Source organism: Clinocottus analis, unplaced genomic scaffold (assembly GCF_023055335.1).
Source record: "Clinocottus analis isolate CAN_PGR_092001 unplaced genomic scaffold, fCliAna1.0.p SCAF_7, whole genome shotgun sequence".
Taxonomy (NCBI): domain Eukaryota; kingdom Metazoa; phylum Chordata; class Actinopteri; order Perciformes; family Cottidae; genus Clinocottus; species Clinocottus analis.
The window spans coordinates 4,120,288-4,242,183 of NW_027176229.1; the positions used below are offsets into that span (position 1 = coordinate 4,120,288).

Sequence of the window (121,896 nt, forward strand, 5' to 3'; positions counted from 1 at the left end):
GCTCTCATCAGTTGGTTCTGAACATTTCCATCATGTCACTGTGCTGTAGCAGAGAATAATGTTCATTTACTTTATCATAACTACACACTATGTATCATTAGGAAAGCACAAATAAACACATAATTCGTCATCCATGAAGCATTGTTACAACATGAACACTCATTAGTAAATCATTAATATGTAATTCATAAACAAAGTTATACATGTTTTATTCTTGATTAATAAGATTGACTGTTATGCATTTCATGCTTGGGTTGTCATACTTTATAAATGGATTACTTGTTTGTAAATTAAGTAATATGTATTGTGGTGCTGTCAAACGATTCAAATATTTAATCGCGATTAATCACATTTTTGTCATAGTTATTTAACGAATTATCGCAATTAATCCCTTTTTTTCATTTTAATGCTCTTAACATTAAAAAGTGGATTGGCTTGCTTTATGCAAATTTTGTTGAAAAACAACTGCCAAATGCCAAAAGGGGGTTCAAAATAAAATAATAAAGTGCACATTTCAGGTAAACACGGGAGAGAGAGAGATTATTTTAATTACGTATTGTTTTATTATTATTGTTGTTATTTTTGTGATCTGTATAAGTTAAGAGAGAGAGAGAGAGAGAGAGAGAGAGGTGAACATAGGCTTCGTCGGTCCTGTCGTTGGATGCGATGTGTGTTAAATCAGCCAGATCCTCGTCCTCCACAACGCTAACAGGCTACACGCAGTAGCATCATTTAGCTGTGGCTGCAGTAAGTTTGTTTTTCGTTGTGGTGTCCATGTGTTTCTGTCTGAAGTCATCCGTTCGTGTCTGGCCGTGACGAGGGGGCGCAGAGTTAGCATCAGCTATGTGGTTGGCCGTCGAGTGGTATTTCAGACTGGATAGCTACGATGATAGCTCAGCTCACAATGACAAATGGCTCTTACCACTTCCGTCTTGTCAACGGAACCGTCTGACAACTCGTTGAAAGTAAACTTTCCATTTATTAGCGTCTTATCATTCATTTTGCCGTATCGCGCTCCCCATTCATTCATTTCAACCCGTAACGTTAGCCTAGCTTCAGAGCGAAAACGGCGTGCCTATTGTTTTGCCTCCGGTTGAGCAACATCCAGCGTTGAAAAATTAAAATGCGTTAACGCCTTTAATAAAATTGACAGCGTTAAAATTGGTTTGCGTTAAAGCTGTTAATAAGGAGCTAATATGACAGAACTATATTGTAAACCAATGATTAAGGACTTAAATTGATGCACTGATGGTTAACATAAACATGTTTTTCATGATTAATTCAGGTAGTTACTAGTCGTAGTTAAGTATTAGTTTGGTATTTTGTGTGACCCCATCTAAAGAGAGGACTATCTATCTCTGCTGTTAAGGGTGGTACCATTGGGTCATTCCAATTGAGAGTGCATTTCAAAGTTGTCTGGACAGTATTGTATAAAGAAGATGTTTTTACAGTTATTATCAATATGGGTTTATCCTTCTGGGAGCAGAAATTAAATGAATCTATTTTAATATTTCTGGACCAAAGGCCATAAAATGAAAAAAACAAACAATTCTGACAAAATACGTAATATACGTTTTTTATCCAAGTGTAGTCGTGAAGGAACAGCTTCAGAAATAGGCTGACGTTTCCGAGACCGTACATCAATGTTTCCATGTTGTCTATGGACAAGATAAATGATTACAGGACGCAAAACCTGTTTCCAATTACTTATGATGGTTTTAAAAGGCACATGCTGAATGATGAATGAATGAATACAGCAGCAATCAATTGAAAATAGAAAGTTTCATGCTGGAACTATTCATTTACAAACAGCTAGCCACAATGGCTTTGCACAGCTTCATGTTCTTTGTGGTCAAAGTTGAGTTGCAGGTTTTGTACCTTTATGCCCGTATGGAAACCTACATGTTGAAGTATTCCTTTAAATGTAAACAGACAACCTACTACAGCATCAATATCATGCAATCAGGAATTACACGATGCCCTGACAGGGAACAAAACCACCACCATGCCACTCAACACTCTTGGTCTGTAAAGCAAGTGTTTTAGCTTTTTACAGAATATATTAACCCCCACCCCCAGCACCCTGTGGTTTTGTAGCTTGCATGCAAGGCACAGCATATCTGTTGGAGGGGTCTAACAATAAGAAAATGCTGCATTCACAACAATATGAACAATAGCAGGGAACAGTGAGCCTGTAAAATGTTTATTCAGCACATTAAAGAGTAATGAGTAGCCCCCTCCAATGACTGAGACCACATTACTAACATGCTCACAGTTAAAGGAGGCTCTCTCCCAGCTTTAATGGGTTACTTGGGTAAACATAAACAACACCATAATGAGCTAAGATCCATATTTCCCTCATTTTTTGTTGATAAGCAAAAATGGTTCTGGTAAGCAAAATTAGCCCCTTGCATCTTTAGGCAAAAAGACGTACACACTTTTAGTGCAGCACACACACTCGCACACACACACACACACACACACACACACATTCTGAGCTGTGTTTCTTAGCCCACAATTAGTACCTTTACAGGTTGTCATTCCTTCTCGACCCCCACTTCCTCAAGTGCTGCGGGCCAGAGGGGAGGCGGGGCCGAGGCTGGTGTCCTTAACCACGCAGCTGCCGACGCTCTCACAGTGGCTCGCTTTCACTGCTTAATCAAAAAAACAAGGATCACAACATTGTCGGCAAAAGACAAGGTTGCAGTGTCATCATATTTATTGCCATGCAAGTGGAGTTTTTGTTCACGCAATCTACATTTTGCTTAGGCAGCCAAAACGCAGCCTCTTCTCCTGGGCAAGCGGGTATGCGAGAGAATGGGAGGTAATTTCCTTTGCCTATTAAAAGTGAACGTGTTGTGGACTCATTCTCATTTTGAATGTATTTTGTGTGAGGAACTGGATATTAAATCAGATAGCTCCCTGTCATTATGCCATGTGCTCGGGATGAATTGATCTAGATTACATAATTGGGCTCCCCCATACGAGGCAGTGGCTGGATCTCTACCTGCACGAAGTGGATGATTATTTGTTTTGCTGCACGGGGACGCTCGGCATCCCGACTCGCAGCCAGAGCCTGATTGAAGAGGCTCAGACCTGGAATCAGTAGCAGCAGGAGAGAAAAGGCCTTGAGCTAATAGAGCATCACTGGAGCCACTTCAGATGCTCAACCAATTTACCATATTAAGTCGCTTAGTCACATCTTCCCTGTAATTCATTCACTGCTAATGCCCCGATGCTGTTTGGGAATTAAGGTTAATCATCTCCTTATTCATCAAAGCCGAGAGGGCAATTACTGCACGGAGTGCCGGGGTGGCTCTGGCTGGAGAGCCACAGCTTAGTTTTTGTCATCACACACTGTGGACGTTGTAATTACATCATAATAAAGTGCAATTAGTTAATGAATGGAAGCATATGCTGCTAATGACAAGCAGTAATCTAGCTGCGTCGTTGCCCCTGATGCCCCCCCCACACACACACACACACACACTCCTCTGCTGCAGCGACACTCCCCCTGTGAGTCGTGGAGGTGCACGTGTGCTGTTGTGGGGTTCAGCGGGCTCAGAAGCTTTTAGCAGCCCGAGAAGCTTCCAGTGTATGAAGCGTGAATATCAAATAAATCAGTAGCATAATAATATAATAATCAATAACATGATAGCTGTGTTCAAGTTGCATACTCTGTTCTTTAACCACCACCTCATTCCAAGTGTTCTTTTATTGCATTCAATTATTTATTGCAACTTCATTGATTTTTTTTGACATTTTCTTGTCTAAAACCACTTTACAGTTACGTTAGGTTCAGTGTATGAATACTTTCTTTTTAAGAGTAACATTGGCCGCCACTAGCCTAAAAACATTCCACAAAGTTGTTGGAAGAATAATTTCAGTTTTGAACTGAAGTTTTCAAAGTTACAAGATTATCATGGGTTAACTCGCGCTGCAAGCTCCACGTCCCCGGGTTGGACATTAATCGCACAAAGCTGCCGGTGATACCTGTTAGCTGTCCTCCACATCTCCAGCTCATTCAACCAGACGTCAGTGAACTTCAAGACAACACAGACTGGACTTTTCTCACTGAGGAAGAACAAATGAACTGAGCTAAAAATATGAAAAACAATTATTGCTTTTGTACAAAGTGAATCAATGGCTGGTCTTTTACATCTTTAAGGTAAGAAACTGACTGAACATGGACAAAAGAAGGAGTGGTTTGTCCCTTACAGAGACCCTTACTACTTAACAGTACCTGTTATATATATATATATATATATATATATATATATATATATATATATATATATATATATATATATATATATATATATATATATATGTTAACTTGCTGTTGCTCCAGAGTGCTGTTATATTGTTCTGATAACATTACTTTAAAATTAAAGCTGCAATACACTAGTTTTTTACTTCATTATTGAATTTAGCGCATAATGCGCTTAATCACGATTATTTGCAGAAAAATCATGCGATTAATCAGTTAATTTTTTTCAACTTTGCCCAGCCCTAATATATATATATATATATATATATATATATATATATATATATATATATATATATATATATATAAAGCATAGTTTTTTTAATTATTTGGTTTTAAATGTTGTTGTTTTTAGATATAGACACTTCAGTATTTCTTTTTTTTAAAAAATATTATTTCCAATGAAAGCTTTTCCAACTTTGGTGCTAACAGAAATCCCAGTGACAGATACATCAACACTGTGGATACATGCCACCGGACGTAATTATGAAAACAATGAGATATATACACACACGTATATATACATACATATATATACATATATATACATATATATATATATATATATATATATATATATATATATATATATATATATATATATATATATATATACACATATATATATATATATATATATATATATATATATATATATATACATATATACACATATATATATATATATATATATATATATATACATATATACACACACACATATATGTATACATATACACACACATATATATATATACATATACACACACATATATATATACATATACACACACATATATATATATATATACATATATATATATATATATATACATATATATATATATACATATATATATATATACATATATATATATATATATATACATATATATATATATATATATATATATATATATATATATATATATATGTCAATGATGAAATAAATATAGATTATTACAGCCTTAAAATGCGTCCATGATTAATAAATAAAAGGTATGGTTTTGGAGGTTGGGCTCACGATGCTCACTGAACTTCTGCTGCTCTGCTGTCACCGTGAGAGCGTTGTCACACGCAGAGGTTGTTGTGGTCACGCTGGACAAGCGTTCCTTTATCCGGGCTCCTCTAATCAGTGTTGATGGAGTGTGAGGGGGGGGGGGGGGGATGCTAATCTGGGTCATTGCATATGTAAATGCACAGCTGGGATCTTCGCAGTGCCAAAACACATCAGCCAGGGTGTCTGAGTGTCACCCGACATTAACTCCAACACGGCGTGCGGAGGGCCGATAAACTCGCCCCGCAGTCGGCCGTCCGCTGACGGGGGGATTAGTGCGATCTCCAGCCGTGTCAATATCACTCCTCCCGAGTGTCTCAGTGGACGCGGTCTCAGCGGCCGTCAACGTGGATTCGTGGACTCTGGGAGGCTTTAAAGGGTTGAACCGCTGAATTTACTGAAAATACTTTCACACACCGCTTGTGGTGTCTAATCAGATTTATTTGGGGTGGGAGCTGTGTCTTTTACATTTCTGCCCCCAATTTAATAACTGAGGTTGGAAAAAATTGAACAGCAACACTTGCTAATAATAATCCATAAACCTCACTATGAACAGTTTTCATTGCGTTCAGTAAATAGTTTGAACTACTTTTTATTCCCAAAAAATAGTATGACATTATCGATGATTGACAGTTCTGTTTCCTCTGTTGTTGTGCAAGTAGTCCTAGTCATAGACGTCAAGTCCATTTAATAACTTTATCAGTGAGAGGGTGCATGTTTGTGTAAAACGCTCGGAGTCTATTTCATATTTACTAAATTAGAGTTTACTTTCGGCCTCTTTGGAGAGCACGGCCACATATCTGTTGATGAAAGGTCACACCTCTCCTGCTGTGTCTCTTATTACAGCCTTCTGCAGTGAAAATGTATGCAGTTTATGGCACGATAACATCAATGTAGTATTCTTTTATGGCATTTAACCTTTGTATTGACAATTACATCAGGTTACAGAAACAAGCCACTTCTTTGAGTATTACTGAAAGTAAACCTACATGTAATGGCCAGTGAGAGACATTCAGCAGACAAAGACTCAAATGACTCAAACAAATGACCAGAAAAGGTTAATACTGTTAAAACGGCTACTTACAGCTCAGAATACACTCCCTGTTTCAATCTTTTCAGGGCAATGATTGCAGTGTGTCTAAAAGATAAGCTTAGCGGATATTTTTCTTGGGCAAAAGATAGTTTTCTGATCAATTGTTAAAATATAAATAAGCATAAGAACAGCTTCTGCAGGGGTCCAGAGAATAGCGCCAGCCTATCTTGACACAGCACATATGGCTGCTGTGGATCAAACCTCCAACACTTGAGTTGAGTACAGTCTGTTGGCTCAATCTGTCATTGTGCCGTCTCGTGCTGAATCTTAGAGAAACAATGTGCGGGCGAGCTGCCCCTCAGCAGAGTGTCTTCTGGGGGCTGAAGTGCTGCCGTCATTGGGCCCTTGAGCTGTCACTCAGTGCTCCCCTGTATTGTTCAGAGAAACTCTTTCATACGAAAGCAGCGCTAATTACCTCCAGTGTTTCACCCAACAAGGGCTGCGCAGGCCGAGCAGTCCCACCCTGTGGTTTTTAATTATTATTATTATTATTATGTGTAGCATTATTGTATCTCCAATCCAACTTATTGAGCCCGATACTGAGTCGTTGTGGAGAAGATCCACAACGACATGGCCAATGTGGGGTTTGATAGGCAGCTGATACCAATATGTTGATACTGAAGTCACACTTGTGACCAAGTGGAGATTGTCATGCCAGAAAAGGCTTTAGAGTTTATCCCAGTCTGTGTGTGTGCTATTAATGCAAGCTATAGGAGTAAGCAAACATAATTATCGTTTTTGTGCCTTTGTACACAGCTCTTATGTTGGTTTTAGAAATTGATCAATACATTTAAAATCAACAGTCACGTGCAGGACTATCTTTCGGAGGGGTATAGGATACAGTGACCTATATATATATATATATATATATATATATATATATATATATATATATATATATATATAATCTTTTTTTGCTTTGAATCAGGGATGTTTGCTGAAATCGATTGGCTAGCTGTACCCAAAAAATAATCCACCAGCCGCCACTGATCCCATTGATTCTTGGCAAGATGGATATGCCTCTTATTTAACAACATCATATAATACATAACTTAGTATAAATCTTTCAATCATTATATTGTTGGGAGGACATAAAAAAACTAGCAACAAACTGTAACTGCTGACAAACGCACTTCCAAAACACTTGATCCAGACCAGTCTGTAAAAGACCTCTGGTCAGTGAGAAGGGTTGACCTTGCTGGACCTTTGATGCACTGAACCACACTGTCTTGTCCACCACGCTCCTCTGGTTGGAGTCCGACATCTCTCATAGAGGCTTGGCAAGGAGAGGGAACCAAGAGTTACTTTCCTTCCCCTCTGGAGGACCACAAGGAGATGTGCTTGGTCCTCATCACTATCTCGAACAGAGGCGACTCGAAATCAAGATCACTCTGTCGTGTTGCTTTGTACTCATAGGCCGTGTACAAGAAGTGGACGTGGTCATCATGCCGTCACCCAGTGGTTTGTGGTCTGACGCTTTGAAGCCAAGAGTTCGCCATTTTGTCCGTTGCCATCTTGGCTTTTTGCAAACATTGACAGGAAGTGGCCATGTATGTTTCGATTTATACAACGGAGGAGTGACGTATAGATGCTGTATACGACTCTGGTAGAGACCTGTCAATCACAAGGTAGCCCGCCCTAAAGCATACTCTGCTTCATGGTCTATTTTACACTAAATGGACCATAATTTATACAATTACCATTATGCCTCCTATTTTTACATTATATTATATATATATTAATCAGAAATATCAGATCAGAGCTGACTGAGTATGCCATTGAACTCCTTGCACAGGCACTGGTCATCTCTGACCTTGACGACTGCAACGACCATCTGGCAGAGCTGCCAGCATTCACAGTAAAACATCTGTGAATCATCAAAGAAGCCGCAACCTGTCATGTCTTCAGTCTGCGAAAAAACAGCTTGTGTCACTCCACTTTTCCTTTTTTTCCATTGGCTCCCGGTTGCTGCTCGCATTAAGTTCAAGTCACTGATGCTCGCCGACAGAGCGTCACCGGCTCAGCACAAACCCAGCTAACCTCCCTAAATAAGGGGATGTCTCTTTTTTGTCATTTTGCTTGTAAAAAACAGTCACGCTGCCTCATGATGAATAAAGACAAATGTTACGTTACACATATGGCACAAAGCAGGTAAGACAAATGTTCCTTTTTTGGGATGAGTGAGACCACAATTAGCATATCAGAAATAACCTTATTTTCCAATATGCTAACAGTGGTTTACCCATACAGGCTAAACACGACAGTGGCTACAACATTTGACAGTAAGTTACTAAACTGCCTTGTTCAATCTTTAACTCGTCCCCCAAGAGTCACCTGCAATATCTCTCTCCTCGGCCCCGCGGTTCACTCCACTCGCCTCACACACTCCGCCGCCTGCGCCGAGTGTGTGTTTGGTGTCAAGTCTGATTCTGTCCAGTTGATGTCGGCGTGAGGGTGTGGAGGCAGTGACAGGGGAGTTGGGCAGAATGATGATCAGAGCCGCCGGTGCCCTTTTCTTCTGATCACACATTACTGTGCAACAGACGCGTGTCAGAACAGCAGCAGTGCTGAGATGTGCATAAAGGCCAGCGTCAATCAAGAGGGCTATTCATCTGTCTGGGGCCGCAACCCCCACACCTCACATGTTCCTCCTACCTGTTTGTCTGACAGCTGGATGCTCGGGCCGGCCACACTGAGGAGCTGCCAAGTGCACTCAGCTGAGGTGAAGGAAGAGCCTCCCCTCCACAGTGATTCACAGACATTTCATAACAACTGCTTATGAGTGAGTATTTTAAGAAGTAAAGAAAAACAGAGTTAAGCTTTTTGACGCATGAATCTCAGCTGACTTAAACCTGAAATATATAACAAACTCTTGTCACAACATGTTTGCATATTCAGTCCAAAAAAACATTTTTTGGTTTAAAAAACTGAAAAAGGACCGACTGAGTTGATCCTTGCTCTCACCATGACACGGCAGATATTAATATGACCGCCAGCTGATGCGCTTTCAGAAGTCTGAGGACCAATGAGATCGTAGGATCACGGAAGGCCAAAGATATATAAATAAATAAATATTTGATATATATTTTACAAAACAACTCTGGAAGGGTTTTGCAGGTGGAGATACTAATACGTGTCAGAGAAGCATCTAGACTCCCACAGGCCTGTACAGTTATAGGGATGTGTCTTTGACTGAAATCCGCTATTGTAAGGTGTACCTTATGAAGATTTTAGTGAAACTTTAAAATTGCGTAGGTGTGTTAAGCAGCGTGCGGGAATATTAAAACTTAACACCTCTTTACACAAGAATGGATCCATTTACAAGGGTTATGGTATTTTAGCAATTTAAATGAATTAAATTGACTTTGTGGATGAGGAGATCGCACAGTTTTACTTTTGAAAAAACACTTTCACTTTTGAAAAGGAGAAAACGGGGCTTTGAGTTTGCATTTTGCCCAGTTTGTGCGCATTCAGGGGGAAAATGTTATGGCCATCTTGGTGACCTCAGAGCACTCGAGCGTTTCCTGGTTTCCAACCGTGATGCAACTACTCACATGGAAACCATGCCATCTTCCATGGCGCATAGAGGCATTGTCACAACTAGACTGTGTGATCAATCACACTTAGGAGGCCCTTGTTTGATCCGATAACCCAAATTTCTCTTTAGTTGCTGCCTCTCAAGACAGCGCTTCATCTGGCCCTGACATCGGCTGAGAGAGTGAATGACTCCTCTCTGTAAACAACGGGTGAGCTGGTTTTTCTGCAATACGTTGTTTCTGGGTTTTGCTCAAATCAGTTACAGAAGAAGAACTCAGAACTTTTACTTAAGTCGAAATAGTAATACCACAGTGTCAAAATATATTATAAGTAAATGTCCTGCATGATAAGCCTATTTGAGTAATAGTGCAAAAGTATCAGAATTATATACGTAAAGTATCAAAAGTAAAAGTACTGAGTATGTAGACTTCTGCTGCTTAGTCTGATATGAGGTTGTCCCGAAGGCAGGCAAGACCGGACTACAGGCACACACACAAGATCTACTCAACAATGAAATCCAATAGTTACGGGATGTGTGCAAAACAGGACCCAAACGCCGAAGTACCGTTACAAGAATCTTTAATATAACAAAAACAAAGACCGGCAAGAGCGCAAAACCAACGGCACTAAAACAAACAGGAACAAGTGGTGACTAAGAAAGACTGGAAGACTAGAAACCAGACAGGACACAAACACACCACAGAGATACATAGGACGAACCGACAAGGAGACAGGAGACAAACGGGGTATAAATACAAGAGGAAGGTAACGAGCAACAGGTGGACACAATGAGGGCAGCACAGGTGCAGGGAATCCACAATCAGGAACCAGGCAGACAGACGACCCCAGACAATCACCAGAACAGGAAGTGCAGAGACGCAGGGGACACAGGACTACAAAATAAAACAGGAACATGACACCAATAGTTTGTCCCAGCATTCAAGGGATCCCGATGAGATTAGATGATGTTTTACAATATTGTATGAGGTCAGGGTGTTCTCTCTTGTTGCCAAGAGGGTTTGATTTCGGCAGGTTTATGTGAACTCATGTTGGGTCAAGCTCCATGTTGGTGCTGTTCACCTGCGGGGAAGGTCACTGTCAGAAAATAGAAAGCCTTTCGTGAGACTGCAGTGCTCTTGCCAGTAGAGATGAGTTGACAGAATGAATTTTGATGTGAAGGATGTTTCAACTATGGATGTTTTCCCACAGGTGCTGGTCCACTGCTATCAAATAAAACACAACCTGATTATACACAATACATCATCCTAGTCATCTCTGCAAGGGACCCTTTCACATTGTCAGGTTTTCTCATTGCTATATGTTATTATGTGGACTGCAAATTTTCAACCATAAGTCTAAAAAAAATTATTTCTTGATGCTTTGGGTCTGGACAAATGTAATCTCATAGCCAGGTAGCGAACATCCAGAGAAAGATGATCAAACTGTAATGGAATAAATACAACAATGACTAAATCTGTGTTTGGAATCAAGATAATGCTTGGGGTCAATTTTGACACCAATTTATGAACTATAATGCTGTGTTCACACTGAAAGGGTTGTGAATTATTTGGAAACCATGCAAAGTCAATACACAGAAGCGAATGGTTGCGAAATATCAAATTTTCTGCCGGGCGGCGTGAATGACGACTGGCGGTCTGAAATGCGGATAACGCGTTTCAAGCAAATGGCGTTGACGGATTTTTTTTTTTTTGAAGGAAATTCACATGACGCTGAGTTGCGAAAGCCAATCAGGGTGGAGGTTCTCCGCCCGGCACCAGCGCCATTCTGCCGTCGCTGGATTCAACTGGCTGCTGGCCTGCATGTAGTGCACGGATAATATTATGAACCTAGATACGATGGCGTTTGATGTTTCGACGCTCCAAAACACATATAAAGCAGAACTAGTGGCGTTATTGTTGGGAGCAGATTTAATAAATAATAATGCATGAAGATCAAAATATGTACGGAATATGAATAACTCAATTGTGAATCATAAACTCATACATTACGTCTAAAAATAATAATGTATAATAACAGCTTGTGACAAGACATAATTAGCATAATTTGAACTTCTAAAGTTGACATTAATCATCTAAATCACAATCAGATTTCTTCTCATGGTGCCCAGGAACCTATCGTTTCAATACACACAAATCCAAATATAAAGTTTAGAAATACAAGCTGTAGTAGCTACCAGTGGCGGGCCGTGGACTTTCTACCTGCGCATTCAGTGGCTCAGCTGTTTCGACCCCCCACCGGCTCCTTGCGGGCTAACAACGAGCGCTAGTTAACTCGCGAGCTAACAACAAGCGCTTGTTAACTCGCAAGCTAACAGTGAGCGCTAGTTAACTCGCGAGCTAACAACAAGCGCTTGTTAACTTGCAAGCTAACAACAAGCGCTTGTTAACGCGCAAGCTAACAGTGAGCGCTAGTTAACTCGCGAGCTAACAACAAGCGCTTGTTAACTCGCAAGCTAACAGTGAGCGCTAGTTAACTCGCGAGCTAACATAGGGTGACCAGACGTCCTCTTTTTCCCGGACATGTCCTGTTTTCGAGACGTAAAAAATGCATCATGCAGGGATTCCAAAAACATCCAAATTTTGCCTGGTTGGATATTTGTGTTTCTCTGGGTCTTTCACAAACTAGTTTGTCCTGTACAAGTTACGCCCTTACAAGTTTTGGAAACCGTATCTCCCTTACGTTTACCTTCTTGCGCGAGCTGTAACTGTAGAGAGAACTGTCATTGGTTGAGCGATCTCAGTGTTGCCAGATGCACAATAATTATCCTCCAAATACGACCATAATGAGCCTTTTGTATGATATTTTGTCGCCATTTCCAATCTAGCAACACAGTTTCATTGTTTCACTTTTCTTTCATAGATATTGTTCAATAGCTTGTTATAAAAATAGAAAAGGGGATGAACAGAAGGAATAGCCGAGAGAGAGAAGGTTGAAAATATAAAGAGAGAGAGGTTAAGAGGGAGAGGGAACCAGGGCAGGTGTCAAAGTTTGGAGAAAGTTGAAAGAGAAAGAAGAAAGACAGAAGTGAAAGGAGAAAGAAGGGCAGACAGAGGAGAAGAAGGAGAGGACAACATGAGAGAGAGACAATGAAGAGGGAAAGAAGAGAGAGAGGAGCCCCAGCTGTTGGCAATGTCGTGCTCCCGACGGCCTCCTCCTCCTCTTGACTCCTCCTGCCTCCTCTTCTTTACTCCTCCTTTTCTCATCCTCCTTCTGCCTCCTCCTCCTCCTCCTTCTGCCTCCTTTTGCCTCCTCCTGACTCCTCCTGCTTTTTCATTCTGCCTCCTCCTCCTCCTCCTCTTCCTCCTCCTCCTCCTCCTCCTCCTTCTCCTCCTCCTGCCTCCTCTGTAATAACTTGTCAGATTGATGGCTCCCCAGACAGCCAGGCTTTTTACTGCCGCACAAATGAAGTGTGTGACATTTCTGGCACTATCTCAGGTCAGCGCTGCTCTCTACACTTACATGTTTGTAAGGCCGACAACAAGGATTTGGAGAAGTCATCCCCGTCTGCCAGCGTGCACCCCCTCTGAGGGAGACGCAGGGAACTGCAGGCCTTAATGCGTTTCAAATCTCATTTTACACCCAAATAAAAGCGTCAAAAGAGGTTTCATGAAGAACATTCATTCAAAAATAGAAGATCATAGTAGTGATTTTGCATTTAAAGGCACATGTTTATCAAGTTGTGTACACCTGCTTATTGCTACCCTTTCAAAAGGATAGCACCACGTTTATGATTTATTTATGTGTTCCACTCAGTCCCTCGGCAGACAATTCGTTCAATTCCTTTTGCTACTGTAGTAAAACCAGCTTGCAGGGATTTCATATTTGTGAGGGAAGGATTTCTTGGAACAAGAGTGCAAAAAATGTGCAAAAGTAGACACATTATGTTGACGAATTATTACTATTGTAAAAAGGTTGAGGCATCAAGACCACTTGGTTAGGGTTATATATATATATATATATATATATATATATATATATATATATATATATATATATATATATATATATATATATATATATATATATGAATGATCTTCTACTTTTGAATGAACGTTCTTCATATACGGTTTATACATAACACATTTAAGCTGCATTAACAGCTCTTCGACTATCAGGCTGTATACATAATACCTGATGTACAAGTCCATATACGAAGACATGTGTTCACCTACTTTCACCTCCAGCAGATGCAAAGCTACATTATCATTTCTTTAGGGTTATGTTTCTGTCGGTTATGTTTCATGTTTCTGTCTGAATCATGGTCTAATATCCTGTGGGTTGATTAGATTCTTCTTTGCTTTGGTATCAATGTGGTTGACTTTGGAAATCAAACAAAGCAACTAGAGATATTAACGTCGTTGGTTGATGTTTGGATCCGTATCATTGCCTCAGTGTGTAGCTATGCAGCTTGGACGTACAACCACCTGTCATGTACCGGTATAGGACGGTAGGAGAGGAATGAGCTGCTCAGATGGGCTTGAATCAAAGCCTCTGCACTCCTTCACCCTCTAAATGCTTCCAGAAAGCAGTGAGCAGTACGAATAGGCTAAACGGGCCACTATGGCTCAGGGTCCAGCTCAGCTAGTCCATGTCCATTAACCATTTAAGAATGGACAAAAACGTACAGTTCTTACTTTTTCTCTTAATCTAAACGGTTCCAAAATGATAAACCTGATCATCATTTGTATTTCGGATATATTTAGAAACAACAGAGTAATATGGAGACATCAAGGAGATAGATATTTAAAATGAACAATGACATGTCCACAGTGAAATGAGAGAGTATTGTGATTATAATGCTTTATGTGTTTTACCGGGTTATGATGTGTCTCCTGTCATAATTATATCAGATAGAATCGCTTTATTTCAGTGCACAGGAGCCACATTTGCAGTGAACTCCTCCTCACTCATGTACAACTGATGCCCACCGTATGCCAGAGAGAGGCTGAGGGCTCTGGAGAGAGACAGGAAACAGGTTTAGGGATGGAAGCAGTACACAAGGTGCCAGAGGAGCGAGCTGGGGTGAAAGCGGGGCTGCGGGGGCCTTCGCTGCATCTCTGTGCAGCAACTGTCAAAGACGATTTTCCTTGCCTCCCACTGTACTACTGAGATGGAGGAAGCAGCGGTATGATCCATGAACCTGCATGAAAATCAATGTGGGCAGCCCAAACATGAAATCGATGCGGCCGGCTGGCTCCGCAGAAGTGGGAGCTGGAGAGAGGGAGGAGGGAGGAGGAAGGGAAGGAGGTGTGGAGGGAGGGAGGCGGGGCCGAGGAGTTCACTGAAGTCCACTGGAGTGGGTTGCACTCCTCCTGCGCTAGGCCACGCGGAGGAGTTGAGGTCACTGTGGGAGAGGAAACAGGGGTGAAGTTAGTTGATGTGGTAATGAAGAGCTGCTCCACCAATAGTGGGCCTTCTGCATTAAAGCTCCTGGTAAATCACCATGTTTGCAGTTTTCATGCCAACACATTAAGAAAAGCTAACAAGTGGTTTCTCCAAAAAGTTATTTTCAAAGTGGAAAAGATCATTTCTGAACATATCAAGCTGATGCTTTGATTGCAATAACTTTCACTCCTCAGTTACAATCGTAGTCTTTAATATCCTCGTATGTCTTCTATTGGACCGGTGTGAGCTTTTAAAGGCCAATACCAATTCTGAATAATCTGATCAACAAGATTTTAACTCAGGTTCCCAATGTCCTATCGGTTCAATCTACTATAGTCAAACTGCATCTAATCCCTGAACCACCTTGACTGGACTGATTTAGCATCAGCCATCCAAAACCCAAGAAGCAACACATCTGGTTGTCTTAAGGAGGAGGGTCCAGTCCAGGCCTAAGATACAGGAAATGGCCATAGAAAGTGTTCCTGTTTGAAAGATGCACGCACAGACGCGTCCTCGCGTTTGACAGCACTGGCTTCCTCAAGATGGCGTCGTGTTCGTCAACTGCGTCGTTGTGAAGCAAAGATAAGACTGTTCTGTTGTTGTCTCTTCCCTCGACGGCAGTGACACGGCTGGTTGATCTCGTCGTTAAAGCCGCAGCGCCTCGCCGCAGCTGCCGTACTGTAAGTCAGCTTGTCGATAGCTGTGGATGAGTTGACCCAACGGGGCCAGACAGTGAGCGTGTGATTGATTCCGTATACAAGTCAACATGGTCGAAAAGGTCTTCCGAAGCTGTGTGGCATTTCAGGAAGTGCTGAGCCCATAGGTCAGGGGTCTCCTGGCTGCTCCGAGGGGCCCCAGGGGCGGGGGCGGTAGCATTGAGCCGGCTGCGTCACGGCAGAGCTCGTACTCTGGGTCTTGTTAAAAGAGCCCAGGACCATGTTAATAATGTGAGTTGTCAGGCTCAGACACCTGGGTACAGGGCTGTCACTGCCTCAACCCCAATGACTGATATGACATGTTACGAGGAGCTGCTCAGCATGTCGATACAGGAAGCAGCTTGTTTTCCATCACTCACGAGGGCAGAGGGGGGGAAACTGCCAGAAGCTGAATGCTGGTGAATTGAAACTGTTGTTAGGGGTGAGCTCGTCTCCTCTTCCAGCCGCTTCTGCAGATACTTCGTCGTGGATCCTGCGTTGAAATCTCACCCTCACGTTTCTTGTTGGAAATCCAAAATTCACAGTCCACTCCTCCCGCATTGTTTTCTGATGCTGTTGTGTGGAAGCCGACAGCTGGTTGGTATTCAGCGCAGCTTCCCTGCCCACTGTGTCTGGAGCGTGCAGCGGCCGGGGCTTCCTCCAGGTCAGAGCCGGGGTAAGGGGGTTTGCCAGAAGCGTTGCCCCCAGCAGACTGAGCCCTCACTGGGCACGGCTCTCTGATCTGCTCCCCCCCCCACCACCACCACCCTCGCCCCCACCAACCCCAACCCCCCCCACCACTCATTCCAGACTATTGATATTTCTCAAATGCACAGTCAAGCCTGCATTCCCACTTTTGCTTTTATATCAGATGATTTTTGATGTTGTTTTGGCTTAAATTCCCAGAAACTTCAAGTGCTATTCTTCTGTTGTGCTGCTCTGTTTGCCGGCAGACAGGAAAGTGGGTGCAGGGGGTGATGGGGAGAGGAGACCAGGCGCCTGCGGTTGTGTCCTTCAGGGTGATGGAGGACAGTGCCTGAGCTTTGATCATGGTCAAACCCTGTCCATCTGGGTGCCCTGATGCCAGGGGCACTTTGCCAACCTACTTAGTACATCGGATGTCAAATCCTCCACCGGGGACATGTCAACCACACTTGAAACATGGACTCGATTGGGGTAGAATACCCTTCAACTCTTTTGGCTCATGCATATCTGACCCCACTACCAAGAATTAAATTATCCCAAGCTATCCATAAAGGACATTTCATAATGATGCCATAACAATTACAGTGTGAATCAGGCCTGGCAGCTCATCTCTCCTCCAGCCCAAATGAAGGCCTTTGTTAGGAGAGTCTGGGTGCTCCTTTGCATACGGCTGCATGGTGCCACAGAGGAAAGGGCAGCGTGGAGGAGCCACGCTGCCCTTTCCTACCACCAAATGAGAGGCCTAATGAAGGCCACAAGCGGCGCAGCTATATATAGCCATAATGACCACAGTCACTGTTTGATATGGAGTGGAAAACCGGGATTCCACTGTTATTTGTGTTTCCTCAGCTCGACTGCAGCCTTTATTGCAGGAATAATTGTTCCTGAGAGAAGGCGCAATTTTTCATCAGTGTGTAACAACAACACACACTGCAGCTCAGCATCCATCATATCATTAGTTTCTGTTGCAGTTTAACAGCTTACACTCTGATTTGATAGGGTTTGGTACTTTTACTTACTCATTAAAAATGTTTATATATATATATATATATATATATATATATATATATATATATATATATATATATATATATATATATATATACATTGTCACAGTACTACTACATTGTTGTATTTTCTTGTTGAGATCTGAGTTTTGTGTTAGCAATGTACGTACATGTTGTTTGTTTGTGAGTATTTCTTTATTATTTTTCAAGAAAAAGAAAGCTCTTTATTTGTTGTTGTTATGCCAGTTGTATCATTTTATTTCATCATTTTCATCCCCCACACCTTGAAGGCCGCTCCGTGAAAATATTGTCTGACACCAAACCGGTCCGTGGCGCATAAAAAGGTTGTGGACCGCCGGTTAGAGAAGCTTTAAAGGTCCATCAGGGGCTGGGCATGGAAAAATCAACTTCATTTTAGAAACGCAAAATGAAATACATAAATAAAGATACACCAAAGGCTACATTTTAGATAATACTGTAGAGACATTGCTTTTTCACTGAAAGGCTGCCATCTGGGTTCACTTCAGTTCCTAAATGTACTTTATTCTAGAATATTCATGCAACATATATATATATATATATATATATATATATATATATATATATATATATATATATATATATATATATATATTCTTTTTATTATTATTATTATTTTTCTGTCATTATTTCAAGCAACGTCCGGTAGAGTCTGGTATAATTTCGGTATGATATTTTTTCAACAAATATTTGCCATGTTCAGACCTTTGGTTGTGTCCACATGCTCCATGTATCACTTTTCTGATATACAGTATTTCACTTTATTGTATACCCTTACTGTGTGTTGTAACGTTGTATAAGAGACTTCTACGTTGTATTACATGCAGACACACACACACACACACACACACACTGATATGCTGAGCAGCCATGCCAGCCGGCTCTCTCCTGCTGTCACACACAGCACACAGCACACACAACTCACAGCGGCCGTGTACTGTACGCACACATTATCATGCGGGGCGGCGTCTCCGGCCCGCTGCATTATGCATGGAGCTCAGGGGAGCCGGGCCAGTGGAGTGTGAGAGAGGCCCAGGAGCGAGCCACGCTGTCGGACACATGTCAGCGCAGTCACACCACCTCTCCACGGACCCCAAGCACACCACGCACACACACACACACACACACGGCGGCACACGACGTACAAGGAACACACATCGCTCAGTAACCTGACAAATCTGTACATGCACTCACTCAGCCGCGGCCTGTCAGACAAAAGTCGACGTGATCGGTTCCGCGTCTGGATTCCACCGCTTTCCGAATCGGTTCCGCTAATGCGAGACAACACGGCACCCCGACAGACTACGATCGGGTTTTCACCGAGACGCCGTTCCTGTTAATTATGTGGAACATTCACATGCTGTCGAGCTTCATTACGCTGCAGGTACTAATTGGCCTCTAAAGGTGGAAGGGAGCAGGTTAAATTCCCCACGAAAAAAAAATGAATAATTCTTTTGATGTTTAGCAGCATCCTGGCTGTTGTGCAAAAGTCAATAAGAGGTGTTTGAATGTGTGTATCACGGAGGTGTGCGAGTGTATGTACAGATCAGCAGGCCCAGTGGAGGAAACACACTCTAAATATTTGTGTTTGACTGTCACACGCTGTTGTAGTGCTTTTGGAAGCTGTTAATGTGTTTTAGCAGACAGACAGCTCGTGAGAGCCGTATGGATATGTTTTATATCATCTGTTACGCGGCCTTGAACAACAAGCCTGCTCTCTGGCCGGAGAACGCACACCATCCCCTCCAGGCCTGCCGCTGTGTCTCCAACCCCGTGGACGACTAACGGACCGGACCACTAGCAGCCTCAGGTGAGAAGGATATATAGATAATATATAATATATAGATAATATATGAAATCAACAGGCACAAGGACACCAGGAGCTGCAGTGCTGCGTCTGTTTCATGGCCAAAGGCTCATCTGTTCAGATATGTTTTATCGAGCAGTCCAGCAAATATTATTGAAAATTATAATCAGGGGGTCAATATGTGTTGAGATTTTTATATGAAAAGTGTCTCATGTTTTGGGTTAAATTAAAAAGGATAAAATTATGAAGTATTCAGAATTATTAGAAATATAATATACACATTAACGCCTGGTATTGGCAATCACCTTTACAATAAAAGACTTATCACTATATGTGGATGTGGCACCGAATAATATATTCAATTCATTACGATGAGATACGAACCAATACAAGAGATATTTGTTACAATATAATGTTTGTTGCAATATTCAAAAATATATAACAATACAAAATGTGTTGCTCTATGAAATTTTTTTTTTTTGGTTCAAATGTACCAATTGAGCGACAACTTGGTGTGTATTCTAGTCTCAGAGGTTCATGACTCAGCGGACAAATGGCATCAAAACTTCTTGAAAAGCAGAAAACACATTGGACTAACATGCACAACTTCCTCTGAAAATAAAACACATCGTCTTTTTTTCATGTTGTGTCACTGAGCACCGTAACGTGCATGGATCCCATAACCATCCCATGAAATGAAGTGCACGAAGTAAAGTTGTGTCACTCTGGCTCCTCCTCTTTGAGGTCCGTCCAGGTTCATCCGGATGTCGCTGCCTGGTCGTAACGTGGACTCTGTGGTCTGAAGGTCCTTAATACTCGGGTTTGACGCAGAGACGCAAAGGCCCTTTGCGTAGTCCCATCAGCCATCTTGCGTGCTTGCGTGCGTCGCCCAAAATGTCTGACTATCCGTCAAAGCTACGCAAGCCGTTCGCAGCTCGCGAGGCTGTGATTGGTCCGCATGAGTCTCGCATTTCCGGTTTCATAGCATAATACCGCTGTTTTTAAAAGCCATAGTAGAAACACAAACAATGGATCCCGTTGACGAACGTTTGGCTGAAGAGGTCCACAAATATGAGCATTTATAAAACCCGCCTGGCGGAGTATCAGGACACGCAGATGGTTTCTTGGAGTGATTACCATTTCATGCTGATTGTTCTTTCGATGTGTTGTACACTGTTACTGAACATCATGTGTACCAAGACATTCAACTGAAATTGACAAATAATGTGACTGTCTGAAAATATATATTGATATGTTGTTGAAAACCAAAAAAACGAGCTGCTCAGCCCATATAGCGAGCTCACTCACCACATTTGCTGTTTATATTGTTTCTAATTGGGATGAAGAAAACATCTGTTAAGTATTTTAACATAAATTCTTTGATTATGTAGAAAAAATTAAATAAATACAGCGGGTCCAACAGACCCGCAACACCTGCTGAGCAACAAAAAAATGAACACCACACGAGGGTTAATATGAATACATAATATTACCATACAACGAATCACAGTCAAAAACGTATTGAGGGAATGTTTTTTTCTCCCAGATTACATTTATGTTTTACATTTCACAAATCTGTTGAATCCAGGTGTGTGAGTCGTGTCTCAGGCGGCGCCGTGTGGACGGACGGGTCAACTGATCACGTAAGCAAGGATGTTGCGAGGGAACACGTGTTTGGTGGAAATCTGAATTTGAATGCATTTTTCAAAATCCCACATTGCCCTCGAAATAAGGAAATAAGGAAGCGTAATCCCACTTTATTCATGATGCATGACGTTATTTATTATGAGTTCCTCTGAGACGGACAGGGCTGTTTGCAGCAGGAGATGAATAGAGAGACTCATCAAAGCCGGGCCTGTTATTGAATATGCTGGCATAGCATACAGTCTATTTATTTATTCATTTGTTTATAGGCCTACGTATGAGCAAATGAGTTTTTATGGGCTGTCACTATTCATTTATTTGATGTGATTATTGCACATTTTGGTTTCATTTCAATACAAAGGAGAATCTAAACATGTGTAGTCCTCATCTCTCATTAGACAATGTAAGTCAAGAATGAGCAGAAGTTTCCAGAACATGTGACAGCTCGTGTCGTCCGCCTGCAACCGCCTCGCCTTTCCTATGCCACACGACCTCAGAGGCAAAGTCAACTTTTTCTGACTGAGATCAGTGTTTCGCCTGATAAAAGAGTGGGAGGGGCTTCACGGGCAGGAGGTTTGAGTCTGTGTGTGTGTGTGTGTGTGTGTGTGTGTGTGTGTGTGTGAGAGAGAGAGAGAGCAGTCCTTTTCCGTCAGGTGACGGCAGCTTTGAATATTTTCACTGAAGCTTTGAAGTCAAAGACATGACGGAAAGGTCAAGTAGTATCGTCGACAAGACACGTTCAATGCCAACGTTTTTATGTTTCGGACCAACATAATCTATAAATTATAGAGTCTAATCTGGGTGGGTTCAGTCCAGTAGTGTTGCCACTACTTGCCACTGTTATTTTGACCACAGTGAAATGTAAAATACAATAAAAGTTGCAGCTTTATGTTCAAACTGTGTTGGAGTAATTCACGGTATAAACACAGTACTTTTTGTAGTGAATATTTTGTATATAATCTTCCCAGGTTCCAAAACACTGCTTTCTGGACGAGGTGCCGCAGAGGCCAGCAGTGTTTGTGTTTCACTACAGACGCACACGCACATCCAAACAAAGACTCTTCCTTCAGTTGGTCATTGCATCCATTTTTTTTTTTGGAATACAGAGGGAAACCTGTCAAATTTGTATTCAGCTCATCTATGTCATAACCTAAAATAAACCTCGAACACTTGCTGATGAAATTTTAGACATTGTTATCGGATGTGTCCCCCAAATTTGCATTTTTAGCCAGTGGGTGCTTTGTGCTGTTGTCTACTCCCTCACTCGCTTTTTCTCTCTATTTATAATTTTTCTCTCCATTTGTGTGTGTGTCAGTGTGTGTGCATGTGCGTCTGTGCGTCTGTGTGTGTGTGTGTGTGTGTGTGTGTGTGCGAGCCGGCTGGTGGATGAGGTCTCAGGGGGCTGGATTACCCCTCCGCATGCCCCAGGCCAAGCAGCTCTTGGGGGGATTACTGTGAGACCTGCACCCTGGCTGGATTAGAGCGCCGGACCTCATTTCCATCTCCTTATTTACCTCGCCCCACTAGAGGAAACGCTCAGCTGCACAAAAACATGCTAATTGATGCTAAGAAAGCCACGGAGAGGTGCAACAGTATCTCTGTAAGCTTGTTTTCGGGAGGGTTAAAGGTTTAAAGAGGAGTTGTTGAGAAATACTTTTTTAGTAAGTCGCCAGATATTGTCAGTGTACTGCGTGTGTTTGTGTGTTAGTGTACGTGTGTGTCGCTTGGTTACACGTTATGTGTGTGCATGTGTACATACCTGCATTTTTGCATACTCATTGATGCTGTCGGTTTGGTTTGTGTATGTGTGTATTTTTATTGTATTTTTCTGGTTTCCATGTTGTTGTGTGTAAGAGCTCGTGAATGATGCTGTTTTTGTGGTTCTTTTGGTTCTTTTGTGTGTGTGTGTGTGTGCGTGTGTGCGTGTGTGTGTGTGTGTGTGTGTGTGTGTGTGCATGCTTGTGCTTGGCCGTCATGGCGGAGGTCCTCATTACTCGGTGGGGTCGCATACAGACATGGCCACAGCACGATGAAGACAGTTGGCGGACCTATTCCTATTCCCGCAGCTCTTTAACGAGCTAGTGATGGGGAGAACAGCCCAGTTGCCCCGGCAACCGGGCTGAACTCTGACCTCGGAGGTTGGCAACCTGTATATATTAGGATCACAGGCGTATGCAAATGGGCCATTGGTCCTTTTCCACTTCTTTTCTTCTGCCAGAATGTCCTTCTTGTTCCATCCTGGACTTGACATGTGTGCTAACAGTGCCCTTGCTCTGAAGGGCGGGGGAGGCGGCGGAGGGGGTGCCGGGACTTCCATTAGTGATTGCTGGGGTGACAGGAGCTCACACTGGCCCGGACTCTGCCACCGTGTGACCCTCCACCCTGCAGAAAAGCCCGAGTACCAGGAAAGTGAATCATTAGGGGAAAAGTGTGAGCTTGTGTGCGCTGGCAGTGATTAGACACACTTTCTCTGCCTGGATTTTCTGCAACACTTTCGGTCCTTACTTTTTGTTGCTGTACTTCCTCTATAGAGGACTGATTAAATCCTGCATTACCTACCTTCTTACCAAGAGACACATAACTTCAACTTGGCGTTTAGGCGGGAACTAGAAGGCTGAGGTCCATCACAGACGCGCCGTTAACGTTCACGTGTTATTCAAGCATGAGCTTCCTGAATGTTAACTGTAGTTGACATATGCAGACAGCAGAGAAAGCAACCTCCCTTCTGAACCAGAGGAACCAGGGTCCGAAGAAGCCTCGAAGCTGCTGCAACGCTGACACTTGTATCTGTTTTAGGTGTAGAAACGTGACTTCATATGTGCTGTTGCTGTTTAAGCAAATGTATTCAAAAGAAAGTCAGCCTCCATCAATACAGCAACTTGGTTTAAACCCCTACAAACAGGAAGTTCTTAACAACGAGTCTTGAATGTCGAGTGTTGTGCGTTAGTAACGTTTGCCTGGGTTCTATTTTAGTCATATTTCAGGTTTTTCCACCTTCACCTGCGTCGCTTATGCCAGAAACATGGACCGTATGTTGGTCATATTCCATGCCCTACGTCGCTTTATGTGTTTACCAAGAATGTACCGTGAGACCTGACATCATTTGTACGAGTTGTGTTCTTGTACCTCTGCGTTGCACTGAGCGTCTTATAAGATTTAAGAGATTTATTTTTATATGTTGACATTGGACATGATTAACTTTGTATGAAAGGATTATTCTACAGTGTATTGTGCATGAATCCAAGGCCACAGGAATAGCAGAGCTTCAATTAGCCGCATCCGATCTGCCTTTCGCCCTCTTTTATCTTCTGTATAGCAGTAAAACCAAGAAAACAACTTTTTAATTGGCAAACAAATGCTAATCATATGTGATAATACAGATTCTTTTATTTACCTTTGTTGTTTAAAACCTTTATTTCATAGATCTCATCATATGTCTGCCTCATATGCACAAATAATTAGCATTGCATACCGGGATACAGTCACGACAAAAATGGAACAAATGAACTGAAATGTATTTTATGAAATGTATTTTCCATGAACTAAAATGTATTTTAGTTCATGGTATTAGAAGATAGAAAAGAAAAAAGGTGATACAAAATGAAGACGCCCCTAAACAGTTAACAGTCCAAGGTAAAGCTACAATACTTTGTTCTAATACTCGTTGTGTTCAGACCAACAGAAAGAGTGATTAGTTGAATGCAAACCATTTGCAATTTTTGCATTAAATTGCCGGACTTGAAAAGGCTTAAACTCTTTCTGACTTTTACTGTTTATTAACTCTTTCTGATTGTATTACTTTAACTATTTCTGACTATTGTTTGAACTGTTTGTTTACATCATGTTTTGTCTTTTCTGTGGACCCCAGGGAGATTAGCGGCCGCTAAGGCATCGGCTAATGGGGATCCAGTTAATAAACTAGACTTCATGAAGGAATGGAAACAGGTTCTCATACGACATGGAAAGAAAAGTAGCTCTTCTATATCTGAGGAAAATAAAGATTTAGAAGCTTACAGAATACTACCAAAACTGTCTGCAATAAAACAATCTGCTCGAAGGTCGATCTTTCAGAACTTTTAACTTCCACAACCTTTGAGATTCAACCGTTTAGCTTAATTTTGTTACTTGTACTTCCCCATAGGTCAAGTACTTCCATGATCAAATACTCTGAAATTATTCTAGCCTTTTTCACTGAGAGGGCGTAATGTGTGTGAATGACCCCGCCCACTTCTCTGCACAGGCTCCCTGGCCAGTAGGAGTCAGTCGTGAAGCAACAAAGACTTCATCCCTCACCGCCTCCCCGCTCACAAACACTCGTCGTGATGATGGATCGAGTGCCTCGCCAAGCCAGGAGCACTGCTCCGGGGGACTGGACTATAAATTGGTCTCTGGGGGGGCGGCAGCGGAGGGGATGCTTTTACCCATTTTGGGCCAAAATTCCTCAATGTTTTTAAATGTATGGTGTTGATGGACACAATTGCCCCACAACACAATGAGTCCCTGGTACGAAGGCACACTCGTAGCTGGCCGCTGCTGCCCAGAGCACTCAGGAGTGTGTTTTGTACATGAAGCTTTTCTCCACCTCTTCTACAGTGGTCAGGAAGGACAACAGAGCCAGCCTGGACTGGTCACTCTCAAAGTCCACTCTCTGGAGGCTCACTGGTGGAGTCGGGGAGGTTTTGTCAGTTGTGAATCCACCGGCAGCTCCTTGGTTTAAAGTTTGCGATGAGCTACAGGCAGTTCCTGCTGTCATTACTACCTGAAGCTCTCCCGACAGACGAGGCTCGCTGATACTTTGACATGTGTCAAAGCATGTTCTGTAATGGGAGTTATTAGTGTATGAACTGGACACTCTTTTGTTGTTGTTGTGTCTTTTGTCTGTCCTTCTCCAGCATTGAAAGCGAGACGCCGACGACGGTCGGCGTCGATGAGAACGACTGTTCCGATGCTGCTTCATCCGGCACGCAAACACATCAACGAAAAGCAAACTCATTTCGAGGCGTAGCGTCGTCTGTGTTGGATTGGCTCTCGCAGCGTTTCGCCGCGCTGCCCTCGCCTCTCCACTCGGCTCTCTGGAAGCGGGACTAAGTAAGAGTTTAATTCTGTTATCAGACTCTTCTCTGCACACTGGGCAAGCCGGGCTCAATGGGGCCTGATTTATGGGCTGACAGGCTGTGGAGGCTCGGTGTGTTCAGTGTGCATTGGAAGACATATCACTGCTGGAAGCTAAATAAAAAATCAATGAGAGTGAGGCTGGTTGGTTAGGGAGAGCGTCCGCTCGGCTGGAGTTTAACAGCGTTTTAACTCTCCGCTGACTGAGGCTGCAGGAACAGCCATTGATTTTACCCCACCACGCCTCCATCACCCCCTGCTTTTAATAAATCAGTGGTATGTGTGTGCACGTGTGTGCGGTTTACTTCCATTTCTTTCTATGTTAAACACTTGGATTTAACTCGGGGTGGACACGTTAAGTGTTAAGCCACCCTTTAGCAGACACCTCCACAGCTTCATTGCATTAATACATGTGTGCATGTACATGTACACATGTAATCGGTGCAGACAGTTGTATCTAACTGAAGTAACTTATTATCAAACTGGCCACGAGCTACGTAGTGATGACGCTGTATCATACTGTAGTGACGTGTTTCCAAGCTTCACCACAACTATTAATCTCTCAGCAGCCCGCACAAAGCACACATGCATTCCTACACTGCCCACGTCATTCAAACGACCGTATGACCCCAACCTACGAGCCTGATTATTGTTCAACTTGGCCTTAAATGTGAAGGGTTCTCAGTCCATGGAGAACCAAAAGACATCCACAGGGCTCGGGCTGAGAAGATAGGGCGGGTCATCCATCAATCAGAAGATTGGCGGTTGATCCCAGGCACCTCTCTCCATGTTGACGTGTCCTTGGGCAAGACACTTAACCCCACATTACCCCCAAAGGTTGTGTCCTCTTAGAAAGCACAAGTCCATTCACCATTAACCATTCCACCTCTTGTAGAGGGCGTTTCTCATCACAACATCTCCCTCCCTGCTTGTCCTCTTCTCAAATACACTCTAGAGTAAGCTGGTCATGACTGTACACGTCATACATGTGTAATGCAGTGAATATGCAGGAAGTGACTGGTGTGGATCTTGCTAAATTAATGATTGACTGAATTTAACGGGCTGATTAGGGAATCTTGTATATTTTATTCTGAGCTGATTATAGTTTTTTTGCTTGGTTTGTCCGGCCATGTTCACTTCCGAATGGCCACGCTTGATACATGAGACGAAGCAGTTGTACGAATTAGTGCACACATCTCTTTATACGTGGATGTTTGGAGCTGTTGTGTAAGTTAATATTTGGTGAATGATGAGCTAAAAAAAAAAAAGGTAGAGAGTTCCAACTATGTCTTTTTGTCTCAGCTGCACACACCTGGCCGATCACTCTGTGAAGTGGGCAGAATTATTTGTTTTCTAAAATGTACCAACGCCGCCATGAAGGCGTGTGAGGGGAGGGGCTTATTGACGCTGTTCCACACTCTGATAAGCACCGTGGAGCATGTTAAGCGGTGGTTCACCCCAAAATCTGAAATAGTATCTCATCTAATACGAATCTGTAGTGCTAATTATTAATATAAATTGTTTTGGTATGCGTTGCATATTGTGCTTCGTCTTTTAAACGTATTGATTTGGCGCTCTCGATGAGGTGATAATAGAAAAAACTGTCACGAGGGACTCATTAGCAGAGCGAGAATTTTACAGTGATGCACAATTCGTAGAGCTGTGTGAAATGTTTTCAATGTTCAACTGTGCACAATAATTTATTCAAAACGACACAACTATCTCTTCTTAACAGGGGCGTCTTCGATCTAGTTATGCAGCTATGGAATAACATGCAAAGTAGATGCAATTTCAAAAAGGGTTCTGCTTGTGCTCCACAAAGCTCGTCATGAGGTTGCGAGCGTAAAAAGCATGTCCTAGCAATGTTGTCCATACTGTACTTGTCATAGGTTCTTCATATCCTCCACATTCTACACTATAGTACAGAGCACTTTGCTTCTTCTTTGGCGCTATGGTGGGTTGCTTACTGTATTTTGTTGTCCATATGCAATGACAACAAAGGTAAATCTGGTCTATATTCAAATGCACCTGCAATTCCAATTGGTTGATAACCATTTTCCAAGGTGGCCCTCTGCTCCTGATGTCGTTTACGTGTCCTGATCCAGTGAAACACGCGTTATCTTGCGATTGTTTTCAGAAATTTCCACTGTTGAATCCTCTTCTCTGTTGTGTTCAAGGTTTTCACACTCAGTTGTCTGGTGGAGCATATGGGTGTTCTGTTTCGTACTGAGCAGTGTTAGATATCAGCAGATGGAGTCTAGTCACACAGTCGCCTCAGCCAAAGGGATGGTTTAACTTGTGGACTGGTTAGTCATACAGACTCATGACGTGGGAGACGATGAATGTTAGTGGTGGTCGGGGAGCAGCTCCGCCGGTCGGGTGTCTGTATGCCGTCAGTACCGGAGTCAAAGTATCAGGGTTTTTTGTGCAAAATGTAGTGAAGTGAAAGTGAAAGTCAATAGAAATATAACAAGTACAGATATCCCAAAAAAACGACTCAAGTATAGTAACAAAGTATTTCTACTTACTTTTAAAGTCTAGAGAGACGCAGAGCCTCGCGTTGTGCACGCGCCGCCATTTTGATTCCTTAAAAAAAAACAAAAAAAACACCTTAACTGCTTCTTTTGCTCTCTGGACAGTCTGGTTATCACAGTACTTGTACTATGTGCAGTGACAATAAAGTTGAATCTGAATCATACGTTGCTTCACACCACTGGACATACATTTATAAATATAACCCTTTGGAAAACAGCAGGTAAAGTAAACATACAATAAATCAGCCATTGTCCTTTTTCAGTTTTTGCATATTAAATGCATGTGCGGCAATTCTTGACCATCATTACTGATTTAGTAAAAAAAAACATACAAAAGTTTTGGAAGGCTAGCAGACCATAATGCAATATTTCCGTGACACTTATCCAAAGACAAATACGTGTGCTGTGTTGTGCCCTCTCACCCCAAACGCAGCCTCCTCTGACTGGCACACCCTGATCACCCTAATGAGGCCCGGGCACAAACCAGGGCGAGAGGGCACATTATTTTTTTGTCCACCCCATTAAAATCACCTCCAGCAGCCATGACCGTTCAACACAGTCATCCTCCACTACAATTAGCGAGGGGAAATTATGCAAATCTGAACTCGTGGAGCCGCTGCGAGGATGCAGACCACAGAAGCTTGTACGAGCAGGGAGGTGATCTGAAGGAGAGCTGGGGAGGCGTGTTGTCCAGAGGGCAGCCAGTGATTAGTAGCATCAACAAATCCATCGTCACGCCGATGATGTCGTCCGGGCGGGGACAGAGCGGGGTGACAGAGTGACAGGGGTAATTACTTAGGAGAGGTCAGCCTGAGGTGACTCGGGGTGAGGCAACACTGCAGGGGACCCACCGGGCCCCCATGTCCCTGACAACAGTCTACTGAACTCAGCCCCCCCCCCCCCCTCCCCTTCCCTCCTCGCCACAGAGGGGTCGCTGTACATACACAACGAGCACAGAGGCAAACATCGGTGTACATGTAAATCTACCGTGTTTCCCAAAGGTTGTTTTATATCCGTACCTAACAATAATTTATACTCCACGTATTTGCCGACCGCTGATGAATGCATGCTTTAAAGTTTCAGATATAATGTACATTTCTGTATTTGTCCTATTCCAGTGACCCATTGGTTGCCATTTCATTTTCATGTGGTTTTAAAATCAATTATCTCATTTTCACACTTCGCCTACGCTTCCCTCGATAACGGTGAACTCACACTGCCGGACCTTGAGTCAGTTCCATGATGTCGTGGCGTGTGTACTGCATTACCTCAGACAACACGTCCTCCAAGCTTAACAACAAGACAGGTCGGATTGATTCATGTGAGTTTCCTCTGATCTGACTTCAGTTTGTACACAATTCAAATGAAAACATGACTTCTATTTGATCAAAAGTATAATTTAGGCAACTTTAAGTCCTCCGTCCAGGTCACGGAAAGAACATGTTCACGGTTAGAAGGAATCCATGTTGGCTCACGGGACTTTAACATCATTGCACTCATTTCTGCCTTCACTTCTTTGCTTCATTTGTTTGCGTGACCATGAGGAGCGGCATGAATGAGCTGATTCTCCAGCTAGAAACTAGTGATTTGGCTCATTCATGTCAGTGTTCAAAGTGCACTGAGCTCAAAGCTGCAGAGTACGCCTTGTAGGGGTTACATCCAGGTTGGGATTCATTTAATCACATCCCTAACACAAAAGATCCAGACCTCTTCCTCGAAAGAATCGTGTGTCCACACTCGGGTACAACCCAGGTTTGAAAGTGCCTCAAGAGACAATCTTTCACAAAGTTTTACACAGTCACGCACTTTACACACAGCGCACGAACGTAAAGCATTATTAATAGAAATGTTGAAACTCTCCGCCTTTCACTTTTGAATTGTGTCTTCACCCTAAATGATCGAAGCGTCTGCACACCGTCCCATTGAAAGAGGTCAGAGGGGTGGAGGGCTCCATCCAATGGCATGGCGGTGATGACGTGAGGCCAAGTGACCTCCTTCTGTGGTTGCTGGTTTGGCTCATTACTACAGTACATTGATATGTTGTTTAGATGAATGCTCAAGTTACAATTTCCCATCTATTCTCATCATAATGCAAAGTGTACAGCTCATTTAGTCCGTTACCGTTATCGACCAGCCCGAATGTCCTCCGTCTGAAAGTCTAGAACTGGTTCTGACAAGAATAGAAACGTTGGAAAGCCGGCGCACACAGACAAAGCCTGAGGGGAAGTGACAGAGCCACGAGGAAGCGTTGCCGAGCCCGCCGCGAGAGGAGAAGTGCAGCTCCGGCTCTCTCCATAGATCAGCTGCGCAAAGAAGTCGCTCTGTCGGTGCTTTACCGCTCTTCATACGACTTGTCACCGCGCTCTTCCTCTTTAGACGCCTCGCTCACTTGGATGCAGCCGTGTTGGAGCGAGGGTGGAAGCAAGGTGCTCTAATGCATTCGGAGGAGATTGGTTGTGAAGTCTGGCTCCCCTCTGCTCTTCCTCCGAGGCCGGCCTATTGATTGTTGTGTGTGTTGCTGCTTCCTGAAATCCCCGTCAAGCCTTGTTATGGCAGCGGCGGGTCTCTGCCTGGGTTTGGCAGGTAACTGCAGCGGTGCCGTCTGGAATTTTAACAGCTTCATCAGACCTTTCGGCTTATTTCTCTGCTAACGCTTCCCGGTTGACTCCATCTTGGGGGCGAAATGATCCTCGCTTTGGAGGTTCGGCGCGACACTTCACGTCAGTTAAGACGTGAAGGTTGACGAGGTGCTTCCTGCGTCCGTCGGCGGAGTCGCTGTAGCGAGTTCCTTCCAGGTTCTCGCCACTGCAGCACACTTTGAGCGCAACATGTTGCGCGGTCGTGTTAAAGATGGCACGAATCAATCATCTGCGCCTCGAATAACGTCTTTCTAATGCTCACCAAGCGCTTACCGCGTCAAGTTCCTCGCTGGACAAATAAAGTGTGTTCACACCGATGCGGAAAGATTATAATTGTGTCGTGTTAATGGGGGCGTGGCTTATCTTTGTGGTTTATCTCATTTTTGCTATCGGCTACGGAATAAATAACCACTTGTTCTGCTTCATACTTGTTGTGGAAGACCCCAAAACGAGGGAACATCAAACTCTCTCGCGTTTGGGTTCAGAACACCGTCCAGCGCTCTGTTCGCCCTCATCAAAAATTTTTGTTTACGCAGCATAAGACATCTATTGCGCCAGAGATGGATACCGTACGTTGTAAAGCTGTACAGTCGCACATACACTTCCTGTGATTGGCTGTTCTCCTAAAACCGGCGCATGGAGAGGTCAATGAGTCTTAAGCCAGTGAAGAAGTTTGTTTGACACAATGGTAGGAATGCACATACAACACTGTGTCAGGGTAGTAGGAGCTTAACTTATGATGCTGAACACTTATTTCTTCTATTTATTTCACAATCCTCCATTAGAAAGACATAATGAGACCCATTTACACTCCCACAAGTGAATGTAAAGACACATCCTCGAGCACACATTTGCATATCAATATTTTACTGACTTTGCAGCATCGGTTATGTTTCCCAACAGCTGTCATTAAGCATAACCATCACGCAGGTGTGGATGTTTCTGGTTAATCACATGTACCTGTGAACGTCATGGCAGCCACACGTCAATCTGCATTATTAAACATTTGTAAGATGATCTATGATAAGATCATTATTAAACCTGCTAAATGTTGGGTTGAATGTAAATGAAAAGAATGTCATTAATATACATATTTTAAATGCACCCTGATAAATATAGTGCTCTGTAAAGCACAACAATCTATGAAAATGGCAAATAACCTTAACAAGATGATATCACAGATTATATCACTTGCAGCTGGCTTTTTTTTATATATATATATATATATATATATATATATATATATATATATATATATATATATATATATATATATATATATATATATATATATATATATGAATATTATATATATATGAATATTATATGTTCATATTTTTTAACAAATTTCCCCATGAGGATACATAATGTATACATCTATCTATCGATAGATAGATAAAAGTAGGTTATAGCTAATTAATCCAAGAATCCATCAGCAGCCAGGATCTCTCTCCACAGACTTCTAGAGGTCTATGACCGTGTGTTAGCTCTTGAATTCTCTTGAAAATGTGTATTTTAATTACAATATATTCAGACATTTCTCTCATTTATATTTTGTCAATAAATAAAAGTGTATTGTAGAAACGTGAAAATAGATTAAACAGTTACCTCGTTCATAATGTGTGACTTGTAACGCATACCAGGTGAGCACACGCTTGTTGACTTCATATTTTGCTGCATAAGTGTGCATGGCGTGACAACGTTTTTCCTGCAGATATTCTCCTCAACACAAGGACGTGTTGACGTGACCATGCAGCCCCCTGAACGCACCGGGACGATGCTGGGAACCCCGTCATTGCTCCGTGGACGAGGGCACACTGAATGCACCGCTCCCACAGGACAGCCGTGGTACTTTGCAGGGAGCTTGTGAGGAGTTAATCTCGGTAAATATTTAATGCAGGCGTTTTTTTGTGTTTGATTACACAGCTTGCTGCTGTGCATACGCAGGCAGCCCTTCGGTCCCGGCCTGGAAGAACAAGGGGGGGGGGGGTGAACTCGGCCCTCCCTTTGCCACTCATCCGATGCACTCATCCATGCAGCCTTCCTCCGTCGCTCTCTCATCCATCGCTCTCCGCTCTGCCCATTAACTTCAATTAATGTGATGGTTCATCAGTGGTGGAGAACACTGTCACGGGGCTGTACCCCACTACTTATCTGATTACTCTTAATGGGAGAAAATACGATAAACAAATTCAATTATCCCTGACCTATTTCCAATGGTGGGGACACAGGATTATTATTAATGTCATCTCTGAAGTATGAATATGAAGAGAACTAATTACCTTGGAGTCACGTTATGGATGGACAGGGTATGTAAATATTTTTCATATTCATGGTGAAGAACTCCTCTGCATCGTAAAGGCCAGAGAGGGAGTGAGTGATACTGAGGATGAACACCCCCTGCCGTGTCCTCGGTGGCCATCAATTCTTCACCGAGAGCGGCCTTCATCCGCCTATTGATGATGGGAGCGCTGGCACCTTGGATTCCTCCGGCAACCGCAGAAATGATGAAGACAGATGGATATGGATTTAATTAAATCCGGACCTGACTATATGAAGATTGAAGGAGGTAATTGAAGATGAATGCACGTTATGGATGCTAATCCTCAGCCCAAGAGTTTCACAGAGCAGCGATGAAGCGAGCTGCATGAGACGCGTCCTTAAATGAAGGGTTGATGGCACGGGGTGCTTGTTCAAGTCACTGAAGCTGCTAATATTCATGACAATGTGATGTTCACATGACAAACAAATGTAGTTTGCAGTTTTTTTTCTGCCATGTAAAGTAAATATGTATTGTTTGTTGTTAATTAAAGCTGCCTCGGTCGATATTAGTCACGTGACAAATGTGTGAAATGATGATGTGTAATGTAACAACAGCGCAGCTAAATAGACAAATATTGTTTCTGGAGTTGGTGGAGAACAAACCAGAGCTAAAAGAAGAGTGAACAATGGACTTTTCCTTCAGCAAAAAGTGTGCATACCTGGTACTTGAGACTTTCTTTGTGAGCACCTTGATCGAGGTTCAAAGCGAGCTGAGCCAAATCTAGAAGATGAGGGCAAAACAACAGACCAGCTACTGTCGATACCAGTGTTTTTATTCATTTAGACCCTTTAAAAACACTGTTACCGACAAAACGACACCATAATCACGGCCGTACAGCTGAGTGTGTTGCTGAGGAAGAGGATTTGAGTGGCATGTGCGAGATGATGTCATTGCGGGAGCGTGGAACGCCACCACGCCACGAGGCATGACATGCATCAGGTGGACAGAACTATGACGCCAGATGAGCTGACGTTGCTCTGGATCTGCCGGCTGCGCAACTTTTGCTAACTAATTAGTGTTAAAGTTTCAACTTCTTCCACTGCCCCCTAGTGGTCAACAATCAATGAATGCAGCTTTAAGCGGTATTTTAAGTGTTGTTGTACATCCGAGCGTCGAACAAAATCAGGTAACACGTGTTCAGCTTCCCTGGAAATAAGAGCGCCGACATGCCATCAGCGCGTGCTCAATATTAGGACAGTTCTGGTGCCGCGTGCGTATCAAAGGGCTGGTTGAGACGGCGTGAGCCTCTCAGCATAGCACGGGTCTGTGGAATAGCATGGGCTCCCTCTGTTGGCCGCCAGCCGGCCTGTGCGCCGCCGGTAAAGAGGAGACGTGGGGCCAGTGTGACTGTCACTGGAGATAAATGGGGATCCAGAAGTGTTCAGGCCTCTTCCTTCTCTGTGCCTGAAACAAACACAGGGAAACAATGCGTCTTCAGAGATGAAGAAATTCACTTGATTGAATCTCCGCTGAGAAGCGGTGACTGCTATTCTACGGCCATGTGCTTCCTTATATTGAGCTGCTGACTGCTGGTGTTTAAACCCTCGTGTGCCTGCCTTTCTTTCTCCTTTCCTTTTCCACACACACACACACACTTCCCTCTCCAGCGTTGTGTGTGTGAGTGTGTGTGTGTGTGTGCGTCTATTTCTCTCTCTGTCTCTGAATACGCTTGTGTCTCGGAGAGTTCACTGACTCTAAAGGATCGATGAAGGGAGGAGATTCAGAGCCAATTATTTTCAGCTTAATGGTCCCTCGGGTGCAGGGGTGAGCAACAACAAAACGCCTTCAAGAGACATCAATTCTGGACAAGCCAGCTCCTCCATCTCCACGCTGCCACGGTGTGGGCATCAAACTCCCAGCTCTCTAGAGGAGAAGGAGGCGCACGCGGCGACACACACACACACACACACTCGGACACGCACGCGGCGACGGCAGCTGGAAAGTGCAGCCGTGGAGCGTCAGCGCAGTGACAGAGGAAGCTTCAGACAACCGTCAGTGAAGCATGCGCTGCTGGAGGGATGCCACATGCAGGAAAGGAACACAGAGACGTTTCTTTGTGCGGCATCGAGTCATTTCTGTGCAGAACATGGTGCGAACAGTCAATGCATTCATTTATTAACGATGATTAGTTGCAGCCGTAGTTGTACTCTTATGTACTCTTATGTACTCTTATGTACTCTTATGTACTCTTATGTACTCTTGCACTGCCTGAAACTGTTCAAATATTTCTTCATGCAACCAATCTAAACTCATCCGCAGCATAAACCTGCTTGTATTTGGTATTTTTTTTTATCCATATTGTATTTGGCATTGTACATATTGTCTCTATGTTTCACTGATTTGTTATCTGATCATTTATGTTTGTGCTTCTCACTTGCAGTGATGCTGCTGCTCAGCAATGTTTCCCGGTGAATTATACATCTTAATTTGATGAAGTAAACACAGGTTTTACATGCAATGCCACGTTTCCTGCACCTTTTACATGTCAGAAGCAGAGTGCATCAACGTGGTCTGATCTCATAGCACAGGCAGCTGGTGGATTGGTTTTGGTGGGCAAGCAAACATCCAAACATCCTGTATGATACAATGCACACACAAACGTATCAAAACACTACTATATATATATATATATATATATATATATATATATATATATATATATATATATATATATGTGTGTGTGTGTGTGTGTGTATAATAATGTTTTTGATACATTATTATTATATATAAATGCATTGATAAACTCCCAAATCCAATGTAAGAGCTGTGTACCAAAGCCCAAAAATGATAATTATGTTTGCTTACTACTAGATTGTATTATTAGCATACGCACACACACACACGCGCACACACACACACACACACACACACACACACACACACACACAGAGCCCACACATATGGTAATTCACCTAAAACGTACAGTTATTACAACTTTAACTAACCTTGTGCCTCTTCGGGGGAGTGCTAATACCGTTACTGTTATTATTTTTGGATCCAAAACTGAGCATATTTTTCGTAGAGACGGGAACGAGAGAAGGGAACATATGTATGATCAATTAATATTATTATAATTTTTATAATTCATAATGCAATAAGTATATATTTTGGAGGCTCTGGGAGGGGCCTTGTGGCCCTCTATCGGCCGGCCGCCACTGTCTCATAACTCAACTTTGAACTTAAATCTGTTCTTCACTTTGATAGAATAAAGTTCCCACCATGCCTGCATGATGTCATCATCATAAAACACGTAAATCCTTTTAAATGCCAGCTGATGATTTATGGCTCTATCCTTCCTCAAATACAGACGCATCGTTCATCATCGACACATCGTCTCCTAAAAGGCAGAATTCCAGTGGGGAACAAAAAGGGAGACGCACTCCCAAATATTATCCCAAACCCCTCTAGTGGAGTCAAAACAGTGTCAATCTACATCCATCTGTATTCATCAGAAGCTCTCAAGAGATTGACGCACCAAAGATTGCTTTAGGAGCTAAAACAACAGGAGAATGCAACATGAACGTCTCCCCTCATCTCTTGGTGGATAACTAACACAAGCAGAAAGACATGTTGAGGGAATATTTGATCACTGCAAAGTAATGAAAAACATCACAATACACTGTAACGCACTGACGCTACAAAACAGAGCATGGCATCAGTGGGGGATTTGTCCTTTAAGCTCTTCTCCGTCTCCCTTTCTACACCCCATTCATCTGCGCTTTCCCCACATTGTTTGAATGGAATAAAACACAGCTGTGTCTTGTGATAATTATCTTTCAAGATTGGGGAGGTGAAGAACCTGCTGGGATCGGAACCGTCTCCTTTCCCAGGTCGCCTACCAGCAGGATGCTGGCTTGTTTAAAGCAGTCCCACCGGGTGCCTCAGAAGCGGCGTTCAATGAGGCGCCGCCGGCGACACTTTCCCCCAGCAGCTTAGCGCTCATCAACTATTTAGATATGCACTTAACGCTCCTGGGGAAGCGAACGTCTATCAGCTGTGGACGAGGACGAGGGAACTGCCGTCGACATGACGGTGGGGAGAGGAGGAGGGGATTCTTCTTCTCGAGACTCGTCATGGCCAAAATCAAGCCGGATTTCAATGTATGAGGTGGTGGTGGTGGTGGTGGTGGTGGTGGTGCTGGTGGTGGACAGGGCTGGAGAGTGAAGGGGGTTTTGTGGTCCTGTGGGAGCTTTCCCCCAATCCCTTCTCCCTACTCTGCCTGTAAGTCAGTCCCCAGGCACAGAGCTATGAGGCCTCTTCCTCTTCTATAACAAAGTATCATCTCTCTGTGTCTGTCTGCTCACATCCCTCTCTCTCCCTCTCTCTCTCTCTCTCTCTCTCTCTCTCTCTCTCTCTCTCTCTCTCTCGCCCAGGCTCAGACCCTCCCATCCCGTTCTCCAACACCCTTTTCACCCCCCTCACCACCTCCCCACAGTCTCCCTCCTCCTCCTCCTCCTCCCCCTCCCCCCCCTCTTCCTCTTCCTTCTCCTCCTCCTCCTCCCCCCCTTCCTCCTCCTCCTCCTCCTCCTCAGTCCTTCCATCTCCATCGCATCCCCAGACTCCCACAAGCTACTCCATGAGGGGTCGCATGATGAATGAGCAGACAGCCAGCAGGACCTCTGCGTGTGTGTGTGTGTGTGTGTGTGTGTGTGTGTGTGTGTGTGTGTGTGTGTGTACGTGTGTGTATATGTGTGTGTGTGTTGGTCAGAGAGTGATGACCACAACTGCCAGAGTGATCACAGTGGGATTCATTACGGCGACAGACAGGGCCGCCTCTAAAACACTGACTGTGTGTGTGTGTGTGTGTGTGAGTGTGTGTGTGTGTGTGTGTGTGTGTGTGTGTGTGTGTGTGTGTGTGTATGTCTTGACAGACCCTCCACTAAAATGGCGTCTAAGGATTACATACTGACTGGGATAGAATTAACAGTGTGTGTGTGTGTGTGTGTGTGTGTGTGTGTGTGTGTGTGTGTGTGTGTAGGTTTGATGAATTATTTACATCATTGAGAAAGCAGCGTCGACACTGTTTATGCCCGCACCTGCTCTTCTCAGTGCTTAAAAGATGATTTATGTGTTATGGTCACATCGGATTTCAGCTGCTATTGGTCCGGCGTCTTTTGGGACATAAAGTGGTGGTTACAAAGTGCCGCAGGCTCGTTTGGGAGGCGGCACAGGGAGAGAAGAGCAACATCATATAACTGGACCAGGCAAACTCCTGTCCAGAGAGCTGTTACAGCAGTTTGTTTGCTCTTACACTCAAATGAGTTATGGACACACTAAGGGAGGGAAGGCTGGCAAAGTGCGCCATGAATCTTGCAGTGTAAGAAGCTATCATCAGGATAGGTTGACACTACTGAAAGTTAAAGCCCCCGCTACTGAAACGCTCAACTTAGGAACAGATACTCCGTGCGCAGCATCTGAAAACTTCTAAGCACTGCACAGGGAGTGGAGAGGAATCACACATGTAAATACATGTGAGGTCGTTTCAAAACTCTCTGCGCTGGTTTATTGTCCAGCACGCCGGTAAAAAGGCAATAACTCAGGTTCTGAGCCTCAGGATTTTTGTTTCGTTTGAACAGTTCTCAGCATTATTTGAACAAATAGCGTTTTGCTGAATATTGATCGCGCTCCATAAAACACACTTATCAAGGGAAGAACCCATGGAGAGTAACTGAGCTTTGATTAACTTCAGCCAGTGCAAAAACATGCATTTTGTCTTGACTTTGTTTATTGAATGTAATCTATAATTGGAGCTACCTTGAAGATTTCCAGGGACAGGACCGCATGCAATCTGCTCGCTAGATGCTCGCTGGAATGCTAGCTTTAACCTTTAGCACTAAACATAGCAAGGCCGTCATTTTGACCGTTTGAGTTACATCTATATAACTATATAGCTCCCTCACTTTTCATAAAAGTGTGTTTTATTCTGACATTTTATTTTATTCAAATTAAAAAACAAAAAATAGTTATGAGTATTTCTATTTCTATGAGTGTGTTATGAACTGTGTGTATCCTCTCTGCACTTCATTTGAATAAACTATAATAATCTGGTCATGCATCACCTCTCTCGGCCACGTGCAGGCACCATCTCACTCCCTCTTCATCTTCTTCCTCTTCTTCCTCTTCTCGTAGGCCTGCTCATGGGACTGAACAGCCAGTAGGCCGGGATTTCTCTTTTTGTTCTGCTCTGATGGCAAAATGATGCAAGTGGAATCACTAGCTGTTTGTATTATTGTTACTGCGTATATTCCTGAGACATTTTGTGACGTTTACTTTAACTTTAGCTTTATAACCGTCACTTACTCACGGAGCAACTTTTGTAGCAACTTCAGTGTTCAAAGCTATTACGCTGACGTGTAACCAATCAAATATGGCCGTGGGCGGGTCGTTGAGGCTCCATTTCAGATCCATTTAGTCTTGGATTTTAAAGTGATTATTGTCATTACATGCAGATAATGTATAAACGCTCAGAATTACCTCCATGGTCATTCTAGTAGTTATATAATGCTGGTATTTAATATTAGTGAGACTTGTTTTGCATTTAAAATCTTTATGTTTCTAATGGTTGACCGAGTCATTTGGCTTTAGTGCTATCCATAGGCTCATTATACAATGCTCAGGGCCAGAAACATAGTTATACAAGTGCACCTACCCTTTTTTCCAATTCAATTCAATTCAGTTTATTATATATAGACCAAAAAACGCAAATATAAAATTGGCCTCGGAGGGCTTTACAGTCTGTACACATAACATCTCTGTCACAGGACCTGACGTCGGATCAGGAAAATCTCCCCAAATAAAGATAGTAAAAACCCTTTCACAGGGAAAAGAGGAAGAAACCTTCATGAGAGCAACAGAGGAGGATCCTCTATCAGGATGGACAGAAGCGATAGATGTCATGTGACCAGAATGAACAACGTAACAGAGTTACAGCACATTACATGAATATGACAGAAACTATTCATATGATGAGCAGTCGGCCCTAACAGGTCAGTGTGTTCAGTGTCGGGTCTTTTGTTTTTGACTCTGGATTGGTTCAGAATTCATATGTACCCTTTTTGACAATAGAAACATCTCATATTTTGACTTATTTCCCCTAATGGTGCGTTTTCGCAACACTTTTTCACCTGAGTTTACCGACTTTATGTGGTTAATTTGCTTATTTGCAACCATTCGCGGTGAAAAATGGACGTCAGCACATGAACTCGCTAGCTAACCTAAACTGACCCGGTCACGTTCCTGTAAAACAGTTTTCATTTCCGCTATCAACCATGGGACATTAACAACTATTTCTGCCTTATATTTGTTGTGGAAATACCACAAACATGGGTACATCAACCGCCCTCGTGTTTGGGTTCATAACATCATCCGTAGCCGCACACAGCTCGGCAAATTTCACCGACTCCTCCAGGAACTGCGTCTGGATGACGGCCGCTTCCAGATTTGATTTAGCAACAGCAGGACGGCGGTGACGACGCTGACTGGCTTTCACAACTCAGTTTAAATATTTCAACTCCGGCGAGAACGCTTTTTCGCAACTCTTTTGGTGTGGACGCGGCATAACGGATGTATTTCTGGCAGCAGAACATTGAATGTGGAATTGAGTCAGAATAAACTACTGTTTGTGTGTTGTTGGTAATGAAGGAACAGGTCACCGACACAACAGTATGGCTCTTTGATTACAACTGTTTTTGGAGAACATTATATACAATATACCGACAATACTTGTTAGATGCATACATTTTTGGTTTGGGTCCATTCTTTTTTTTTTTGACGATTAAAAAAAATATAAATTAAAACCAGATTAATCCTCTGAATAATCTTTAAAACATGGGAAACAACATAAGAAAATACTCTTTTGGTTTGTTGGATTTCCCACCCATAAAAGTTTACCTTCAGTTTCTGTCTAATTCACAAATGCTTAAATACCTTTACCTACGTCAATGCATTTCTTAACACAATGCTTGCATTCACATTCATTTCACTCCAAAGTTGCACAGGCATTGCTCTGCTGCAGCGAGTAGATTGTGAGATGCAACTTGTGTGGGGCGTCTTAGCTTCAGATTGCATCATTTTCTGAGTAGTATCTCCCAACATGGCCCAGATATCAGTCTCCTGCTGCAGACAGGGGTGTCACAACCGGATTTACATATAGCCCCAACAACACAGACACCCAGGCGTACCACAACGCCACACACCAGCTCAATATTTCATAGCCATATGAAATATGCCTTAATGTGTGCACGGCATCTGCCATCTTTGGGGCTTTGCAGCCCCCAGGAGGCCCGTTTGATCTGTAATTGGGAAGTGTGCTGAATTAATCAGCAGTTTATGCACTTTTTAATTGAAATAACACTTTAAAAATACACTGATAACACAGAGAACAACACCACTGATTCTTGCCATATTGTCTTTTTAGTATCGTCAGGTTACATTTCTTTAACGTGCAGACCAAACGCTGTCTGGACGCTCAATGCTTTGATTTTTTGCCAATGTTTTTGTTTGGGGGTGGGGTCGCTATTGTCGATTTCTCATCAAATATTCTTCAACAGTGAAATTATATATATCATTTATAATTTCACTGTTGAAGAATATATATACTGCCCTGCCCTCTGCCAACAGAGAACTGTAGTATCTCAATCTCTAGCTTTAGTGTTAGTGTCAAACTCAAAGAGAATTTTCATGGACTGCCGTTTCCCTCAGCTCTTCACACTTCTTTTGCCCCCTACAAACTTTGCTCTCCGCAGCCTCTTCTGAGTCAGAACTTATTCATTATGATGAAACCCTTTGGGATGTACCATTCGTTTTGACGGAGGCCCAAAATATATCATGATATATCACAATTAATAGAAATCAGCAGTGACTTTAAATTAAAAAAAAATAGAAAGACAATTATCAATAAGGCAATGTAGAGACAGATAATCAAAAAGAAAACCACAAAAAAAAACAAGACAAACCACATCCATTAATTAATGAGAACATTACAACCACAAGGTGGCCAATAGATAGCCAGTGAAGCAAAAGTGGATCATCACAATCAGGTATAAAGAACAGATATAAAGGAAAGGTATACATAGTGAAAGCTCCTTGAAAACAAGAAGAGTTTGACTTTATAATTTGATGTTCAAGATACTTTGAATCTGAAGATCAGATTTGTTGCCATGTTGTACAACACATTGTTGTCTGTTGTCAAGGTATGAATGAATTAAACAGCATTTTCAGTAAAAACCAAAAGCATTTGTATTTGATCTAAAAGCAGATATCTGTAGATTCACCATTATCTGCAGAAGATATACACATTATTGATTAATTTTTAATATATTAGTAGAGAGGTAGTCTGATTTAAAAGGTGTCGTTGATACTGCGGTTGTGTTGATGTTGATTATCTTTTTTTTTTCAAAGACTTTAGCGATAGAATATATTGTGAATATAGCTATATAAATGTTAAGGACTGGAGTGAATTTGCAAATTTCTAGATGGCTGGAAATTCACTTGTAGACAAAGGAGTGTTGAATAAATTAGCAAATAGATACATAAGAATAAGGAGAGCTAGATTAATAAACATGTTTTCTTTCCAGTCTAAACTTCAGTTGGAAAGACTTTTCTGAACAAAAAAAGAACTGCACCAAGGTGAAGTATTACTAAAAGATCCTGTAATCAAGTCAGAGCCAGGTAATGTTGTAAGTGCAATGCAGTTTGGTGCTGGATCAGGTAACAACCAGGCAACGTCCCCAATCCTGAGAAGCTCCCGGTTGCTGCACTCCTTCAGCTCCACGAGGCAGGTGAACTTATAGGTGGCAGAATGTTGGTGAGTCCCTGCAGTGCAAATTACCTGCAAACTGGGCCACAGCTAACATGATCTTACAGTAATATGTGAAAGTTCATTCATGTCGGTCTGCACAACATCACAGACCTGCAGTACCTCTGAAGATCTCTACGTATATCTATATCATATCATTGTGGATTAGGTGGAAAGTTAGGATACAGAGTGAGAGTTTAGGCTGCTTACCTCTTGTGGAATCTGTTACTAGCTAACACCAACTTGTTTTTTAACTTCCAATCCTTTTTTCCCCCCAGTATGGACTTCCACTTGAGAGACTGATAGCAAAAACCAGCCCATTATCTTGACAGGTACTGCTGCTTCTGAAGCTGAAGCCATATTCTTGGCATGTTTAGTCTTTAGCCTGGTAGCCAAGCTAGCCAGCTGTTTCAATTGTGTGTGGTCATTGTTTGCCTGGCTACTCAAAGATAACCAAAGACAACCATTGCCTGCAAGAGTATCTGAAGAAAAAAGATCAGCTTTTCATGCAGGGGTCCACAATTGCCGCTGCTCGGGCTAAGCATGTCTTGTACTCCATGTCCTCAGCCTTAGTCCCACTGGACTCGGACCCAACCCTGTACTGGTCCTGGGCCATTCTCGCAGTGGGTGAGCCTCCTCGTCTGATGCCCCACCAGCTGTGAGGGAAGGTGCATGGTTGAGCCTGAGAGCAAAGCTCAAGTACCTAAGAGCCGTGGATGAGTAGGAATTCCCACCTGTGTGTGAACAAGCCTCCATGCCATCAATTGCACCGTGACCATCCTCCTCTCTGAGCATGCCTGGGAATGCCAACCGGCAAATGCTCCTCTGTCCATGTATACTCTGGGACATCCAACAAAGCAGTTGTGAAGGACAATGACACCAACTATGCTTATTGTTGGGTCGTCCATGGTCTGTCATGTGCGAAACAACAGGTGCCACACTTCATGAAACTAAGGTAGGGTGACCAGACGTCCTCTTTTTGAGACCTAAAAAATGTGTCCAGAAGGGGTTGGTTGATTTGCGCTCAAACCGCAAAGTCCACTAGAGTCCACTTGGAAGAGGAATCTGAGAGACATTTCAGGCAGTCTTGGTGTGGTTGTTTGTTCTGCTTCAGGGTCTAATTGACAGCTTTCACAGGAGCTAAAATGAATCAATATTAACAAGGCACCCAAAAACATTTCACAGATATATATTAGCAAGGTTTACATCCAATTGTAGTGCACATTTAAAAATGCTAATTAATGTGACTTTGCATCAACTAGAGTTGCACATTTTATTATAATTTTTAGTATAAAAAATTAGCATGAAAACAGGTTGATAGAAACCCACCTGAACATTTCCAAAAAGTAAACGACAATAGCATCCGTTAAAATGTACATAATGTTTCCTATGAAAATGGTCAAATGTGCCTTGAAATATCAATGAACGTATACTTACAGGTCAAATATATTAAGTGAAATGTCCAAGTGAGGGAAACATTCACAACGTGCTTTGTTTAAAATAAATCTGTCCCACACATCACTAAACAGCTTCCCCTGTCCTCTTCCATTTGAAATAGTTTCCATGCTACCAAGAGGCCGAACATATTCAAATGCAACTTTACATCCTGCGTATGACGGATGTAGAACGGATCATTCAAAGGATAACAGCAGACATTCCTGAACGCGAATGAGTTTAGTTTAGTGGCTGTGAGGTTAAATCCCTGACTGTATGACATACTTTACTTCAATGTTAACATTGTATGTATGCGGTCAGGACAACATTGTGTTGCTGCACAGGCTTAGACGTATAAAGCAGAAGTATCCATATGCTGTTAATACAGCACAGAGTGCCTGTTTTCTTTTTGACCTATAATGTGGCGTTATGTACAGTGATCACACTGACCAATAAAAGCAAAGCATGGAGGTGTTTCCCACCAGCAGCCCTGATCGTAGCCATAGCAAAGGTGACGTAATAAATTGATGCAGTGAAGATCAATGTCTCAGGGAAGAGGCGAGGGAAGAAGGGAGGAAGTCTCATTGTTCCTGCTCCGTGTTCCCGCTCTTTAAGGCAGATCCCAGGCTGCCTGTATGACGAATGGCGACCATTCTGGAGTCACCGTTTGGTACTTGGCATCATGGTAGACTGGGAGCCTGAGGCCTTCAGGCCTGAGATGGCGGCTGTCCCCAGCGCTCTCCAGACGGGGCCCCTAGGGGCCTCCACTCTGCCTAGATGGAAAGGAGGCGCCATAAATCAGCCCGTCTGGGGGGCTGTGCTTTGCCTTGCCATCCATCTCAGCCCCCGCTCCCTGATGGGAAAGAAAGGGGCAAGGGGGGTTGGGAAGCAAAGGGTAGGGGGGGTTCACATACCTGGGGAGAGGGATTAGGCGCTGCAAGAAGGCATGACAGGGCAGAGGTCACTACCCCAATGATCCAGTAACCCAAGAGCCAGGAGAAACTGAAGAAAAGAACCACCAGAGAGGCCACACCAGGAGTCAGAGTCTGTACATTAATTCAATTCAGTTCATTTTGTATAGCCCACAATCACCAATAACAAATTCACCTCAGAGGGCTTTGTAGACGTCTCTGTCCCGGGACCCCACATCGGATCAGGAAAAGCTCCCCCAAAAAATGTGTGCGAAAGAACGAAGCTTTGAGGATAATTCCAGTTCATATCAACCAGGGTCTTGTTTTCCCAGTTTTGGGCATCTTTCCCATCCCTCTCATAGCGTTTTGCCAGTGGACAGAGCAGATATCTGACCTGTCCACTGGCAAGACGCTATGAGAGGCTTTGCCTTATTGACAAGTGAATAGAAACTATGCATGCAGATTTTCATAAGTAGCATGATGCTAATCAGGCTTTTTCTCCTTTGCTGTTATTATTTTTTAAATATTGGGTTTTCTAAAATGTTGTGTTTCCTGGGGCCTGCACTACGAAGCAGGATGCCGTTTAACTACGACAGAAATATTGTGTTTTTGTAATTATATTGTGTTTTATAAAATGTTTCTGAAAAGCCGGTGGGTTTTCTGAAACAATGGCTTCTATCCATAAAAACATTATAGATTTCAAAAAGTAAGCGGGCCGCAGCCACCACCAAACCTGTCTGCTCTTGTGACATGAAATATGCTCAACGCGTTCTGAAGCTAAAGTTGTAATTCATAAGCAAGTCAATTTACAGAGATTCCCAGATAGTGTGCTACTGCACCCGGCAAAGAAAACGTTATTCCTTAGGTTCTTGAGAGGTAGTCATGTTGGCTCGGTTAGGCTGGCCTCTGGGCCACAGGGGCCCCCACCACATGGACCCCCACCACAGAAACAGGCCCTCAGTTGGCGGAGGGAGAGTGGGGTAGACCGGGACGAGGCAGAGGCACCATCACAGCGTTCTTCTGCTGAAAGACACCGATGAGAGCGGTACCAACACAGTAAAGTTCAGTCCATGAAACTTAAAGAGTTCGCTGATGCACAGATGAACAGGAGTCGAGGTTCTTGCTGGATTGTCACCACGAGCAACTCCTTTCACATTACACATGGTAATTTCATCCATTGTTATAAGAATATTAAAGCAGCTTTAACATCATAAGATGCTTTACAAGTACTTACCACACTACACATTTGACAAAATCTTTCCAACTGAGCCAGACTGCGTGCTCAGTACTTGAAGTACAGCAGCAGGGATGTGAGCAACATTAAACTTTAGCGTGTATCCAGATCGGTCCCTCCTCACAAAGGGATCTATCTGAGATGCTATGGCGAGGACCGCCACTGTATAGCCCCAAATGCTGCTTGTTACTGAGGTCTGATAGGGTGGGAGTCAGATCACGAGTACACATCAAAGGGTAACAAGCTGAGACTGATTTTGATTGTTTGAGTGGGAGTCGGTGTGGAACCATTCATGTGTATATATCTATGTATTTGTGAGTGCCTGTGGCAGTAGCAGGGGTTGAGCTGAGAAGGCTCTGCTCCATATCTTCAAACGGCGGCATGGTTCTATCCAGCAGGACCCTGCAGACGGTGGCAGTGCCGGCGGCTGCCGGGGAGGCTGGGAGGACTCACAGCGCTTCAAAAAAACAAGACACAACTGCAGGGCAGAGCATCGGATCCAAGCACGCGCCTCTCCACCCTCCACCCATGGCAACAAGGAGGAGAGTGACTTCTCTATTCACCGCCGCTGAACTCGCTCTCCCCAGTACAAACACCAGAGAAGAACTGAAGAGCCTGCCATTACATAAGTCATGCAGCTTAAACACCCCGCTACAGAATGAACTAAAAAGATGCATGTAGTGTTGTGCAGTTCAAAACTTCCAAGTAGTGGTTGTATTTAGAAAAGTAGCAGCGGTAGCGGTTGTATACTAGCTGAGGTCTCGCACACGTACAGATGGCACGCCTCTCAATTGACGGGATTGCAGCCGGGTTTGAAGGAGGCCCGTGGCAAAAGAAAGGGAGGCGGGACTTATTTGGGGGAAAGTGTTTTGCAAAGTTACAAAGTCATGTAGCTTTACTTCTGCAGTTCCACATACCATGGAGTCAACAAGCAGAAATATGCAAAACGACACTCTGCCATTGCAATCCCCATTGTTGTCAAAGGGGACATGTCGTCAATAATTCAACACAATAATATCAAAGACAACCCCCTCACTCATACTGCTCCCTCCCCAGCAGCACACATCTATACCAGAGATCACCATCACAAGAGTCACGGCTCTATCAGCTGTTTAACAGCTGGGCCCCATCAGCAGCAGCCACGCAGTCATAAATATGGTGTAACCCATGACGCGTCATCAGGCATAATAAACATTAACTACACATCACTCACTGTCTCTCCTGATTGAAATAGCGTCTTTTAATGACCTTGCATGGCAGCCTCTGCCATCAGTCTGTGAACATGTGTATGAATAGCGTCCATCACTTTGAGCGGTCAAAGGTCAGAATCCAAGTCCATTCGTAGTTCATTTACGTCTTCTGTCTCAAGTCTTGGTAGTAAAGTCAAATCTAAGTCCCAAGCTTTGTTTAGGGATACAACACATTCACGTATAACTGTTAGGATGACAGGGATGTTGTGTGTGTACAGATTGTAAAGCCCTCCAAGGCCAATTTGGGATTTGGGATTTGTTTGATATAGAAAAATAAACTGAATTTAATTGATATGTCTGGAAAAACTTTTACTGCAGTTTTAAAACTCCTCTTCTATTGAACCAGCTGGTTCAGGTCTATAGTTAGGACTGGTTCAGATTTAAAGTTAGGGCTGGTTCAGGTCTATAGTTAGGGCTGGTTCAGGTCTATAGTTAGGACTGGTTCAGATTTAAAGTTAGGGCTGGTTCAGGTCTATAGTTAGGGCTGGTTCAGGTCTATAGTTAGGACTGGTTTAGGTTTATAGAACGATGGAGTCTCCTCATATTATTCTGTATCTCTTCCCTTCCCAAAACTAAACTTTGATTGTTGTGTCATTGTTCTCAGTGTGATGGAAGTAAAAACATACCGGCTCTATTGGAGTGAAAGTGGACCAGACGTCTTGGACCTTAATGGCGGCTGCTTCCACGGTTCACATTCAACAAAACTTGTGAATTTCATTTTGAGGGAATCACATTTTGTTCTGGATCATTTTTGCTCACTCATAACTTTCAAATGAGTCCCAAAACGCCTGCATGAGGGAGGAGATGATGGGTCAATAAATAGAGAGCTTTCACCCTGAACTGCTGTTTGTGTCCTGCGTATTGTGTCGCTTACACATAACCAAGTAGGCTTTTAGAGGTTTTGCTCAGTTTCAATTTGCAAACTGTTTCATACTCCCTTTAAACATTATGAGTGCGGTTTAGTTGTATGTGAAAGTCATTTTGGAGGAGACCCGGCTGGTGAGAGAGCGTTTTTTAGGGGTTGCTTTCTATGTAGTAGCCACAACAGTAGTAGTGGTGCTAATAGTCACAGGGAGTTCCACTGGCACTGACAGGAGCCTCGCTGCTTCAAAGAGAGACAACTGCAGGGCACAGTATCTGATCCAAGCCCGCTCCTCCACCCTGCAAGCAGCTCAACCAGGAAGAGAGGGTGACTTCTCTATTTCACTGCTGCCTTACTCTCTCCAGTGCAAACAAGAAAGAAAAAGTGCAAAAGTTACCATTACAGCCCGTCACACATCTTAAACAGCCTGCTCCATCTCCCTCCATCTCTCCTCCTGGGAGTCGAGAACCAGAAAATGTGCCAAAAGCTACAGAATAAATAACAGAGATGGAGAAGGGGGTCGCTTCAAATGAATGCTAATTCTACTAACACCCCCATCACCACCACGACTCACCACTGCACCCCGCCACCAACAACTTTGTTCACATATTGATGCGTTCTGCAATCAACTTCAATGGCACGAGCCATCTTGTGGGAAGAGAGAGGACGATCAAGCCAGGGATTGGTGGGAGAGGGAGAGAGCGAGAAAGTCAGATAAGGAGGGGGAACGTGAAACGGGGGTCCCAGATTATTTCTTCACTTGAGCCCAACCGCTGCTTTCATTAGCCCCCCATTAATTAGCCTCCTTCAGCTCATTTGCAAGTCAATGGCTGTGGCTGTAGGACCGGCGGCTTTGAGCCGCAGCGGCCCTGTGATCTCTGGGTCCTCCAGCCCCTCCACCCCTCGCACACTGGATGCAAGCCTTCCTGACAATTAGTACAAAAGAGATTCATGCTCCGTATAGCCGATACATTATTCATATTTACTCCTCACTTAAATAAATCATAATGTTCTTGAGGGTTTTACTTAAACAACATGCTTTATCTTCCCCTCTCTCTCCAAGCTACAGCGCACTCTCCCAGCGAACATCCAAAGGAAATTGATTTGCAATGACCTTGCCTCATATTTGGGTCACTTCAACAGCGTGAGACAGTCCGATCCTCCTGCACCCCCTTAGGAATCAGATCCGTGGGTCTGAGAAAAGAGGAGAGTCTGTCCACTAGTCAACCCTCTCATGTTGAAGGACAGATCAGACGTCGCGCCTTTAACGCCTAAGAATGCCACAGTGTCTGATTCATAGATACAGCGTCCCACTTTTATTACGCCTGCGAGTTTGATATTTGATAGCCTTTTTCTACCCCACAGACACTGGGGTTGAAAGTCTCCCTGAGTTCTGACTGCTCCCTGAGAAAGTGAGCTGAAGTTCGTCTGGAGGATTGCGGGCCTCCGTGCCTCTTATGTCCTCTGCACTGGTCTGTTAGCAGTGTGGTGCTGGACCAGAGCAGAGCAGCTGTCTCAATGATTTAGCAGCCCTTTGTACTATTATTCATCTGATTGGAGGGAGTCAGCGTCCAGCTGAGAGCCTGCATCTTTTATGACCACTTGCAGACCATTCAGACAAAGGTACCTCCATGGAATACTTTCAGGACCTGCGGCATATGTATTTTGATGTATATGGCTGCAAATTGAATTTGAACCTCTTTATTTCTTCGTGAAAAGGAGACTTGGTATGCTCAAATATGACATTTTACGTTTACCTCTTAAATTCTTGCTTTTTTTTTTCTCTTGTTGACGTTGATATCATTAGACAGGTGCTGTCATACTTCCTGCTGCACTTGTCATGTTAGTTAATCCATCAATGCCTGCCCGACAGCTGTCTCTTTTAGCTGTAAACTCAGCCGCTCATTTGGAAAGTTACACAGTGCGCTTCAAGGTACATAAACCAACACTTTCTCCCTCAGAAGTTTCTCAGCCTCACTTTGGCTGTTGTATACTTGAGTGTTTTACGCCGGCATCGCGGGGTCCGGGAGATCTGAGGCTTCACGGAGACACAGCTAGCCTGTCACTTGAGACTGGGTAGGAACAGGTAGTGCAATTAGCCAGCAGAGAACATGTTTATCTGTCAGCCCAAAGACAGGATGGGATGGCTTTGAGGAGAAGGAGGGGTGGGGGGGAGGTGTAGGAGGGGGATGGCACTGCCCCTTTTAACTGTGTACAGGCTATTAGACTATTTCACAGAACTCATTTTCAGATACAAAAAGGGGAACGCCTCCCCCCCCCCTCCTCCAACCTCCAACCCAATTAGGAGAAGAATCCCCCTTCTTCAGCATTTATTACACCTATTCAGTATTCTGGATGCTGCTATCAGTTTTCCATAACTAGGCTGCACAAAGAGCAAACGCTCCATTTGGTGTGATTTGTTGCCCCGCTTGACCACTTCTTTGTCTCGGCCCGGCTGGCTAAGCGCTGTGGAATGGGACACCCCTGCTGTTTTATCAAGTCTGCTGAATCCGTAATGAAATAAGTGAGGGTGACAGTGACAGTGGAGGGAGGGGAAGTGGAGATAAGAGCAACAGACCGCCTTATTTGAATCATTTAAGCAAGATGCAATTACGACTGCGCCCAGCGCCGAGGAAACGGCACATTTTAAAGGCAACACAAATCAATGAGCACAGCGATGGTGATGTGTTTGACAGAAGTGCCTGTTAGTGGTATGCGACTGCTCTCGAGGATCATTACACACCCTGTAGACAATACATTATCACCAAAAGAGAGGAATGAAAACAGAGCAGTGGGAGGCGAGGAGGGGCCACTGGGCCATCTGTATCACGGCTTTGGACGGCCATTCGGATATGGAAAATTACACTGCACATCTTTCAAGTACTCTCCTGGTTTTGCTGCTTTTGTCTGCTTAAAAAAATAACTGCAACTGTGTGGATTTCTACAAGGCGCTCATGGTATGATTTCATGCTACAATCAGATTAATTGCGGTGCCGCCTCTGAATCGGTCAGCTGTTTCTCTGTTGACGGATCAGCCTCTGGGGACAGGGGTCTATATTTCTGGGTTTCCGGTGCCGAAAGCGGATATCTGGGCCAAGAATACCTTTTCTGTGCGCTGCTAATTCTTTACAGAGTTGAGAGACAATTGTGTACCACCTGATTGTTTCACAAGTAGCCAGTTTGCAAGCAAATTGTAAACCACTAAAAAGCTAAATGATAGCCGATGACTTCCTTGATTGCTTTTTTGGCAAATTATGTTCTGTTTATTATAATTTACAACTATATTTACTGAACTGTAATGTGCTGTCTTACTGGAGAAATGGCGTTCTGCTGCTTTTAACAAATAAGAGCGTACTTGAGATGATTTGAAGCCTCTCGCCAGTGTAACTGTTTCTCTGATTTGAAACCACCTCGACCTTAAACTATGGTACCTCCCGTCCCGTACCAACTCTGTCTTTGAGGATTTTCACTACTTTAGTCTCATGGACACAACGAGTGAACTCCCCTCCACAGGCACCAGGCTACAGATTGTTGTTGTGTTTCATGAAATTAAGACAAATGTTTTGAAGACACTGTTATTTATTGATGTAAAAGGGGCATTCCATTAATTTAAAATGTCTATTTACTTGTCATGGTAGTACTAAAAGCCAATGAAAACAGTTAAATAATGACTTCTGTGTTTCTATAGGAGGATTCTAAAGTCTCATTAAACAACCCTTGATGGTGTCCACAAGGTCATGTCCTCTTTCACACATGTTTCATATAAAGCCTGTGTTAGTCTGTAGAGTTTGGAGGATGTGGACATTTACAAGGCAGGAAGGTTCAATGAAAGATCTCTCAGCCTCAACTGCTTCCATTTGGACCGACATCGTTTTTGTATTTTTTTTTTCTGTTTCTTATAAGTCCCCCAGTATGGAAGTGAATTGAATACAAAATGTTCAACCCTTTGCACAGACATTCTGCATTAGGATCTGAGTATTCTGCCACGAAAACGTCCTCAATCAAATTCACCAAAATAATTTCAACGGTTCATTTGATTTGGTTTAATCCGTACAGGATTAAATGAGTTCTTTCCCTGAGTAATGAGATGTAACTACATCTGTGTTGTGGGATTTAAGCTTTTCCTTAGTTAGTCTCCACATGAGATGAGCTCCAGGAACAGCCAAGCCGTGCTCGAGAGAACTTTGACTGAGCCCGGCACCTCTGGGACGCGCATGTCAAGCACCAGCGCTTTCATTCTCTCTTTGTGTTCTCTCTCTCTCCCTCTCTCTCTCTCCTTCTCTCCCTCTCTCTCTCTCTCTCTGCCTGAGGATGAGGCCATCTGGTATATGTTGGTGGAGCCAGGCATGCTAACTGGAGTTGGTGGACCAGGCCAGTCTGTGTACTGGAACAGAACTCACTTTGTATATCGCCTGGTTTTGGCCGCGGAGCCTCGTTGATCCCCCTCAGCAGAACATTTTACATTTGGAACACTCCTCATTTACACTTGTACAGACGAGCTGCACAGCGGCCGAGGAGCGGCATCATGAATAAAATTATCATATCAAAATATCAGCGGTGAAATGATCGGTGTCTGTGTGTGTGTGTGTGTGTGTGTGTGTGTGTGTGTGTGTGTGTGTGTCAGCCTCCTTCTCTTGAGGCAAGTGGGGGGAGGAGGAGGCAGACGCTGGGGATTGAGAAGCAACTGTGAGAACTTGTCAGAGGAAATTAGAGTGGGTTTCTGGACCATGGACTCACTGTCTGGAAAACAAGAATCAGAGGAGAGACCCCCAGACTTTTGTCCAGCCGTGTGAAAAAGGAAAAGAATCTCTCTCCATCTGATTTTGCCCCTTTTTTTTTCCCATCTCCGCTGATGTTCAGTCCAGCTTCCCAGTCAGTAGAGATCGAAACTGTCCAGTCGACATCGGCCTTACCTGCCAGAGGGTAGCGCTCAATAAATGCATGGCTGAAGTTAACCCCTCCATCCGGCCTCTTTCCAGGGCAAACCTTCCCTGTACCTATCATCCCCCGCCTCCTGGCTCTCTATGGAGGACCATCGCCGGCCATTGGAGCTCCATGCAGGTCCACCCCTCATCTATCAGTGACACTACTGGCTGACAGAGCACTTATTCATGCTCACTCATGAATATTCAATTTACTCCTTCTTCAAGGGTACAAAAGACATATCTATACACAGGAGAGAAGAGAGGCATCTCTTTCTCTGTTCGCTCTCTTCTTGTATCTTGCCTTATCTCTCTCTTTTCCCTCCTCCTCTTCTTCCGCCAACCTCTTTATACATGTACAACCTAAACATCGGCAGCAATATGCAGGCCTTAATTTCATGCGCATGTTTCATTAGAGGTGTCGACCAGGAGACAATTTTTCCCTGACACTTTGAGCAAGCCAACACAATCCTGCACCGTTTGCGCGAAAGAAAAATCCCATTTGTCCTTTGTCAGCACAAACACTTTAATTTGAGGCTTTCACTCCTGAGTAAGCAGCAGATCTCCTCAGAAGCCTGCAGAGACACAGGAAACGCATGTGGGTCCTTCAATCTCTCCCTCATCAGCAGAGGCACACTTCATTCCGCATGGCCTCCATGTTTTTATCAGTCAGCGGGGCATGCATAAGTCAGAAGGAGAGGGAAAGTGCAGGTGTGTCAGCAGATAAACAGCCGACAGGACCAGCGGTCACAGCGTTGTTGTGAAGTCTTAAACTGCTGCCTTACGCAGAAGAGTTTGCTGGGTTTTTCATTGCAGTGTGAAACACACAAACATGAGCTCAACACAGCGTTTAAGTTGTGATCTGAACACGGCCATGTGTACAGTGCATCAACTACTCACCGCCTGTTGCTGGGAATTCTTGAAGAAAACGGCCTCCGTGGTTATCGGAGGATCCCAAAACCATAAATCCTTGATGAACGATAGATCAACAAAACGTTTTCAAAAATCGGTTTACAAACTGTCACACAACTCATGCTGTGTTTTCCCAATGGAGGCAGAGAAGAAGAGCAATGTTTTCTTCAAGAATTGAAGGTAACAGGATGCGTATGAGTGTCAGGACCGGGAATGAGTCAGCATTTTTACACTTCTGGCTCCCGTCTCTCAAAGTCAACGAGCATTTCTAAATGTGTTTTTATTTAGATGCCTGAAATAAACACAAGCTTAAGAGATGCAAAATGTTTTGTTCTACGACTTGAGGCAAAACGAGACTCAACGTCATCACTAAAACACTTTAGCTTTAGCTTAGCTTAGCTTAGCGGTGATGTGAGGTCATGTGACCGTAGTCTCGTTGGTTTGGAGCCCAATGTTAGCTTTTTACTTCTGGTAAATGCATTTAAGCTTTACAAAAAGCTAAAAAAAAGAGGAATTGATTTGTAAAGATGATCTATCTGAACATCAAACGTATGGTAGACTTCGCCACAGAGCTTATTTTCTGCTGCAACCCTCTTTCTGACATCGTAATCGAAGGATGGACAATCAAGCAATAACATATTTGCCCAGAAGCAAAGGTGGGAAAGTAGACTGTTAGCGTCTCTCTCTATAGCTCTCTTCTTCATACTTGTGTTTAATGACTCAGTGTTTAGTGACTGCCACGCCACCAATGCCTTTGTTGAGTGCCGGCATGACAGCCTGCACCGCTATCCCCATTTGTGGAATTACTGTCAGTGAGACAGCAGGATTTCTTGGAAGGAGATCAGGGAGGCAGTGAGATGCAGCAAGAGGACGTCTGTTGGGTGACCATTTAGAAAAGGTTCAACACGGTTGTCTTCAGAATGGTGGACTGACACTCAACCTCGGCCATTTGAAGGACACTGAACACTCAGGTTCTCCTGGATTAGCCATCAATCAGTCCATTCATTCCTTTTTTACTCTATTTACAATTTGACTCTTGTTACAATTTGAGCACACATTTGCACAACATTTAGTACACATGGTGTTGTTTATTGTAGCCATTCCCTCTCTGGCATTAGATGGCTTGGCAGTAACCGTTAATTGAACTTGATGATCAAATACGTAAATCCTTATTCGGGGAGCACTTCCTTCTGACGCTGCTGTCAACGGTCCAAAAGGTGTGGCCATTGGGACAACTTACCCAAAACACAATTCACCATGTCATCGTCACAAGCCTCCAAGAGACTGTTGACTCCAGGATACGCTGGCTGTGCACTCCATCCGTGTTCCAGGAAACACCCCGACCCTTTACATGTGCAGTGTGTTCTGATGAGCAGGACGCCAACAGTCTGAGAGACGATGAGTCACAGAAGATGTTTCACATGGCGTTCTCCAAAAAGAGGGTCAGAGCATAGAACCCTGAGAACTGCGCATAGAACCTTTAGGTCAGAGCATAGAACCATGAGATCAGAGCATAGAACCTTAAGTTTAGAGCATAGAACCATGAGGTCAGAGCATAGAACCTTAAGTTTAGAGCATAGAACCCTGGGATCAGAGCATAGAACCATGAGATCAAAGCATAGAACCTTAAGTTTAGAGCATAGAACCATGAGATCAAAGCATAGAACCTTAAGTTTAGAGCATAGAACCATGAGGTCAGAGCATAGAACCATGAGGTCAGAGCATAGAACCTTAAGTTTAGAGCATAGAACCATGAGATCAAAGCATAGAACCTTAAGTTTAGAGCATAGAACCATGAGATCAAAGCATAGAACCTTAAGTTTAGAGCATAGAACCATGAGGTCAGAGCATAGAACCTTAAGTTTAGAGCATAGAACCATGAGGTCAGAGCATAGAACCATGAGGTCAGAGCATAGAACCATGAGGTCAGAATGAACCGACTCTTCTCCATGACTTCTTCCTGAAGTTGAAAACGTGTCACATGTTCAGAGTCGTGAGGATTCTGAAAAGCAACGCTGTGACGTTCCCTACGAGACAAAGCACAACTCTTATGAGCAAACGTACACAATCACATCCTGAATGAATCCAATATGTCCGATATGATCAGAATCCTGACGGAACATTGTTACCGGTCTATGATGTAAACAGAGCGATTAGAGCTGGAACAAGAGCTTTAATAACCACACATAAAGGCATGAAATAATAATATATTGTGGCTTTTTTGCAGTCAATTAAGTACTTAACTTTAAAATGCTTTTTTTTTTGTGAAGCTTTCTGTTATTTATTCAGTTTTTTCAAATCCAGTCCTTATTTTACTTAAAATGAGAGAGCATGTATTTATTATTAGAGTTATTATTTATAATTCATACAGTTTAATATGATAATATTTATATGTTCTGGACCTTTTCATGAGGACGTTCTCTCCAACTGGAACCTGTTGAGTTATAATTGGATACTCGGCTCTGGAGTGATGCAGCCTTTAACCTGCATGAAGACCGAGCTCCCCATCTCTGAGGTAAATCTCTAACGTAAAGAAGGTAATCATGCTGGTTTTTCATTTTAATTAACGGAGAGTCCAGCACATCAGTGGTTAACACTGCCATGAGCGAGTTATGAGACAATGCGCCCCTGGGCTCAGTCATGCAAAAGGGCCTCCACCTCTGCAGAGGAGCAAGGCACACATTGTTGTCCAGCCTTTTGGTTTCTCTTTGTGCTCATTGTGTGTCCTTTTTGCAGATGCTTTGTGTCCCTGTGTTTTTTGCCTCTGTTCCAAGTCATTGTGGGTCTTTTTGTTGCTCTTTGTAGTTGTTTTATGTTTCTTTGTGGTCATTATTTGTCTCTTGTTGGTTTGTAGGTGTCTCTTTGAGTGACATTTTGGAGGTGAAGGCCTGACACATGATCAATTCATGAGCGCTCCCGTGGGGTTAAAACTTGGGCAGTTTGTATATATGTTTTACACCTGTGTCCGACTGACCTGCCACAGACCAACAATAAACACTGTTTTATATGAATATCATTGAAATAAATGATTTCTAAAAACATTTAGAGATTTTAGGAATGACCTAAAATCAATGATCTCTTCTAGCAACAAGATGGACGTAGTCTGCTCTCTGTCCAGTGTCCTTTTATCATGTAAGACAGAGGAGATGGACGGATGATGGATGATGGAGGGTGGATGGATGATGGATGGATGGATGATGGATGGATGATGGATTGATAGATGGATGGATGATGGATTGATGGATGAATGATGGATTGATGGATGGATGATGGATGGATAATGGATGGATGATGGATGGATGATGGATGGATGATGGATGCATTTCATATGAGAATATTTACCTTCCATGACTGTAACTTCTACTTAGAAGACCTTTTTACAAAATGACTGAATTACAATGTTTATCAAAACATATCCTCATAAACATGAATTGGTTGCAGCCTCAGTCTGAAGGTATGAACTCATTCAGTGTCTGGTCCCTCAAATTGTCTCTGACTGGTCTCTGACTTGTGTGTGTGTAGTGTGTGCATGATCAGTGTGTATATGCCTATTGTGTGTAAGCTCATTGTGTGTATGATCAGTGTGTGTATGATCAGTGTGTGTATGATCAGTGTGTGTATGATCAGTGTGTGTATGATCAGTGTGTGTATGATCAGTGTGTGTAAGCTCATTGTGTGTAAGCTCATTGTGTGTATGATCAGTGTGTGTATGATCAGTGTGTGTAAGCGCATTGTGTGTATGATCAGTGTGTGTATGATCAGTGTGTGTAAGCGCATTGTGTGTATGATCAGTGTGTGTATGATCAGTGTGTGTAAGCTCATTGTGTGTATGATCAGTGTGTGTATGATCAGTGTGTGTATGATCAGTGTGTGTATGATCAGTGTGTGTATGATCAGTGTGTGTAAGCTCATTGTGTGTATGATCAGTGTGTGTAAGCTCATTGTGTGTATGATCAGTGTGTATGATCAGTGTGTGTATGATCAGTGTGTGTAAGCGCATTGTGTGTATGATCAGTGTGTGTATGATCAGTGTGTGTAAGCTCATTGTGTGTATGATCAGTGTGTGTATGATCAGTGTGTGTAGCTCTCTCGGTGTGATGAGGACTTAATTAGCTGTTTGTGGATTTGGCTGCTGTGGATTGCATTGTGGATTGCTGCAACGACGCTGGGGCAATGAGCGGGGCTAAGTGCAAACCTCTGTTCTCATAATTGCACATCTGTTTCCCGTTGCTTGCTCGTGTAATTGCCTCCATCTCCGTCATCTCCACGGAGGCTGGCTGCAGGTGACTGCAGGTAAAACGGCACCAGGCAATCTGTCTGCTCTCGGATCAGCAGAGATTTGCAGGGACAACTGGGATGGATGTTTTGACAGCTTCTCCTGGGCTCACATGCACTCACCGAGGACGGAGACATGTTGAGAACACTGTCAAGTCCTACACTGGAGCACCATCTCGTGGTGGAGGAGAGATTTGCAGGGGACATTTGTAAAGATGAAACAAAATGAAGACATTGACACTGTGGTTTATATCACAAAGCTTGCCTCAAAGCATTGCACATACAAAACCAGCAATACAAAACATTATCAAAACACACAAAGGTAGAGAAGAAAGATTACGTAAATGCAAAGCATTACAAAGAGACACACAATAGATGCAATGAAAGCAGGAACAGCATGAGCAAAAAAATACAAAAAACTTACATTATTATGTGGATAACTTTATTTAGTATTTTCGGGCAGACTTAGTGAGATTGAAGGCGAATTCAAAAAGATGAGTTCACTTTTGAACGGCGAGACTGAGGTAACGTCTCGAAATCTCCGTCAACTCAGTCGCTCAGCAAGAGGTGAAGAGGTGAACCTTGAACACGTCTTCAAGTCTTTCTTTCTTCTTTTTTTTTTTACAGCAATCAGACTGATTGCTTTCAATATGATCAACACAAACATTTTTTTTTTTCACCCACCCCGGATTTCAATTGACAACAGACAGGAGAGCACATTTCATTCATTTATTTGAGTTGTGGTGAACTTGGCCCGTATTGTGATATAGATTAATAACGAGCTGTGTGAGCTGTCACTGCTTTACGTCCAGTGACCTCTGACCCTAGAGGTCATCTGGTACTGCGATCGGGTAGATACTTTTAATTTTTCTGACTGTTTATCTGCTCAAAACATGAATGAATACATAATGTGCTCACTGCAGTGATTTATACATATATATACATATTAGAAAGCTAAAATCACACTTGGTAATATGTATTAGAACATATTAGTAAAATCTTTGAGTGGAATTGAGCGGGATGTGATTTCAGATGATTAGACGAGGGAACCACCGACCCTTCTGTCCGCCCGTTAGGGCTCCTGCTGTCTTTAGACTTCCTCATTCATGATCACAGGTATTACATATGACATTATTTCTTGAGATATCTATGATTTATGGTGTATTATTTATCATAGGCACAGCTATGTGCCACAATTTGGAGGCGATACCCTATTTAGACTCACAAAGTAATTCTTTTACTGCAGAGTTTGACGTGGAAAGTTGTTGTCTTTGTTTTTTTTTTGTCTGCATTTACCTCCCGTTCCCAGTTTAACGTGAACAAAGCAGCAGGAATGTGTGACGTCAGCTGGTGAGCCGGCCGTGGTGGAAATGTGGTGAAACGTTAAATCCCTCCGCGCACATCTTCTGACAAATCATCTGGGGGCGGAATGAAAGTTTATGAAAAGAATAAAGAATGGAAAGTACATTCAATAGCTTTAAAGTGGTTGTTGTTGTTGTTTTGTATTTGATCTATAAACCTTGGAAATAAAGAAAGGAACAAAATACAAGCTATTGAGTTGGAAGAAGAAATAGACCCCAAACTGAATAATGTCCCTTTTTTTCTTCATTTAAATAAATAAACAAAAAGGATTCAGGTTCAGGTTGATGATGCAACCTTTTGAGATAATACATAAATGATTATCAGAATTTTCAGCACAATTCTTTCACAATAGTTTCAAGAAACTGGGGATAAAAAGTCAAACAAATGGAAAGCTTCACTAAATTAAATTAAAAGCATGAAGACGACATGAGTACCGCCGAGGCCATACTCTCTATGTTGAAACTAAATGTTACTGTTAAGTGAAATAATGGAGCCAATGGACGTAATACACGTGTACACGTGCTTTTAGAGTAGTGACTATGTATTTTATTATTAAAAACGTGTGGAAAAAGTACACAGAAGTATCCTGCCTGTCCGGATTGATGATAAATACTCCTACTGGACTCCACAGCTTTATGTACAAACTGTCTTCCTCTTCTTTACTTGTAATTTATTTAATTATGTATCTTTAGAGTTCAACTAATTTTTTAATTATATTGGACAGACTATGATTGCAGTTCACACAATTTTGAAAAAGGGTTTAAGAACTCAGTGTTGACATAATTAGATGGATTAATTCACAGAATAAAAAATGAATAGGAAAAAAATATGTGTACCCCATAAAGACATATGCTATTATTTAAATGACCTCACAATGCATCAAAAGCGGAAGACACAGTGTATGTTATGAAACGTGAATTATGCTTTCCTGGACAGAAAGAAAAGAAGCTTCATTGTGGTAAAGATGCGCTGCATCGTGCCACATGGTGTCAGCGTGACCGGCAGCGTCTGTGTTTCTCTCTGCGACGCCATATCAGGAGGATATGGACAAAACCTCAAGTTATGGGATAATTGGTCCACATTTGTTGTGGCAAAATAGAAAATGTCATATTTCATTTGTCATTGTGTATTATAAACATCCACTAGACCGGTGGCACCAGTGCTACTTTCTATTCTTTTTAAAATAATTTTTACTTTATTGATATTTATGCACAGAGAACAAATATTTGAAATGTTTTGTTTGTGTGTTTAGCATACACTCAATTCTAGACTTTCAACTACAGCCAAGTACAATTCAAAGTCAAACAAACACTCCCTGGAGAATCTAAACATATCTATAAAAACAATAATTTAGATAAGGAAATATTAAGAAAACGTACCTCATATATGTGTCAGCGATTGCAAAATTCCCCATCGCATTACTTCGCTGTTGTCTCATATGGTTCATGCTTTACATTCTCCCATAATCCCTTTACAGCTTCTCTTCGTCTCCAGGTTACTCTCTTCATGGGATTTGCTCTTCCCAGCCATGTCCGGTGAGGATTCACTGTAAAAGTGACTAACATTAACTCAAATGATATACACACACACATAAAGCGCATCTCCTACAAACTAGTCACAGCTTCTATTGTTCCATGTTTAACCTGAAACAATGAAACCTTTAATTGTTTTACCTGCAGTGAGAACAAAGAGAATAACGTACAGAAGACGACAACTTGTTCTCTCATGGTGAATGGACTTGTATTTGTACTCGTCTTTGACCATCAAAGCTCTTTAACTCTACATGTCATCATTCATCCATTCATCCATTCATCCATTCACCATCTTCTGTGGAACCAGCTTCCACTTTCAGTCTGGGGAGCAGATACAGTCACCTCATTTAAGAGTAGACTAAAGACTTTCCTCTCTGATAACATTCATAGTTAGGACTGGCTCAGGTCTATAGTTAGGACTGGTTTATGTCTATAGTTAGGACTGGTTTATGTCTATAGTTAGGACTGGTTCAGGTCTATAGTTAGGACTGGTTTAGGTCTATAGTTAGGACTGGTTTATGTCTATAGTTAGGACTGGTTCAGGTCTATAGTTAGGGTTGACTCAGGTCTATAGTTAGGACTGGTTCAGGTCTATAGTTAGGGTTGACTCAGGTCTATAGTTAGGACTGGTTCAGGTCTATAGTTAGGACTGGCTCAGGTCTATAGTTAGGACTGGTTCAGGTCTATAGTTAGGACTGGTTCAGGTCTATAGTTAGGACTGGTTTAGGTCTATAGTTAGGACTGGTTTATGTCTATAGTTAGGACTGGTTCAGGTCTATAGTTAGGGTTGACTCAGGTCTATAGTTAGGACTGGTTCAGGTCTATAGATAGGACTGGCTCAGGTCTATAGTTAGGACTGGTTCAGGTCTATAGTTAGGACTGGCTCAGGTCTATAGTTAGGACTGGTTCAGGTCTATAGTTAGGACTGGTTCAGGTCTATAGTTAGGACTGGTTCAGTTAGGACTGGTTTAGGTCTATAGTTAGGACTGGTTTATGTCTATAGTTAGGACTGGTTCAGGTCTATAGTTAGGGTTGACTCAGGTCTATAGTTAGGACTGGTTCAGGTCTATAGATAGGACTGGCTCAGGTCTATAGTTAGGACTGGTTCAGGTCTATAGTTAGGACTGGCTCAGGTCTATAGTTAGGACTGGTTCAGGTCTATAGTTAGGACTGGTTCAGGTCTATAGTTAGGACTGGTTCAGTTAGGACTGGTTTAGGTCTATAGTTAGGACTGGTTTATGTCTATAGTTAGGACTGGTTCAGGTCTATAGTTAGGACTGGTTCAGATCTATAGTTAGTGCTGGTTCAGGTCTATAGTTAGGACTGGTTCAGTTAGGACTGGTTCAGGTCTATAGTTAGGACTGGTTCAGGTCTATAGTTTGGACTGGTTCAGGTCTATAGTTAGGACTGGTTCAGGTCTATAGTTTGGACTGGTTCAGGTCTATAGTTAGGACTGGTTTAGGTCTATAGTTAGGACTGGTTCAGGTCTATAGTTAGGACTGGTTTAGGTCTATAGTTAGGACTGGTTTAGGTCTATAGTTAGGACTGGTTCAGGTCTATAGTTAGGCGTGGTTCAGGTTTGTCTGGTCCAGGGTCTAGAGGCCAAGACTGCTGGGGGCATCTCAGGATGCACTGAGCCCTTCTCCCCTCTTCTTTCTCTGATTCTAGATACATTATTGTCTTTTCAATGCACATTACTAACTCTACTTCTTCCAGCCTCAAGTTTCCATGGATCGTGTCTGTCTGGAGCCGGTCCTGCCTCCTGCCATGGCCCTGCTGATGCCCGTCCTCTCTACTTCCTTCTGCTGACATGGATTGTGGTTATCTGGATCATGGTCAATGCTTACTATATGAATAATTTCCGTCACATTACTGTAATGTGCTGTAGCTCTGTTTCCTTGTTCATTCTGGTCGCATGGCATCTATTGCTTCTGTCCATCTGTGGAGAGGGATCCTCTGTTGCTCTCATGAAGGTTTCTTCCCTTTTTTTCTCGGTGAAAACATCTTCACATTAAAATCTCAACATCATACACATCATTGTCTATCCACTGTGACTGTGTTTGAGCTCCCAGCATCGTGGTGTTACCAGAGGCCACCTCCTCCGTCCCACCAGGGTCCTGCTCTCTGTCCTGCTGTTGGCTCGTAAAGTGCAGATTGATCCAGGATCAAAGATGGATCCAGGTCTCTGTGAAGACGTGGGCTCAGCAGTCACCGACCTCCCGCTGCTTTCCTCCATTGTATTCTCCTGCGACTGAACATCAGACGTCCAGCAGCATGCTAGGTAGTGGAGTAGCCTCGGGTCCTAGCTGGGTTAGCTTAGCTTCCATCCTTCCTCTCTGGTGCCGTTTGGTAGCGTTTGGTCCAGCAGGTCTGGCTGGTTGGTGGGTGGGTCGCGGGTCATGATCGTCTCAAAGACAGCCGTCCTTAATCCAATCCCCACGCTTTCTTTTCATATGTTGATTAATGTATTCTGTCGTATGCTATTAGTGATGAACATGGGAGCTACCAGCATGTGCATGTGCCGCCGTTGCCAAAGCAAGATTCATATTAAGTAGAACAAATCAAGGGTCAATCAATGGCAATTTATTACTCTAATATGTATATACTGAACCTGCTTTTCACACCTTCACAGTAAAACAACAATAGTGTATCGCTCCAAATTGGATAAACTGAAAAGTCACAATAATATGAACCAGAACTCTACAAAGATGCAAATCAATCAAAACGGACCTATAACACATCCCATCAGAAAGTATATTGAGACTTTAATTAAATGCTGCCACTGGCAGACTCATGTGTGTGAACCTTGTGTTGCTGCATGAACTCATGGGTTGACTCAGCTCAGCACCGTCTCTCTCAAGCTGAAGCCCGATTCTGTCCAAAAGGGCCACAACTAACACTGGACCGGCCCGTCCCTCCCTTTCTCTTTGTTTCCTGTGTCGTTATATGGCGGCTTTAAAAGGCGGTCTCCCTAGCGACCGTGGGACCCCTGCTGCTGTCGGCCAGGTCTTCAGTAGCAGCCCTGATTGATGGCTGAGGGTCGGCCATAAAGACTATCTGCTGTTGCCAGATTAGGCCAGACAAACATGGCCCCCGATTGCTGACCAGCGAGGAATGTTTGTTTACAAGGGAGCGTTCTGCCTTCATTTTCTGCCCTCCGATTTACAGACACAGCGTATCCTCATACTACGGTCTGTAGGATGTCTTAAGAAGAAGATACTGCTCAGTTTTTCTGCGTTTTCCAACAAAGATCCAGCAACACATGTCAATGCATACAGTCTTTTCAAAATTAATTTCCTTCTATCCAGGAAACTGGGTAAGGTTTAGGCAACAGCACTGCCTGCTTAGGCTTCGGAAACGATTATTGTTTGTGTTAAAGTAACTAAAGTAAAGTAGTGTTATTTAAGTACGGAGGTTATGTGACGAATAAATCAACGTGAACTTCTCGTTGCAGGTGAGGAACGAGCCGCGACCTCCCGGGGAAACACACGTTTTGGTTTGTTTTCTCAGTGATGATGTGGGTTGAAATGCAAGCTTGTTAATCGACAGACTCCATTTAAACAATTAAACTCCCGTGAAGTATTTAAAACAATCTCTTTTCTTTTCTACATCATGTCACTGTGAGATCTGGATCAGTGTATCCCCAATGAAACCGGTTTACATGCTGGACTAGTCAACTTTTTTCAAGTGTGTCCTGCCTCCGAGCGGCTGGAGACAAAAAGAAAGTGGGCGTGGGGGGTCCCAGTGTTCCTGTCCCGTCCACTGATGCTGCTGCCTGTTCTTCTGGGAAAAGCCTTCAGCCGCCTCCACATGTAGGTCACTGGCCTTTTGTGTGCGACGATGCGAGCCCACCGGGTCTTTGACGTTTCCATACCGCTCTTACAATCCCCAGGTTGTCATGGAAATACACTGTGTGGCAGTAGCGGCCAAGTTACGGTGGAGGAAAGAGCATGCAAAGGGAGGAGGTCCATTCGCCCATCCTCTTTGTGAGCTTGTGCTCACTGTGGCCAAGTCTGTTGATGAAGAGAGCTCTGACCAAAGGCGTTTGTTGACTTCAGGCTAAAAGCAAGACAGAAATTACTGGGAAAAACCCAGTCAGAGCGCTATTTATTACAGGAGCCTCCTTCAGGATTGCACCTCTTCGATGTGGCCAACGCACATCAGTAGAAGAAGTGAGATTTATGGGAGCTTTATGTGGCTTTACCGACTGTAAGCGTCCCCAAAACAGGAGAATGTCTGACTCCTGAATGCTCATGGACTGAGCTGAAGTGTGCAGAGTGTGGTGTTGACTCGGAGCCAGTAAAAAAGGGTGTTTGCACGCCGGGCTCAGAGTGCAATCGTGAGATCGTGTAAAGAAACACTCTGTATGCATAAACACACACAGAAAGTCTTACCTTCACTCCAGCCTCCAGATATACGGCTGTTATGTCTGTACATGTGATAAGAGTGTAGACAATAATGCATAGGCATATTTGTGTAAGCAGACCAAGGACACATTGGGCCGATTTAGACCTTTTCTTTTTAACAACATAAATATTCCAAACGTTGAACGCAGTGAAGTAGGTCAGGGCCGTTGCAACATGTAATGTGAACGTGTTGCTCTGGGATGCACAGGGAAATGCCTCAGCATCTCTCGCTCTGCCTTCTGTTGGCTGCCTGTGTTTATGACACAGCTCACTGGGTTATAGTCGACCCATTACAGCCTCCCTGTGTTCAGCTTTACAAGACATGTGCTCCTTGACAGCCATGTTTCTTTCTTTTGAGGAATCTGTCTGTTAACGTATTGTCTTATTGTCATTCAGAAAGGGGTCTATTCAATCGATGTTACTTAGTTACACCTGTGATGGCAGAAACAAGTTGAGATAGAAGGTCCGGTCTGATGAGGTCTTCTTCGTGAAGCATCTGAGGCTTTCAAGCAGGATGTTTTCCACCTGGAGATGTTTTTTGATCGATTCTCCTACTAGAGTTGCGCCTTTACAGATGACATTAACATAGGAATGGGTTTTTCTGCCATGGAGAAATGTTGGTTTCGTCTGAGGTCTGAGGTGGAAGTGTGTCAGTCCCTCTTCCTCTGGGGTGTTGCAACCTCCAATGAGGAGGAAGTGGCGTCCTCGTGTCTCCGGTCCAGTTCAGAGACCCTCAGTCTCTTACGTCCATCTCCAATTTCAGTAACTTTGACACCATTCCCCAAGCGTCGAGGCATCTCCTGTGCTTCCAGAACCAGACTCAGAGACCCTCTTCCTCTTCTGTGTTGGGTCTTCGTCAGCACAGGTCTCTTTCTCCCTGGTACAGAGGCGTCTCAATGAGCTGCTTTTACTTTCCATAAATGAGAACAATCCAGGTTCACTAATGTACTGCATTCAAGACTTTTTGGGGTTCTTTACTTCTGCATTTCCATCTCATACTATTTAACACTGCAGTATGTCCCATAATACTTACTTCATGGAACAGCCTTAGACTAGTTAGTTTCCAGAGTTTCACACACACCCGTCTTTCAATTAGAGGATCGGTGGTTCAAGCCCCGGCTCTGTTAGTCCATGTCGACACTTAACCCCTAATTGCTCCCTGTTGCTGTGTCGAGAGCTGTGCTCTAGGTTTATAGAGCAAAAACGTTAGTGGCATGGGATAAAAGTGTCATCTAAATGTATGTAGTTATCATATACACTGGTGAAAGAAGTACTTCAATATGTCAACATATTACATTATGATTAAAGATACCTGCAACTTTTCAGCAGGATGAAAACAACATGCACTTAAACTATCTAAAATAGAAAATACGCTGATTTGAACTACTAAACTCCTTGTTGGGTAATGTAACAACTGTTCATCATTTTATAAGCATGTGTTTGTATGATGAATCATCAAATAAAATGAACTCCACTTCAACCAGCATTAAAATATAAATGATGTATAAATAAATAATACATAATGTAAAGATAATCTGTTAATTTATCTAAAGATTTAACACTAATTATGTATATATATATGAATGTATAAGTATATATATATATATATATATATAAATATATATATATATATATATATATATATATTATATATATATATATATATATATATATATATATATATATATATATATATATATATATATATATATGTGTGTGTAACATAATGAATATTTTTACTTTTGACAGCTTTTTCCATGACTTCTCTCTTCTCCGTTCTCTGAGGCTGAGGATGAAGAGTTATGAACTCACGATCACAAAATATGATGAGTAAATGACTGGATGAGTAAAGAACCAACCAACACCTTTTTGTTCAATCTGTTGAACTGTGTCAAAGGGTTTCTAGAATTCTGCTCATATATAATATTTCAGGTCCGAGCACTACATTAGACATGTACCTATACTAAATGTACGTTTTTAAACTCTCAGAGGTTTTTTGTACATTTGGAATTTATGTACTGCGCAATATCATCCCTCTCCACATTTATTATCTTACCTATAATGGCCCTATTACGCTGTCAAAACATATGCTCTTTTGGAATTTAGCTGATGTGAATTTATTGATTAGATTGATATCACAGAAACACTGCTTTGTCAAAACAAAAGGACTTTGTGTTGTGCACTTCTCTATAGTTTACCTTTTCACAGTACAAATAGCCTTACTGTGCATTTTTTTTATTTTTACAGTTCCATTTTTCTGTCCACCTCCATTTCCTACTCAAATACAATTTGGCAAACTCCACAACCACCTTGAGTGAGTACAACGGTATCACACCTGTGTGATCCTTTAACATGAACCTCTTGCCTCTTGGGCCTTCATACACGAGTCTAGGCAGACTCTCAAGTAGAGCTAGACATCCCGAATGCCTAGAATCCAGTGATCTAGACAAAACTGATTGAGACAAAGCCAGTCATTAGTATTCCACACAGGTGTCCCTGATTTTTGTTACTAACTCTGTTCACAATGTTTAGCTCGGCACAGCTCAAACTCTGTAACTTCATACTGAAGAAATGTGATTTCCAGGAAACACAAAAGACCCAATAAACAACATTGTCAAACCCACAGGCATTGTGATCAATACATTGCATTGTTGGTCCAACAGTATGCTACATTTAGCCGCTAACATTAACATTCCTCCAAGTGTGCTAACTTCAAGTGTATCTCCACTAAATTATAAATCATAAAGCAACTGAACTAAAGTTAATGATGACCAAACCTATGAGAATAAATAGTCGGTATAAGTTGGAGTTATACTATAACAATTCAAACCATGTCTTCTTACACTTAATAAGTCATGCTTGGTTTAAATGTAAGAGTCACAATATGTATGTCAGCGATGGAAAGTTAAAGATTTGCTTGACAACAGGTGTATTTTAATCAGCCATGTGTTACCACTTTAGCTTCTTTTTCTTTTGCCCAAATCTAGATCTACTTAGTCATCCATCTGATAATCTAAATGCTCATGAAAAGCATGTGGCGGATGTATTGTGAATGCAGATGTCAAAAGCCATACAAAAGCTTTTCAAGCTTGTTGGACAAAACCACAAGACCGAACTGACAACCTTGTACAATGAATACATGAGTAAAACGAATTTATTGACTATGAAATACATCAATGAAACAGATGTTCACATTAACTTCAGAGATGCCTATAGAAGGCATAAAGAAGGGCTTTGTGGTCAAAATGTCCGCCGCCCTGCTGCTCTTGATGAACTCTCTGGGCAAAATGCTTGACACTGCTTACGTAAGTAGGGTTCTTTTAAAAAATTACCACATTTGCATGACAAAAGCAGATGGCTTCAGGGTACTGAGGAGGGAGGGAGGGAGGGCTTGTGGTCTGACGGGAGGCAGGAGACCGGCAGGGTCTCTCGGACAGACACACTGGGACTGCTGGCTCTCTCCCAGCCAGGAGACCAGAAACTCTGCTGGGTATGCTGGATAATCAAGCCGATGCACTGGTTGAGGAGTCCGGACCGGATTTGGGTCTGATCATACCACGCATGGAGGTCCTTGCCAGATTACTCAAAGAGACTTTCCGCTGCTTGAAAGAAAAATGGGGACAGGGAAACAATGAATCAGGACATTAAATCCAGAATTTCGGAAAACTGCTTGTTGAAGAGTGATACGCTAACAGGTTCTTGTATACACGTTGGGACTTCTTCTAAATTGAAGCGGAAATATAATTGTCTCGGTAAGATCAGTGGTCTACTTCAGCTGGAAACTACACTGGTCTAGAGATGACTGGAGCCCTGCAGACTGGACTCATACTCTTCTCATTTGTGGTAATAACCATTCTATACTACATAATATATCATGAGCAATTCAAATGGTTTATTTTGTTATTTGTACTAAGATTGCATCATTTTATTGAAAATGTATTGAAAACTATTTTTCAAATGGCAGATAAACTCCAATGTGTGCATGATGCTTCAGGACAAATGCTGCAAAACAACTGCTGAAATAAACAGAACATTTGACTTTTTCTCCTGTAGGTGGTATGTGGGAGTGAGCCAACACATGCTGGGCCAGACAGGGTGGGGGAGTCACACGGTGAGACTGTTAATCAATTCCACTTATAGTACTGACTTCTCTATCCATTTAAACATAACAATTTTATATCATATTGATTGATGCGTTACTATTTTTCAGTTGCGCTTGTTGTGATTGTCTTTTGTGTTTGACTCTCCAGGGAAATCCAGACTGGTCCATCTGACTTCTCACTGGGCCTTTCAACTGGCTAACGACTCACTGGCCTTCTCCCGGGCCGACAGGTTCTGCAGAGGCCAGTTCAGCTCCCTCGCCACCCTGGAACAGACACAGGACCAGGAGGGGGTCTTGGAGCTGCTTCGGCAGGCTGGACATCGTTCACCTATCTGGGTCAGGGATCCCAGCAAAGCAGCCTCTCGGCCTGTGGGCCTCTCCAAACAGTGTGAGTGCAGCCGGTAGACCTTCAAACATATTTGCATGTAAAGAATTACTGAACGCTTTGATCCCTGACCACTTGGTCTGCTTTCGTTTAGATGTACCGTTCTCGGCTCTAAACTTCCCAACGGAATCGCGCGAGGGCTTTGCTCGGGTCAACGTGTCCTTTCCCACTCTGTCGTCCGTCAGTGTGTGCGTTCGAGTTCAGTGGAACCCAGAGTGGAATGAGGTGTCCACCATCTTCTCCTACGCTGCACCTGTCTTTACCAATGAGTTCCAGCTAAGAGGCCAAGTGGATGTGCAGGGGCGCATCCTCCTTGCGCTTATCATCCATGGGAAGCATCTGCCGTACAAGGCATCCTTCCCCAACGATGGAGCTTGGCATCACATATGTGTCACATGGCTCCAAAGCGGTGGCCACTGGGCTATCTATGTGGATGGGGACCAAAAGGACATGGGTTCAGGCACAGACTCTTCCAGGAATATTCATGGGGATGGGATATTTATCCTGGGTCAAGACCAAGATTCATTTGGAGGGAATTTCACAGAGCCTTTTTTTGGAAATATCACTGATCTCAATGTTTGGAATATTTCTCTGGAAACAAGGCATGTCCAGGCTCTCAACGCATGCTCACCAATAAGCCAGGAGGTGCTCTTCAGTTGGAATCTGGACGACCTCAGCAGCCACCCAATGGTCAAAGAGGTCCAAGTCCTTCTTTTTTGCCGGGGTAAGATCACATTCTGTATATTCTGAGACCCATTTCAGGGGCTAGCTCCTTCAAGTTATTAAGGCTGATCCTTTCCAAAGGGCCCACTAAATGGCTGCTAAATAGTGAGAACGCAGCCAATGTATCTGTAGATAGGAGGGCAGGCGCCCTGAAGTGACTCTTCAGACCGAATATAATCCTTGTTTCGAAAAGGCCAGGGGGTTCGTTGGTGGGGGCGTGTTTCACAAACTCTATGTTGAAGGTGGGGCCAACTTCATTTGCATTCAGTGTATCTGGCAAGCCACACTGTTTTACTACAGCCGTATGAACCCTAACAATAGATTTCAATTTAATTGCAATAAACAGATAAAAAAAGGATGCCGAAATAACTACATAATGTTCCCATGTTGTCTCTAATTTAATATGAGGTACTAAGTGCCCACAAGTAGCTAAACATTTTTTCCCTCCATTTCTGTGTCAAGTCTCAGATATGATTTTGCGCCATAGCACCACACAGATTCTTCGCCTTAAGTTGAAATAACGAATCTGGTGCACATATGCAAATATAAAGCCACTTTGCGTGTAATCTACTCGCACAAAGAACACTGGTCTTTTGGTTGAAAGTCCTGTGTTGGTTGCACACCTAAATATTGCCTTTCTGGACAACCCGTCATGACGCTGGGCTGTAGTGCAGTACTGAGTGCTCTTGGAGAAGGGAAAGCAGGTATGAAAGTCAAGCGGGACAAAAATAATCAGCCTTTTTATCAGAGTTAATACAAGTCCAATACAGCAAATAAAACCTCTTATAATCAATAAAGTTGTTTAAATCTTCTGAAAACTTGAACATATTACTATCTCCTAATTACAAGTAAAGATTCCATATGTATGACAAAAGATCACGTAACTACGTGGTCATGATCTCATAATTAATGATACTGAACTCGTAATTATGAGAAAAATGAAGTTAGAAAGCTATTCTCTTATGGATTCTCTTGGGATATAACTCACAAACGATGCCTCTTTGTAACCATAGTGAGGTCGCCAGTGAAATTTCTTCAAAAGTGCTTGACCCACAAAGTGAAGGCAGTAATGGTGAGTCAGAGAGGAGGAGGGATGGAGGAATTCAATTAATTTCCGTTTATTTTGTATAGCCTAAAATCACAAATTAGAATTTGTCTCGGAGGGCTTTACAATGTGTACACACATGACATCCCTGTCCCAAGATCTCACATCAGATCAGGAAAAACTCCCCCCAAAAATAGAAAAAACCTTTCAGGGATGGAGGGATGGAGGGGATTCCCACAGCTCCGGCAGCTCGTGGAAGAACAGAAGTCCATGCAGTGGTGAACAATAACTCCCCCACCGCCTGAGTTTCCTTCCTTCTTAAAAGACCCATGCGTCATTGATTTGAACCCAAAAAACAGTCAGTTGTTGTTCTTCAATGGTTCTAAATGCCTTTTTTTTGTTGATCAAATCTTATTAGATTTGCCCGATATATATATATATATATATATATATATATATATATATATATATATATATATATATATATATATATATATATATATATATATATTAATAGTGAAGGCATGAGACAGACTCAAGTGTGTGTGTGTGCGTGCGTGCGTGCTTTTGTGTGTGTGTGTGTGTGTGTGTGTGTGTGTGTGTGTGTGTGTGTGTGTGTGTGAGCAGCAGTGCACCAGCAGATGGCGCTGCAGGGCTGCAGGACGCTGCAGGCACGGTCAGATCAGCTCCCGCTGTTCGGCTCCAGCAACTGCTCCGACCTCCTGCTGTTCATCTGCAGGAGCAGAAGAGGTGAGCCTCTCCCTGCACACAACACAGCAGGCTGCTGGTACAGGAGGTGGGGTTAGGTACAGGGAGGCGGGGTTAGGTACAGGGAGGCGGGGTTAGGTACAGGGGGGCGGGGTTAGGTACAGGGAGGTGGGGTTAGGTACAGGGAGACGGGGTTAGGTACAGGGGGGCGGGGTTAGGTACAGGGGGTGGGTTAGTTACATGGAGGCGGGGTTAGGTATAGTGTAGTGGGGTTAGGTACAGGGAGGTGGGGTTAGGTACAGGGGGGTGGGGTTAGGTACAGGGGGGTGGGTTAGTTTCATGGAGGCGGGGTTAGGTACAGGGAGGTGGGGTTAGGTACAGGGGGGTGGGTTAGTTTCATGGAGGCGGGGTTAGGTACAAGGAGGCGGGGTTAGGTATAGTGTAGTGAGGTTAGGTAGAGGGTGATGGGGTTAGGTGCTGGGTGATGGGGTTAAGTGCAGGAAGGTGGGGTTAGGTACAAAACTGAACATCAGTCAAAGATGAGACACAAATGAGTGAAAACACAAATACACCAATACAATGAGATATACGTGACATGTATATCTTTTATTAAGCAGTTTTTATCACTTATTTCAACCATCTCTCATAATCATTTGATTTCTAATATTAGCTACAGCCCTTTTAGTAACACTTTTAAAATAATAAATAGTGTAATTAACTCACAATAATAGTGGATTCTGTGAAATGGCACTTTGCTGTAGCATAATAAGTTATGCTTATGGCATAAACACGTCTTTGTGTAGTGACATAAAGTAAACTGCTCATCTGACACGTTGAACAGGGAGTTCATGAGATGTGAAGTCTTCAATATGTATGAAATACAGTGTTAGCAACAGCAACCTCTCAAATGAAAGGCAAAGAGTATCTCATGTTTACCCGCTGTAACTGAATTATTATATCTGAGCTTTAAAGGTAAATCCCTGTTTGACAAGGAGGTCAGAGGTCAGCTCTGCTGGGAGTTCAGTGTTTTATTCTGGACCCGTCAGCAAGCTCGGATTGAACTCCTCCAGCTGAAGGAGGAGTTGTGTGAGCAGCGGAGCATCCTGCCATGACATCATCACACCGCTGCTGTGTTGTTTCTGGCACAGAGCGATACCTGAAGATGAAGCAGATGACTGAGTCTCAAACCTCCCAGCCCACGGCCTTCATGAAGCATCTGATGAAGCTCTCCAACAAAACCCAGGTGTGTGTGTGTGTGTGTGTGTGTGTGTGTGTGTGTGTGTGTGTGTGTGTGTGTGTATGTGTGTGTATGTGTGTGTATGTGTGTGCGCTGCTACCTTACGCCTCTGCTGCGGATAACAATAATTTTATTCAAAGCTTGTTATTTTGTGTTCATGTTCATAGCTAATTTTCATGCCAAATAATTCTTAACTAAAGATATTAATTTACAGTAATAGCTAAATGTATTATAATGTATTATGACAATCTAAAATAATCCCACCAGCAGATATGTGATGTGATCAGCTGCATTCTCAGCAGCATGTCAGAGTAGTGAATCACACACAGTAAAGAGCGAGTCCTGTGGCTCTGTTGACCCCGTGTCTCTGGCTCCACCAGGCGGTGCTGCAGCCAGCGGGGCCGGGCAGCCTGGCCGAGGCCTCTGCCCTGCTGGAGGTCTCTGCCCGGGCCCTGGGGGCCCCCCAGAGGGAGGGCCTGCAGCCAGCAGACATGGTGTCCATCATCCAGCTGCTGTCTCTGGCTGCCGACGTCCCCGCTCAGCCAGTCCCCGAAGCCACCAACCGCAGCCGGGACCCGGTCCAGGAGCTCAGCCGGCACTTCATCAGCGTGGCCGACAGCGTCATCAGTGAGGACAGCGCCCTCCAGTGGCAGGCCATCAGAGAGGTAGAGGCCGCTTCTCTCCTCGCTGTACTTTTCCATGTGACGCTGTGCACTTTGTGCATTGTCTTTACATCTGACGGAGAATAAGAGAATATACTTTTTAAGATATACTGGTCAATAGCAGACAGTATTTTACAGGCTGACCTAGTTGTTGCCTTAAGATGTGTAGCACCCGGTCTGTTTTAAATTGTGTCACACTATTGTGTCATGTCAGCCATCATCGGTCACTGGTTCCATGTTTGGAAATGTAAACCTTTATGTAGTTTGAGTTTTAAATGTGGATTGTTGGAATATATATATATTTAACTTATTGGGAATTCAATCCAATCTCCTCCTCATGCTCTTTGAGGGAATGCAGGGCTTTCTTTGCCTCTTCTGATCTCATGACAAAAAGAGGTTCAAATGAAATTTTATTGAAGACAAAAGAATATTTTTTTCCTCCGTTACTTTGGTACATACACACTTTAACCTGCACACATCTTGTCCGTGTGCACATGAAACCCATTCTTAAATGTGAAACATTGTACTGTTGACATTGTTGTAAACCAAACCGACGCATTGCAGCCTTGTGCATTTTTGACATCATCGTTATCAAAACTTTAGCCATAGTTTTAGTATCAGAAAACGCTCATAGTGCTGTTGTGCTGACATCACAGCAAAGCATGCTGACCATGTTGTTTGTAACAATGACCAAGGACTTGTCATTCTGATACCTGATGATAACACTGATATGGTTATTGACATAAATATTGACCTTTGAGAGATAAACTAAGAATTTTTGGCAAGTTAACAGGGTTTTGCAGAGAATCCCTTGATAAGAGAAAAATAACAAAGCTTTCATACTTTTACTCAATTGCAGCCCACTGATAATGGTGAGGGGAGAGGAGGGTGGTGCATGTCCCTGCATGTGGTTCATTCTTTCATTTCATGTCTAGCATTCTGAAAGTCATCAAACACAACATGTAAAGCTCTGGAAATGAACATAGAATTACATTATTTGTCGAAAGGTATGACATTATCAGACTATGTATTACATCATTTGTCTCATTATTGGGTTTGGTTACGTTTACGTTGCATCACAATTTCGATCATGTTCCTGTTTCAAGTTCTTAATGCAGGAGCTTTTTCCAAGCCGAGTATTGTAAGTATATGTACATATTTAGGTGGATGGGGTACTTTAGACACACACACACACACACACACACACACACACACACACACACACACACACAATTAGACAGACAGACAGACACACACACATAGACAGACACACATACACACACACACGCACACACACACAATTAGACAGACACACAGACAGACAGACAAACAGACACAGACACACAGACATACACACAGACACATAGACAGACACACACACACACACACACACACACAATTAGACAGACACACAGACAGACAGACGGACTGATGCCACTTCTGCTCTGACGCACTAGAGGGCAGTGTGCTTCTATATTTCATATGAGCTCATCATCCTCAGAGAGGTGATGAAGGTACCACAATTGTAGAACCCGCTTAACAAATGTTCCAGCCGCCTCCACACGTCTCTATTGAAAAAACTTAATCTTTCAATGTTCACATTGTGAATGTGTGATCATAAATAGGAAAGCATGCTTTCATCCAGTTCAGCTGCTACACTGCGTTCTCTTCCCGAGTCTTTTTGTGTCACTCGGGCCTCCGCACCACTGATGTGTGTGACTTGATGAGGTTGCCTTATGACAAGTGTTGTGTTTCTCTGGCGCTTGGCTCCCTTCCCCCAGCTCTCAGCGCTCCAAGGCCACCTCAGCCCAGACTCAATGGATGAGCAGCACTCTGAAAAGCTGTGGCTGTGCTCATCCACAAACCTCACTCGCACGCCTCAAAGCTGCGTCTCCGAGGCTCAGCTCTTGGATGGCATATTGAATTTAGACAGACGGGCTCCAAAAAGGCAACATCCAGGGTGGCTCCCACCACTGTGGGCCAATCTGAACTGTGTTGGCCTCTCCAGCCCGACTGTGCATGAACGGAGTTGCCTACGCTGAGAGCACGTTCTCATGAGGCGCCATTTGAATGGCCATTTTGAAACCCAGACCTATACTTCCTGCTTCCTCGGTTGGCCGGCTGTTCTTCGGGAGAGGGTGGAGGGAGGGAGAGAGGGGGGGGCGAGAGCCCGAGTGCCACCGCTGAGCTCTGTGCTCGTGTTTAGGTTGTGAACGGGCCCATGGACGTGGTGCAGAGCATCGACCGCATGGTGACCAGCCTGAGCCCTCGCTTGATGGCAGAGACCGATCACCTGATCATTCACACGCCTAACATCAGTGAGTCACACACACACACACACACACACACACACACACACAGACACACATTAATCAAATACAGCAAAGGTATGTTGTTACAAAGGAAGTAGATGCCAGGAGAATAGCTCAGCTTTTATAAGATATGGTCCATTGGCCAGTAAATAGAAGGAGAATCTTAGTTCTACATATATATATATATATATATATATATATATATATATATATATATATATATATATATTTATATATATATATATATATATATATATATATATATATATATATATATATTTATATATATATATATATATATATTTAGTAATGTGTGTGTTGACAGAGCTATGTTCATGGTTTCCATACAAAACATTTTTATTAATTACAGATAAATTAATATTCGATTCAATGTACTTTGTATAGCTCCCCCCCCCTCAAAAAAAAAAGAAGCACAGAAACGTGTGTTGTTACTCAACATGAGAAAAAGAAAGCCAACATAAATGATTTTGTTGTGTTGTCATTGTGTTACATCATTATACTCTTGCTGTGTCTCAGAAGTGGAGGTGCAGCAGCAGCGGCTGCAGGACGGGTCCAGAGGAGCGTTCAGCTTCTGCGGCCCGGACACCAAGCTGGACTGCATCTCTGTCCCACAGCAGAAGATACAGGATCTCCATAACAACGGTACGTCAAATGCAACGCGGACCAAATCATCTTCTTCCGCCTGCACTTTAAGTCGTCACTTATTCAGACGGATTTGTCAAAAAGAAGAGATGACATTACAATGTGTAGCATGCATTCACCCACTTACACTCCCAAGGTCTTGCAGTGGTGTGCAGATGGAGGTGCATTGTTGGCTGTGAAACAAGCGTTTGGTCTTGAACAATACGTGATCCGGAATGAAGCGCAGTCATCTGTTTGATCTGTCCGCCTGCTGTAAGCTGCAGCGCCTCCTTGCTGCTGTGTTGAATGTGCAGGCTTCCTGCAGCTCACGTTGGTCAACACGTGGTACGGCTCCCTGTGGCCTCTGTTCACCCCAGAGGAGAACATCACCAACATCCCCAACATCACCATGGTTCCTACCGTCACCGATGGCAGTCAGAGGTAAAGCACAGCGGGAAATAAGCACTTTTTAGTCTTTTATTTTGACAATATCACCACATCTATTATAGAATAACAGGGTTTTATGAACGGCAAAAGACTTATGGTCAACTGAATAAATTGGATATTCAACCCAAGCTTTGGTTTCCATCAGTCCTGCGAGCAGAAAAGCGGTTCGGCGCCTCCACTCCTGTCCTGCAGTGCAGCACACCGACCGTTCAATGCTTTATCTCTGACTTTAGCTTGTAGAAAAATGGATCCAGCTATGAAACACAGGCACGCCGAGCCTCAGAGAAGGTTTGTGGAGATGTGAGCTTGGAGGTAGTTTGGCATCAGTACCTCACATCCGTTACAGCGACAACAACCACAACCAGGCCCGGGGTGGGGAATCGGGGGAATCGGGAGAGTTCCCGGTGGGCCGCTTCACTTCTGGCCCGGTCGAGACTTTTATTGACATTTGTCACGTCAATCTTCTCTTAAAGTGGGCGACACACGTTCCGTATGCTGACACTGCAGACACCCATATAGAGTTGGTTCGGTCCATTATGGAAGCAACCAACTCTATTTGGGAGGGAAGAACTTCCTCGCGAGGTACAACCGGTGTTCCAAAAACAGTTGGTTCGGACCTCAGCCCGTCTTTTCCAAAACGTTTTCTCAGATAGGCTGCCGATAGCTGGGCCGGCCCGACCGCAAAGATACGCGTCAGGGAGGATAAACGGGAGGACGCCAGGTTGAAAAAAAGAAAAAGGCCGACCAATTTATTTTCAAGAGGACAAACACAAGTGGCAACCGGTAAAGAGAGACAAAGGCCTGATGATTAGCAATGTAACAATTCGGCTAACGGTGTAGCCTTGATTAATATCGTTGTCGCGTTGTCAACCTATTCCCAAGCAAAATATTAAATTGAATTAAAATAATAGCCTTTTTATATCACCCAAAATATGGGTACTCTCACAGTACAACCTCCTCACAGATGCTTATCCTGTCACTGGGTTAGCATATAAGTTTATGTTGACTTTGTCCATCACACAGGTGCTGCGGGCAATTGAGTGAGCCTCAATTGTGATCCTGAATGCACCTCTATTCAAGGTGTTACGGTACAGGGCGGTACGCAGAGAAGCCAGAGAAGCCAAGCTCAAAAGCTCAAATGAAATGATGATATTCATATTCAAACGGCATATCCTTAAACTTGTGAATTAAAAGTACAACGCAGTCTTGCAGTCAGACTGTTCCCTGCTATGTCCATGTGTATGGCCCTGAGATTTTACTGTACAGTTTTGGAGAAAAGGGACTTCAAATTCAGCTTCAATGACATAATGGTATTCATAATGTCAAAATTTCCAATATTTAAACTGCTATAAAAACAGATCCTTATATTTGTAAAGTTAAATTACAAGGCAGTCTTGTTCAGGCTTTACTTGCTTTACTACAAGGCTTTACTACAAGTTTACGGATCTGCTTTATAGCTGTTTGAATATTGTGAAATTATGAATATCATTCTTACATTGTAGCTGATTTTGAAGTAACATTTCTCCAAAACTGTACAGTAAAATCTCAAGGCCAAACACATGGACATAGCAGAGGTCAGTCTGAACAAGACTGCGTTGTAATTTTACAGCCGTTTGAATATTGGGATATTGGGAAATTACGTTCGAATGCTTTTTGTGCTATCTAAGCCACCGTAGACCACAATACCGTAACACTAAGAACAGACGGTCTTTTTTTTTTTTAATGTGTACGGCTCACTCGGCGGATGAGGGCTCTCTTGACCGCAGTACACAGGTCGCATGTGAGAGACGCTTCTCAACCTTAAAACTTGTGAAGACTAGGCCACGAAGCTCATTGAGGCAGGACAACTTGGAGGCGTTCATGTTAATGTGCACAGAGAAGGAAATCCTCATGTCTATTAGCAACGACACGGTTATATATCCAGTGGCTGAAACCAGTGCATTGCTTAAGCTGTTACTGATGCTGTTGGTGCTATTCACAATGTAACTGGATACTGTACTGTGAGTTGAACTGTAAACATTAGTTCAATATGCCTCTTTGTTGAAGAGTGGGATACGTTTCAAATGTTTTATTTATTTATTTCTGCTTTTGTTAATTTATCAACCTGTCCTTGTGGAATGGTGGAATATTGTTTGTTAACGTCTCATCTTAAGTGGATTATTATTGTTGTATTTAACCTTTATATTATTTGTTGGACCATGGTATTAATAAAAAAAAACCTACAGGATAGTAAGAGCTGAACTATTGCTTCATTTATCCAATTTCCACTATCATGGAAAAAGTGGGCCGGTCTTGAGTCTGAAGTTCCCGGGGTGAAGAGTGGCCCCACTACGGCCCTGACCACAACTGTAGTCTCAGGAGCTTCTCATCCAACTCTTTATCATTGTTTTTCCAATTATTTTATCATAACCTATATGTAAATATTGAATCATCTCTGTCATGATTCACTCTATCGTCTGAGAAAGGATTTGAACCTGCGAGTGCTGAGTCTGCCTGTGGAAGCATGCACACTGGACGAATGAACAAAATTCAGCCTACATATCATTTATGTTCATGTGTTTAATATGTCTTGGGAAAAATAAGCTAGCTCGTTGGTAGCATTCTTGCTAACATGGCAGTGGGAAATAACTGATTAAATGAACGAATGGAAATGATAACAAATCAAAGAAACTGTTTTTAAAGGATGACGTTTCTTGTCTTGGAGTAAAACCGGTGTGTGTGTGTGTGTGTGTGTGTGTGTGTGTGTGTGTCCATGAGCAGGTATCTGGGCACCGTCCTGGGTTCCTCTGTCATCTCCACAACATTAATGGGCGACAACCAGCCGGTCAGCACAGCGGTTCTCTTCCAACTCCAGCACCGGGTCCAGGTCAGCAGGACCTCTACGGACGTCGTCCTTTTCTTAATGAAATATTCCTGTTTGATATAACATGGTTTGTGTGTTACAGAACCCCGCTGGGACTGTGTATGATCCAGTCTGCGCCTTCTGGGATTTTGATCTCACGTAAGTGCCAATGAATGTTTGGAAACAAGGCCCTTTGGAGGTCTCATGTTCCTCTGTAACACCACAGTTATCTCACCTGTTCCAACGGAAGAATGTGATAAATGTTGCAAAACCTTTCGCTAGGAGCATATTGTCATTCTTGGCATTCCTATGTGAATGTAGATATGCAAGTATGTGTTTGTGTCTCACTAGACCGGAGGCTGGTGGGTGGTGGAATACCAAAGGCTGTGATGTCGTGTCTAAACAATATGGATCCACCGTGTGCTCCTGCAACCACACCACCAACTTTGCATTGCTGCTGCAGGTTTATGAAGCACAGGTAGCTTTGCTCTTTAATTATCGCCGTGGATGATGTGTAGGCGTTCATCGAGAGGATGCTATTGCTATTTACAGCTCGTGTGTGTGTGTGTGTGTGTGTGTGTGTGTGTGTGTGTGTGTGTGTGTGTCAGAGGAGCCCAGAGAACGAAAAAGCTCTGCAGGTGCTGACGTTCATCGGCTGTGGAGTGTCTCTGTGTGGCCTCCTCTTCACCTTCATCCTCTTCATCGCTGTGGGGTGAGTCACACACATCGCAGAGTGCACTCTGCAAAGCACAGAGGGTGAAAAGCATTTCATAAAACCCTCCCAGATTCACATCAATAAAAAGAAGAAAAATACAGGACCAAAGATTTTTTTATTTATCCTGAAAACTACTGTAAGATCCTAACTCAAATGCTGTGTGTGTGTGTGCGTGTGTGTGTACACCTGTCTGTGCAGTGTCCCTAAATCCGACCGCACCACTGTCCATAAGAACCTGATTGTGTCTCTGGGCGTCGCCGAGCTGCTGTTGATGTGCAGCGACTGGGCGTCTGCCAACGAGGTGACGGTCCGCCGCCGCCGTGTTTATAGACGTGTTACAGTAGGAATATTCACGAAATAATACAAAAGTGGTTGTTTAGTAGATTCAACTTATTGGTACACAGCTGACACGTCCTGTGTTGCCCTGCAGGCAGCGTGCTTCGCGGTGACTGCACTGCTCCACCTCTTCTTCATGGCCTCCTTCTCCTGGATGCTGGTGGAGGGCCTGCTGCTGTGGAGCAAAGTGGTGTCAGTCAACATCAGCGAGGACCGCAGGATGAAGCTCTACTACATCATTGGCTGGGGTAAACTCTCCTCTGCAGGGGAGCTTGACTTATCACCTGAGACGGCATGAGCACAACGTGTTAGCTAACTATTAGCTAACTATTAGCTAACTGATGGATATGCTAAAAACCAGAGTTAGAGAAAAATTAAATAAGACATTTTATAGCTATTGCTGAAGAGACACCTATTAGACCATAAACATAATCTTACTAGCTCAAGATAATGATGTTCTTATGTCCATAATTAGGCATGAAGTGTCTATTTAAGAGAGAGCTCCAGAGAGAGAGAGAGAGAGAGAGAGAGACTGCTAGTGGTAGAGATAGTGATAGAGATAGAGATAGAGTGATAGATAGAGAGAGTGAGTGAGAGAGATATTGATAGAAAGTTTATGCGAAGGGAAAGACTAAGACTAATATTGCCAAATAAAATGATCTACTATTCACACAAAATCTTGGATATGGTCCAAAATAATGTTCTAATAACTAATCGCTAAACACAGCCTATGCACTATTTATTTACTTGAGTCAAAATGTTATTTATTGATATATTCAATATTATTAGGGCCTAAATGCATCCTGGTCATTGTATTAATACATAATCCACACTTTAAACTGTACTGATTTTCATGACTACAACCATTCTTTATGTTCACCCAGTTACAGTCACTATTTAATGTAATATAAGTCCTGGAATATTAAAGTCAACCAACAAAGTGTGTAGCCAGTAAAACAACCTGTCGGCCTCAGAACCGGCTGAAGAGCGTCAATGGGAAGCTTGGAGTGAAACCAAATCAAGAAAAGATGCTAACTGTTGAGGTGGACCCTTTTATATCAGGTCACAACTTACACAGCAAGAAAAAACATCATATAAATAAAATAAATATTTAAAAAAACTGTTAAGTATCACATTAAACATACAAATCAGGGCTACAATACTATATAATCACCATGTACAACCTCTAAACACAACTCATACAATAAAAAGGATTAGGGTTATGGTTTTAGATGTTAATCACAGCTTAGTTTGAGGATCCAGGAGCTTTGCCAGAAGGACTTCCATCCCATGCCCCTTCAAAGAAACAACATGTCTGCAATATGCGTAAAAAAACAATAAAAAAACATGAATTAGAGGTCAATCAACTAACTGTCATTCATATTCAATTTGTTGTGTGCTGTAACCTTAACCCTGTTTTTTGTGTGTTTTTTTTTTAACATTCTGCAGCTGCTACTGTTCATGTTCCCATATACATGTGTTCATGTGTTGTGTCGCTGAGGACAGTGTGTGTTGTGTCGCTGAGGACAGTGTGTGAACACACACACGGAGGTGTGATGCTGGTGCTGAGCGTTCCCCTCAGACTAAACACACCAGGAGAACCAAACAGACTCGTCTGTTCTATAAATATGTATTTTAAACATGCTGATTCACCTCTATCAAACTGTTTTGCAGGACTTCCTGTTCTCATCGTTGGTGTAACACTCACAGTCACAGTGGACGAGTACAAGGCAGAGGACCACTGCTGGCTCAACGTGCACACCGACACCATCTGGGCCTTCGTGGGGCCGGTGGTGTTCGTGCTGCTGGTATGTACGTGTGTGTGTGTGTGTGTGTGTGTGTGTGTGTGTACATTTCTGTCATCAAAAGTATGCTGGTATTCAATTTAGAAATCGAGGTCCCCACGCGACACCTCCTAAAAGAGGTCCCCGTTGGTCTGCGGTTACAAGTATGTGTGTGTCTGTGTGCGTGCGTGTGTCTGTGTGCTTTGAACATTTTAGTTGCTGTGTGAGTTTTGTGACTATTCAAATACTGGAGATGAGTTCATTTTAAAGTTTAAAGTGAACGATTACAATGATAATAATAATTTATCAAATCAATTGTTTCAATTAGTCTAATAAATGTGAATGCATTCATATGAATTGACAACTCATACTGTGTATTAGACAGTTTCATCTGGAAGTGTCACAAGGCCAACAAAATGCTTTTAGGACAATATCATCATCATATCTTCGCACAAAGTCAGTTAAATTTAACTTTTTTTATTGTGCATTTTTTCTTTTTGGAAAATTAATGACACTGGAAAGACAAGTCAATATGTAACATAATTTAAAAGGCACTGGATTCTTACCACAATATCACTATATATGATTATTATTATTATTATTATTATTATTAACATGATATCAATATCAGACATGTATCATGACACATCTAAAACTCTTCTACGTTTCCCTTCTGATATTGTTTTATATTCTATGTTTCCATCTGAGTGCTGAGCAGAGGAACATGACATCATGCAGGAGCTGAGTGTGTGTGTGTGTGTGTGTGTGTGTGGGGGGGGGGGGGGGGGGGGTGTCTGTGCGTGCGTGCGTGTGTGCGTGCTGGAGACCGTGTTGATGCTGTGGTCCTCTGCCTGCAGGTCAACACAGTGGTGCTGTGTCGTGTTGTCATGGTGACTGTTTCCAGTGCTCGTCGTCGTGCGAAGATGCTCAGTCCAAGCTCAGCGTCAAAGATGCAGACCTTTGACCTCACCTGGTGAGATACAATGTCTCTCTCTCTCCTCCTGCTTTTTGTGCACAGCCTTTTTTTCTATTGTGCACCCTCTCTCTCTCTCTCTCTCTCTCTCTCTCTCTCTCTCTCTCTCTCTCTCTCTCTCTCTCTCTCAACAATATTGCCAAAGCATCAAAACACATCAGAAAAACAGAATAGAAATATACAACAATAATAATAAAACAGATTGTGAGTGAGTAAGTGTGTGAGTGAGTAAGTGCGTGTGTGTGTGTAAGTGTGTGCGCTCGCGTGTTTTCTTCTCCCAGCAGGATTCTCAGTCTGGTGGATTCTTCCAGCTCTCTGAAGCCAGAGATCTGGGAGCTGAGCCGGTGCAGCCACGTGTCTCTTGTTTCTCTATATTTATTACATTTCAGGAGGAAGTGCATCTCTGTCTCAGCCTCACCTGTCGAACAGCGACCACATATTCTGTTTTCTTCTGGTTGCCAAGATTTCTTGTTTCGGCCTTTTTCGATGGCTAATTGGTGGTCACTGAGCCTGCACCTGGTCAGGTGTGTCTCTGCTTCTGACCTCTGACAGAAGAGAGGTATTCTGCCAATGTATAATCTCCTTTTAGGGCGTTGACTCAAGCTGCTGCTTGGAGAGCAGTGTGGTGTGAGACTGGTTCTGCTGTGTGGAAGTTAGTCTCATCACCAACTGACTCAGGAGACTCTTTTCTGGGTTCAGCTCTTCCTGGCTTCTTTACCTGGAGAGCGTCTTGTGCGTTTCTTTCAAGGTGATTATAAAAATGTAGTGCTCGTTTGTGGATATTTATTATTATGGATATCTGCCTAATTCGGCCCTACATGCATTTGTTGGTGTCTTTCTTTGAACGCCGAGGATCATTCTGCAGAACTCTGCATGTCGGGCTTCTGTGGGGTGTTTGTCCCATTGGGTGTAGCTATGGTGAGTGAGTGGACCCCATACTTCACTACCATACAGCGCAATGGGCTGGATTACACTGTCGAACATTTTGCACCAGATTTGAATTGGAATTAGGATGTTGTAGAAATATGGGGCTGCACGGTGGTGTAGTGGCCAGCACTGACGCCTCACAGCAAGAGGGTCTGTGGTTCGGATCCCGGGCGGAGTTCGGATACTGGTCTGTCGGGTCCTTCTGTGTGGAGTTTGCATGTTCTCCCCGTGGCAGCATGGGTTCTCTCCGGGTTCTCCGGCTTCCTCCCACAGTCCAAAGACATGCAGCTTAGGTTACTTGAACTCTAAATTGCCCGTAGATGTGAATGGTTGTCTGTCTATATGTCTGGACTGGTGACTTGTCCAGGGTGTACCCTGCCTTCGCCCCTTGACAGCTGGGATCAGCTCCAGCGCCTCGCGACCCTAATGAGGATAAGCGGATAAGATAATGGATGGATGGATGGATGTTGTAGAATGTTCTTTTGATAGCATAGAGGACTCTTCTGGCCTTTTCCTTTAGTGCATTCACTGCCAGGCTGAAACTCCCCGAGGCTGAGATGGTCAGGCCCAGGTAGATGTAGCTCATGGTGTGTGCTATGGTGGTACTTCCCAGAGTAAAATGGTATTTGTTCTTCTGGCATCTGGGCGTTTTTTTTTTGATAAATCATGATATTGTTTTGTTTTTTCAGGTTTAGTGCCAGGGCCCAGTTGTGGCAGTATTCCTCCAGCAGGTCCAGCTGTTGCTGGAGTCCCTGCTTAGTAGGCGACAGCAGCATCAGGTCGTCTGCATAGAGCAGAGCCTTCACCTCTCTGTCCAGCAGCCAGAGGCCCAAGGCTGCACTCTGGTCCAACTGCACTGAGAGTTGGACTCAGGTTGCAGCCTTGACGGACTCTTCTTTTTTGGGTGAAGAAGTCAGTGCGTCCTTCTCCTATTTTTACCCCACATTTATTGTTTAAGTACATTGATTTTATAATATCATATACTTTGCCTCCAATGTCAGATTGTAGAAGTCTGTAACATAATCCTTTATGCCAGATTGAGTCAAATGCTTTCTTAAAATCAATAAAACAAGCAAATATCGTTCCATTTGTTTGGTGAACATGTTTCTGGATGAGCGTGTGGAGAGTATAAACATGGTCGGTGGTACGGCCCATTTGAGTTTTACTAAGGATGTTGTGTTGCTCCAGATAATCTAAGATTCTCTCATTCATGAGACTGCAGAATAGCAGATAGTGTTTGTGGCTTGGTTGCGCTCAGGTTATTTAACATATCCCAGAATTGGGTTTGATGGATGGAGCTTTCAATTTCCTCCAATCTTTCATTTGTATAATTAAGTTTTTTGTTCCTAATTGTGTATTTGTATTTTTTGACAGTTTCGTTAAAGCTAATTCGTAAGTCTTGATTGTTTGGTTGGTGATGTTTTAAGTTGGATATTTTTCGTAGATCTTTTCTGATACTTTTACATTCATTGTCTCTCTCTCTCTCTTACTCTCTTTTTAACACACTCTCTCTCTCTTACACACCCTCTGTCTCTCTCTCTCTCTGCTGTTTCAGTCAATAGAGACAGTGTGAGAGAGAGATTGGGAGTTTAGGTTTGGGAGTCTGCTGTGGGAGTTGTACGAGCTTATCAGCTTAACACCTGGTCCCAACTCAACTGTGTGTGTGTGTGTGTGTGTGTGTGTGTGTGTGTGTGTGTGTGTGTGTGTGTGTGTGTGTGTGTGTGTGTGTGTGTGTGTGTGTGTGTGTGTGTCTAGCAGGGTTCAGTGCTTTTAGACACTATACAACGTGATCAGTGTCTCAAACGTCAGGACGGTACCTTTAAAGGACCTTGTTATGACCTTGAAAACACAAGTTATGTTATTTCACCACATCTTACTGAACTGTTATTGTTACTTTTAGGATTTGTAATGAAATGAAACGATAAAGCAGGTATAAAAAGGCAGAAGCATTATGCTTCTATCAGTGGCGGGCCCTAGGACCTGGACCCGGGCCTTGTGTGCCGTCTGATATTGTTTACATAAAACGCGAAAATGATAGGATGCTGCGTCATTTACGGACGATGCATGAACTCCACATCAACAAGCACCAGTCACATTTAGTTATGACAAAACATGATAAAACAATCCAACAAAACTGCGGCATTACACCACCGCACACTCAATAGAACGATATCAACTCCCGTAAAATTCACCAGGGCGCTCACCTGAGGAGGCGCAATGAGGCGAGGGAACCAGCAGCAGCTCTCTGACCAGCCCGATGACTCTGGTGCTCGGTCTGGTCACGAGGCCTTTGACCGAGCGTCTGCCGGGATAAGATGTCCCCGTGCAACCCTGCACCCTTTGAGTGTTGGGGTCACGCTGGCATTGGGGGCCAAGACAAAACTAAGCCACAAACTGCTCAGATGAAAGCGACGTGTACTGTATGCCGATACAATATTGTCATTATAGTCTGTGGACTGGAGTCTTTTTAAACATTTTGGACAACAATGGAGCTTTATGGCACAGAGGAAGAAAATGTATGAGTCTTCGATACTCACACATTGCTAGTGGATAAATGAATTGCTTTGTTTTGTTGTTTTCAATGGATTTGTTAACAGTATGAGCATATTTCAGCAGACTCAAAGCCTCTAAATCAGCCAACTTGTAGCGGAGACATGTTTGTTTTGTTGTCATACTTTTTTATATTTCCTCCTACAACCACTCTGCTTCCTTATTGTCAGTCAAAGGCTGAGCAGCACAAAAATGTCCCTTTTCATTGTGTCAGGTCTGTCTTTGTTGCTATGGTTACAGGATTAAGGATGTACATTATGTGAACATTGCTAATAATTCTGTTATCGTATAGTTATGATGTATGCAACAACATTTATTGCACCTGAGCCACTGATGCTAACGGATGTATATTCCAGATGCTGTACATACAAAGGTAATGCATTTATGGAAACACAAATATGCTCCATAAGCATTGACATCAAGGGTCATTACGGGGTGGGGGGCGGTGTGTGAATGTGTGTATGAATGGATGAATGTAGTGTTAAATGCGTTGATTGGTCAGAATAAAGAAGCTATAAAAATGAAAGTATTTTAAAGGCAGACATTTCTGAGACAGATGTCTCCAAAGCTGGACAAATATAAAGTAATAGTGGCTTCCCCTTTATTTTGAACTTGGTTAAAAACAGGTTGGGACACTAGAACTACAAGGAAATGCTAATATGTCTTGAAGCTGTGGAGATTTGAAAGTCTTTTCATATTTAGATAGAAGCAGGCAGCATACAGACCCAACACATGTGATGAGTCCAAAGAAACAACACGCAGGACTCGAGCTTCATCATGGAGATCAAGCCTCTGCACTTCCTTTTTTTTTTTTTTTTACATTTTCTATATGTTTCTTTTCTACTCTATATATTGTATTCTATTGCAGCAAGATTCTTCCTTCACACATGTGTCTATGACTGATGGAAATGCCACAACGCCGCCCCCACTGTCTCTCTTCATTCCCTCACAAACAGACTGAAAGTACACGTCTGTGCCAGCTCTGGAGTGTTACGTGAATTCAAGAGATTAGAAGGAGAACGACTTTCAAAAATAAAAGGGGAGAGAGGAAAGTGAGTGCTGGCTTTGTCCTTGCAGACATAGCGCAGTCTGAAAACTCAATCTCTCTACCCAGGTGCAGCCGGGTGACAACAATAGTGGTTTGAACAAAGGCAACCTTTTCTGCCTTGCCCCATGAAATGGTTATTGGTCGTATAAGCACAAGGATCACTGAAAGGATTATTGAAAGAAACAGTAGAATGTGGGAGGCGGTAAAATCTATAGCTCTGCCGAGATGTTTGATCAGAATTCAAGGAGGAAATATTTGAGGAGGAATGGTCATCAAAATACCTTGAAAAGTCCATTTTACTAGCTCCTGCACTTGGCCTGTACTCGTGTTTTGGAAAATGGTTGAAGAGAAGAAAGCACTGAGGAATCAAAAGGTGCCACAACACAAGTTTAGTTCCTGTGCTCTGTTAGCCCCAGTGCTCATGCATATTTCAGAGTTCCTGCACATACTGTACGGGCACTTGTGATTATGTGGATATCCTCTGTGTTTTCCTTTCCAGGGCTGTGACCCGTCCAGTTCTCATCCTGCTGCCAGTGCTGGGTTTGACCTGGCTGTGTGGAGTGCTGGTCCATCTGTCGGTAGTCGTCGCCTATGTTTTCATCGCTCTCAATGCCCTACAGGTAAACAGACCCAGCGCTCACAGATTGGGGTTTGGGCAGCAGCAGGCAGCCGTACTCTACCTGCCCAGCAGCACAGAGCAAACACAGTTCCAGACTCGCAGGTGAACGTAGAAGAAACAGTGCTCAAAGAGAGAGGATATTGCTCATATATTCATCAGGTGGCATAAAACGGCACTCACCAGAGCGGCCATCTTGGAACCGGAAGGTAGCCGGTTGGATCCCTGTACTCCCCATCGCTCAACGTTTCCTTGAGCAAGACACTGATGCTTTGGCCAAGTGTCATGGAGGTAAAAATATGTGTCAAAGTTTAGGTTGTTTAAGATTGTGCTTTGGCGGGTGACTTTGTAACACGTGGTTGACGTTGTTAAAAGGTTGGCGGTAACATTCTAACACCTGGTTACCCTTGTGAAAAGTTGGCGGGTAATGTGGGCAACGGTTGTGATTCATTGGTTGTGATACATTGGTTGTGACATATTGGTTGTGATATATTGGTTGTGATATATTGGTTGTGACATATTGGCGGTGATAAATTGGTTGTGATATATTGGTTGTGACACATTGGTTGTGATATATTGGTTGTGACACATTGGTTGTGATATATTGGTTGTGATACATTGGTTGTGATATATTGGTTGTGATATATTGGTTGTGATACATTGGTTGTGATATATTGGTTGTGATACATTGGTTGTGATATATTGGTTGTGATATATTGGCGGTGATATATTGGTTGTGATATATTGGTTGTGATATATTGGTTGTGATACATTGGTTGTGATATATTGGTTGTGATATATTGGCGGTGATATATTGGTTGTGATATATTGGTTGTGATATATTGGTTGTGATACATTGGTTGTGATATATTGGTTGTGATATATTGGTTGTGATACATTGGTTGTGATATATTGGCGGTGATATATTGGTTGTGATATATTGGTTGTGATATATTGGTTGTGATACATTGGTTGTGATATATTGGTTGTGATATATTGGTTGTGATATACTGGCGGTGATATTGTAACACTGGGTTAACGTTGTGAAAGGTTAACGTTAACGTTGTAACACATGCTTACGGTTGTGATGACATATTGGCGGTGACATTGTGCGTAACGTTGTGAAAGGTGTCGGGTAACATTGTAACACGTGGTTAACATTGTGAAAGGACAATACAATACATGAGCGCAAATCCGAAAAGTGTTCTCCCTCACCTTTCTACATGCCAAGTAAAACAGCTCAAAAAACTCATTCACCTTGAAAAATCAAGCACATCGTCGTGAACCCGGGAATGTGAGCTCCCGGGACGTCGTGTGTGTACAGATTGTAAAGCCTTTTGAGGCAAATTGTGTATTTTGTGATTCTGGTCTATACAAAAGGAACTGAATTTAATATACATCTAATGGTGTGTGTGTGTGCGTGTGTGTGTGTGTGTGCGTGTGTGAGTGATTGCTTTATGTCCGCGCGCTTCATAACGAGCAACTTGCGAGCACTGGGCCAATGTTCATGCACCTTCATGTGTGTTGGTGCGTGCTCGCGGGCGTGCGTGTGCGCGTGCATGTGTTTGTGTGGGAGAAGTCAGGAGGCCTTTGAACTGCAGGTCATAGCACATCTACCTCCAGCTCTCCTCCCCTGATAACACAGCAGTTACTTCCTCTCTTCGACACTCTTCCCTCACATCAACCGTTTTCTATGCGCTGTCCCTGTTTTGCTTCCCGTCCGTTCTCTCTCCTCGTCTTCTCTGACCCCACCCACCCCTCCGTGCTCTTCCCGGGTCTTTAATTAATCAAAATGAGCTAGCCCCTGGGTGACCCCCAGAGAGCTGCTAGTTAATTCAGATTTACTGCCAGTGTCCAGCCGAGGGCAGATAACACTACAGTAGGAGTTCTTCCTCATGTAGGTAGGAGGAGGATGCTGGGCCAGCCCATCTTCTTCTTTTTTTGTACAAAGAAAAGTGATTTCACTGGGCTGCTGCAACGCTCCACGAAAGCAAAGTGTGACAGAGAGAGTCTGTGGGATAAAACAGCAGAGCCTGAAGGCAACACTGAGCTGAATAATACCGTCCAGTGGAGGTTTTAATTCACTCGTCTCTGTCTCAGATCACTAAATCTGCTTCTTCTGCTTCTGTCCACTAAATGTCTGTTTCGACACTGACTTATTGATCCGTCTGATTTATAAGGCGGGCTGTTTCCGATGGCGCGGTGCAGGTTAAACACAAGTATCACACTGCGCTGTCGCGGCTGCATTTCTGTCACAGCAACAAGCAACGAGCTCGCTGAGCGGGCGCAACTGAAGGTGGGACTGTGGGACGGTCCCACTGAAGTCCATGATCCAAACCACTTATCCCGTTTAGGGTGGCGGGGTCGATTCCAGCTGACACGAACAATGTCAAGACAATGTCAGGACAGGTGTGCCGTCTATCTCAGGGCTCATGTACAGACAGACAGTCAGTAACGCTCACGTCACACCTACGGGAAGATTAGTCCCTAACTAACCTGAGCAGCATGACTTTGGACCGTGGGAGAATGCCGGAGAACCTGGGGAGAACCCGAGAGGAACCCACGCTGCCACGGGAGAAAGGTGGACGAAACCCACGCTGCTAAGGGGAGAACGCGGAGGGAACCGAAGCTGCCACAGGGAGAACGTGGAGGGAACCCACGCTGTCAAGGGGATAATGTGTATATATATATATATATATATAACTTTATTACAGTTCCTTTATAGTGACAGTTGGTTTATCGCGTTATCCGGTTCCACTCGTTGTCTTCTTGTTTCTTCACAGTTGCAGTTTGTTTCACGCCCTCTGGGGTTTTGGAGAATAAAGCAACGCACAGCACGTTGAGCATGAGCACGTTGTGGTTACCTGCTGACCCACAGGGTCAAGGCACCGGGTAAAATGCTTCTGCCCCAGCGACAACATATATCACGCAGGGATGAGATCCTGTTGCATCTACAAACGCTTGTTTCCGGCTCACGAGCAAACTAGTTCTTTTCCATCTCAGCCCAGTCTCACCGGAGGTTTGCTGCTCCTTCTGCTGTGGAGCCTTCATGGTTGGGTGGAGGGTTATCGTTTCATAGTATTCCCTTTTCTTCAGTATATCACTGGACATACAGGAGGTCAATAAAGTTCAGCTCAGTGTTGAGCGCTGACTGGAGTTCATGCCAAAATAAAACCAGGAAAAGGTCTTTTGCAATACTTAAATTGTCTGTGCATTGTTTGTAAAGAGACGAGCAGAGTTTACCTGAGAGTGAGTGGAGTACTAAATGGACTGATGGAGGTATTGTCAATATAACATCAATGCACTTGGAATTGTCTCTTCTCCACTTTCCACTCTTCACAAGCCTTATGTGCCTCTCTTTTCTTGCAGGGCCTGTATATCTTCTTAGTGTATGCTGTTTACAACACTGAGGTAAGGAAGTATTCAATCCATTGCCAACGCTGCTGTCAGAATTTCAGAATGCATCTTTGTGCGGTATGTGAGGCTTCCAGCCTTTTGGACAAACCAGTGGGTGTAAACACTGCTTCTCATTTAGGTGAGGAATGCCATAAAGAGGATCAAAGAGAAGAGAAAGGCCTTATCTTTCACGGTGAGTGTGTGAAAAGCACACAGCAGTGATCAGGTCCATCAGTAAAGTACAGAAAATAAATTCCTCTTTATAAATGTTCGTTTTAGTGGAAGTCTGATTTTGTTTTTGTATGGCCAGTTGGTTAGTCCAGTTGGAGTGTAGTCTATATATTAAACTTCACGATAAAGGCCGTTCTCCGAAGTCGCTCCTGAGCATTATGGTGTTTTTTCAGAACTGCTCCCAGCCTACCAGCTTCCTACCTTCCCAGAGGGCCCCGATTACCTCCTGGGGCCGCAGTCCACCGACGCCCTCCAGCCCCGAAACGAGTGAAACCTCTGGACCCCCCAGCTCCACCTACACATCGTTGGTCATCAAGAACGGTAGGCTAGCAACCTTGGACTGACGTGTGTGTACTGTGTGTGACATTACTCCATATTACTTCTGTGGCTCGGTGAGGGGGGCGTTGTGAGGATGCAACACATAAATGTGTTTGCTCTCACGTATTATCTTATTTAAAGGAAAACGTTGAGAAGTTCAAAAAGGAGAAATAATGTGATTGTACACAAAAGCCTCAGCTTGACTTCTGGATTCTGAAAAGCCAAAACATTTCACAACCAACTCTTGATATAAAAGGCTTGGTTAGCGCCCCGCCGCTAAACTACGACGCGGTATGTTTCCCTCAAGCGTCAGTTTTAAACGTGTCTTTTGTAATTACTCCTACAACCTGAAGGGTGGACACGGGTCTGCAGAGAGAGATACTTTTAGAATATGAATATTAGTTCATAGAGCAAAACAAAGAAAAACTGTCTTGTCTGTCTCTCTGCTAGCCAGGAGCTAGCCGCTAAATGGCTAGCTTTCGCCAAATTGGTAGTTCTTGATTAAGGTGATTTTATTTTATACATAGACACTGCTCTCACACAGCCAGCAGCTGCTCAAAGCTTTAAAAATGTCAATATTCTTATCGGGTGACAGTGGCTCAGTGTTAGATCGGAGGTTCGATCCTCGGCTTCAGTGGTCCATGTTGATGTGTCCTTGGGCAAGACACTTAACCCCAAATTGCTCCTGTAGGCTGTTTGTGTATTATATGGATGGGTATAATTATGAATATATATATATATATATATATATATATATATATATATATATATATATATATATATATATATATATATATACAAGTGTGTGTGCGTGTGTGTGTGTGTTTGCGTGTGTGGGTTACATTAAAGCAATCTGTCCTGCTATAATAATAAATAATAATGTAAAAATATACAAAAGGCTCTATTAAATGCATACATTATTAAGAAAGAGAAGGACAAAAAAAACTAAGATCTGCATACAGAAGCAACCACTAAAAATATACAAGGCTCGATTAAATATATAAATTATAAAGAAAGAGAAGGACAAAAAAACAAAGATCTGCGTACAGAAGCAACCATTTGTCAGTGTACTGAGATTCTCATAATGTTCTTTGTCATTCACGTTGTTTGTGTTTTCCTTACCTTGTGTGTATTTTATAAAGCTGTCTTTGTTGTTTGATTGCGTGCCAAATGATTGTGCCGCCTGTGTGTCTTGAATGGCACGGTCCTGAAAGAGAGATGCAAACTTAAAATCCCAAAAGGTGTGTATTGTCTTTCAGAGAGCTTCAGAAAGGAAAGCTTCGTGAGTTTCTCTTTAAAACCTGCATCAGGAAACCAAGTAAGTAACAAACTGTGTGGATCATCACTGCATAGTTGTCATATTGTTTCAAATGACTGAGTATTGTGTATGTCTTTTTACTTCAAACAGGTGGTCCAGCTGACAGGGTTCAAGCCATCAGGTACATCTCAAGCCTCACCGGATACCGGTGTTGAATCATGACAGAGTTGAAATGAAAGGTAGAAGGTCACCATTATTGATCCCACAGGGGAAGTCAATTAGCACCGCGTTAGAGAGGACAGGAGCAGGTGCATGTAGAGACTGCAGCGTTTACTCAAACAAATACTCACAAAATAGGTACAAAGTGATGAGATAGGACAAACTACACTGGTGAGAATGGACTTGGATGTTGAGGGAAGAGTCTTGTTTCTGCAGATAGACAAACAGACAAAGGTCCATAGAGGAGTACAGTTATGATTATTGTCCAGTAGCATTTTTGGTGGTGATTGAATCCAACCACCAGAAAAGAAGTTGGCATTGCATGAGTCTGCAAACCATTGAATACATAGAATGTGCACCTGATATGTTTCATGTCAGCCGCTTGCAGAAATACACAACACCACATGGTGAGGTATGTGTTGGTAAGGTTTAGGCAACAAAACTAGTCTGGAAAAGGAGCATGGTGTGTGAATACTAACGTAACAATGTAACGTAAGAACAGCAGCAGTCTACGAGGTGAAAGTCCTGCATCTTTCCCTCAAAAGACCCTCAAAGAAGAAGAGTCCAGACAGGAGTCCTACAGTCTACTGATGCAGGGTCAAGTAAACAGGAGTTCATGCAGAGGTGTGTGCTGCTGTGTACTCTGTGAACTCAAAGAGAGAAAAAATCGCCTGTCAATTAAATCTCAAGTATTTTAAAGGTTCATACTGCAAGTGCTGATTTTGAAGCGTGACCTCTGAACCCTGAGGTCATCGTGTGGGTAGAGCCCACACTGTGGGTGTCTGACCCTGTCCAGTAAAGACAGCTGTAAGGCCCCTCTGGTCTCACACTGCTGATGTGACAAAGAGCTCTGCTGGAGAATACATCTATCATTAAACATATTCACTCTTCAACTCTGAGATGAGACGGGTTAATGACACCAGCTTCTGGGATTGACATACAGGATACGTTTCAAATGCCAATTCAGTTAAGTGTATTTTATAAAATCACAAACTCCCCTTTGAGGGCTTTACAGTCTGTACACATAGACATCCTCTGTCCCGGGACCTCACGTCGGATCAGGAACGACTTCCAAAAACCTTTAAGGGGAGAAAAAGAGAAGAAACTTTCAGGAGAGCAACAGAGGAGGATCCTCTATCAGGATGTGTCCAAATAACATTTCTCACTCTTCAAATGATGAAGGCAAATTCATGTAATTGTAAAATCTTTAATAAAAAGGTATATGAATGAAACACCAAAGGATAGTTTACATTTTGTACTACCTTCACATTTCATCCTGTAATTTCCCCACTGCGGGGCTAATAAAGGATTATCTTATCTTATCTTAATTGCAAGTGCCTTCATCATTCCAAATGTTGATTGTCACAAGAAAGGTTATTTCTTCAACATCCACCTGTGGCCTCCTCGTGTTCAGAAGGCGTTAATAAGCTCGACCTGCCTCCTCTTTGTCTGCTTCTCATTAAATAGAGTATTTTAAAGCAGCCTTGAGAAAAAAAAACCCAAAAATATGTATCTGCATACATGCATCATTGAAATGTATCAATTGAGTTGACTGAATTCATAACAATAATGTGTCTGATTGTGATATTTAGCACAGGGTTGCGGGGGTTCAGTGAGGAGTGAAAGTCTGAATGCGTGTGTCTAGATTTTTTGTATTTTTGTTCTTAATTTTCACAAACACAAAGTAGATCATTTTTCTGTCGCGACAATAGTTCTAAAGGCACAGAGTATTTGTAGAAAGAATCATGTAATAAGGACTTGAAGCTAAATTGACAACTGACCAGAGGAGAAAGAGCAAAAGCGGTTCCAGTGCATGCAGGTCTCTGTTTACCTGCAGTGTGCAGCAGCGAGGCCTGTGTGAAACCTGCCCCGACTGTCTTTTGTGACTTGAATGTGCCGTCGAACACAACAGATGGTTCCCATATTTCCAGAGGGTCAAGTCACTGTCAATGGCTCTAAATTGCCTGGCAGTAGGGAACATGAAGTTTTCAGATTCATTAAATGTTTAGCCGTCTGTGAAGAACGCCTGATGATGGTGTTTGAGTGCTGCGGGGTGCTCATTGTTGACTGGCGAGACAAAGGACAAGTTCATTCCCTTAATCAGGGATGGACCGGGCTGGCTATTCACGCTCATCAGCCATTAACCACTCCAACACCTGCTCTCTCTCTCACTGCCTTTCATTCCCCCCCTTTCTTCTTATCTCTTTGTACACAAACACACTCCAAGTCCTGTGATGCTAGAACATCCGAGCTAACGCCTCTTACTTCATTTCACAGCAGGATGTTGAGCTGCAAACGGAGAGGATCCTGATACTCAGTGACAAGCAGCACGTAGAGATCTCGTCTGAGGAAGTCACTGTCTGCACACACACACACACACACACACACACACACACAGAATCTGCTGGGAGGAAGAGTGTGAATAAAGTAACCATGAAGGCAGGATGAAGAAACTCCATTGTCTCTCACCGTTCTGCTCACTGTTTGTTGTATATTGTGTGTTTAGACAGGATTTAGACGACGTCGCTGACTCACTGGCAGCCATTTTAGATTGTCCTCAGCTTCGTATTAAATACAGTAGTCGTATTTTTTTTTTTTTTATTGGATTCATCATATAAGTAAACATCAATGTCTCATAAGTCAATCTGAAAGATATCCGATGTATCGCTGCCGGGTAGTTAGCGTAACCTGGTCAACAGTGAACTGTTACCTGTTCTCTTCGAGGCAAAATTGAGTCTTAGTTTCAAAAGCCAAAAACAAGAAGTGGCGCCAAACTTTGAAGGGTCAGCATACCAAAATCACAAATCAGTTTGAAAGTTGTGGGTACAGTGAAGCAGATTGTATTCTTTTGTGTAGCTCCTAGCATCACAGCATATTGTTTAAAAACAGCAGCATGCTTTGGTTACTCGCCACACTTTTATTAGGAACTTGTCCTCTTCCATGACAATTGTAGGCATTTGTTTCTGTAAATCTTTCTGTGTAATCAGAAAATCGTGAATACTGTACTGTACATGTATAGCGTGTTCTAGTCTTACATGAAATCATTCACCCATTCATACACTGATGGGAGGAGCTACCATTCATACCTGTATTCATGTGCCAATGACAATCCATACATGGGAGCAATTCGGTCTTGCTCAACGTGGACATGGACTAGCGGAGCCAGGATCGAACCGCCGATCCTCTGGTTAAAGAACGACCCTGCTCGACCACTGAACAACAGAAAAAGGTGTTGCTGACGTTGTTTTCAGCATGAAAGACATTATTTTCATCTGCATTGTTGTGGGTGGATTAAGAAATCTCAGCATCTGAAAACTTTAGTTGGATGAAAACCACTTTAATTACTTCAAAATCAAGTACCAGTGTTGTTTACTTCTTATGAGCGTAGGCTTACCTCAACCACACAGCAACTAATCGTATGTTTATGCCTGGCCTTCATTCTCACTCTTTTGTCCTAATGTGTCCTGCACATTGTTCAGGAGTAATTCAAGCCGACCACGAAGCGCAAAGGTCTGTTCCCATAATATTGTGATTCATGACATGTCGTCTGTAGTTACCAAACTTTTTTTTAGAATGGACGAGCCAGCGTCACGACGCCTCCCCGTATAGTGTGTGTACAGTCTTAGTGTTGCAAATAGATGACAACAGAGAGCATTTAATAGGACTACAACAGGCATGATGCTGTCAGGGTCAAGTGGGTCAAGCTTTCAGAGATAATCTGACTGGAGAAAGTTCCTCTGATCTGCAGTATCTTGTGTCGGCTTCATACGCTGCACAACTGTCTTGTTTCTCGCTTGTTCTGTGTATTAAAAGCAGCAGCCGTTGATGCACCGTAAGCTAACGGCTCAAACTGTTACAACATGCTGAATGTCTGAGAGGGTCCGTGTACAAACCTTGTGATGTGTTAATCAAGTGTGGATATTTGTGATCACATGAACTACTCTTTACTGCAACGTCCACATTCAACCAATGCATGGAAGCCAGCTGGTGACTCTGTCGGTCTTGTACTGTCGATAGCGTACCAGGAACCATGTTGTAGTTACTGATGTATTCCTTGAAAGAAGAATCACAGTTCTTGGTCTTTGTTTGTGTTTTTGGTCTAAAATGAGTTCTCTCCTTTGCTGTGTGGTGTGAGGTACTGACTTTCAATTGTGTGTCCACATATTTCTTTATTATTGCAGTTCATCTTCTTAATAAAATAAATATAATACTAACTTGTTTTTCAAAAGACGACCACAGTACTTGGCAAATAGCCAATCAAATTGCAGCGTGGCATCATGTGTGTACTGTCAGTGCTCAAAGCTTTGGGCATTTTGTAGTTTTTCCTCCTCTTGGGGAAGGTGACATTGTGAGTCCATCCTCACACAGCAGGACAGTTAAAATACCATTTAAAAACTCTTCATTAACCTTAAATTGTAAAATAATTAATCCACATCATTAATCTAGAATTGTATTAATACTAAAGACAAATGTTTTTGCTGCCAGCAAGCTGGGCTTTGACCCGGGTGACCCCTCGCCTCTCGTCACAGACACAGTTGAGTGATCTTCTTCCACATGATCGGCATGTTCTACACGGAGACATTTGAAAAATAAATGAATTTCCCTCTTTGTTTTGTTCCACCTTGAAGTGAAATAAGTTCTGAAAATATGACAAAAGAATCATAGCATTGAACGATGTTATTCCTCACAGATGTCTATTTGAAGAGACAGGAAGTGATTTAAATGAAGACTTTACAGTATTTGTTTGTAAAACTGATGTTTAAGATTGTAACTGACAATGTGTGTGTGTGTGTGTGTGTGTTAGAAGTCGACGAGGCTAAACAACAGCCGCTATGATGTGATAAAACTTCTATTTATGAGCTCTGTATCGATTGTGCACAACTGATGAATGTTGTGAAATAACAGCCGACACACAAGTGGAGCTTTACTTCACCGAAATTTATTGGTTTGATGCTATTACAATAAAATATATTTAAAGAAAAAAAAGTGTTGGTCACTTTCTCTTTTAAGAGAAAAAAACACTTCAGTTTAAGACGGGACTGTCAACTCACAGGGAAATAAAAAGTCAACAGAGAGCAAAAACAAAGGCAATATCAAGAGAATCAGTTCCACAACAGTAGCGATTTGACCTCAACGTAAAGCGGAGAACGTGTTCGGTTGAAAAGTATCTTCATCTTGCAGTAGATAGTCACTTCACAACATAAATATACTGTACAGAGTGAGAACACACAGCCGTCTCAACTGGAAAACCAGGGTGTGTGTGCATGTTTTGCAGCAGACATTAAGTTAAGGCAGGCGGAGTGATTGTCTACGACACCTTGAAATGGATGAACAAGGAATGATTTTAAATGTCCACAGTGAGAAAGTTGAGCTGCACAATATTACCAACACTGCTCTGACTGTGTCTTCATTTTGTAGTTGGTGACAGTGAAGATCCGTGATATCATCAACGCCGCTGAGAGTCATGTGCTTTAAAATAGGGTGTGTCACTTTTCAAGAATCTGGGAATTCAGTTTGGGGAAAAACATTTGTGTTACTTTTTTCAACGTAAGTGCCACAGATAAATCCCTGACTGCTACAAATACCCAGCGGGGAGGTTTCTGACACTCTGTATGGGGCGATAAGGCCTGCAGTGTGGTCCACTGTGTCTGACAAGATATTTTGTTAAAAATATATAAAATATACAGAAATATATCAGAGTAATACTGACCCACTCATCAACCTGAGAACTAAATTCTGTAATAAACACTAACTTGTTTATCCAATGAATTATTCATAGGGGACATACGTCGGTCAAATAATACAAAAAAAACCTCTGGTCTTCTGTTGTGCTCTTTGATGACTAATTCCACTTTTTTTTATTTTTTAAAGAAACAATCTGGCGAGCTACAGAGCTACACCAATTGAAAATAGCGTCAGAAAAAAAAAAGGCATATGTCAGGTGGAGATGACATTGCTAAAGAATAGCAGTTGAACATATATTTTCACTATATTCAACATTGCAGGATGTTTTTTGTCTAGGTCGTCTTTCTACCATCCGTATAAACCAAACCGCCACGGCGCCGACTCACTCGGCTTGGACTCAAGCGAGCGGCGAGCAGTGACATGACCAAGCGAAGAGAATCAGAGCAAATTAAACGTGACGCTTCATCCCCACACTCTCCTCACAGGGTAGGAAAGCACATCGCTCACCAGATGAGTGACAGCTTTGTGTGGCGGAATAAGCAAGCTAGCTCGAGCTCGCTAACTAGCATACAGCTGGCTGGTGAGCTAGCTTGCTAAGTCCACCTTGCTTAAATGCTACACTGCTTACAGAACATGAGCCGAACAGTGAGCTGGTCTGCTGGCCCCTTTGTGTGAATGCAATCATAAGGAGGGGGACAGCCATCAGCACATGAACCACGGCACCGCTTACCACCCGTTAGCGTATTTTAACCACTAACACAACGCCAACATGGTGGGCTCACAGTGATACAGTTAGTCAGTGTACTAAAGAATAACATTTGTTCAGCCCGTAGCAGTGGCAAACACCAGCCACATGTTCATAACACACTGGTTCATAGTTAACATGTGCGTCAGTGATGCTGTGCATTAAACAGACTGTGTGTTGGGTACAGCTGTTGCGTTGCTGGTTGAGATACACAACAACATGAAGCAGCAGGTGTTCAGTGAGTCGAACGCAATATTGAGCTGTGTTTTAGTTTTTGGTGTTATTTGATGATGATCGTTACAAATATTGGAAGAAACAAAAAAAAAAAGAGAGTTTTTCTTAGACAACTGCCAACCTGCACCAAATGTCAACAAGGAATGTTTCTATCGGGTTTGAGACAGAGCCACAGGCAGGGTCGGAAAGTCAGAAAGTGTTGACACATTTATGGTTTCATGGGATTTGTTGACAACAAGAAAAATTAAAAAAAACATTAACATTATTTACAGAATGTATAAGTTTGGAAAGTCATCTTCACTATGGGTAGCCTACTAAAAACCATCTCAGTCCAAAACATACCACCACCAGCACACACTCAAGTCATACGTACAGTACAGAGTGTTGAAGGTGTGAACACGACACCTTCATTTTAAGAGGCATTGACCCATAAACAAATCTCATTTGACAAAGAAACTTGAAACCAAATGCAGCAGAAGCGTCTTTCCCTCCTGAGTCGTCTCCTGAAGGGCAAACACTGACGTAACGTCCTGATGTTATTCACACCTTTACCCAACGAAGGAAAAATGCTGTCTTCGCCATTCATCTCGCTCTTATCGTTTGCACATTGATGTGTCTTTTTTCACTCCTCTTTCTGCTTTTCAGTCTACTGGCTCCTTTTATTTTTCATACATAATGCTTCGCTGTGTACAATTGTTCCTCTTGTTTCATTCCATTGTCTGTGTCCCTCTTTCTTATCTGTTTCTCCCTTTCATTTTCTCTTTCTTGAAAAAGGTATGATGAATAACTATATAATGTGTCTTTCGTAACATGTCTGGCTTCAATATATCAATATATTAACGTCTAAATAGATTTGGGAAAAACTATATTCAACCCCATATAGCTTTCATATTTATTTATTTTTAGATTGGTGGCAAAAAAAGACAAATGTAGAGAAAGAGCAGTGCTAGTCTAGTCCGACGAGACCACAGTGTGTTGAGTTATCATGAAGCCTGCCTTCATCTAAAAAAAAATAATAATAATTATCTAGAAACAGTGTTGGTGAACTTGGAATCATAAACTTGCATCTGACATTTGGATCAAAAACGACTCATTTAGGAAAAATTCTGTTGTGAAAAGTGCACATTAGCTTACCCAGCAAGCATTTAACAGATGTTTTCACGCAAATAATCCCATTGGGTAATGTGACAGTTTGACATCGGCCCGCGCAGCATCAGATTCGACAATAGAAGTGGCGTTGGAGAAAGTTTTACAGATCGATATTCATGTATGGATGTTTAAAAAAGGATGCAGGTTGCAGCTCTGGACCTCAACGGCCACTGTGCTGCAGGTCGCAGCTCGTCCTCTTGAGTCTAAATGATTGCTGGGCAGCTCTGTGGGACGTAGAAAATCTTGTCAAGGTTTGGATTCATGCGATATTTGGTCGAAGAGGATATAATGTAAATCTACACGCGGATCTAATTTTAGATTTTTGAAAACAAGGTAGAAAATCCAGTTTAAAAAGGTCACAATAATGTCGCTCTGCAGGATATGAAAACATTAACATTCACGTTGACCCTTGAGTACAGATGGAGCTTTATAATTCCAAACTCTAAAAAAACATTTTTTTTCCTCTCCAACTCAAACAAAAGCCCTCGCGAAGATGACCCTCTATGAAGCTGTCGACCGCCATTCCCCCACACGCTCCCTCCTACACACACGCAGTCTCACCAAGAGAACCGACACATGGCGGCGGCGGCGGCGCCCGTGCGCTTCCCTCACACGCACGCACGCTTAGCGTGCAGCATCTCAATGAGCAGGTTGTTGCAGGGCACCTCTCCGCTCAGGTGCATGTAGCACAGGTAGTCCTCGGCCTGCGTGCTGAGGGAGCGCAGCTCCGGCAGCCGCACCACCAGCTGGCTGAACTTCTCCTGGAACTGAGGGTAGGTGGACAGGGTGTACTCCAGCAGAGCGCCGTTCACCTGCTCCTGGACGCCCTCCACGAAGGCCTGGTCCTCCAGCATCTTCACATCTGTACACACACACACACACACACACACACACACACAGGATGAGCATCATGAAACATCAACCTGCTGGTTTGGGGTGGGAGGTCCCACGATACAATATCGTCACGATACTTAAGTCCCGGTACAATATTATCGCAATACATTGAGTATTGCGATACAATGTGATATATTACATTTTTTTCAACCGCAAAATTGTCCCCCAAAGGGAAACTTTGTCAACAAAAAATAAATTGAATTCATTATTCAAGGACCAAAGTGTTTAGAATTGATTAAATAAAAGATTGATACTTGGAGTCCGTGTATTGATACAATATCGCCATGCAAAATATCACGATACTATGCTGTATCGATTTTTCCCCCCCCCCCACTACTGCTGAAATGTGGTCCAACACCAGTGGCGGGCCGTCTGGGCCAGCTCGGCCTTCTCTGCTGGCCTAAACAGAATCACAAAGCTATTTCATAATGTAATTGTTTTTCATAAATACAATCCATGTATTATATTTATGTTGTCATGTTCCCAGCTACTGTCTCCTGGCTGTCTCCTGCTGCCTTGCTTTCTGTTTCTGTATCCAGGTCACTAGCTCAGCTTCACGCACGCTCCTTAACGCTCTTTGACCAATCACATCTCACCTCTGTCTTTCTCTATGTCCCCCAATTTTCACGGCCCGCCACTGTACAACACACTCTCAATCCCAAGACGTCCTGGGTTCATTGAAAACAGGAATGTTGAGCATTTTAATGTGACCTACAAATATTTGAACTGCACTTAATCGTTGCTTTAAGAGTATTAAAGTTCATTCTCTTGGAAATAGTCATTCTTAACGCTTCATCAGGTCATGGGTTCTATCCTCGGTCACGTTTGAGCATGTGAGCCATCACAATAAGCAACCCTATTCAGATCAGTTTCCAGAAGGTTCAAATCTACATATTTGGATGGAAATACAGATCATATACATAACAGATCATATACATATAATATGAATATATGTAGGATGAGAGCTTCGTGAAACCGGAGTCAAATTCCATGTATGTGTAAGCACACATGGCCAATAAAGCTGATTCTGATATATTGGTTCTCCAACTGCTCGCAGACAATATTGAGTGTACAATTTGACCATTTTTATCACAGAAATAACAACAATACCAACAAATTGAAGTTAAGTTAAATTATATCGGTTTTTGTATCAGAACTATAAATACAACTGTTCTAATAGTGCATGTAATGTTAATGCTAGCTACCAGATTTGTTTGCATGCTGCATCCATACGTCAAGTAAGAAATGAGGTGAGTGCGTGCTGTGTGGGCGGCTGTGTGTACGCGTGTGTTTGTGTGAGACAATAGCCAAGCCCTCCGGTGGACCGGCATTCAGCGTCAGCTGAGCCTATCTTGGAGAATCCATTCACACAGTAATTAAATGTTTTGAATCCATGTTCTGAATCATCTTTTCAAACTGCTTAAGGGCAATTAAATTACCCCCGACAAACCTGACTCTAAAGATGAGGGAGAGCGAGAGCAAAGAAGCCGCAAGCAAAGACAGCAAATATTCTCCGTCTATGACAAGTGCTCTTCCCATTCAAAGGCTCTTTGTTCCCCGCTTGCCAGCGCTAAACAGCAAACACTTCTGAGAATCTGGGAGCCACATCTACGCTCTCTCCATCTGCACAAGCCGCTACATGAATGTCGGTCCTGCCATCGAACGATAGACCATCCATTACGCCTCTTTTGAATGCCATTAGTGGACAATGGTGGAGGAGGATGTCTTTGTTAATGTTGGCTTTTGTCAACCCGAGAAATTTAATTAAGTGAATTTATTGGAGGAAAAAAGGCCACTTTGGAAAATGCTTGTAACCTTACAGATAAATAGGTATTGCAGATAATCTGCGATTGTGACATTTTTTTCCCATTAAAATGTCAGTGTTGCTATTCAAATTCCGCCAAAGTAAAGCGTCAGTATGACCCCGCAGCCCGACCACGATGATTGATTTTTACATCAAAACCCACCATTCTTCTGGAAACACACAATCTACAAGCTACACATGTAAGCTCAGGCCTACGCTAAAGAACATATTCAACTGTGGATTAAGAGGACCAACAAGGTCTGCAGGTCAATCAAAAATGAATTCCTCTTGGTCACGTTGAGAAGAAGAGGCTCGATACTGTTTTAGGCTGATAAACTATTTGAGACTCATTTTCTCCTAATTGTGTGTTGAGAGAGTCATCTCCAAATGTTCTGAAGCATCTAAATCTGCTCCTCTGAGGCGCTGGACACGCCAAGAAATGGATGGCTGTGACCAAAAAGTGTCAGTAAGAAGAAGAGTTTTCAGCAGTGGAACTGAAGTAAACAGTCAACATGTGATCTTCAAGCACTGAAGCATTGAAGAGCATCAACGGTTTTGAATCAACCAATAGTATTTATGAAAAAATCGAATTATTATCACAACTCTGAAACATGTAATAATCTAAATTTGCGCTATTTTACGTTACTGAAATTAAAAATTCATTTTCTTGTGTTGGACAAACAATGTGTGGACTGTACACACACGTGTATGTATATAATAACAATCATAATAACAATATATTTTGTCCTATCTCATGAGAAAACATCGGTAAATCCCAGAAATCAATGGGTACTAACAAAATACGACACATTTTGGATGTGGTTACAAATAAGGGAAGGAAATTTGTTGTGATATTCCTTTTTGCATGATTCATTAGCATGAAGACAGCATCTTCTCAAAATATACTTTCTTTCAGATAACCCTGATATAATTCGTTATTTTGTATTGTTTTTAAATAGGGTTGGGCAAAGTTGGAAAAAAAATGTAACTGATTAATCGCATAATTTTTCTGTGAATAACCGCATTATGCGCCAAATTCAATAATAAAGTGAAAAACTAGTGTATCGCAGCTTTTATTTGAAAGTAATGTTATCAGAACAATATAACAGCACTCTGGAGCAACAGCAAGTTAACATACACACATATATAGTTTATAAATATTTTTTCCCTTTTTTCTAAACAGTATGTTCAGCAGTAAGGGTCCCTGTGAGGGACAAGCCACTCCTTCTTTGGTCCATGTTCAGTCTGCTTCTTACCTTAAAGATGTAAAAGACCAGCAATTGATTCACTTTGTACAAAAGCAATAAGTGCTTTTCATGTTTTCTGTTCATTTTTTCTTCCTCGGTGAGAAAAGTCCAGTCTGTGTTGTCTTGAAGTGCACTGAGGTCTGGTTGAATGAGCTGGAGATGTGAAGGACAGCTGACAGGTATCACTGACCAGCGCCGGCTTTGCGCGATTAATGTTCAATCTGAACTTGGAGCCTGCAGCTGGGAGTGGACCGCCTGTGAGCGCTTTGTGAGGCAGAGCGGCTCGCGGCAGCACTCGCTGCTCGCTGAGAACAGAAACCACAGAACAATACGAGCTTTCACGTCAGGCTCAAGTCGGCAAGTCGTCAACACTGCCTGTCGGCGAGGCCGCGGAAGTAGTATTAACGCGTTCACTTGCCCGGCCCTGATTTTAAGACTTCCCCTCCAGCACAACGTCATCACAGCGCTGCAGTAAAACACAAAGCGGACTCACTGGGGTTGAACAGGAGGAGGAACTTCAGACAGGCGATCTCTCTGCGGTCCAGCTGCAGCGCCCGCAGCCGGGCCGCCAGCTCCTGACCCCGCTGGACCAGACTGGACAGAGCCGCCTCCGCCTGGGACAGGACGAACGACAGCTCCACCTGAAAACACAAGCCGTTACCTTCTGCGGAGCCATCACTCTGCCTCAGTGGGGGGCGGGGCCCCGCGTTAGTCCACGAGTCCTCAGGCAAGACACTTAACCACCAATTGGGGGACAACGTGAGACAAGGACAATGTGAGACAATGGCAACGTGAGACTGGGCAACGTGAGATGGAGACAACGTGAGACGGAGACAACGTGAGACAAAAACAACTTGAAACAAGGGCAACATAAGACAGGGCAACGTGAGACAATGGCAACATGAAACAAGGACAACATGAGACAGGGACAACATGAGACGGGGACAACATGAGATAAGGACAACATGAGACAAGGACAATGTGATACTGAGCAACGTGAGACTGGGCAACGTGAGACGGAGACAACGTGAGACAAGGGCAACGTAAGACAAGGACAACGTGAGACAATAGCAATGTGAGACAATGGCAACGTGAGACAAAGGCAACGTGAGACAAAGACAACTTGAAACAAGGGCAACATAAGACAGGAACAACATGAGACGGGGACAACATGAGACAAGGACAACGTGATACTGAGCAATGTGAGACTGGGCAACGTGAGACGGAGACAACATGAGACAAGGGCAACGTGAGACAAGGACAACGTAAGACAAGGGCAACGTGAGACAAGGACAACGTAAGACAGGACAACGTAAGACAGGACAACGTGAGACAATGGCAACGCAAGACAAGGGTAACACGAGACAAGGGCAACGTGAGACAGGGACAACGTGAGACAGGGACAACGTGAGACGGGGCAACGTGAGACAAGGACAACGTGAGACAATGGCAACGTGAGACAAGGACAACGTAAGACAGGACAATGTGAGACAATGGCAACGTGAGACAAGGACAACGCGAGACAAGGGTAACACGAGACTACGACAACGTGAGACAAGGACAAAGTGAGACAAGGACAACGTGAGACAGTGACAACGTGAGATAAGGGCAACGTGAGACAAGGGCAAGGAGAGATAGGCAACGTGAGACGGGGACAACATGAGACAAGGGCAGCTAAATATGAAACATCACACAGTTCTCAGACTATACGGTAAATGTATTGTGTATAATAGATATTAGACCCTCAACCCTAAAGGACTGCACATTGAAAAGCTAACAAGAACAGATCCTTAATTTAATTGGTTTCACAGCAACCCCATCTGAAACAAGTTGGGCTTCATCCGTGTTTTGAATGAGTTGCAGTGCAACAGCAGACGCTCATTGTGCGGATGGGAAGCCGTGTGAGGGAGTCGTACCTCCTGGCCCGTCACCAGCAGGATGCTGTCTTCCTGTCCGTGCTGCACTTGTCTGAAGATGTGATCCAGGACCAGAAGTTCAGACCAGCAGTTATGGAGCAGCTTCATTTGATCTCCCACCTCCAGGAAACACACACACACACACACACACACACACACACACAGGGAGAGATAAAAATACTTGATCTTAATGTAAGTCCTCAGTCACAGGTGTACTCTGTTCGTACATGAAAATGCTGTCGCCAAATGTCACACACATGTGTGTGTGTGTGTGTTAATGCCATGTCCCGTGTTGTGTAGTGACGAGCATCGTCTGCTCACCTCTTCCTAACACCCCCCCTCTGCCCCCTCCCACACACACACACACACACACACACACCTCCCTCCCAGTCACGTCTGCTCGGCTCTGGGGGAGGGGTGTGTTGTGTGTTGTGTGTTTTTAAATTGAGCCCCCGCTCGCTGCAATATTGTGTGCAAACTGAAGGACACGGCAGTAGTAATGTTGCAGCCACAGCTGCTAATAGCCCAGACACACATTCGTCTGACACCAAGCTGACAGGATTACTGTCCATCTGAATGAAACTATATATCAGTGGCAGAGGGGCGGGTCCAATCTGGTCGGCCACATCTGGGCTGGATCAGATGTGGGGGTCTTGGTGTACAGTGATAAAGGAAGGGGTTAAGGAAGCAAGAGGTCTCTGTGACCTCCCGTGCTTCCTCTTCAAGAGGAGTCGGACACTCTGCTACAGCCAAAAAAATTACTCGGGGAAAAAAAAATAAAACCTCCAACGTGGTGAACATGGGGAGAAGGTCTTTATGTCGTCTCCCACGAGGGTTCTAAATGCTTCTTTCTGTCCGTGTTGCATCGTGGAACTGGGTTAGATTGAGATGTCAGGTTATATTCCTGTCAGAGACGCGCTCTAATTTACAACCATGAAATCCAAACCTCGGGGATTGTCACCGGAAATAAAAACGCGCGCATCGTAATCCTGTCGGCACACCGACGACGCCGTCAGCTGGCCGGCGGCCGGGGAAAAAACGAAGACTGTTGCATTGCAGGTTTCTGCAAAGCGCGGCCCCGTTGCATGTGGAATGCTTTTACATTTGGTCTGACTGAGGGAGCAACAAGCAACGAGCAACGAGCAACAGGTCAAAAGCAAGTGGGAGGGTTGGAGGATCAGATTCACAGTGCAACAGTTTATGTTACATTATGAATCAAACACAGATTATCACCTTTTTTCCAAACTATAACCAAGTAGGTTTGTTGCTTTAAACTTAACCAATTGTCTCACACGCTGTAATGTTCACGTAAAAGACGTCTGGTTCAGAAACAGAAGCATGGACGTGTGTGCAGCTGGCAGAAATGCACGATGGAAAATGTTTCTGCCATCTTGTTTCATTTCACATCCAGCTGCTTTCCATTTGCTTCTTCTATTAACAGCTATGCATAGGACCTCTAAAAACTAATCTCATGAATTATTCGTGAGATTTGAAGCCCTTCTAACCCTAACCCAATTATTATTATTATTATTATTATTATTCTCTAAATTGGCAGCATTTTTGCATTTTATCACATGCACAATAGACCAATCGTCCTTGCCGTCACACCAATGAATTAGCAGCATTTTGTGCAAAGTTGTGTCTTGTAAAAATGTAGCAAATAAGGCGGCCTCTATGCATTTCATGTTTTCTTAACCCTTTAACCTTTGGAATCAGACACCACAAACACTTTTACATGTGGGAAGTTAAAGCCACCACAAATGCGGCTGGTTGAATAATTATCATAATAAGATTCATTAACAGTGTACGATACTTATTTTACTCCTCAGCTTGCCGATCAATATGAATGTTTTGAGGGTCAGTGTGTGTAGCGAGTGACAGCGTCTCCTCCTCACAAGCTGTGCTCGGCCTGAGGGCACGAGTGGCAGCAGATAGCAGAAATGTTTGCTAATTAAAATAAATCTGTGCATTACACCACAAACACACAACATACTGAACAAGCTCCAGAGCCAGAGATCCTCTCCGCTTCCCTTCAGCTGGATCTGCTAATGCCTGAAGGCAGACTAGTGCACCGCTGGGAAAGATGTAACCAAACAAATGAAGACTCCATGTCTAAAAAAAAAAAAAAAAAAAAGAGGAGAAATATCAACATGTTTTCCCGTCTTTTCACAGTTTGAAATTGTGTTCCTGTTTGCATCAATTTTAAATTCAATTATTGCTGCTGCGCTGCCTTTAGCAGCTGAGCATGTGCGCTGCTCATTGTGTGCTCTTCCTCAGCCACACGGTCCGTGCTCCGCAGGTGAATGGAAGGTCAAACACAAGACACGACAAAGACGTCCTCTGCAGCTGCAGAGACCCGCAGCTTCCATTCTGCACACGGTTCGGCAACAATGTATCTGAGGGCGGCGCGGGCGGCGCGGCGGAGCTGCATGTCCCCGTTATCGCTGCGTGGAATGTAATTATCCAGCCCGGCGCTTTCTGGGCAAAAATATGCACAGCTTTGTTCTCACTGTCCGCGCGCATGAGGATTACACCCCGTAGAGCACGAGGAGGCCAAGAAGCTGCACGCCGTTATGGAATTACTAAACACACCGGGGGGGAAAAAAGCTGTTCTGAAAACCGTGAACGTGTGTGAATGACCTTTTGCACAATGAGCTGCCATCAACACAAATGTGTAAAGTCCATTTTATTTTGAAAAATGTACAATTTATTTTTCCAATCCCTGAGCTTTCGGCTAAATAAATTCATATTTTCTGGCATCTGTGAATGATGCATTTCCAAAAGCTAAAATACCATCAATTCCTACACACAACATTCATTCAGTAAGTTTGTCAGAGTTCTGCTTTATTATTATCATAAACCATAAATAGGTAGATTAAAACATTTGGCACATTATGTTTTGTGTCTAGACATGAAATGCTCATAATAATCGGCTTATAGCTCTGTATAATTATAGTTATAAGTATTAAATATTCATAATGTTTTTAACATTAAGACATTATAACACATTTTATAATTGCTCATAAGGTCAAGTACCATAATTCTTCATAATTGCTGATCACTCATTAAATATTAATTAATATAAATTAAAAGTGTATTTTACATTTTGATAGTTGTTGATTTAAGTGTATATTTTTACTTAAAACAAACAATTAGCATTCATAGTAATGTTACATTATTACAGTATAATGCATTACAACAGTGATTTTAATGTTTTAAAAAATGTAAGAATCATAGAGGAACCCCGTAATATTTTATGATCCTTAAGTAAAAGAATTGTGTTGAGTTAAGTTTTATGACACTTAACCTTGAGTCAAGTCATTATGAAATGCTTTATAATACGTTATGATTATTGCTATAAATCATTATGAATTCACGAGTGTGTATAACTATATTTGTACAGTGCTGTAAGCAGATTATAATAATCGGGCTATTTTACATGGAAAGGTGTTGATGAAAAACCCTTTTAATGAGCGTCTGCACTCTCAAAATGTTCTTATTGTTCTTGCATAATAAATATTCCTATGACATCCATCTTTGCAATAAAACATCTGTGTAGCAGCTGCAGCATTATACGTGTCTGTCACACATAAGGTTAGCGTTAAGGGTAAATTTAGACTTAAATTTAGGATTGAGGTATGGGTTAAATTTAAGGTTAGGGTTAAAATTAAGGTTAAGATTAAAGGTGAGGATAAATTTAAGGGTAATCTTAAGGTTGAGCTTAATGTTCAGCTCAAGGTAAAGGGTAAGCTTAAGGTAAAGGGTAAGCTTAAGGTAAAGGCTAAGCTTAAGGGTGAGCTTTAAGTTGTGGACATGGCGTGTCAGCTGCAGTACGTGTTTCTGTCCTCTTCACTAGGAGCTCTTGTTGCTGACTCTGAAACTGAAACTCCGTTTCTCCCACAGACTCGTGCGCTGCTCTGCGGCAGCGGTTATGTTTTCCCTCTGAACATACTGACAAAACAAATTAGTATGAGCATATTTCAAGGGAGACATGGCTGGTGAAGCAGCGCCCATAAGCAGCAGTGTTGTGTTTCCCTGTTAACCACAAGAGAAAGAGTGTCTTGTGTCCATGTTAAACATTAAAGGCTTGATCAAAATAAAATATGATATTCTCAGTGCTTAAGAAAAGATCCTCCTTCGTCACTGACGGCCGCTGTCATCGCCGTGTTCAGCCGAGCGTGTGAGAGAGTGAATGTTGAGGACTGAGACTGCGTGCGACGGCAGTTACCAGCTTTCGTGACACAAAGATGCTGCACATGACAAATGAAACACGCATGACACAGGAGTTATGATTATGGTCTAACGCAGAACTCCAACACAGAGGATTCCTCAAAACAGGGACATGTACATGAAAAACGTGTGTGTCCATAAAGAACCTGTATGTTCTGGTGAGGATTCAAAGAATCCATGATTAAAATAAACCTGTGTATGCGACACTCGGTGATAATGAAAGATGACGCCAGCAGCAGAAAGATACCTTGTGGGCGTTGGTGTGAGACGACGCGACACTTCTCCTCAGCACCACAATGTGCTCTTTGTTTGAGAGACAGGAAGTACAACAGTAACAAGCAGGACGGCTACAAACTACAAGCTATCCCCCCCTTTGAGCAAACCAGGCTTTGGTTCGGACTCTTCCAAACTAAAGCCTGTCCTCTATCGTCGTGGTTACAGGATGATTTGGCGTAAGGGTTGGATCACAAGACCTTCTGGACGTTGTGTGAACGACCCCCATCGTTACAAACTAGTGTTGATAAGACGCACGCCTCTTCAAGGTGGACGTGCTGAGCGTTCTGCTGTGAATTGGCCACCGAGACATGAACTCTGACAGACACTGATGAGTGTACGTTATGAATGTTACAGACACATTCTGTTCACCTACGCTATTAAATCTCTTGTTTCATAAATGTACACATGAACCATGTGAGGTCCTGGGACAGAGGATGACTATATGTGTGCAGATTGTAAAGCAATCTGAGGGGCGTTTGTGGCTTCACATCATAAACTGGATTGAACGTTTGAACTGGCAGCTGCTTGATCAGGTTCTGGTTCTCATCCGGTGGACCCATGTGAGCCTGTGCTCACTGACCTAGTGACCACATTAAGCCCACGTTGTAGAAACCCGTGAAGCAGCAAAGGAGCCGACTGGCCGTCCCTGAGTAAATATTCTCTATTTCATGGGTTCTCAGCCCTCTTCAGTGTAAATCACGTTTTCAGCCAGTGCAAAGCATTATTGGTTGAAAAAAAGACGTAATACACAGGATTTTTGGAATGGATGTTACTTTTAAATATATTTTTTTTTAATCTCACACAACCCCTGGAGAGCCTTCACGTAGCCTCGTTTGAGAGCACCGCTCTGTTGGATCCAGAGACCAGGAGGCCTGACCCAACCTGACCCAACCTGACCCAACCTGACCCAACCTGACCCAACCTGACCCCAACCTGACCCCAACCTGACCCCAACCTGACCCCAACCCCACCAGACCCCCGAGGCCAGAATCCACCTGTTGCTGCCCATCAGCTCTTTAATTAGTTGAATCCGTTGAACATGTGACACAGGTGTGTTTGTCAGCTCGTTAAGTGATGACTCACACAGGAAGCTCGTTAAGTGATGACTCACACGGGAAGCTCGTTAAGCGATGACTCACACAGGAAGCTCGTTAAGCGCTCTGATTGGTCAGAATCCCGTCTGTTCACGAGACTGTTAACCTCAACACATATTGATTCCTCCATCACGGCGGGACTAAATCATGTGACCAGCAGCACACACACACACACACACACACACACACACACACACAGATAAACACACAAACACACGTACACACAGACACAGATCAACACACACACACACACACACACACACACACACACACACACACACACACACACACACACACACACGTGGGGTGATGAGGACTTACATCAGCAACCTCCTCCATCACCTTCTGTGTGTGTGTGTGTGTGTGTGTGTGTGTGTGTGTGTGTGTGTGTGTGTGTGTGTGTGAAGAAGAAGAAGAAGAAGAAGAAGAAGAAGAAGAAGAAGAAGAAGAAGAAGAAGAAGAAGAAGAAGAAGAAGAAGAAGAACTGTTAAAGAGCTGGATTATTAATCCACAAGCATATGTTCAGCTGTTGTTTTGCTTCAGTAATAAAATCAGGTGGAAAGAAATGTCTTCACTCTGTCTTCAAAATGTATGTCAATTTATTAAAATACATATCTGTAAAGGTTGGTTTTTCTGTAAAGTATTTTTTTCCAATTTGATTTCTTTTTGAAGGTTATTACTGGGGGGTTTATTCATTCATTCATTTATGCATCATGTTATGGTTGTTTTCTGAATTATGGAGCGATATCCTCAATAAAAATATGAAACAAGATTTATTCCAGTGTTTACATTTCTGTTCTGGAATGGATGAAAATAATGCCATAACGACTCATTTACATGTTTAAACATTTCTTTTGTAAGTGATGAACTGTGGAAGTTTCATGATAATAATATGAGTTATTGACCTGAGTCTATCATCATAGAGTTCAGGGAGTTTCATAGGTTCATACAATTTAAGGCATTACAAGAGATATGAATATGGACATTAAAGGTGTTTCTATGCAGTAGCTTGTTTTCTTTTTGACGCTGAAGGGAAACATATTAAACAACCTGAGGACATGTATGTTACTCTGCCGTCATTATTCATGCTGCTTATGTTCTATTGTATTATATTGTTCCTTTTGTTCCCTCTAAAGTATTTCTGGGGGAGTTGTTGCTTTTCCTGGGGAAGGACAGAGGATAGACAGGGCAGAGGAGACAGAGAGGACAGAGGAGACAGTGAGGACAGAGGAGACAGAGAGGACAGAGGAGACAGAGGACACAGAGGACAGAGGACGTGTAGGGCTGCTGTGAAGCCCTTTGAGGAACAGTTGTGGTGTTGGGCGATGCAAATGAGTTAAATTGAATAGCATGTCCCTGTCGATACCGTATGAAACAGATGGACACGTTGGCTGTCAGCACGCTGATCCAACGCGTTGCCTCCTGGAGCAAAGGATTCATCCTTTTTCTCTCTTTTTTAGAACACAAAATGTTACGGCGGACATCCGGCACCATGTCTCAAGGTGAGCAGGAGAAATAAGGATGGAGAGGAAGAGAGGAACGAAGCAGCAGAACCAAGAGAGAGGATGTTCTGCCTCCTCATGGTGTGGAACCATAACTGAGCGGTACCTCTGACGCGATGGGCTCGTGCTGCTGGACGCACCACAACCGCATTATGTTGTTCGAACGGGACATAAACATGCATGGATTATGATAACTGAGCAGAGCTGAGCTAATGGTGTAGCCCCCCCTACCCCACCCTCCCCCACCCCTCCACCCCTCCACCCCCCCTCCTGCATGTGAGATGAGGAACAGAGCGCGGGCGCGGGACTCACCCCGAGCTCCTTGAAGAAGATGCAGCTGCGGGCCCACTCCACGATGGAGAACAGAGTCTGGTCGGCCATGCGGCACATGAGGCTGAAGGTGCTGGGCTTGTCCAGCCGGCCGCGGCCGCTCTGGTCCTGCTGCAGGTGGGCTACGATCTTGTTCTGCACCAGCAGCTCGTCCGGGTCGCAGCGCAGCAGCTCCAGCACCAGCGGCGGCAGGCTGGGCGGCGGCGGCGGCGGCGAGGAGGACGACGGGTACATGTCCGGGTACGGGTACCCGCTCAGGGACTCCGGGGAGCTGGTGTAGTCGGGACACTCGGCTTTAATGGCCCGGCCGGGGAAGGCCGTGTACTGGTACTGGGAGGCCAGCGGCACGTGGGCCTGCATGGCCATGCCCAGGGCCGGGGGTCCGTACAGGCCGGCCTCGTACTCCGTGGGCGGGATGGAGCTCGGGGTGGAGGGGAGCAGGCTCTTGGAGATGGCGGGCAGGGTGTGCAGGGTCCCGGTGAACGCGTAGTCCGTCTGAAGGGGGGAGGCCGGCGCGGGGGCCGCGCTCTCCAGCTTGAACCCGCTGGATCGTATCAAAGCCTTCTTCTGCTGCTTCAAGGCCCGGTCTCTCTTGTACATGGGGCCAAACTTGTTCCGGCCCCCACGCATGCGGTCTGCGCGCACCGCTGTCACCGGAGACGAGAGAGGGGAAGAGATGGACAGATGAAACTCGAGTGAGCCCTGTGACTTCACAGCGGCAGAGTAAACAGCAGCCATGTTGGCCACCACACTTCCCTTTTTAGGGCTGAGAAGAGCCAGAGCTGTAGTCTAAATACAGTTTGATTTAAAACAGGGAGGCTCGGTCTTTATCAGGGAGTGCACCATGTGGCCTCTTTCATGCGGAAGCAGGTGCTTTCCTGCACGCTGTCTGGGAACGATCCCAGCATGCACCGGGAACGACACCAGAGCCAAAGCTTCTTCTCATACTGATCACGTGACCACAGTCACGTTGAACATGAGTACACACATGTGGGCCAAAACATCGTCCTTATTATTGTGGGAGTTAAAATGGCAAAAATATATTTATCTTATTTGCATCCAAAATAAATGCAGAGATGACATAATAGGAAAAATTATTGTTGTTATTATTGTTATCATTATTAGTAATAATATCATTATTATTAATATTAGTAGTATTATCATTCATATTAGTATTTTCATTAATATCATTATTATCATCACTAATATTCTGAGCATCAATAAGATGTGTATTATCATTCATAAACATATTATTATAATCTCCTTTAACATGATGTGTATTATTATTATTATTATTATTATTATTATAATGCTTTCCTCTAACATGATGTATATTATCAGTGTTGTATTACATAATGTGTATTATTATTATTATGATCACCGTTACTATGATGTGTATTATCATTATTATTATTATTATTATTATTATTATTATTATTGTTATTGTTATTATTATTATGCTCTCCTTTAACATGATGTGCATTATCATTGTTGTATTATTATTATTATTATGATCACCTTTACCATGATGTGTATTATCATTATTATTACTATTACTATTATTATTATTATTATTATTATTATTATTATTATTGTCTCCTTTAACATGATGTGTATTATTAATCATATTATTATTATGATCCTCATTAAAATGATGTGCACGATCATTCATATAATTATGATCATCGTGAACATGATGTGTATGATGAGGAGGAGGAGGATGATGATGATGAAGCTGGGTACCTTCCAGCCTCATGCCCACGCTGAGGCACTTCTGGAAGCGGCAGAACGGACACCTCTTCCGCTGCGTCTTGTCGATCTTGCACTCCTGGTTCTCCGCGCACGTGTACCTCTTGTTGTTCTGCACGGTTCTCTTGAAGAAGCCCTGAGAGCAGAGGCACGTGAGCCGTTATGACGTCTCGTGCTCCAAGTAACACGATCAGATAGTTGTGGAGAAAAGTTCATTTCCAATAGCGCACATGGAGCTGAGAGGTGTGAGAGGTGTTCTGTTCCACTCAGTTACAGACTGTAAATCATCCAGGAGGAGTTTCAATGCCACAACATTCACTTGCTGGTGTGATGATTTATCATATGAACACACGCGATCACGGCACTGACGTCACTGACGGCTGGTTGCCGGTTGTTACCTTGCAGCTCTCGCAGGTGAGCAGCCCGTAGTGGTACCCGGACACTTTGTCTCCGCACACAGGACACAGCTCCTCCAGGTCATCGTCATACGTGTACTCCATAACCTTCAGAGTGACGCCTGGTACACACACACACACACACACACACACACACACACACACACACACACACACACACACACACACACACACACACACACCGCCAGCAAAGGCCACGCGGCATTCTCAGGACGATGCAAATAAACAGCGCATGCTTTATGATTTATGGATCAATCTGGAGTCTGCGGGAATGTTCCTGTTCCTTCACACAAACGTCATCATGCTTTCTGTATCATTTTAATCCAGTTAAACATGTGACATAATTTCATAGTTTTATGGCTGTCGAGTTGTTGTTTTTATGTTTAAGTCATTTTAATCTGAGGTCAAAATAACTTTTTTTTTTTAAAATGAGCTTTTATTATTATTTTCAAATGAGCTTTTATTATTATTTTTTATTATTTTATTATTACTTAAAATGTGAAAAAGCATGTATTTACAGGTATGTGAGATAAAAATATATAGATGTGAAAATAATGTATTTATTTATGTATTGATTATTATAATAATGATCATAAATCATGTTGTATAAAATAAGACTTAATATATAGGCCTATTTAAATAATACATGATCAAATGAAAGTGACTGCTATACTTCATAATTATATAATAATATAGTAACATGCGCCAATAAAGCAATATGCAACGAGTCCTCATCGCCTATGAACAAATCCATTTTAATAAGCAGGTTGCATAAAGACACATCCTGATGAACGGGCCTTCACGCGGAACATTTATTTTCGTTCCTTCTGAACGGCTCATGTTCCATGTTCCATGTTCCATGTTCTATGTTCTATGTTCCATGGTTCTGTTAGTCTGGATTCATATCACGGACACAAACTATTCTACGAAATGAAATATGGAAAAGGTGGATTTAAATGGATTATTATATAGCACATATCATAAATATATATGTATATTAAAATGTGGATCTTGTTTTTATATTTTTCTTCATAAAGCGACCCGTTATGAGTGTTTATAGGGATGAAGATGAAGATGAAACAAGCTCCAGAATCTTTGCAGCTCGTCGCGCGGAGCGGGATCAGCCGCATGACAGCGGGAAATATTAATATTATTAATATTATTATTATACTGGAAGCAAAACAGGGAACACGCACCAGAAGACAGACACCAAATCTATCATTATTAACAGTATTACTATTAGTATTTTTACTGTTATCATTATCATTATTATTATTATTATTATTACTATTATTCAAATACGTATTATCATTATATTATTGCTATTGTTTTATTGTATTATAACGAGTAGTGGTATTATTATAATGTGTATTATTCATATCATTGTATTAGCAGCAGCAGTATAATTATTATTATTAATAGCAGTATATGCGTTTTTAAATTCTAATTGACGTTTAAATAATTGAAGAAAATATTAATTTTATTCAGCTGTTGCAAGTCACGAGGTTTCTAATTATAATTTCTATTGTATTACTTTCTATTTACTACATTTTTTACATTTCATAATTCATGGTTTCATTTTAAAATGTGTATTTATATTTATAAACTGCATCATCCTGTTCTTAATGAGTTTCAGGAATATGCATGTTCTATAAATGAATAAAACGCTGTTTGAGTTCAACACAAAGCAGATAATTATTCATCTTAATAATGAAACAGCGGGTTATGGATCTCTGGAGGAGTTATGATGCGTTGAGCTGAACGTCAACATGGAGGCCGACAGGAACTTATTATGGGATACATTACTTTCTGCACGCGAACCAAACTAAGCCTGTGATGGAGAGCAATACGAGGAGAATATGGATTATAGAATATGGAATATAGCGTATAGAATATGGAATATGCCTTACCGTGAGCCTTGTCTCCCAACATCTGACAGACAGCAGCAGTCACGATGGAGGTCTGTGAGAGCGTGAGGTCTGGCTGCAGCCGGCCGGGCTGCTGAGGAGGGCCGGAAACGGGACCAATAGAATCCGGATGGTCGGGTCTGGAGCGCAGCTGGGCTCGGAGCCGATGACCATGAGGATCTCGGAGTGGAACTCCTCCAGTCCAGCCGCTCTTCATGCGCTCCTTATCACTAAAGTTAGACCGAGCCGCGCCATTGGTGGACGCCGGATCACGTGGCTGGAGGGTGCTCGTGGCCCCGCCTCCTCCGTGAGAAGGCAGGAGCGGTGCTGATGGGGACTCACTGCAGCAGACACCGGAAACAGAGACTACGAAATGTAGCACAGAACATATAGTAATGCTGTATTAACATCTTCAAATATCATATGCAAATGACTGGATGAAGATGTTGATATTATGGGAGGTCTTTACGCTCTGCCA

At 43.0% G+C, this 121,896-nt stretch overlaps 2 protein-coding genes across 4 annotated transcripts; one reads left to right on the forward strand and one right to left on the reverse strand.

Moving 5' to 3' along the window:
• Nucleotides 1–70,173: 70,173 nt before the first annotated feature.
• On the forward strand, nucleotides 70,174–99,977 carry adgrd2 (adhesion G protein-coupled receptor D2). Of its 3 annotated transcripts, XM_068604514.1 has the most exons (25): nucleotides 70,174–70,607; nucleotides 70,818–70,875; nucleotides 71,015–71,254; nucleotides 71,346–71,975; nucleotides 73,647–73,769; nucleotides 74,876–74,970; nucleotides 75,345–75,629; nucleotides 77,833–77,944; nucleotides 78,476–78,601; nucleotides 78,895–79,021; nucleotides 81,788–81,893; nucleotides 81,973–82,028; nucleotides 82,221–82,347; nucleotides 82,478–82,581; nucleotides 82,783–82,924; nucleotides 83,015–83,168; nucleotides 84,595–84,728; nucleotides 85,562–85,677; nucleotides 90,702–90,822; nucleotides 94,188–94,229; nucleotides 94,354–94,407; nucleotides 94,619–94,766; nucleotides 96,023–96,081; nucleotides 96,172–96,202; nucleotides 98,518–99,977. In XM_068604514.1, exons 1-25 carry the CDS (start codon nucleotides 70,563–70,565, stop codon nucleotides 98,526–98,528), a joined length of 3,246 nt encoding a protein of 1,081 aa, XP_068460615.1. In that variant the 5' UTR covers nucleotides 70,174–70,562; the 3' UTR covers nucleotides 98,529–99,977. The 3 variants fall into 3 exon arrangements, with proteins under 3 accessions (XP_068460615.1, XP_068460614.1, XP_068460617.1); XM_068604513.1 differs by lacking the exon at nucleotides 98,518–99,977 and having other exon boundaries at nucleotides 82,783–82,885; nucleotides 96,005–96,081; nucleotides 96,172–97,838; XM_068604516.1 differs by lacking the exon at nucleotides 98,518–99,977 and having other exon boundaries at nucleotides 82,783–82,885; nucleotides 96,172–97,838.
• Nucleotides 99,978–102,967: 2,990 nt separating this feature from the next.
• On the reverse strand, nucleotides 102,968–121,589 carry nr5a1a (nuclear receptor subfamily 5, group A, member 1a). The gene is made up of 7 exons (XM_068604517.1): nucleotides 121,422–121,589; nucleotides 119,494–119,612; nucleotides 119,090–119,231; nucleotides 117,329–117,993; nucleotides 109,915–110,034; nucleotides 108,492–108,639; nucleotides 102,968–104,915 (listed from the first exon to the last, which is right to left on the reverse strand). Exons 1-7 carry the CDS (start codon nucleotides 121,441–121,443, stop codon nucleotides 104,662–104,664), a joined length of 1,470 nt encoding a protein of 489 aa, XP_068460618.1. The 5' UTR covers nucleotides 121,444–121,589; the 3' UTR covers nucleotides 102,968–104,661.
• Nucleotides 121,590–121,896: the final 307 nt, after the last annotated feature.

What these genes read in the sequence shown, in the direction of transcription:
- adgrd2 (XM_068604513.1), top strand. Translation starts at nt 70,563, where the DNA reads ATGACTGGAGCCCTGCAGACTGGACTCATACTCTTCTCATTTGTG. An exon ending in ACTGGGCGTCTGCCAACGAG is followed by an intron (nt 82,886 to 83,014) that starts GTGACGGTCCGC and finishes GTTGCCCTGCAG; the next exon opens with GCAGCGTGCTTCGCGGTGAC. An exon ending in TCGCTCTCAATGCCCTACAG is followed by an intron (nt 90,823 to 94,187) that starts GTAAACAGACCC and finishes CTTTTCTTGCAG; the next exon opens with GGCCTGTATATCTTCTTAGT.
- nr5a1a (XM_068604517.1), bottom strand. Translation starts at nt 121,443, where the DNA reads ATGTTGGGAGACAAGGCTCACG. An exon ending in CGTGGGCATGAGGCTGGAAG is followed by an intron (nt 117,994 to 119,089) that starts GTACCCAGCTTC and finishes CTCCGGTGACAG; the next exon opens with CGGTGCGCGCAGACCGCATG. An exon ending in CCTCCTCCTGTTCAACCCCA is followed by an intron (nt 104,916 to 108,491) that starts GTGAGTCCGCTT and finishes GTGTGTGTACAG; the next exon opens with ATGTGAAGATGCTGGAGGAC.